Source organism: Netta rufina (genome assembly GCF_964035555.1).
Source record: "Netta rufina genome assembly, chromosome: Z".
NCBI lineage: Eukaryota > Metazoa > Chordata > Aves > Anseriformes > Anatidae > Netta > Netta rufina.
In genome coordinates, this window is record NC_140126.1 from 50,454,707 (window position 1) to 50,598,885 (window position 144,179).

Genomic DNA, 144,179 nt, shown 5'->3' on the forward strand with positions numbered 1-144,179 from the left:
TTTTTCTAGTATGACACTTGATCAATAGTCTTAACAATGTGGAAAACCTGTAACACCGACTCACAGGTGATACCCTTTTTATACACTGTGAAATGAGTTTTATACTTTTTGTCAGGTCCCAGGGACTTGTGCACCTTCAGGTTCCATAGGTGGTCTCACACCTGATCTTCTCCTACACTGGCCAGTTCGTCATTCTCCCAGTCCTTGCCGTTGCCTTCTGGTGCCTGGGCTGTAGGGTTAGAGCTCTTGCCAGTGGAGATTGAGGCAAAAAAAGTCACTGAGTACCTCAGCCTTCTCCATATCCCAGGTGACCATGTCTCCCATTTCCTTCTGGAGAGGGCCCACGGTTTCCCTTATCTTCCTTTCATCACCAATGTACCTATAGAACCCTTTCTTGTTGCCCTTGATGTCCGTGGCCAAATGTAATTCTAATAAAGCTTTAGTGTTATTACTTGTTTCCACCCTCTTAGGCCTCCTTTTTCTGTTTGAGTTTGGCAGGAGCTCCACGCAGGCCTCCTGGTGTTTTTGCCTGAATTCCTCTTTGCTGGGACGCATTGCTCCTTAGTTTGAAGGATGTGATCCTTGAATATTAACCAGCTTTCCTGGGCCCTTCTTCCCACCAGAGCGCTGACACGTGGTACTCGACCCCTGAAGAAGACAAAGCAGATCCCTGAAGAGGGCAAAGCCTGCTCTCCCAAAGCCCGGGGTAGCTAGTCTGCCGTGCTCCCTCCCTCCTTGTTGGTGAAAATGAGTTCCAGCACAGCATCTCTTCTCGTTGGCTTCTCTGTCACTTGGAGAAGGAAGCTGTCATCAGCGCACTCCAGGAACCTCCTTTGTTCCAGGAACCAGCCTCTGCCCTGCTGTGCTGTCCCTCCTACAGATATCAGGGTGGTTGAAATCCCTCGTGAAGACCAGGGCTTGTGAACATGAGTCTGCTTCTGTCTGTCTATAGAGGGCCTCATCCACTCGGTCTTCTTGGTTGGGTGGCCTGCAGCAGCCCCACACTGTAACCTCACCTGCCCCTGCCTTTAATAAAATATATACATATATATATTTTTTTAATAAAAGGAGCCCATAAGCTCCTCACCCATCCTCAGGCAGAGCTCCATGCACTCCAGCTGCTCACTGGCATAGAGGGTGATGCCTCCCCATCATCTCCCCTGCCTGTCCTTCCTAAAGAGCCTGTACCTTTCCATTCCAACGCTCCAGTCACGGGAGCCATCCCACCACACCTCTGCAATGCCAACGAGGTCATAGCCCTGAAGGTGTGCGTACGTCTCTAACGCCTCTTGTTTATTCCCCATGCTACCTGCATCAGCACTGAGACATTTCATACAGACCTCAGACAGCCCAGACACTCATTTGCCCTACAGACAGCTCCTGGAGCTCATCAAGGCTCCTGAAGAGAGGCTCAGCCTGAAATGCAAACGGGCAGGATCAACACTCCCAGGTGAGTCACCTGTGCGTACACTTGTTCTCCCTTCCTCCCTCCCTCCCTCTCTTCCTGTCTGATCTTTGTTGGCCAACGATGGTAGGTATTCAATCACTTGGGAAGTTCCCATATGACATTCAGACTGATGTACTGCCTTCTCCTGCACTTAGGGTGGTGTGTTCCAGCTGAAGAGTGCTGTCTGAACTGTTCTCTCCTGTACATGACCCTACTGAAACACACCAGGCACTGCGTGCCTGCTTGCACTATGCCTGATCTCCAAAGGGAAACATGAACAGGAACCCCGATACACCATCCTGGGAAACAAGTGTGCTACAGGGGAGAACCATCTGAGTGTGTCTCTTGTCTCTCCTACCCTTCTTAGACAACACAACTCCTTTAGGAACTGATGCCTGAAATTTCAGTCAGGAAACATAGAGGTGTTAAAGATGAGTGAACAAGAAGTGACTGGTGAGAATGCCTGACTTAAATCAGTAGTTTACTATGAAACCCTAAGCGTAAGTACTTTTAGTATAAACATACAGATTACATGGAACACTTTGTGTAAAGGAACATTTTGTCTATTACAACATGTATACAGCAGGAAAAAAAAAAATCTTGAAAATATATGGAGGCTGTATACCTGAGTTGGAAGATAAATGAACCTCCTTCTTTCCTTGGATAGTCTTAGGAAAAAAAATGCAAATATTGGAAGTAGGTGAAGCCCTATGCTAGGTTGGTTTTGCTCAGCAGTGGACAGCCAATATATGAGATAGATTCCTGCTTTCTCCCTGTTTGGCAGAACTAGGGTGAGAACTGATCATATTCAGAAAACGACTTGGGGTAGCAGGTGGACCATGAATTGCACACTGGCCTAAATTCAGTACTGTGACTGGCAACACGTGTGGATGGTTCAAGTTATGTATGGGACAATACAACAGGTCAATTTCAGAAGGGTGGAAACACAGCTGAGGCAGAGCTGCATCCCCGTGCAGGTTTATATGCTGGTCTCACAGCAACGGGTTGGAAAAAGAAGTGAGGAGCTCTTGTGGTTACCTGAAGAGATGGGAGCCTGTGGAGGTTTTACTAGGCTGGGCAGCTGAACTCCACCGCAACTGCTCTGTCACTCCCCCTCCTCAGGAAAAGAGGGGGAGAAGAAAGTATACTGGAAAGAGAAAACAAACAAACAAAACACTCATGTTGTAATAAAGATAATTTAAATAGAGGGAGAAGGAAGAGGGAAAAAATAAGCAAAGGCTATGTGGAAACACAGAGAGTGAGAAAAAAAAATATTCTCTACTTGCCATCAGCAAGTGATGTTTGGCCACATCCTGAGAAGCAGAGCTTCAATACATGTAGTGGTTATCTGGGAGGGCAGATGTCTTGATGAGGAGAGCCCTCCCTTCTTCTTCCCCTTCCCCACATTTATTGCTGAGCGTGACACGACACTGTATGGAATATCCCCTTGGTTTGTTTAGGTCAGCTGCCCTGGTGCTGCACCAGCACTGCTCAGTGATAGACAGCACACTGGTGTGATACCACTGCTGTTCTAGCTACAGGTGCACAGCACTGTATGGGCTGCTGCAAGGTAAGTCAACTCCATCCCAGCCAGACCCAGCACAGAGCCAATCATGCCTTGTGCAGAGGGTTCCTTGGCTAATCAAAGGGAATAGATGGCATTCTGCAAAGTTTCATTGTCATATCGTCACACTTTGCATCTCAGCTTCCTATCAAGGCTGCAACTTAGATTAAAAGAAATAAGTCCCCAAGGGAAAGGACATCGTGGTACTGCATTCTAACAGCCTGGAGCCTATATGCTTAAGAAACCCTTACCCCTGCAATTAACAGCAGCAATAGTTAAGCTCATAATAGAAGAAGTTTCTTCCAAACATCCATGTTCCCCTGTAGCCTGCTTCTCTCTCCGGTATTTACCTCTGATCTTTCCATCTCTGCTTTTGATTTCACACAGGTTGTCTGGGAATGTACCTGAAACTGAATTGCTGAAATTAAAGTTGTTATATTAGTGGTTTCCACATGTGTAAGTAATCAGGAATCTTACCAGTGTTCTGTATATGTGTAGTCTGGTATGTTAGCAGCCAAATGATAATTGATGGTCATAAAAAATGCAACCCCTCTGCTGAATTGCACCAGCCAGGGAGGTAACTTAACTAAGGTGAGAGTTAAAGGTCAGCACACTGCCCTGCACAATGCAGATTGTTGCAGAAAGCCTTCCTCTTGCTGGAGCAGCTACCAGTGCTAAGAGGGGAACAACCCAGATGCCGAACTCCCAGGAACTGTGCATGACTTGTTGTCATTGCTGTTTGCTTGCTTGTTTGTTTTTCATTGTAAAGTTCATCATTTAACAGTAGGGATATGGCTAGGTCTTTTTGCATTTAAAGAACAATCCCCTGAAGGGAACTGAGCTATGTTTATGTAGGTAGCTAGACATAGCAGGGAGGCTGGCCTGCATGATGTCCAGAGGTCTCTTCTATCCTCAACCAGTCTGTGAATATCAATAAATGCTCATCACCTTTCCTTTATTGTTAAGAGATTTCTCCAGTCATCAGCAGAAAAATGGAGGCTTTGGGGCTGAAAGCACCCCCAAATTCACCACAAATTCAGTGAGAAATGCCAGTGGTGTCTTCCCAAGTTTTTTAAAAATCATGATTCTATTTCCAAAATATCATGACTGACTTAGTGCTAGAACAGCACTTGTACAATTCTGGTGTTGTTAAAACACTTGAAGTACACTCAGATTTCCTAAGCATTTCTCTAAACTAAGTTTGTAAAATAACTAGATTTTCTTGCATGTACAAGAACTTGCATCTTGCATCTCCAGGAACAAAACTTGAGATGAAATGCGTGTCAGCTTTGCAAAAGTCGGTATAAGGAATTTTTTTATACTCTTGATATGCATCTTCAGAGAAGGCTGTGAAGAAGAAACATGATAATATAAGTGGAAAAAGTGTAAAAGAGATGTCAAAATACATTTTACATATATACATACTATATGTAAAGTCCCATATATATGTGATATAAATGTATATATATGTCAGCCAAGGTGAAAGGCGAAGCATGGAAAAAGCAGCCAACAGCTCGTTGCAAAATTAGTCACCTAGACCAACGTATTCACACATGGTCTAAAAGGCAATGTTGCTTTTCAGCAGATCGAGGAAGTTGCTGTCTTCCCAGGGTGATTTAGCCAACTGAGATACTGTTAATCTGAATTTGCCTGGCCTTTTTTGATTTCTCTGCTTGACGATTAATCCCTGGATTACAGAAACATTCAAGTGGAAAGGGACACCCGGAGGTACAACCTCTACCTTAAAGCAGGGCTTTGTCTAGGCTGATCTTCAACATCTCCTAAAATGCATAGTGCACAGCCTGTCTGGGAAACCTCTTCCAAAGTTTAATTATTCTCAGAGATCTCTTTATTTTTATTTTTTTTTCCTTTCTGTCCCATCACAATGTCCCCCTACTACGCTGGAGGTCTTTTTGCTGGACTTACTCAAGTTTATCAATAACTTTCTCATATTGATGCACCCAAAACTGAAGGCTGCATGCCAGGCTTGTTCTAACAAGTGCCAATTTAAAGGAACAATGATGTTCCCCCAATGCACTGGTCCGGTAGGATCACAAGATTCGGGTATTTTTCATTACTGCCAGGGCACACTGGTGGCTCCTGTTGTCCTCCAGAACCCACACAGTGCTTCCAACAGGTTTGCTTTCCAGTCAGTCAGTCAGAAGGGCTATGGAGCTGGTGAGGGGCCTGGAGCACAAGTCCTGTGAGGAGTGGCTGAGGGAGCTGGGGGTGTTTGGGCTGGAGGAGGCTCAGGGGAGGCCTCATTGCTCTCTGCAGCTGCCTGAAAGGAAGGTGTGGGGAGCTGGGGGTTGGTGTCTTGTCACAGGTAAATGGTGATAGGACCAGGGGGAATGGCCCCAAGTTGTGCCAGGGGAGGTTCAGGTTGGCAGTGAGGAGCCATTTCTGCTCAGAAAGAGCAGTCAGGCACTGGGACGGGTTGCCCAGGGAGGTGGTGGAGTCACCGTCCCTGGGGGTGTGCAAGGTGAGGCTGGTCATGGTGCTTGGGGACAGGGTTCAGTGGTGACAGTGGTGGTAGGGGATGGCTGTGCCAGGTGATCCTGGAGGGCTTCTCCAACCCTCATGGTGCCGTGCTTCTATTCACGCCCCTCCTCTTGAGGCAGAGCTAGCTGCGCACACCCCCATTACTTCGGGCAGGACACATTCTCCCCCTTCACATCCTTGTGCAAGCAGCCCTGCCCCACGCAGCCCACCACACTCCTCAACCCCATCCCCAACCCCACCACAAGCCACCCCCCCTCCATCCTCCCATCCTCCCCCCTCCCCGCCACGCACGCAGGCGCGGGGCGGCCCCGCTGAGGGGAGGGGACGGGAGGGGATGGAGGGGGGGGGGGGGGGAGAGGCCCCGAGCGCCGGGCCCTGCCGAGCGCCCCGCGCGCATGCGCGCTGATCGCGGCGCCCCCGCTGGGCTCGGCTGGGCTCGGGCCGCGCTCGGCGATTTCCGCCTCTTTGTTTTAAACTCCGGGCCCAGCCTTTTAATTCACTGCCCGCAACACCCCTCCCCCGGCCGCTATTTTTTTTTTTTTAACCTTATTTTTTTTTTTCTTTTTTCTTTTTTTTTTTCTCCCTTTCCCGTTTGAGGGGGGAGGGGACGAGGGGCCGGTTTCCCTCCCCCTTCCCCATCTTCCTCCTCCTCCTCCTCCTCCTCCTCCTCCTCCTCGCTCGCTGCAGCGCCCGGGGAAGGTCGGTGGGGCAGGGGGACAGCCGGACAGCCGGACAGACAGCCGGACAGACAGACAGACAGCCCTCAGCACCCCCCCACACACACCCCCTGAGCACCCCCGCGCCCACCACCCGGGATCGGACACCGGCAGGTCAGTGGGGACGGAGGGGAGGGGAGGGGAGGGGGGGGGGGAGGCTGGAGGGGGGCGGTGGCACCCCCAAAACACACCGAAAATACCCGAAACATACCCAAAACACACCAAAAACACCCTCGGGCCCCTTCGCCCGAGGGGTTGGGGGCGGCCTGCGGCCTCCCAGCACCGCTGCGGGGTGGGGAGGGGGCGCCCGTGTCCCTCCCCCCCCCCCTCCTGTCTGTGTGTGTGTGTGGGTTTTGGGGGACTGCACCTTGACCCCCCCCCCCCATGTTTTTTTTTAGGGTTGATTTCGGCCCCCACCTGCTCCCTCGGGGTCCCTAAAAAGAAAAAAATTCCCCCCCCAAAAAATGAAAAAAAATATAAAATAATAACAAAAAGCGAGGGGTGCGGGGTGTCCTGTGTGGTCGGTGGGTGCCCGGCTGCTGCCCCACCTGGGGCGCTTTTTGGAGGTGTCAAAAAAAATGTGTGCTGGCCAGTTTCCTTCCTCCTGCAGGAAAATCCGTGTGCCCGAGGAGCCAGCCCCCCAAAAACCCCGCTTCGTTGGCCCCGCGGGTCTGGAAGGTTCCTCTGGGTGCGTTTCGGCTGGGTGTCTTTGCAGGCAGCCCTCCGTGGCTGTCCTCCAGCGTGGCACCGAGGAGCTCAGCTTGGGGGTGAGGAGGTGGGAATCCAGAAACACAAAGGGTTCGAGGGGAGAAAAGTTGGGCAGCGCCTTCGGGTAGGCTCCTGCGAACTTCTCCGTCCCGTGTGTGGATCTTCCAGCGTGAGCTGGTCTCCGGGATGGAGCCCGAACAGTTAGACACAGGCTCCATGTGTTGCTACAGGTCTTCTTGCTGCTGTGTGCTGCGTTTTGTTTTTGTTTTTATTTATTTGTGGTTGTTGGTTGTTGTTTGGTAGGATACTCGTGAACTTTAGGTTCTTCCTTTAGCAGCAGGTCAGGTAGGAGTCCATACCGTGACGCATACCGTGCCTTTCTTACAGGCTGCTTTCCAATTCCTAAATTTCTCTGGTTGGCGACGAGGTGAATAGAAATAGAAACTCTGTACCCTTCCACTGGCTTTACTATTTCCATTTAAATTGCACTCCTAGGCATTTTATTGTGTGTTTAAGAGAACGCAGAACCTGTGCAGAACTGAAGGTGTTTGTTGAGATCAGGCACAATTAGTTAGAAAAGGGCCAGGCGTTTTTTTTCTAACAAGATGCGTAGGGGTACTGCAGCTGAAAGCGTGTAGAGATTCAGCTTTCAAAGCATTTCGTAAACTTCTGCTTGATGGAAATCTGTTTCGTTTCTCTACGTGGGTTGATCTAGCCAACCTGATCTGGTGGCTCTGCTGTCAGCATAGAAAATCAAGACAGAACATTTTGAAAATGTTGTGCTAAAGTTGACCTAGTTTATAACAGTGCTAGCATAATACTAATGCCTGGAATGGCAGAAATTAACTACCGTGCCATGAAAGACCTCTGCTACTAGAAGACTGTAAAGTACAGCTTCTAGCTCCTCCAGTTGCCCAACCTGCTCTTAGGGACTATGTACAAGCATTGGAGGAGGTCACCTTTCAACTCTATGTCTGAGATCTATGTAAACTTTCTTTCGAGAGGAGTTCTATATTTGCTTTAATAGCTTCCATTTCCTTTTTCCCAAATGACTGTAATCTAGGTGGCCTTTTTAGCTTTTCTTTTTTTTTTTTTCCTTTTTTTTTTTTTTTATCTTAAAAGGGCAGGTAATGATCTCTGAGGTCTGAAATAATTCCAGAGTAAAACACTGAATTCTCTGCGAAATTCTGTAAGAAGTAGAAGTGTTTCCATTGCAGCTCTAAGCCAGATACGACCCATGAAGTGGAGGTGGACATAATGTTTTGAAAAGTACGCACGATGATAGCATTTTGCTTTTTAGCTACTCCCTTAATGGATTGTATTGGTTTATACACATGCACAAGGTCTTACGGTATTGTCCTGTGTGTTAGACATTTTCTGTTTTTTCTTTTGTAACTGTTATCCAGTTGGCACACAACTGGAAATAAGAGACACTAAACGGAAAATCAAGCTGATAGTGGTGTTCAGAGATGCAGTAAGACTGTCAGGGTTCCTGACTGTTTAGTGGTTTAAACTCAGTTTCTTTGTTCAATGATGGTTTTTACTCCAATTTGCTAGGTTAGGTGTGCTGTTGGGTTTAAAGGAAACCTAGAAAAAACCTGCCTGGTTTTACTGGAGTAAGTTTAAAAGCCAGGAAGAAGCTGTCCACACCTTATACTATGTCTCAGCTTATACTAGACTTCTTTTGAAGTCCTGTCTTGAAGGAAGTTTATAGTTTCATATTCCTCACACCTGCCTCTTTGAAATGCAGGCTTTTGGTATTAAACAGTAAGTATGATATGTGGAAGTCATAGGTGTAATAAAAGGGAGGAGACAAAAAGGTTATTCCGCATGAAAGGCAATCCTTGCTATTGTGATAAGTAACAATATGCTTCATGTCTGACTGAAGACATACTGTAAACATTCTTTTGTTTTATAATCTACTTTAAATAGACAAAAATAAACAACTTGCTACTGTTCTCCAAGTTAGATTTTCTCAGGTTATTTTTACTGAATAGGAGGCTCTATATTTAAATCAACAGACCATGAAAATTAAATAGTGCGATGAGGACTTGTGAGAATGGAAGTCTCTTTGCTATTGAAAGTTTGATCGAAGCTCGTTACTGCACCGATCTGGAAGTCTTGCAGTCAGTCCTTCCAACATAGGAAGGAAGGAAACAGCAGTGACTTGATTGGTGGCACTGTTCCCCCCACATTTTTTTTTCTTAAATCGGAACAAATACTTCATGCTAAACCCAACTGAGGGGTCATTTATTCCTTTGCCAAACGTAGGACAAATTATTCAAAATTAAGAGGGTAGCACAGGCTGCTCAGAAGTAGAAGGAAAGACAAAATGTGGTGAGTTTCGTGTTCTTGCTGTCGAAAAGGTGACTACCTGCACATTAATGACTGCCTCTTGTTCAAATCTCAGTTAAAAGTTGAGGGACTTGCTGGGGAAAGTGGTAAGGGTGCATGGAGTGAGGACTGGAGTTACTTCAGGTGTGTCTGCTGGCATCAGTACAATGCGAGGTAAGACTGTAAGGAAGAAATAGGTAAGTGCAAAGAAAACCATCCTGTTTTGTTCTGCTCCTAGTGGAGGAACTTATCAAACTATTACTTTTTATATCTCCGCAAGGTGACAAGAAGCAGATTTATCATTATCCCTATAGCATGTATTGAGGCTGTCATTAACAGATACCTGCTTTTTTATTCTGCTCTTGTATGTGACAGTGGCTTAGAACTTTGTACATGTTAAAAGGACTTGCGTTTTAGTGGCAGAAGCTACCTTTGGACACAGAGACATTTGGAAGTCCACGTCGTGTTCTTGTGTTTCCCCCCTGTCTTAATAATTGGGTTTGGGTTTGCTTACAGCTTTTGTCTAAAACATGGAATATGTTCTAGACACAAGGACTGTGGTCTTGATTTGAGGAGTCAGTAAAGGCAAGAAGCGAGGGAATAGTGGAGGACTTGTTGGTGTTAGGACAGAGGTTGAACTAGCTGATCTCGGAGGTCTCTTCCAACCTAGCTGATTCTGTGGTTCTGTATGCATTCGTTCAAATAGCTAATCCTGCAAACCACCGAAAATGCACACACCCATTTTTAAAACTAGCTGTCTATATTCCAGACTCTCACTTCTGTTAAATGTGTTTCTGTTAAAGATATTTCTAATGCCACCTCCTCACCTCAGCAGAACGCAAACACGCTGTACTCAAACCAGCCGCCTTAATCCTTGAAAAGCTTTTCTTTGCATCTCGGAGTTATTCCTTTCACCAGAGGTGTGGACCCCAAGCCATCAAGCAGCGTTTGCCTGGTCGGTTCTGCCAGCTCTTGGAGAAGCTCCCCAGTCTCACAGCCAGTGATTCCAGTAGTCTGTTTCTCATTATGCTGGTCAATCTTTTACCGACTTGCATGCCCATTCCCGCATACAGTTTTTTGTGATTAACTGACTCTTTATTTCAGGGAAGCTCAAGCATAAAGCTACCACTTGGTGAAGTGCTCACTTAGAATTTTGTACCCACAAGCGCACGTTGTTCTGGCCTCGTGCAAAAGTCTGTACTCGAGGAAGAGTTCGTTCATGTTGGTGTGGGAGCAGCGTAGCCAAAAACTGTGCTCTATGAATGAAATCCACCAGGTTTAGAGATAAGCATTTACCCTTTTTAGGAACAGTTGCATGGATGTGTGTTGTTTGTTGAATGGATTACATGATGAAACCACCTTTTCCTGTAACAGTTTCCTAAGACTGATTGCAAAACGGTCCTGTATCATAAACCAGTTTATGCTCTAGGTTCATGCTTTTTGTATTGGGTTGCCACTAGATGATGATTAACTTACAGGTATTTAGTTAAAATCTTAATGAAAGAAAGGTCTTGGTGTTACGCTTGTACTGTTGGGATGTCGTACTCACTCTTCAGACAACTTGTGAAGAGATGCCCAACTTTTTCCCTTGGAAAACTGATACATACATTTTCCTTCCCAGCTCTCTTTTTCCAATGTGTCTGGGTTTGATAAATTGATGTTACTTTATCTGGAATCTGCACTTTTAAGTTATGATGTTTATTGCTAAAATCTGTATCCCTATGAGGGAGTACAAAATCTAGCCTATTTGCAATACTGTTGTAATAGCTTACTTTACCAAAAGTTTGGATCAAACTACCATTGAGCTGGAGCAGTTTAATTGAAAGGTGCTTTTTAATAACATTTATCTTCGTTAATAGCACCATTGTGCTTTGTGGCACCAAATCAAGTATTTCATATGCATACCATTTTATTAATCATGCACTTTCTAATCTTGTTCTTTTATTTCTTGACTGGCTAGATTGAGGTAGATATCACTCCCAAGATCAGGTTATTCCATAATCATTTCACAGAAGACTTATGTTTATATTCATAAAATGCTTCAGTCAAGCTTCTTATCTTGGCCATTGTCTACGAGGAAATGAGCGTAGATCCCTTATTTCTGAGGTAGCATAAATGGTGCCTGACCAGATAAAAAAGCTTCTGGCCTGCTGACAAAGCTAATTTTCTTCAGTTTACTTTCCAGCACGTAAAGTTCTCTCAGTTATTGGACAGAAGTCACCAGAAGCCGTCTGTGCCTAGTGATTCACATGGTATTAAGTGGTTATTAGCACCTGGAGATCTCATTTGGTGAATATGTTGAATATGTGGGTGTGAAGAGTTCTGTATTGGTTGCAGTCATTTTTAATGTGACTTTTTAGGCACAAAATTAGATGCTACTACCAGAAATTGTTTATCAGGAACATGTTTCCTCTAACCTGTAACAGTTATTCAAATTCTGTAAGGTTATTGTGGCCAGGTGATAGCTTCTATGAGAGAAAAGAAAAGATTACAGATTCCTCTTCTGTGGCCACCATCATTAGGCCTCTTGTTGTTGTAAAATACATGTAGTGGAGGGGCATATACAAGGGGAAAAATGAGCTGCTTTTATTTCTCCCCCAGATTCCCTAGCCACTTACTGCTTCCCATAATAAGTAACCTTTTTTTCAAGTTAGTCATCCGTTATCACCATCTGCAGACATTGACAATTTTCACATGCAAACGTGGTGGGGGCAGTCAGCTCGCTCTTCTCCCACCCTTAATGTAAAGTCAAGGGAATGCACTTTTCAGGGGAATGATTTTTGCAAACATTCATAATGTACAAGGGGATCCACATGTGCTATATTCCTGAGACTAAAAATGCTCAGGATTTGCTGTGTGGAGATCTGTCCTGAGTATGCTGCAAAGCACTCTCCTTCCTGTCCTTGTCAGCCCAACTTTTAATATTGTGTCTTTCTTGTGAGGTATTTTATTAATCTGTGTTGTAAAGAATGGAGGGAGAGAGTGAAGGTGTCATCTATTCAAACAACCATGGCATTTTTATTAGCTTCAGTAAGTTATTTTGATTGTCTCTTACGGCATAGTTCAATCTCCAGAAGTAACTCTTGGTGAATTGCAGAGAGGAGCCAAATTCAAGCCTACAGATACTGCTAGGAGGCTGCAGTAGTTACAATCTTGCACTGAAATACCACTTCCATTTTTACTGTGCAGGTCACATACCAATCTAGGGTTTGAAACGCATGGTAGGAAGCAATAAGAGGTTATGAAAGTGGTTTTGCCTTTACAAGCTCTTGGAGGAGACTTAAGGTATACCTGGAATGTAATTATGATGATACATAGGAATGATAGTGTTTGCTTATTTGCTTGATTATTCCTTGTGTGGAATGTCAGATCCTGGTTAGACTGAACCTTTTGAGAGGATATCTTCTTCCTGCAGTTTTTGAATAGTTTGTGTCTCATTGTGTGGCTGCAGACTTCAGTTGCTATCAGCCATCTCTTTGGATGCTAATTAAATACCAATTCTATTGTAATTCTTTAAGTTCAGCAATGTTTTTAATGATGGATATCTTTTCATATAGAATAAACAAAAAGACTGATGTAAAAAGTGTAAAAAGCTTTAGCTGATGACTTGCCATTGCTTTTTTCGTAACTTGGTGCTGTCTGATGTGCTACTGTGAACTAGAAAGTTTCTGCAGTATATGCATGGTTTGTTCATGTCCGTGTGAAATGCTGTTGTGCACGCCTGGCTCCTGACAGCATAACAGCCTTTTAGTGGTTATTTGTCTGCTTTCATAGTAGTTTTTCACATTGCTGTCTCTTTCCTTTTTTTTTTTTTTTTTTTTTTTTTTTTTTTTTAAACATTGAAGTTGGTCTGCTGTTCCATTTTTCTACTGATTACGTTTTTTTTTTTTTAATTTAGTCTATCTTATTCCAGCTGGCTATTAATGCTATCTTTGTTCTTAATGCTGTCTTATTTACTGGAAGTTGTAATGAGAGAGCTATCTGCCTAGCTATTGGTTATCTATGTCAACTTTTTCACTTTCAACAACATTCATTACTTATGTATAAAGTGATCTGTGCCTTCTTCTAAGGGATTCTGACGAATTTTGTGCAATGATCTAAATGTAGAGCATATCTTGAACTCATTTATGAAACAGAACTAAGCTATCCCATGAGCTACATACGGAGTGCCATTACCATGGCTGGGTAAGGAAGAACAAATTCTGTTCAGTGGTTTGTTTTCTGTACTTCTGACTCTAAACGAATCAGGTCTGAGTTTGTGATGAAATGACTGTATGCAGAGCTGGGAAGGGAGACTTCAGGAGGCAGTTAATTCTCCTGCTGTGTGGAGCACGTGAAGCTGATGGGAGTTCCACAGCTGGTGCTGAGTTGGTTGTGGTAAAGGAAACTGGTATTTGTTTTCTTTCTGTGCGATCAGGTTAAGCTGCATTGGGCAATTCAGAGAACATTTCCATGACTACTCTATTGAAGTGTAAATCTCTCTGAACATAAATCAGGAAGGGAAATACAGACTGTTGTCTTTGGAGATACAATACATATGCCAGTGGAGCATCTGGAGGGTAAGAACAGCACCTGGGAATTACAGCTGATGGGCAAGTGGTGGGTCTAGAGCTCTTTCCACTTGTCTTTTTCCTGAAGAGCTTCCCTTTGCTCTTCTGCTACCTTCAGCCCATATTGCCAGGCACAAAGCTGCCTTCGTCATTGCCTTGTGCCAGTGCTCTGTACTGTTAAAATAAGCACCTGATGTGTAAGGATGTTTTGCCTCAAGGTGGCTTTCTCCAGCAAGGGGTGGACAGCAGCAGCCAGTGACTTCTAAAACAGCAGAAAGGTGTCTGTCAAAGCCCACGCAGATGAAACTAGTCTTCTGGTGAGACAGTCTATTTTGTTGCCGTAACAATTTGGACCTTTCAGATTCTCTTAAAGATCAACTCGCTGCAAAGTGGAATTTTTCTGTTTTGAATAACAACAGCAAAAACCAGTGATCAGGTGGCCACAGCAAAGAATTCATTTTTTTAAGTGCTGAATCCCCCCTCACGCCACTTGTTAGCACTGGGTTTTTCTGTCAGAGTCCAAGTCACTTAAACCACTGTCATGTTGTAGTGTTAGAACTGATGGACAAGATGGTGATTTGTAATGGTGTTCCCCTCTTTTTTGGGGTTTCAGCCTCATTTCGTACCCTTTTTTGTGTGTGTGTGTGTTGGGGTTTGTGAAACTACCTTTTAATAATCACTTGGATGCAGAGTTTGTAGTGATTGAATGGTAATCTGTATGGTACACAAGATTTTCTTGTAGTGTAACACATTTTTAGATTATGCAGTGAAAAAATGCCTTAAGAGTTAAGTTTCGGAAATCCTTGCTTCCTGCAAGATAGCCAGTGAAACACAAAACCAAAACAATTTGATAATAGTAAATATTTTCTATGAAGTGCTGCTTGTCTGTGGAACATAATGCTTGTTTCATATCGCGGGACATTGACCTTTTCTCTGTATTCCCACACACATGCAAAACACTGACCTAATGGTGATGTGGAAATGAAAATAAACGCAGTGTGTGATGGCCTTGAAGGTAGAATTCTAACTACAAATGTAAGTTTTCAAACATTGTTATCCTGTAGATGATGTAATGAATGTTTCTGAACTGGAAGGCTGAAGAATTCTTCGTGGTTATTCTACGTAGCAAGTTGGAAAACGACGATTGTTTTCTTACAAGAAAATAAAAAAGCAAAGTAGTTTAAAAAAATGCATGGTCAGTTAGATGGGTACTTGCGAATGTGTTGGCTTTTGCACGAAAATGTGGTGCTCGTTTTACATAAGCATGCATAGCAATTTAAGGAAATCTCAAAAAAAATATCAAGGTGAAGTTACTGTAATGATTTCATGAATGCTGCCAAAAGCTTGTAGTGGAATCTTTACTTGGAGCAATGTGGCTGATCCCAAACACAAGCAACTTGATGGGTCCAGAGTGTGTGGCCTATGAGAAGCATGACTGATGAAATGTAATTTTAAATATCTTGTGGGCATGGTAAAGGATGCTTTCAAACCTCTGTGCTGCTTGCTAGGTCTAGTTGATACAGTTATTGGACTTAATTGCAGAAAAGCTGTGTGTATGGAAATGTGTTAAGGTGCCGGGGTCAGAGTATCAGTATCTCAGTGCTGCTTTTTCTGTTCTTGTTTTATTTTAATGCGGTTAAGCCAGAATGGTCAGCATGTCAAAGTAAGACGAGAGTTGAAAAAGCTCAAGCTACTGTGTTGAGTGGAGTAGCACTGGAGGAATGAATGCTTCTTGTGCCTTTTGCATGAATACAGTTTTTTTTCTTGTTCTTATAGTTTATTTCATTTTAGGTGGAAAAGCTTTTTAAAAACACAGCAACCCAGAGGGGATTTCAGTGTTTAACATCCTCTTTCCTCCTGAAGACACATTTTATTTTCCTTCCTCCTTCTCTATTTTTTTTTTCCCCAATGCTACTCTCTTCCACTTTTTCTTTCAATTTCCGTGCTGTTTCTCTCCCAGTTCCTCCCAGCCCTTTCCTCTCCCGCTAGGAGCATACTCGCTGTTGTGTCCCGATGCCAGCCTTTTCCCTCGAGGTGCTGTATCCCACAGCTCTGCTGGAGGCTCACACGGGCCCAGCCCGGTCCACTGTGCTGAGCATGCATTGCTGTGCCCTTGCTGCCCATCCCTGCCCTCCCCTGTCAGGTTGGCAGGCGCTGGCTCGTTGCCTTTGCTCTGCAGAGGGCAGGTGGCACCGACAGCTTTTTGCCCTGCTGTGTGATGGGGCATTCTTGTGCTTTAGATGCTGCTACCTACTGCCATAACTGTATGGGGCTAAGGATCAATTTTCTTTAAAAAGAACAAAAGTGTTTTTTGTTGTTGTTGTTTTGTTTAAGTTTCTAAAACTTCATTTAGGCCAGTGATTCTACTCAGCAAACAAGTGAAAATGAGACTACCTGTTTCACTTAATACTCGAAACGTTTGGCTTTAGTCCATGCAGACTGGGACCAATATGAATTGGTCGTTCACTAAAAGCAGTCTAGAGTACTTATTGAAGAAAATAGCAAATGTTGTTTCACAGTCCTCATAAAAGAAAAGACAGATGTTAGCGTCTTCCCCAAATAGTAGGACTGCCGTATTCCTGCTCATTAGAAATAATCAAGCTGTTTGCAGGTAAAATGCTGTTGAATTTGACTATATGAAGGCGATGTGGTTTAACACTGGTAGGCAGCTATGTTGCCACCCAGCTCCTCTCTCTCTTTCACTCTCCCTCCTCAGCAGGATAAGGAGGAAAAAATGAGACAGAGGGGAAAGAAGCGAGTGGGTTTGAGATAGGAGGAGTTGGATGGAAGGAAAGGAGAGACCATGGAGGAAATAATTATTCTCTGCTTCCCATCAGCAAGCAGTGCCCAGCACAGCAGTGCTCGGGAAGCAAACGGCTTCATAACGAGAGTCCCCCTGCTCCCTTCCCCTTCCCTGCCTGAGATGGGTTTGGGATGCCCTCTGGTCAGGCTGGGTCAGCTGTCCTGGCTGTCTCATTTGGCTTGTACTGCCAGTGTTACCAATGAGAAGTAAAAGGGTGGTGATGTGGCTCTTTATCACTCGATGAAGTTTTCTGTACTTTGGAGTTTTGGGGCAATCATACGATTGTATCTTTGCTTAGTTTTGGACAGAGTCAGCTTGACAAATTGGCTGAGTGTGTGCGCAGGCCTGTGTGTTTGTTCATGTAAAGAGGTGGGTGTGCACAGCAGAGAGCGTTGGAAATCCATAAACTAATGAACACAGGTCAAGAAAACTGGCTTCTCCCTGTGGTGTGGTTTGAGGTGAGGGGGTTGTCATAGGTGGTGGTATCAATGCAGATGGTCTGAGTGTCTTTCCTCTTTTCTTCCCCTATCCTACTTGAGGTCTTAAAGTGTTCAGAAGCAGTTGGAACAGATGTTTCCTGTGAAACTTTGTAAGTGGTCACTGTGATAACAGGTCCTCTGTTTCCCTTAAAGTCTATTAGAAATACATTTGTTGTATGCCTTGCATAATAAAGCCTGAGCTCTCTGCTATTTACACGTGCTGTACTTTGTATTCTCTGAAGTACTTGCAGAATAGCGACTGCTATGAAATTAACAGCAGCGTCTGAATTTGATAAAATGCTTAAAACCCATAAGATTTTCATTTTGAAAGTCAGTTGGATTTATGCTAGCGAAACTATAGAAAGCTGATTGTCACTCTTCTTTATGTCTAGCAACTCCTTTATACTGAACAAAGTGAAATGTTCTAAAAGTTAATGAGTGGGGATTGCTTAGATACTTGAAAAATATTCCACAATAGTGAAGTCAAGTAGTAAATTTTAGATGATGAATCCGGTCCTGTGCAGTACATGTTGACAACAAAACACAAGCTATTGCAGTGAATTTCAGAGGCCACGAGTATTTTTCATGCTCACAGTGGATGATGACTGTACTTCAACTGTTAATGGCATTATTGATATATTTATATGTCTCCTTATTAAGGAAAAGAAAGGTCTTATTAGCACATTCTCCTGCATTTTTAAGAAGGAGGCATCTTTGAAAGTAGCATCTGCAAGCCTCTGTTGCTTTTGGTCTATTGCAACACCTGCAAGTCCCATCTCGGATGGTCCTGATTTTCTGAAGTTACTGCCTCAGTGTTCTCACTTTAACAGATGTACTTCTTTTGGATCTTCAGGTAATTACCTTTAGATATTTCAATTCTTTTTTTTTTTTAATGAGGGAAAATCTTTTCAAAAGTGAGGTTTCAAGACCTCAAGGTAAGAATTGAGGTAATCAAATACTGGGAAGTAAAGAGGAACATCCAGTTTTTGTGAACAGAAAAAAAAAAAAAAGCTTTTCTGCTCTGTTGATTAATTTTTTTTTCTGTGTAACTTACTACTAAACAAACAATGCATTTTCTGTGAAGAAAGCTAACCACCAGGTTCACTTTAACATTTGCTGTCACTTGAAAGGGAATGACCATGTCTGGGTTAAGTGAGCTGCAGCAGCAGGAGTTCAAAGGAGAGCAGTAAACCGTTAAATATTCAGCTCTGTCAGAAATAAGTCGAAGCAACTGCTAGAACAATAGGAGAAGTGAGAGCAGACTACATCTTAAAGTCATCCTGTGGTTTCAAGAACAAAAGCAGAAAGAAGATTCTGCGAGGCTCTCTTTCATTTGAGTGGTGCAGTTCATTGGGTAGCTAACTTCATTTACTGTGTGCACATTTGAATCCAGAAAGAACAGAGAATGCCTATTACCATTTGCAAAGTACAGGGCAGTTCCAGTAACACTTGCTCATCTTCTTTCATAGCTGCTTGGAGAGGGTTGTTGGACAGCTCAGTGAAGTTGGAAGCTTTGCTTACAGATTTTTATTTTTTTTTTCTTAAGCAAAGGCATGATTTTTTTTTTTTAAAGATTCTTTCAAATCTTTGTTTTGATGGATTGAATTGATTAACTGTCATGTGCTGTAGTCTGCGTTCTGTTAAACTACATGAAGATGTTAAAAAGACGAGTGTTGCTGGTAAAGTGTTCACAGGATTACATTGCAGCACCTTCCTACTTACCTGATGGTAACTTCTGCCTTCTCACCACAGATTTCCATCTTGAAAGTTACTGTACTAGTGGACTGTTGCTGTGTCTAGACTAACACGTGGAAGCAGGGGACTGAAAACTTGAATTCCTAAAAGCCTTTTGTTATATACCAAGAGGAATTGTTTTCAGTTCCTATATGAAGATAACTTATCCTCTCTTTCTTAAAAGCTGGCAATATTTGTGTGAGAATGGGAAGCTTCTTTCTGATAAAGATCTGTGACTGCGTCACATAAGAGGTATAAAATCCCCTCTTCTCAGGTTACCCTGAAGAGGGTTTCTAACTTTTTCCTTTTACAGTTTAGAAATTAGGGGACATTTCTGCTCAGACAGAGCAGTCAGGCACTGGGACGGGTTGCCCAGGGAGGTGGTGGAGTCACCGTCCCTGGGGGTGCTTAAGGAAAGGTTGGACGTGGAGCTTAGGGACATGGTTTAGTGGGTGACAGTGGTGGAAGGGGGATGGTTGGACCAGGTGATCTTGGTGATCGGGTCTCTTCCAACCTGAATGATTGTATGATTCTACAATTACTCTCTACAGATACACCTTTTCCTCATCTTTGTTAATAAGTGGTTGGTTTAGGATACTGTAGAAACACGTATGGCATCATACATAGATCGATGTTTTCATGGTACCTAGGATTAAGATTTCTTTCAACAAAGGAAGTTAAAATGTATGTATATATGGCAAATGAGGAAGGAAGAGATCTTTTAAAATAGTTACCAAAACTTAAATGTTTTTTGTTTGTTTGTTTGGTTAAGGAGTTGTTAACAGGGTCCTTTAAACTTCTGTCTTCACCAGGGTGGACTTGGCAAGCTCTTACTATCATGTATGGAGTTCCAGGGCAATCAGTGCAAATGCACACATATCCATTCAAATGATAGCTTAAGGTTAATTTGGTCTTGTGAGTTGCACATCTGTTCTACAGAGGGCATAGTAATGAAGATTAAGATCTGTTTCAGCTGTGGTTCAGTCATAAATTACCTTCTCTAAAGTGCGTGGACATTAAATGTTCAAAGAAGTGGTGTGGGTTCAGGTCCCTTCTACTACAGCCTCCCTAAAGCTCTGGGCTTGGGTCCCTAGGTTTCTGAATTGAAACAAATTGCCTTTTTAATGGTTTGTAGTTTCTGGCTCTAAATTCTCGACGAGGTTGTAGTGATAGTCACTAATGAAAGAAGGAAGCTAGCTCCTGAGATAATGTTGTGGGTTTTATAGTGTGGGCTTTTTTTTTTTTTTTTTTTTTTTTTTTTTTTTTTTAAGTTTTTGACACTCTAAGGTTCTTCCCAGTTTTATCAGTGGTTGCAATAGATGTTCATCAGAAATGACCTTGTACTCTCAGCACTAAACAAAGGAAATAGAATGTAAAGAGTAATTTATATGTAATTAAGGTAGTGATTCTTTGTCAGAAATGGAAAACTGGTTTCCCAGAAATCAGATTGGTCAGAGGGTGCTCTTCTCCAGGCTGTCTTGCAGAAAAGTAGCCCTTCTCTTGTCGCATAGGTCCTATTCCGCACCCCACAGTTTGTTAGCCTGTCTGCTCCCCCACAAACATGGTCTGAATGGCTAAGTGTGTTTTAATGGCGAGAGGCTGCTTGAAAGCAGCTTGCTTATGAGTTCTGAAGGCTGTGGTTTCACATGCAGTGGAGCCAAGCTAATGGCTTGCTGCTGCCAAAGGAAGCTCACAGTTATCACTGTGCAGTGCATGCAGCCTCTTCCCTTGAGTATTCTCCAGTTCTTTTTTAACCTTCGTGTGAATAAATGAATTTATCAGGCCAGCAGAAGACTATCTACAGTGTGATGAGTCATGCCCAGAGTGTTCCTAAGCCTTGAAACTACGCTACCTATATGGAAGGTGCTGTTTTAATAAGACTCCATTAAGACCTGCTTTGATGCAGCAGTGATGAAATTCTGTAGTTGTGCTAACCAAGACAGCTAGGTGGCAGATAAGGCTAAATGTTTACTACTTCAGAATAACAGCTGCTTTCAGAGTTTATGGTTCTTGCAAGAAAATTTGCTGAAGATAGGATTTGTGAGGTTGTAATCTGTAAAAGCTCTTCTAAAGAGAAATTTCATTAACTAAAATTCATTGTAATAGCATGCTTTACTAGACTGAGTGAAAGACTGGACCACGTGCTTGTACAATAAGCCACATACTTAGAGTAGTAAGTCCATCTGATTAAATAAAGATTCCTCAAAATACAAATAAAAAATAATTGTGTTGCTGTTGCAGAGCTTTTGAGACCACTAAATCACCTCTTCTAATGGGATTATATCACAAATGTGAAGAATTATTTAGATTATCTAGTATTAAATGAAACATCTGTTCTGATACATCATCTTTCCTCATTTTCTCATCTCAGCTTGTGTCTGCCTATGCTGCAGCTGCCAGAGCTTTACCGGAATGAAATGGAAATGGCTTGCATTAGTGAAACACGAGTTCAGAGTATCGGTAGATGCTTATTGTTACTCACTATTTGCATACTTTTGCAACTCTCAGAAGCAATGAAAGTGGTGTTGTGGAAATGGTTTCTGTGGAGGGTAAGGTACTGGCTGAGATGAAATACAAACCTGAAGCTCACATGACAGCCAAGTGACTGTTTATATACTCTGCAGTCACTGTTAACAGATGAGAACAGAAGTTATGAAAGATGTTTATGGAAGATGTTTCTAATACTTACCCCACTGCCCCCCTGAAATATCACTGACTCTATTGGGATATATAAAAATTTCAGAAAATTTCATCCTAACTTTCTCTAAATGGGTTTAAAGCACCAAGCTTTGAAAGAGTTTTGACATTTCCAGGGTCTTTTTGTCTTGCTTTTTCCCTTTCCACTGCCCTTCTGCTGCTGACTTTTTCTCTGCCCATTACATTACTTGTTTCAGGGGTCACTTTTGGTTGGGAAGTGGTTGGGAAGGCTGAGGTTGCTGTAGGCAGAAAGAAACCCACAGTTTTAATGCTGTTGCGTTATGGCCACTTAATTTGCTTTCAGTTTGCAAGTTTCCAGAGGCATGGCTGCTCATTGCAGACATTTTTTCTTCACTCAGGGTGGTGAGGCCCTGGCACAGGCTGCCCAGAGAAGCTGTGGATGTCCCATCCCTGGAGGTGTCCAAGGCCAGGTTGGATGAGGCCCTGAGCAACCTCATCTAGTGGGTGGCATCCCACCCATGGCAGGGGGTTGGAGCTGTGGGATCTTTAATGTCCCTTCCAAACTGAGCTGTTCTATGATTTTTGCAAAGCCACCTTTGCCCTCAGTACATGAAGAACTTCAGTGCTGGCTCGGGAGTTTGGTGGTTGGAGTCTGGTGCTATCTAGTGGCTATTTAATATCTTGCCTCTGAAATTTGATTGCCCATATTAAATTTGATTGAAATCAATTTTAATATGATTTCATAGTTACGTGAATGCATGATTTTTTTTTAATAGTCATTTCTTTCTCTAGGATGAGTGCTTTTACCACGGTCAGCTCATTTTCATGGTTTTTATATTACATTTTTCTTTTTTTTTTTGTTTTTTTTTTTTAACTTAGTATCAATTCTTAGGACTAGTTCCAGAGATTTTAAGATGCTACATCTTTACACAATGAAATTTGTATTGAAATCTGTAAGCTCAAGGTGGATTACTGTAACTATACTTAAGGTAGCTTTAAGTTAGTACTCTGATTGAAAGAAAACTGAAATCATCTATTAAAAATTCTTATGTATACTTTTCCTTTCATGATCATGTTTTATTTCTGATAGGAGATGCCTGCCATCTGTTGCCAGTTGAAAAGCCTCTTCCATAATTACACTTGCATGTGTGTCTTGGGTGGATATGATACATATTTATCTGTTGCCTGACTCTGTAAAAAAGTGTTAAGGCAGTGGAAAGGGTAGAGAAGGAAAGATAAGGGGAATAACACACTAGGGCTGGAAGTTTTGATGGTAGGTGGGAAGCAGCAAAGTAGGCCAGGTTGCATTTAGTGTGTATATACGTTTTTCCTTACTTCAAAAATCTGCCATTCTCTTACTTCGTGCTCTTATTGCTTCTCTTCCTAAAGAGAACCAAGAGAACATTTTTTTTTTTTTTTTTTTTTTTTAAATGCCAGCACTGATTTAATATTGATGCTTTATGCATATTTGTATGAGGCAATTTTCAATCATTACCAATTGCAGTCAGGAAAACTTCAGTCTTGCATTTCATCGCATATGTTTGCTTTCACTGTCAGAGCTGAAGAGATTTCAAGCCAAAATCTTTTTCCAGTTTTACAGGAGTAGGGAGCTTAATGTCTGCTATTTTGAATTCCTGTTAGTACAATTTAACTGTGCTTTCATTTTCTTTCCATATATTTATATGGAAAGGTACGTATTACCTGCAAGAACATTATGTAGTGGGCTTCTAAAATAAAGATTTAAAGAGGTCACAGGCACTCTTTATAGGAGTGGATTAATAATGGATGCAGTGTATATGAAAATGTTGAAGGTATGAAATATGCCAGCTGTAAATCAGCAAGCACAAACTACGGGGGAAAACCACAAATTTATCACCATCATCTTGAGTTTGCTGTGACTGTGCTCTATCAGCAGGCTGAGTCTTGGAGAAACAGTAGTGCATGAAGTATTATTTGGATCATTTAGTTAATCCCTTACTAATGTATCTGGTATTTGCCACTGTCCCATGCTTTCATGGGTTTGGATGGAAGACACTGTATATGGGGGGTTTGTATTTCTAATTTGTGGTGACTGTTGCTTCATATGTATTATACAAATAGTAAAATTCAACATTTACAGAAAATGAAATGCAAGTGCAGGGATGATGCCTATATTCTCCATGGTGTTCTGTCACTCTAACAGGTAGGAAAAGGTGTAGATGAGTTTATAATGTACAGTATAATATCACATATTACAACTCTCTAATCTTTTGTGAGTATTTTATTAAGGGTAGAATTGTTAGTGATTTTTCTTTGTTTTTTTCAGAGTGCCATCTTTAATTTAGACTTAGAAGGGTTTTATAAGCATGTGTTGTCAACTGACATGTTAAACAAAAAAACTAACTTCCTGTATCACTACAATTCAGCTATTTGCATATTTCTGGCTGTGGACACTTTTAGAAATGTGCTATCTGATTTTTCTTTGGTAAAAATTTATCCAGTAGGTAGTAATTGCTTAACTCTTCAGGATTCCAGTACAGTCAATTTTAATGCCAAAATTCCAAATCTAAGCAAAGTTTAAAGGAGAATATTTAAACAGAATTATATTAAAATCTCTTTGTATTCAGTACTGGTATTAAACATGTGTCCAGTAATTTTTAGTTGTGTTTTTTTTTTTTTTTTTTTTTTTTTTTTTTTTTAAGATCAGATGCCAAACTGAGATTGAATGGCTCTGTTTTTCTGTAATATTCAATATTTTTATGGTAGTTACTATTTTGTAAATTTTCTAAAAATGCTAATGACTGCAGAAGTTGGGATAGGATGGTGTTTGTAGAGAGGAATAAGGAACATATAAGTGAAATGAATTGTTAAAGCTTGTGCGAAGGGGCATAGGATGCATTTGGAGTCACTTGTCCTCAGATGAGTTGCTATTTCTTTTGCCTTGCTGAAGTTCCTATTTTCCCTCATTATATGTTATACTAGTAGTGTGGAAGGCAGAAAACTGAACAGTCATCTTTGCTGTGTTGACAACTCACTTCATGGCATAATTCGTTTTGTACAGTCAGACACAGGTGTTCTATAAAAAAAAAAAATTGCTTTCATTGTACCATAAAAGGTAAGTATGAGGCATGAGTAAAGATCAAATGATTCTATATTTAGATAGATTTAAGATAAATTTAATCCTACTATGTCCTGATTATTATTTTACTTCATCTTAAACATTTTTCTACATGTAATTTATTCATTTTTTCAATTAAATTATTCAATTTTTATTCAGTTTATTCGTTTTCTATGTGTAATTTACGAAGAGTGGTGTCTTGCTTTTGCATTGCATTATCTTGCATTGAAATGAATGAAACAAACATGTAAAAAGCAAACGTTTCACCTAGGGCTGTGCAGTTCTTTAGACACCTTACTGCCAGTATTAGTAATGGCGTGACTACACCCCAAGTGGTTTCCCTTTAACCTGTTAGTCAAGTATCCTCAAAAGAAGACCAAAGTGCAGTCTGTTCTCGAGCACAGTAGATCAAAGTAACAAATAGAACATGGTCATTTTAAAGGATGCTTTCCTGAAAGTGATGTGATATTAGTCTCTCTGTCTCCCTTTTAATTACCTGATGGCTGACATTACCATTATAGTCTGTCATGTTATTTTAGAAAATTTTAATCGGGATTATTTCAGGTAAGTTGGCTAAAGATCACATTATTCATCCTTTGTCTTGTCTTGTCACCTTCTACTCTTTGATACTTGACTATGTCTTAATCACTAAAAATGTAAGAGTAATGTGGAACGACTAATGAATAGTGAGAATTTCTGACTTTAAAATGTGACAACTTAAAACCTAGCACTAAAATATTGGGAGGAATATTGAAGAACAAGTTATGCTTATTAGGCACAGGCAATTTTACCACAGAAATATTCCGGCACAGCTTGTTTTTGTTGCCAGGTGGTTGCAGGGAGGGAGAGAAAAAACATTGCACTAGCTTGTCAATTACGGAACCAAGACTACGGATTTAAACAAAACAAAATAAAAACCTTTTAAATGACCAACTCAAACAGCCAGTTTAAAGCTGGGCTTGTTTTTTAAATTTTCTTCAGTATTTTTGTAAAGCTATTGATGATATATTAATTGAAATTTTCTAGCTATCTGTCTTGAAAGAGCTTTTACTTGCTGTCCATGAAATAAGTTTTCTTTGTTTCTGTTGTTCTTTTTTTTCCTAGTTCTTCATAACAGTGCTGAAAGCAGTCCTCTGCTTGGGGATTATTACAGAATGAAAAAAAATTAGTGGGCTAGAGACTTGCACCATTTCAGTCATCCTCTTTACATTTTCTTTTCTACTTAGTTATATGACCTTCTTACACAACATGTTATGAAACTGTATCTCCGACACAAAAGTCTGATAATTCTAGATACTGGGAAGAAATCAGGAACTTGCAGTTTCTAAAGTTACACCTTCTAGGGAGGCATCCCATTCATTAGGGAGCAATGAAATGTCTCAGAAAAAAACACCAACCACCAAAAAAACCTGAAAACCAAAGTATTGAAATGTGTAAAACCAAAAGTACGTATTGACATTTGCTTGTGGTAAGAAAGGTAGCTCAATGGCTTTTCAGTCCCTTCATGAAAAGTAAGTACGTTCTCTGAACATTTTTACAGAGCTTGTAATATGTCACTTTTTATCTGTAGTGAAATTAACATAACCCTCTGTTTTGGAATGGTCATTATGAAGGAATGAGATTTGGTTGTAAATGGCTGCAAACTGAAATAGTGGAGAATGTTATGCTGATTGTAGGAGTCAAGCTGTCATCCTACACTTTAGTTATGGTGGGCTGGCAAGTCCCTGTAAGAAACATGGAGGCAGTGGCCTATCTGATAATTATGTGCACTCTGTGCTGTATAATTGGAATAGTTAGCTGATTTAACCTCATTTTTCTTCTCTTTTCTGAACCACAGCTGAAGTATTTATCTAATTGCCAGCACTTTACTCTGTTTTAGCATTCATATGCTTCATAAACCTAGCTGTGAGAGACTGAGGAGGGATAAGTATTTTTAAGTGCTCAGTGGAATGTACTGTAACGATTTTGTACAAAGAAAATGCTTCTTGCTCACAAGAACCCTCGGCCACCTGAGAAATAACCTCTTGGAAGAAGAACTTTCCTTGGGGAGGATCCATCCTGTGTTCTGCGCCCTCAGCTTCAGTATTACCCTTTAGCAGGGCTGAAGAACAGCTTGCATTACTTTGCTTCTATACAGACATGTAGAGTGGCCTAATAAGTTCCATGATAAAGCTCATCTGCACACCCGCAAGACTTGGAGGGGGAAGATGGGGAAATTGTACGTGGTGTTACTACTGCCAGGCCCATCACAGGAGCCGTCAGCCTGTCAACAGCCCATCTCCACAAACCCAGAGGATCACAGGGACTCAGTGGCAGGTGAGGAACACAAAATAAGGACTCAGTGTAGGGCACATGCTATCAGGGATGTCACCTAACCAGGGCTGTCCCTGGAAAGCCATCAGCCACATCAGATGGACACTTTACCAGCCTGAGTGGATGCTGGAGCACCTTTTGGTCTGAGGGGCCTGCAAGACTGCTGCACAGGGATGTGGGGAAACAGCATTTGGGGATGGCATGGGATTTACAGGATGCTTTGGGGATGAGCCAAAGGCAGGGGAAGGGAGGCATTTGGGTGATTTAGGGAGGAACAAATGTGGAAAAACAGAGGCAAAAGGGGATTAAGTGGGCTGGTCCCATGTAGCTGGCTGGTCAGTATGTCTGCCAGGCAGTACCCTGTGCCTGATCAGCACAGCCTGTCTTTCATTTTTCTCTGGGTAGAAGGTTCCCAATTCTGCATGCAGGGATGATCTGACAGCCATGAACTGCAGTCAAACCTCTGTTCAGAAGGCTTTCGAGGTGCCTACAACCGGGGAGTTGCCGTAAGTGAGGTGTGGGGGCTCCCTGGGTCACAGGGGCCCTTGTGTCCATGGTATGCCTCTAAGGCTGTGAGCCCATGGTGAAGAGTGGCCTCTGGGGGAGCAGAGGAGTGCTGGGGAGCTGTGCGTTGGGGTGTGCACACAAGTGAGAGGGTCTGTGCCAGCAGTGGCAGGCTGCATCCTCGGGGCTCAATTCCATACCAGTTTTTAGTAGCATTTAGCAGTGCAGCAGTGAGGCAAATACACAGGTAAGTGAAACATAGCGTACTATTCTTGGAGGCTGCCTCTGTCTTCAAGATGCTGAAAAATGAATTCTTAAACTTCCACTGGAACTGGAGGAACCTGACTTGTCAGCTGCTTCGTAAGTGCTCTCAGCAGGTTGCTCAGCATGCCTATGAAGTGGGCACAGAACTGAAGTTGCTGTGTTCCACTGGACAGAAGGTAAACTTACAACAACAAAAAGCCCTGACCAAGAAACATCAGAAAGCACGCCGCCCGCAGTGTTAAGGTGGTCACACAGGTTTCTCAGTAATGTCAAAGTACTAGGAAATGATTGAAATAAACTATATGCTTAGTGGATTTTTGTTTTAGGAAGGTGGAAACAACAGATGTGTAAGGTTTGGTGGGTTTTGTTTGCATGCTTTGTTTATTCACTCTTTCTGCGTTGAAGATAGCAATGTGCAGACCTGTTCCATGTGGTTAGGGCACTAGTGCCATCTGCTGGTACTAATCCAGTCCTAAAAATGGATAAAATTGCTTGCCAGGCATGATACTGAGACATGAGGAATTGCTGGCGTGATACTGAAAAGAGTACATGTATACATTTGGTGCCTTAACATAATTAAGTGGATGAAGTAAGACATACAAAGGTGACATATCAGCTGTTTATCTTAACCTGACTTGCTAAAGCAAATGCAAGTCTTGAGCCATATTCCATCCTGCTCAACAAAGATTTGTTTCTAATTGGTTCTTTAAATAGGGCTTTACAAACAAAACACACAGACTTCTGCTGAAGTTTACACTGTTTTAAAACTCAATTTGGAGAAACAGAAGAAAATATTCTCCCATCTCGCTAAACCCAGCACGATGTTCTCATTCCAGTTTATTTGAAATGACTGTTCTAAGTGGCTGAGGCACTGTTTGATGTTTGAGTATTCAACAGTAGTAAACTTGGCAACAGTTGAAACAAATGACTTTTCTATCTGGAGTCATAGGATCTGCGAATATTCTCTTTATGTTGTCCTTTCATCCCTCAAAAAAAAAAAAAAAAAAAAAAAGTATCCCGCATCTGAAGTTGCTTACCTGAGGAGATATTCCTACCATTTTCCAGAGGACTGAATAAGCTGTATGAGCCGATACAAGGAAAGTAGGGCTAGGACTACTCTTGTTGTCCTGAAATAAATATCTGACTTGTAAGAGATCTTGTCCTGTGATGGAAAGATTTGCAGAAGTATAAGGTACTTTATATTGAACTGGTGGGTTTTGTTGCTGGTGTTTTTTTTTTTTTTAAATGAAACACTTAGCCATATTTCTTTTTTCCATTTGCTGCATGACTTTATTCTAGTAAGCTACTTTTAAGTGACTTACCTTGTGAAACAGAGGCTTCTTTGTTCGGGTATTAATAACTTCCATATTTCTAATGCAATTGATTACAGTGGCAGGCTGTTTTTGTGACTTAATCCAGATAGCTGAAGAGGTGCAAATTTTCTGCTTGTATTTCTCCATATATTTGACCTCATGAGTGTGCAACACTGCTTGAGTTGTGTCATGCTTAGAGTGTGAATTTGTGTATTTTTTTTTCTGCAGTTTAATTCAACTTGTTGTTTGTTTACTGGGTACCATCTATATTTAGATACTAACAAACGTATTGCAGGCTGATATCTTAATTTGAAAATTTTCTTTCCAGTAGTAAGTTTTGGGTCTGTGCAAAATTCCTTCATTGTAATGTTTTGCTCTTAGGGCTGTGACTTTCACTTCAATACCGCTACGCTTGTGAATTGAGGTATACCTGCTGTTGTTTTCATTCTGCTTCCAGTGCTCTATAACTTCGGTATCTCTCAGTAATTATGCAGCAAAATTACTAGCATCTCCCACACATAGCTGCTTTTCCTTAGGATCTGCACTGTGAGCACTATTTTTAATGCTTTTTAATGAAGCAACATTATATTTCAGCAGAAGGAAAAAAAAAAAAGTGTACTTATCCTTTTAGAACAGAATGAGGTTGAAATTGTTTTGTAAACCCTTCAGGTGTCCGCTTCACTTCTGGATTTGTACCTGTTCAGAGCAACTTCCCATTTTGCCTTACCGAGCTGAGTGGAACAGACAAGAATTACAGTTTGATAACATGCCATGTTATCAAGAGCAGTTTGAACAGTCCTTTAAATAAAATCACTTTGGAATAGGAGTACTGTCTTCTGTCATGTCAGTGTGCAGGATCAGTAGATCGATCCTCTTGCCCAGTTCTCAAGAACTATCTAAGTGAACTGAATTTCCCCATGTTAAGCTTTTATAGTGCATCGTGGTCTTCCTGCAGCCAGAACATGAAGCATATGGTGGTGATTTAGGACCAACTTGGCTGTTGGCATATCTCTCGCAACTTAAGCACTACTTTCTCCTTCCAGCTCAAGTGAAGTGTGACCATGTCCTCTCCCAGCAGCAGTGAGGAATATGCATAACCATCCCTTTTGGAAGACTTTGTTACTCACAGGTTTATACTGTGATATGTTCTCAGGCTGGTGATAAACCTCTGACTCTGTCTTCAAATTGGCTGTTCTGTTCTCCCTATTGTGCTGCAGAAGTACATCTTGTGGCAGGTGCCACTTTGTCTCTTCTCCCATTCTTATGAGTGGTTTTACATCCTGTGAAGATTTTTTTGTGGGTTCCAGTCAAAGAGCATCTGATGCAACTTTGCATCGCTTAGAGCTAACAGTGGAATTCTCTCTGAATGCAGTAAAAGTATTTGACAGTAGAATTGCAAAGATATTTTTTATTTGTTTTGTATTGACGTTCTTGCCTAGTACTACCATAAATATTTTGTGTCATGGTATTTGTAATTCCCTTAGCGAAATAACAGTAAAATCAGTAACTACAGGCCATGCTTTAATTTGTGGAGCAGGAAGATGGGAGCAGTAGTACTGATTACCTGTCTCTGTAACATCTGAGTATTCCACATGTGAATAAATTTAACAGGAAAAATTGCCTTCTTTTGTCAGATATTTGTATGAGGTTATCCTCTTATCTAGAAAGTGATGCAAAGGTTTTATGTGTATATAGATATATATAAAACAACTTTATTTTGGAAAATATCTAGAGATTCTGGAAATAAAAATTGTTCCCTTGACAGTATTTTTGGATTTTACAGATTACTTGTAAATATAGCTTCACAACTGAGAATAATAATCATCTGTCTGTGGATCTCCAATTCATTTTTTTTTAACAACAACAAAGTATTGACTGACCACTATCTGAATAATCCATAAATTGTGGTTATCTCGTTTCTGTCATTTCTGGACATAATCTAGTTTTCTTAATTTTTCCATCATATAGTGGCAGATCTGGCTGGATTTTTGAGTTTTCTGTGGTAACTCTATCCTTCCATAGGAGACTATATTGCATCTTTTTTCTTTTAAATTTCCTTTTCAGTCTTTCTAGTTCAGACAGTCTTCCTTTTACATAATCAGATACAAAGTGTATGCCTCCACCCTGCTGTTATCTTAAATTAATGTAGAAACTTCTAGGTGAATTTGGTGAGCTAAGTATTTCTAAGTGGCAGCAGGAATTTGAGGAATTTTGGATGTTAACTTTCAGACTATTTTTCTGTCTTTTCAGGTCTCTGGATGGCAGACTCTGAAAAGAAATGCTGTTTTAAGAGGTATGCCTCAAGTAGGCCAAAATATTCCTGACTCATTTATATATTAATGATAAGGCCATACTTTGAAGGAGACTCTGCTTATCCTCTCTGTGAGCTTACATTAATCATATCTTTCAGAGAGATTTCAGTCCTGAAAACTAAAACTTTGTACATGAGCATTCAGCCTTGTCTTGTTGGTGGTACGGCTTTACTGCAGAGATCTGTAATAAACTGCCACGTTTTTGCTTGATAGTGGAAAGCTGCCTTAGTAGATGAAATAATGGGATGGACAACACCAACACCAGTTGACTGACATGCACGTCTGCATCTCCTGACTCTGGGTGTGTGCGTTTATTTATTTATTCGAATTAGGAATGTAGTCCAGATGCCTTTATAATCGTCTTCGCGCATTGCCTCATGTATGATGTAATACCAGACAGTCAGAGGCTGATGGCATTCCCTTCCAGCAGCGTGGTTATAAACCAATATCAACTGGAACTGAGATGAAGAAACATAAATCTTTGTCCAAGTGATCATTTTGGCATATTACTAGGATGTTTGGAACTTTCTGCTTGTGTGCTGTCCATATTCTGTCACTTAAAGATTGCCTCTTCTCTTTCCATTGTAGATAGGCTGTTTCTGAATAATTAATTGTTTTACAGCTGAAAGCAGTCTCTTCAAGATTGAATTGGATAGCTCTTCCATTATCTTTCTCATCCATTTCAGAATTCTTTACTAGCAGAGTTCAGGAAAGGAGGCTTTGTTAGTTATCCTCAATGACAAAGATTGATCTAGCCCAGTTTTTTCAGGGCTTTCTTTTTAAAATTTCTCAAACAGGACTTCTTCGTGCTTTCAAGGGTTGATTCAGGTCTCTGAAACTCTAGGTGGTTTCCTATTTCTTTAAAGCAGTAAGTACACTGTTGATTTGTTTTGGTATGACTCTAAAATAATTCCCAGTGGAAAATACTGATGGCATGCGTAAAAAGTGGCTGTTCAGCTATTGTCTGAGATACTCGTATTCTCAGGAAGTTGAGTTGGTAAGGCCACTGAGTGCAAAGTGGGATTAGAACCTTTTTGAAGTTACTTCCAAACTACACGAACCTGTCAATCTTTGTAACCTGCTGAGTGTTAACTTCTGTGCATTTTACAGTTCCTGTAAAAGCAGGTGGGATTCAGGTTGATTATTGAGAAGCATCTGTTGCTGAGAAATCTTTTGTGATTCTAGAACTGATAAATGAAACTTTCTCATTCCAACAACAAGGTCTTGAGTGAAAGAAAATCATGTTTTGACTCTTAACATTCACTTGTTTGCTAGATGAGGAGTGAGAAGCTTTAAAATATTTACCGTTCAGTCAGCAGATTGAGAGTCTCATAAAGTTATCTACACTTCCTTCAGTTTATTCGAGACTACTTGCTGAAATAGACTATAATTTAAGCAGGTAACTGTGTAGGAGAAAAAACGAAGGCCTATGTCTTACAGATTTTCTTTGGTTGACTTTGACTGACTTTCTTAAACATACAATTAAGAAAGATATTTGTGGTCTTCTAACTGCTACGGGGACTAAGGTTTGCAGTGTTCAACTGTGAAAAAGATTCTGTTTGGTTCTGAAAAATGTTGTTACAAATTTTCAGATCCTGGTCTGTCCTCTGAAGTTGCATGTTTGCTGTGTGGGTTGTTTTGTGTATTATGCTATTTGTTTGTTTTTTTAATACAAGACACCAGACTAGCTGGTGCTTTGGAAAAATAGACTTATCTTCTCCTATCATTACTTCAGGATAGCGCTTGTGACTAAACATCAACCTAATTCTTCCACTTTTCTTTTAAAAGCAGAAGTTTTAAATGGGATTGTGCTAACTTCATTGAGTTTAAATCTGTGTGATTATAACGAGACACCAGTTCCTTGATGTACCTAAATGAACATCTTGAGTATAGCCGAAATAGCAAGAAATGAAGTATACCTATCACATGGGTAGACTAAGGTAGTGTAATAGGGTAGTAAATTCATGGGATCATAGTGTAGCTCAGGTTGGAAGAGATACCAGATCATCTAATCCAAATGCTCAAGGCAGAGTAAACTATGAGGTCATATCAGGTTGCTTGGGGCTTTATCCACTTGTCTGAACACTATTATGTTCTGAAGTTACAGGCTTGCTTGGGAGCATGTATTCAGAGATACTTTTTTTTTATTATTATTTTTAGATTACTTGTTTTGGAATTTCCTGAATTCACATTTATCTCTCTTTTTAAAAAATAGTGCTTTCTGGTTGAGGGATGAGAAGATGAGATTTGTGCAAGATACTACTTGAATGAAATTCAGATCTGGAGAAATTCATTCCGTTTTTCAAAGGGAAGGTGTTAAAGGGAAAGCTTGGTTCTCTCCAGAAAGTAGGCTTGCTACTGGCTAATCTTGGTGGTTCTTAGTCTAACTTTGTGTTTTGGACATTGCATGCTGCTTAGAGACAGTTCTTACTTGCAATGTATGATATGACTAATATGGATTAGCTGTCTGTGCAGAAAGTGTAAGAAGTCTGTGTAGAAGGATGTTACTTCTGTTGGAATAGCTCAGAAATCCAGCAGCTGGTAAATGTGCTTTTCTTGCTTTCCTTTATATTACTACATGTTATTATGGTAGAAGAAACTCTTTGAGATTACTGTATAAATAGTCAAGGCAAATGCTGAGACTTCTGAAGAATACTGAGATTCTCAATGTACATATTATGTTGCTTTCATGGGAGCCCACTATTTAAAAAAAAAAAAAAAAAGCCTAACTGTTTTTTTTCAGTAGCTTGGTTTGGTAAACTCAGTAAATGAGCTGAGATTTGCTAGCTGTAATGATGTATTGTAAGCCCATACACTTTTAACAAATAGATTGTAGCTCATTACTGTGCTTGTCACATTGAAATAACTGGGAGATTCTGTAATAATTAAGGTGGAGTTAAGATGACTTAGAAATAAGATTTAGGTTTTTATTTATGGTATTCTTTTCAATTCCTGCAGTTGTTATCTTTTCTGTTTGCTCCTAATCCTTGAACATGATCCTTTTTTTTTTTTTTTTCCTCTAGAGAAGTGAACTTCCATGTATATATGGTTATTCCATGTCTATATGGTTACTCAAAGAGAGTGTGTGTGTCTGCATATGTATTTGGTGAGAACTTGTGATCTTACATGATGAAAGTGACTGACTAAGTTTTTTTCAGCAGGGACATGGGAATATTGGAGTTCCTCAAGGGCAGATATGTACTTAAAATAGACTAGTACCCCCTGTGAATTGATAGCTGTTAACATATGTCATGTCATCCTATGCTCTACCTCTATTCACATAGTCGCAGAATCATAGAATGGCTTGAGTTGGAAGGGACCTTAAAAATCATCTAGTTCCACCTGCCCTGCCCAGGACAGGCATGTCACCCACTGGATCAGGCTGCCCAAAGCCCCATCCAGCCTGGTCTTGAGCACCTCCAGGGATGCAACATCCACAACCTCTCTGGGAAACCTGTTCAGTGCCTCACCACCCTCTGAGTGAAGAATTTCTTCCTAACATCTAATGTAAATTTCCCCTCTTTTAGTTTAAAACCATTCCACCTTGTCCTGTTATTATATGCCCTCACAAGGGCAGAGCAGAGGGGTACAATCACCTCCCCTGGTGATTTGGAAGAAACATGGAGAGTTTCTTCCAAAATGTTGTGAATAGTAGTTTAGGTTTGTATTTCGAAGTACAAAATTTATCCTGTTTATCCTGCACAAATGATGATAATTAAAAAAAAAAAAAAAAAAGTTGATGGTGTAATTTGAAGTTACGCTATTTACTTTCCTTTGAAGCAATACAGAACAGATACGTGATGAATCTGGAATCACTCTGAGTTTTTAATTTTTGCTGTTATTAATGAGTTTAATTTCTTACATGAGGCTGTAGCTTTAGACCTTCTATCCTTTCATTTCTTCTAATCTATGTCATTAGTTTGGCTTAATTATTTTTTTTCTTTCCCTCAGGGAAGGAATCTGAGTTGTCTTCAAAGTCTGAGTCTCTAGAAATGTAGTCTAACTAAACTGACGTTTTTGTGATGCACCATTTTGCTGCTAGTTCCTCCTTTTAACACTGTGTAAGTCCTCCTGCTGTTACAGATTTGAAAAACAAACTGTTTTGAAAAACAAATAAGCATTTTTTTTCCTGACACTAGAGGGCACGAGATACTGGTTAAGGTGAAGTCTGATCCTGACAGCTTGCTTAAAGATATTAAAAAAAGTTGCATTGCTTATCAGCTGCATTGAAGATTCCGTGGCTGTCTATGCAGAGAATGCTTCCTTCTCTTGTTGTAGTTGCTGTATGGTAGCAGTGTGGGCCAGGCCTTCTGGAGAAGTCTCCTACTGCAGTTTTTAATCTTGCTTTGAAACTAAGGTAGCTAATGCACTGGAAAAAACTTGCTACCATTCTGTCACTTCTGTCAATAGTTTCCTGTTTCTGTTCTTAATCATCTGTTGAGTTTCTATGAGCCATTCTAGAAAGGTATATGAAACTTTCACAGGTTTGGTTTGCCAGTTAGGCCTTCTCAGGATATTCTGTTGGACATGTATTTTCTCAGTTGCTAGGAAGTGCATGATTTTATTTCTCATTCGGTCAGTGGAGTGTGTTTTTTTTCCTTCTTCTGCTAAACATGGCTTTACTACTTCTTTGTAGTATATTTACCTTCTTTTCTGTGTTCTTTGTTCATCATTCTCATAATATTATGTCACATCTAAATTTGTTTTCATTTGCTGCTGTCGTGGTTTAACCCGGCCGGCAGCTAAACACCACGCAGCCGTTCGCTCACCCTCCCCCCTCCCTCTCTGGGACGGGGGAGAGAAATGGAAAGTGAAGCCCATGAGTTGAGATAAATACAGTTTAATAAGACAGGAAAATAATAATAACAATAATAATAATAATACAATGATGATAATAGTACTACTACCAATAATATGTACAAACAAGTGATGCACAATGCAATTGCTCACCACCCGCTGACCGATGCCCAGCCTAACCCCAAGCAGTCCGGCCCCCTCCCCCAGCTAGCCACCCCTATATATTGTTCAGCATGACCCCATACGGTATGGAATACCCCTTTGGCCAGTTTGGGTCACCTGTCCTGGGTCTGTCCCCTCCCAGCTCTTACTGTACCCCCAGCCTGCCTGTTGGCAGGACAGAGCAAAAGGCTGAGATGTCCTTGGCTTGGTATAAGCACTGCTCTGCAACAATGAAAACATCGGGGTGTTATCAGCACTCTTCTCATCCTAAGCCAAAACACAGCATTCCACCAGCTACTAGGAAGAAAATTAATTCTGTTCTAACTGAAACCAGGACAGCTGCGCTTTTTTTTTTCCTAGTGCTATATCCTGTGATGCCTGTAATGGCAATGCAGTGGGGAAAAATTGTCAAGGTCTTTCAAGAAAAGTAATAACTTCTTTGCTTCAGTTTTAGCTATAGTATCTTTGGCACGTATGCTTCATTAAAGGTTAGATTTAATCTTTCAGTCCTGAACACCTGTTTCTGAATTCCTGACTAGTCAAGTAACTAGCATTGTACTAATATGGCCTCTTCTAAGTATTCCTGTAGCTTGGTTTCTCTTCTGTCTTTCATGAATTTTGTTTTCCAAGGTGCTGCCTACATTAATAGAAGTTCCAAGCTGTTTCCTGAACACTTCTTATGAGTGGTTATACATATCTTTTTCCTTAAATTTAAGTAATTCATGCAGTAGATTCTTTAACTGGATATCTTATGCACTAACTTGAAAATGTTTAATGTGTGTGTGTTTTTCAGATGGTTAGAAGCAAACTTGTAAAATTAGGTTTAGAAAAGTAATTCAGTTTCCTAGCACTGATTTTGACCTATCTTTGCAACTGGGCACTAGGGTTTGCACTTCCATTATTCTGTAACAGCTAGTCACTGGCTTAAATAAGAAATCTGGATGCTATAAAACAAGTTCGATGTCTGCGTTGTCTTAGGCGTGAGAAGTAGAAGTCTTCCTAGTCCTTTTTTGTATAGGACAATGCAATCCTGCGTGCGCTTGTGGTGGATGTGCTTTTCCATAACTTATATTGAAATATAAAGTACTAATTTATCACTGGTATACTTCTGATTCTTATGAAAGTTTGCCTTGTGATAGTTCTTTTTGCTTAATTAATTTGTCGTGTTCTGTTCCTTTGTTTAAGTTAAGGTGGTACGACCTTGTTACGACATTTTTGTGAAATTTGGGGAAAATGTGTTGCCAAACAAACTCTGAAATTTATCCCAAAGTAAACTAGATGAGAACTAGTATTTGTGAGCCAGGGACAGTCAAGTCATTTTAGTAGAGAACAGTGTAATCAGGTGACATCTGCACTGCAGGAGCTCGATGTGATAAGTTATGAGCAGCCTAAAATGGCTCATGTAATTAATGCTGTCAACTTGTGGTAACAGTACAATTTTCTTGTCAATACATTTTGAAAAAGAAAATGCAGATACATTTAAAAAATATCAATGTGCTTCTTGAGGCACAAGTTTTGTTTTCTGTTTTCTCGAAGTAACTGGAGAAAAGCAACTTCTTGAAGTTGCTGCCAAAGAAGTTAAATGAGCGGTTTCACTTCTAACTTTTGAGTATTTATTTATTTTATTTTTCCATCTAATGATGGTTATGCCATCCTTTGCTCTGAAGAATGGTAAACTTCCTAGTTCACATTTCTTAGTATGGCAAACTGCAGTTCTGCCAGTGAGACAATTTTGGTTTGTAACTTGCTCTTCTATTAACTTGAGTATAAATAAAATGAGATTTCATAAGGTTTACTTTTCAGCTCTGTTAATTGAGATGGCTTCAAAATTGTGCTTTAACCATCGTGGCACAAGGCAGATGCGTAAGTGTGGTTAAGCATACTATGTCAAGCCAGCCCCAGTTCTTTTGACTTCTGAATTTTAAAAATGCAAAAATGCTTTCAAATTGTTCTGAGAACTTTTACTCCTCGTTTTTTTGTTTGTTTGTTTTTTTTTTTTTTTTTTTTTTTTTTTTTTTGTTTTTGTTTTTCCCCCCCCCCCATGATTTTTTTCCTATGACTAAACCAAATGCGATTACTTAGATCAACAGAATGGTAGGATTTGATCTCATATCCAAGTCCCATGGGCAGCAAGGGGCTTATCAATAGATAATTAGACTGTTTTCAATGCTGGTGAATCTTTAACTTGTAATACAGTGAAACCTTAACTTGTAAAAACTTCTTGTTTTCACCTTTCATTTCTGAGAAGTTCTTTCAAAGTTAGTGCTACCATTGTGTGTACATGCACATGTGTATATATATACGGTGTATGAGAGCCTTTAGCTGTGTAAACATATCTTTTAGGTGAATTCTAGTTAATCATTTATGCCCAAACAACTTTTACCTCATCATTACAGCTATGTTACTGTATAATATCTCTTTTCTGCAGACACCAAAGATGCTAACAAGAAAGATTAAGCTTTGGGACATTAATGCCCACATAACCTGTCGCCTGTGCAATGGATACCTGATTGATGCTACCACTGTTACAGAATGCTTACATACGTGTGAGTATAATTAAATATTTTTTTTATTTGATGTGCAATGTGATGCAACAATTTTTAGTTGAAATTCAAACATCTATTATGCATCTATAATGCATGATTTGCTAGACACTGTCTTTTAACAAAATGATGTTTTTAACAAAACAAGTGAAGAGAACACTGAAGCTTTACTGCCCAAACTTGAAGCCATAGATAAGTGGTAACATATGTATTCAGAAATGCAGTTAATTTTCCTGCTAAAGGAATGTGGTATGCCTAGTTATTTCTTCTGTGACAGTTGACCCAGCATATGTGCTCCACCTGGAGCCTGCCAGATGTCTCTTGCTCTCCTGTCTTTATGCAGAAAGCAACCATATTTGAGGAAGAATAAGTATATTTTATTGTACCCTAACAGTAAGCATTTGTTCCAGAATATTTTGAGGTATTTGTTATGTTGCTCTGTGAATTTCCAGTTTCAGATCAAGGAATTATGCCCTTGAACCTCACAAAGCCTTAGACTTCAATAAAACAATAACTACAAAACCACCTTCACTTGAAGTTATAAATTCTTCTCAGTACCTTTGTTGCTAATATCACAGTATGTAAGGATGATAGGGTTTGAAATACCGTGATGGAGACTGGCATATGAGCAGAGTTCCAACTAAAGGTCTGAAAAGAATCAATAAAAATCAGTCCTCCTGAGGAAGAGCCATGGGACTCACTTAGTCCAAAGTGCCAATTCAAGAATTGTTCTGTCTTAAATCAGTTCTGATTCTTAGCTTCCTTTGCCAAAGTACGTGTCAGCTGAGGAATTAATCTTCAATCCAGAAGACCCGTGCTAGTGGCATTCAGTATCTTCTGTAGTAGCTACAATCATGGCTTTACTTTACATGACAGGGTTTTACCAAAAGTATTTTTTCTAGCTGTGTCTTCAGAATTCCTGCAGGTTACCAACATGTTCTTGTAAGCTGGGCCCTTCTGTTTGTCCAGTTTTATTTGCTGGGAGCTGAGAACATCATTTGTTTTGTTTATGTTTACCTGCATTAATCTATTAAAGAGTACTTGCTATGCAACTCCTTACATCCAGTGCATTTTACAATGCTTCTGTCACCATATTTTATTCTGATAAAGCTAGTATGTTGTTCAAATAGCTTCATCACCCATGGCCTCATTGCTTTCTCAGAAGGGAATTACTTGATGGCAGTGGCTTTGTCTCCACAAAATGAAAATTTTTATTTCGGTTGACTTATATGCCACTTAAAATTTCATACAAAGGGGAAATAAGATACTCATGACTTGTCTAATATTATATTTTCCATTGTACTTCTTTTCGAAGTTCTGCTCATCAGTTTTAATGAGTCTGCTATTCTTGTCACGCTTCCATGCCATTTTGGTTATTCTTCTGTCCCTTCAGTTCGTGTTTCACATCTTAATTTCTATAGTGCGCATTCTGGAGAGTAGGGGAGACAACTGGATCCTTAAGCCAGACTTTTCTGTAGTTTTTGTCCCGAAGTCTTCACTTCACATCAACAAGACATTACATATAAAAACAACATTTTGACAAGTCATTTGTCTAACTTAGAGCTAGAGGGTAATATTTCGTCGTTCTTCTAATAGTACAAAAAACAAGCTCTCCAATCTGTTCACATCAGCCTTACCATTTCTTACATTCACTTATGAAGTAAGTTTTTATTAATACACAGTGTTTTCTTCAAAGGCCAGGGAATGCCTGTTGTTGCTTGTTCCTACTGTTTTGTTTTTTTTTTTTTTTTTTTGTTCCCCCATTTGTGGCTTGTCCCTGGTTCTGCTATCACTGACTTGGTAAGATCAGGGTATAGCTTCACTCATGTGAATGGAGCTACTGTTGTGGCATTCCACTGCAACAGACGGCCATGCATGCAAGATCTCTGCTTTGTGCACAAAGCTACAGGACTTGTCCCAACCATAACCTCTACCAACAACAGTACTATTGCTGATACCATGGAAGTACAATGTGGAGTACAGTCAGGATGCTTGCTTTGCTGCTGAATAATTTCCCTGATATTAACAGATGTTTTTTTTTTTTTTTTTCAAATGTACCATCATCCTGTCTGAGAGGTAGATGGCACTGTAGTTAAAGGAATTCTTTCATTTTGTGTGATAAGAATGAACGCATTAATACCAAAATGAACTGCTGCTGTTTGAGGAAGAAAAATATCACTTTTTTTCCTCTACAGTTTTTAATTTGAGATTATTTAGAACTTCAGATGAAATGATGTAGTGATGTGTATTATCTGTACTGTTTCTTAAGAAATAAATAAATAGTTGATTTTGAATCAGATGTGAATAAGTGTGTATATGGAGCTGGAAAATGTTCCAAAAAGTGTACAGCTCTATAACGTATGACTGCTTTAGCAGGTTTTGCTAGCACTTCTTACAAATACTGAAGATCTGTCCCTATGGAATTATTTTTTCTGATGGAAGTTTAACTGCCAAGTACCCTGTGAAAATTAGAGGTGAAATATTGCCTGGATATCCAGTTTTGGAACATTTTCTGTTGTTTTAAAAAATAATAGATATACGAATGATGTCTTTGTCCTAGGTTCACTTCCACGGTACACTTCTCTGTGTGGCCATGGTTAAAGCAGCTTGGCTTAGTACCTTAGTATGGTATATAATGCATGTAGTGTCATCCGTGCAAGCTGGATGCTGGAAACTGGTGTGCTCGAAACTGTAGTTCTAGTAAATTCCAAAATGGGATAGTGTGTTGTATGCTATGTTAGGCAGACTCTGGCTATGTACAGGTGCCTTAATTCTAGTGCATCACTTTTCTGTATCAGGAGCACCTGTGAAAAATGTTGGAAACTCTGTTCCGTGTGGTTAGATATGCTTGCACAATGCAAAAAATTACTCTTGTGTATATTTCAGTAACAAGCATTTCTGTAAACATATGAAAAGAAGCTTTTATTATTGTTATTATTATTATTATTTTATTTCTTTTTAATTATGGATGTCCTTGTTACCAGTCTGTAGAAGCTGCCTAGTGAAATATTTGGAAGAAAACAACACCTGTCCGACTTGTAGAATTGTTATACATCAGAGCCACCCATTGCAGTATATTGGGTAGGTATGAAAGCAAAAATGCAACTAATTGCACTCTAGACTGTTTTAACCTCTTTAATACAGCACAGCTTTTTCCTAAATTTTCTTAATTGCTGATCAGAATGCTACGCATTTAAAAGGAAGGTTGAACATGATTATGTGAGGAGATAACAGGATCAAACTTTGCTATGAATTTGCAATTTCTTAACATCTGTTAGTATTTTTAAATCTTAATATGCAAAGTATGCACTTTACTGTTTAAATTTTGAGAAGTTCTAATGACTCATTAAAGTTACATAAATGAAACATTTGTAGAAATTATTCTTTTACTAAATCATCAAAACCGTAAGTCCCTGTCGAATCGTGCTTTGAAGGATGAAGTGAGTACCGATAGGCAGGAAGGAACAAGTAACACTCAAGACAGCAGTTTTGTCTACTGTAAAGCTACAGGAATATACCAGTGCCTTGATTCAGAAGATTGTTTTCCATGTCAAAAAGAGACAGGAAGCAGAGCATCAAATTGAGAACAGCTAGAAAGGAATTCAGCAGTTGGCTTTTAGTCATTGAATGCACTTCAAAGGAAGTATCTTCCCTGCAATAATTATAAAATACTGCCCCTTCAAGATTAAAACAGTCTTTGCTTTGCCTAATTTTGATTTACTAGTTTATTTATGGTAGTCAAGAGTTTCACAATACATGTTAGAATATAGACTTGAATGCCTGTTCATCCCCCGGTCTGGGGAACACATAAACCAAACATTATCTATTTAACAAATCTGAATGATGTTAAATTCTCACCTTTGATCACATAGTAATGGCAGATTTACTCATTTACATTGAAATATTTTTGGAGATATTCCTGTAAATCTATATGTGACAGTTGAAAATTGGGTTGCTATTGCTTGACATGAATTTTAGAATTAATGATATTTTGGTTCTTCATGTAGTGCTATTTCAAGAGGTTTCTAATCATACATAATAGTCTTTGAATTGTCGCCATTTCTGTAATTGTTCTCTGGTCTCCACTGGTGTGAAGTGCACAAGTCAGGTGATGAGAAACCTGAGAATACCTGTTATTTAACCTGCAAACATGTTATTTAAGTCAGATTCAGGATTTTGTACTCCAGGCTCTACTGAAGGAATGACCTTGCAGCAGCTGAGACATATTTAGTTTCTGTTTCTGACTTTATCTATGGATTGGTGTTGTGGTTTAACCTGGCCAGCAGCTAAACACCACACAGCAATTTGCTCACCCTCCCCCAGTCCCTCTCTTGGGGTGGGGGAGAGAAACAGGAAAGTGAAGCCTGTGAGTTGAGATTAAGACAGTTTATTAAGACAGGAAAATAATAATAACAATAATGACGATAACAATGATGATGATAATAGTACTGCTACTAATAATGTGTATGAAACAAGTGATGCACAATGCAATTGCTCACCACCCGCTGACCGATGCCCAGCCTAACCCTGAGCAGCCTGGCCCTCCCACCCCGGCTAGCCACCCCTATATCAGCATGACCCCATACGGTACGGAATACCCCTTTGGCCAGTTTGAGTCAGCTGTCCTGGGTCTGTCCCCTCCCAGCTCCTGCTGCACCCCCAGCCTGCCCGCTGGCAGGACAGAGTGAGAAGCTGAAATGTCCTTGGCTTGGTGTAAGCACTGCTCTGCAACAATTAAAACATCAACATGTTATCAGCACTCTTCTCATCCTAAGCCAAAACACAGAACCCTACCAGCTACTAGGAAGAAAATCAACTCTGTCCTAATTGACACCAGGACATCTATCCACCCCTTATTCCATACCATTTATGTCATGCTCAGGTTACACTCTTTCCAATACATTCTAATTAATCACCATTCTCATCTATGGTATATAGCAATCATGGTAGTGATGACATACAGTATTGTAGAATAATTAATGTGATAGAATTCAACTCATGGGCTATTCTCACCCAGTATTAAATCCCTTTGAGGTACACACCGGGCCTCCCCATTCTTTTGCATTACCCACCAAGTGTATCCAGGTCCCTGAGCAAAAGCAATCCCATGAATGGGTTTGCCTTTTCCTGAGGCAGGAGTAGCCCAGACTGTTTTACCCAGCATATTTCTTACATGCACTACAGGAACTTTATCCCCATCTACAGTACGTAACAGGTTTGATTGGGCAGGTCCAGCTCGGTTGGCAGATCCCCTAGTATTGACTAACCAGGTGGCCTTTGCCAAATGCGTATCCCAGTTTTTGAACGTCCCAGCGCCCATTGCTTTCAAGGTAGTCTTTAACAGGCCATTGTATCGTTCAACTTTCCCGGAGGCTGGTGCATGATAGGGGATGTGATACACCCATTCAATACCATGCTCTTTGGCCCAAGTGTCTATAAGGTTGTTTCGGAAGTGAGTCCCATTGTCTGATTCTATTCTTTCTGGGGTGCCATGTCACCATAGGACTTGCTTTTCAAGGCCCAGGATAGTGTTCCGGGCGGTGGCATGAGGCACAGGGTATGTTTCCAGCCATCCGGTGGTTGCTTCCACCATTGTAAGTACGTGGCGCTTGCCATTGCGAGTTTGAGGGAGTGTGATGTAATCAATCTGCCAGGCCTCTCCATATTTATATTTCAGCCATCGTCCTCCATACCAGAGAGGCTTTGACCGTTTGGCTTGCTTGATTGCAGCACATGTTTCACAGTCATGAATAACCTGTGCTACAGCGTCCATGGTCAGGTCCACCCCTCGATCACGAGCCCATCTGTATGTTGCATCTCTACCTTGATGGCCTGAGGTGTCATGGGCCCATCGGGCTATAAATAATTCACCTTTATGCTGCCAATCCAGGTCCACCTGAGCTACTTCAATCTTAGCAGCCTGATCCACCTGCTGGTTGTTCTGATGTTCTTCAGTAGCCCGATTCTTGGGCACATGAGCATCTACGTGACGTACTTTCACAGCCAGGTTCTCTACCCGAGCAGCAATATCTTGCCACAATGCAGCAGCACAGATGGGTTTGCCCCTACGCTGCCAGTTGTTTTGCTTCCATTGCTGTAACCATCCCCACAGGGCATTTGCTACCATCCATGAATCGGTGTAGAGATAGAGAACTGGCCATTTTTCTCGTTCAGCAATGTCTAAAGCCAGCTGAATGGCCTTCACTTCTGCAAACTGACTCGATTCCCCTTCTCCCTCAGCAGCGTCTGCAACTCGTGGTGTAGGACTCCATACAGCAGCCTTCCATCTCCGATGCTTCTCCACATTACGATAGGACCCATGAGTAAACAGGGCATGTTCTCATTTTCTGGTAACTTGTACAGTGGGGCTTCTTCAGCACGGACCACCTCCTACTCTGATGATATCCCAAAGTATTTGCCTTCTGACCAGTCCATAATCACTTCCAATATTCCTGGGCGACTGGGGTTTCCTATTTGAGCCCACTGAGTAATCAGTGCAACCCACTTGCTCCATGTAGCATCAGTTGCATGATGTGTAGAGGGGACCCTTCCTTTGAACATCCAGCCTAGTACTGGCAGTCAGGGTGCCAGAAGGAGCTGTGCTTCAGTACCAACCATTTCTGAAGCAGGTTGAACTCCTTCATATGCTGCCAATATCTCCTTTTCAGTTGGAGTATAGCGGGCCTCAGATCCTCTGTATCCCCGGCTCCAAAACCCCAGGGGCCGACCTCGAGTTTCCCCAGGTTCTTTCTGCCAGAGGCTCCAGGTGGGGCCGTTCTCCCCGGCTGCAGTGTAGAGCACATTCTTTACATCTGGTCCTGTTCGAACTGGCCCAAGGGCTACTGCATGGACTATTTCCTGCTTGATTTGTTCAAAGGCTTGTCGTTGCTCAGGGCCCCATTCAAACTCATTCTTCTTACGGGTTACTTGGTAGAGCGGGTGTACAATCAGACTGTAATTTGGGATGTGCATTCTCCAAAACCCCACGACCCCTAGGAAGATTTGTGTTTCTTTTTTGCTACTTGGTGGAGACATAGCTTTTATTTTGCTGATCACATCCATTGGGATTTGATGGCGTCCATCTTGCCATTTTATTCCTAAAAACTGGATCTCTCGTGCAGGTCCTTTGACTTTATTTTGTTTTATGGCAAAACCGGCCTTCAGAAGGATTTGGACTATTTTCTTCCCTTTCTCGAAAACTTCCTCTGCTGTGTCACCCCACACAATAATGTCATCGATGTACTGCAGGTGTTCAGGAGCTTCCCCCTGCTCCAGCGCAGACTGGATCAGCCCATGGCAAATGGTAGGGCTGTGTTTCCACCCCTGGGGCAGCCGATTCCAAGTATATTGGACTCCCCTCCAAGTGAAGGCAAATTGTGGCCTGCACTCTGCTGCTAGAGGGATGGAGAAAAATGCATTAGCGATATCAATTGTGGCGTACCACTTGGCTGCCTTCGATTCAAGTTCGTACTGAAGTTCCAGCATGTCCGGCACTGCAGCACTCAGTGGTGGCGTCACTTCGTTCAGGCCACGATAGTCCACTGTTAGTCTCCACTCGCCACTAGACTTTCGCACTGGCCATATGGGACTATTGAAAGGTGAATGAGTCTTGCTGATCACTCCTTGGCTCTCCAGTTGACGAATTAGCTTATGGATGGGAGTCAGGGAGTCTCGGTTTCTAGTTTCTAGTCAGGGAGTCTCGGGAATCTAGTGCGATATTGCCACCGGTGCACAGTTGTGGTAGCAATTGGCACTTGCTGTTCTTTGACCCTCAGCAACCCCACAACAGAGGGGTCCTCTGAGAGACCAGGCAAGGTAGATAATTGTTTAATGCCCTCTGTCTCTAAGGCAGCTATACCAAAAGCCCACCGGAACCCTTTTGGGTCCTTGCAATATCCTTTTCTAAGATAGTCTATGCCAAGGATACATGGAGCATCCGGGCCAGTCACAATGCGGTGCTTTTCCCACTCATTCCCAGTCAGACTCACTTCAGCCTCCAATACAGTCAACTGCTGAGATCCCCCTGTCACTCCACAAATACAGATGGGCTCTGGCCCTTTATAGCTTGATGGCATTACAGTACATTGTGCACCGGTGTCTACTAAAGCCTTATACTTCTGTGCGTCTGACGTGCCAGGCCATTGAATCCACACAGTCCAATAAACTCGATTGTCCCTTTCCTCCCACTGGCTGGAGGCAGGGCCTTCCTAATCCTGGTCGGAATCTTCTTCGTTTCTGTGTTTGAAGGACTGTCTGCTGGAAGTTGGAGCAGCAAACTTTTCAGAGAATCCCTTTTTCCCGATTGTTTTCTTTTGCAACTCGTGTACCCGTGCCTCTAGGGTCGTGGTAGATTTTCCATCCCATTTTCTCATGTCCTCTCCATGGTCTTGTAAGTAAAACCACAGGGTGGCACGGGGTGAGTACCCACCATATCATCTTCTTTGTGTGGATGAACGCCTACCCTGACAGCTGAGACACTGCTCTGTACAGGTACGGAGGAGAATAATCTCTCTTCAAGTTGGTGAAACTTTTCAGAAAGTTTCTCCCAAGTGTTCTCTTTTGGTTGGTGGACACTGGTTTGTTCAGGTGGGGAGGAAAATAGATTCTCTTTTTGTTGGTGGAACACTTCAGAAAGTTTCTTCACAGCTGAGACGCAGGCCTGTAAGGAAGAGGAGAGACTTTCTTCGTACTGCTGAAGTTGTTTAGCCACTTCATCCACTGTGGGTTCCTCATCCTCTTTCCAGGCCATTATTGCCAATGAGCTGGCATATGATGATGGTGCACTCCGTACAAACTTCCGCCACATGGGTTGCGTACACCTGACTTCATCTGGATCTTTGGATGTTTGTCTGAGGTCTGGATCCTCATAAATCACTTCCCATACAGCTAATTCCCTCAGGTACTGGATTCCCTTCTCCATAGTGGTCCACTTGCCTGGTAGACATACAAGTTCTTCCTTGAAGGGATACCTTTCCCTCACAGCTGAGAGGAGACGCCTCCGGAGGCTGTGAGATTGTGCTCCATCTGCAATTGCTTTGTCAATGCCTGTGTCTCTAGCAAGGGATCCCAGCCGCCTGGCTTCCCTGCCGTCTAACTCCACACAATTGGCTTCAGTGTCCCAGCGCTGGAGCAGCCAGGTGACAAGCTGCTCACCTATACAGCGACCAAAATCTTTTTGCACATCTCATAGCTCACACTCATTTAGGTTTCAGGTAGTTACTGTTGATTTTTCGGCATCCTCATCTTCCTCCTCCTGAATCCCTGATGGCCCAGCATCGTAGTCTCTATACCTAGCAGACCTAGCAGAAGACTCTGGGTTCTAAATGACCCGAATTTTTTCACGTTGTCTTGTAGAGGGGCAGCTTGCACTGCTACAGCTTGTTTCTCTGACCCAGCCACAGGAGCTGGAGCAGCTGCAGGGTCCACCGTAGGGGTCGGAGTGGCCATTGGGCCTGTCACAGGACTTGGAGTGGCCGCAGGGTATGTCACTAACTTGATAGCAGTATCAATTGCAGCTTGATAGGCGTGGGCCGGACCCCAGCATGCTACAGTGATCTGTGTCACTTTGGAACTGCCAGAGTCATGACACCCTTTTTTCAAGCGTTCTACCATTTTTTTAGGATTTTGCAGTTGTTCAGGGGTGAATTTCCAAAACACTGGAGGTGCCCACTGCTCGAAAAACCAGCCCATATCCTCCCACACTCCCTGCCACTCACAACTATCCTGCCTCAGCACAGATCTCTGGATGAGATTCCTAAGTAGTTGTTTAGTCTTAAACAAAACCTGAAGCACATTCAGGAGACATAACAACAAGAACATGCTGGTCTGAGTATCCCAAGGATATTCGAAATCATGGAGAACTATCATAACAAGCTTGGAGGATAAGAGGGTGGTGAAGGAGAAGGGGAGAGTGAACAAGTAGGAAAAAATATCTTCCCCTTTCCCCTCTAAAGATTGGGTCCCTGACAAAAAAAGGGCAATAGGTGTAATTGTTAATAATTTCTGAGATCTGGTTTCCAAAGTATAGAGTCGATGACAGTGCTGAGTACAAATACCAGCTTAGAGTCATGACCAGAAATTTCATCGTATCATAAGCCACCGTTACACCGCACAGTACCATAATGATCTTAAACCAGGGCCCGGAGAGGATAAACAGCATGACTGGGAGCACATACAGAAGGTAACGTGTTATAAAACTCAATTTAGAAAACAGGCACAGCAGATTTGAGATTAAAGGAATAAACATTGTGACTAGCAACTATTAAGCAGGTCTAATACTAATTTTAGTTTAACAAGCTCTGGTCAGATCTGTCGTTCCCTCAAACCTTCGTGCCCCATGTTGGGTGCCAATAAATGTCCTGGTTTCAGTTAGGACAGAGTTAGTTTTCCCCCTAGTAGCTGGTAGGGTGCTATGTTTTGGCTTAGGATGAGAAGAGTGCTGATAACATGTTGATGTTTTAATTGTTGCAGAGCAGTGCTTACACCAAGCCAAGGACATTTCAGCTTCTCACTCTGTCCTGCCAATGGGCAGGCTGGGGGTGCAGCAGGAGCTGGGAGGGGACAGACCCAGGACAGCTGACCCAAACTGGCCAAAGGGGTATTCCGTACCGTATGGGGTCATGCTGAGCAATATATAGGGGTGGCTAGCCCGGGGAGGGGGCCGGACTGTTCGGAGCTAGACTGGGCATCGGTCAGCGGGTGGTGAGCAATTGCATGGTGCATCACTTGTTTGTACACATTATTATTAGTACTATTATCATCATTATTGTTATTATTGTTATTATTATTATTGTTATTATTATTATTATTTTCCTGTCTTAATAAACTGTCTTAATCTCAACTCACAGGCTTCACTTTCCTGTTTCTCTCCCCCATCCCAAGAGAGGGAGTGGGGGAGCGTGAGCAAATGGCTGTGTGGTGTTTAGCTGCCGGTTGGGTTAAACCACAGCAATTGGAATTTAGGATAATATTATATTTCTTTTAGACAGTAACTTACTGTAGAATAATCTAGAAATTGCAGGCAAACTGTAGATAAAGTTTGGTTTAAAACAGAGCTTTGTTTTTGTGATCTGGGAATTACAGTTTAGAAACTTAAATAGTCCTGCTGCCCTTCCAGTTCTGCCACGTGTGGGTTCATTATGCTTCTTTCGTTTGGGGCACATCACCTTATATGGGCTTCTGAGCTACATAATGTTGCTCATAAATAAAATGTTGGCTTAAGAGCAAACTCAAATTTCTTTATGTTCTTGGGTGTTGTTTTTTTGTGTGTGTTTGCTGCTTTTTTTTTTTAATATATATATATATATTTGCTGTAACAGGGAAAAGTCCTGTAGAGATAACTAAATAACTAAGGAATGTGAGAGATTAATCTGTAGAGATGATAAACACACTAGCTTCTGTTCTTTCACAGTAACAAGGTTTTTACCTCAGAGTTGTCAAGGAATTTTGAGATTATTAGTGACAACATGAGCCTTGTTGCAGGAGGAGAAGAACCACTTCTTCCCCTAATTTCCTTTTTCTTTTTTTCTTAGTCTATATTTTATCCTAATTCCTCTCTAGGTACTGTCCTCTCTATTTTGATATAAATATCAGCTTTAGAAATTAAACAAATTTAGAGCTTTTAGATCAATTTAGTACTGGAACTTGTGTAACAGGTATCTTTTGAATCAATGCTTTGAATGTTTTGATTCTTTTTTTTTCCTTTTTTTTCCTTGATAGTCATGACAGAACAATGCAAGATATTGTTTACAAACTTGTGCCAGGCCTCCAAGAAGGTAAGTTGTGGTATGATCTTTTCTTACATGTAGTCTTGCACATAATTCTTTACTCCTTTAACAGTTTAAAAAAACAACACACACATTTTCAAGTGATGAAAATACAGAAGGGGGGTGAGAGAGAATTTGAGGAAAAATACAGCAAAGAACTGTATTATTTCATTTGTTCTATCTCTAGTGATAGACTTAGGTTCATATCTTTACAAGCAGTAATTTTTTTGAGGGGGGAAAAAGGGCAAGATGGGATATTTCACCAAAAAGTAGTATTAACAGAATAGTAGTTCAGCTTTTACATGTTTGTATGCTGCAGCTTTCATTTGTTCTTTTTAAATTGTGTGCTTAGACCTGTTGTGCCAGCTTTCCAGAATATTTAGAGGTAGCATGTAATGCAGAAGAGCTTTTAGATTCATGGAAGTTTTCCTCTACTGTGAAAGTCCTTTCTTAGCTGGTAACTTTCAATTTGCACTTTCATAGTCCTCTTTGAGACTGGATCTGTACAACTAAACAAGTACTTTCTAGTAACTGTTCTGTATTTTGTTGTTGTTGTTGATGTTGCATGTGATTTTCATTTAAATAGAATATCTTAATCTATGTAAGCTGAAAAGAATAAATTTCTTAGATGTCGATAAGCAAGCTTAAATAGATTTTATAAAATCAATTCTATCATAGTGAAATCAGAACTATAAACAAAAATTCAAAAACAGTGGTTTGGCTGAAATACTGTGGGAGGGATTCAGAATAAGGCATAGTATTTAAAATCATCTCATTTCAATAGAAATGTTATAATCGTAGCTGTGTGGATGACTTTGTAGTATTCTAACTCTGAAAGATAAGATTGGGCACGACTTGATGCATTAACAAAGATGTGGAATTAAGTGGTGACAATACCACTCCTTGATGGCAAGCCTGTTCAACTTACAAAAGAAGGGATTTGAAATAATTTCATAAATGTTGCATTAGAACTTTATTACAGGATTTAATATTTCAATTTTTAACAGCGGAAATGAAGAAACAAAGGGAGTTTTATCACAAACTTGGCATGGAAGTTCCAGGGGATATCAAAGGGGAGACATGTTCTGCAAAACAGCATCTAGATTCCCATCGGAATGGTAAACAGTCTTTTATTTATTACATCTTAGGTGGGGGACTGCTCATAATTGTCAAGCAGATAGGTCAGAAGTGTGTGTCTCAGTTTATAACAATCAGAATTGTTTCATAGTGGTGTACAATAGGCATGCAGGATTTTTTTGTCCCTTATTTGTTCACATAATCTTTCTTTTTAGCATAAACACTCTTGGTGAAGGAAATCTCGGTAGTAGTGCCCACAAGGGGACTCTGTGAAACCACTCAGCTTCTGCACTGCTAGGAGTTCAGCTGAAGCTGTGCTGTATGCTAGTTCCTATCTTTCATGTGTGGGGTTGCCAGCAGCCAGTGCCAAAGCAAGTTAGCACTACTGCGAAGTTTATTCTGTATAGAAGTCCTGAACCCTGCTCTTTGAATCATATTGTCATTGAAAGGTGCTTCTGTTGAGTGATATCCTACATATCTGCTTTCTTATCTAAGGTGAAACTAAAACAGATGAAAATTCAAACAAAGAAACTTCTGAGGAAAAACAGGAAGAGGATAATGACTACCACCGAAGTGATGAACAGGTGGGATCACAGGGCATGTTTTTATTTTTATCTGGTATTTTACTGCTTTACTGCTTCGAGTTATCAAAAAAAGCACTGACTTTTAAGCTATTTTTTCTGTTATCTGCTTTAAAAAAATGCATTGTTGCAAGATGCTTTTGTGTAACCCTAAGTTAATCCTTGGGTTTTGGCAGGAATGGAGAATATTTTAAAGATGCTTTCATAAAATGTGATATTCCTGTCTTTTTTGAGTTTCAAACTATTTATTGGCTTTTGGCTTAACATAGATTTAGGTTATTTGGGTCCTGTTCTGAATGGATGTATCCAAAGGTTATTCTGGGACATTGAACTGAATGTATATCAATAGTTACAAATAAAAGCTCATGCACTTTCACTTAATACTTATTTCTTTTTAAATCTCCCATATTTTAGACAGTGTTAGCACTATATCATAAAAATAGTATGAAAGCCAGAATATCCACCATTAATTTTTAAATACAGCACATGTTTGAAAGTGAAATGTCCTGCTGGGATAAACACTCCTTTCCTTTTATGTTCTCCTATTATGTATGTCTAGATTAAATTTAACCTGGATTAATTTTGTTTTGAATTATAAAGCATGAGTACTTTCAAAGGGATTGTTCCTAGTTCTAGACCCTCTTATTGCATAAAGGGAATCATCACAAAGAGTTTAGACAAAGTAACATATAGCTGGATGAGAAAAGAAGTGAAATTGAAACATAGAAACTGAAGAGACTTTTTTTTTTGCAGCTAATCTTTAGAAATTTAAGTCTGTTAGATCCATTATACGTATTCTTTTTTTAAACATTATAATCACTTTTCAACATGCATTCCTTTTTTTTTTTTTTTTTTTTTAACTGGGTTTAGCAGTCGCATTAAAAGCAAGGCGTTACAGTAGAAGACATTATTAATAATTGGCAATAGTTCTCTTATTTCATACTGTATTGTGATGTACAGTCCTTGCCAACTAGAGGTGGTTTGGGAGTTTGAACTGTAGCATCCTTTTTTCAACATAAAAGTTCTTCCTAGAACTTTTTTCTTTGAGATCCCTTTTTGGTTGGAGCAGTATTTATCACTAAACTGATGAAATTTTAGAAAATGTGTTCATCAATTGGACTGTATGCATTTCAGTTTAAGGAATATTAGTACTCCAATTTTTCACCTTGTTGCATTAATATAAACTGCATATGGAATAGATAATGAGAACTGCAGAAAATTGATCGACCCTGACTGCTTTCTTTTTACTGAAGGTAAGCATCTGCTTGGAATGCAATAGCAGCAAATTGCGTGGATTGAAACGAAAATGGATTCGCTGTTCAGCACAAGCAACAGTCCTGCATCTAAAGAAGTTCATTGCCAAAAAACTTAATCTTTCTTCTTTTAATGAGGTAATATTTTAATTTCTAAAAATGATTTTGCAGATAAAAGTCCTATGGAAAGTGTGGGGTCATTCTTTTGCAAAGCAATGTCAGATTTTATTTTCAGAAAATAAACACATTCACCATTTCTTAAATTATATGTTATGTAGCCATTTTCCTGTCCTTTGTAAGCTAAGGAAATTAATGTAAACAATTACATTATTTTTCTTCAAATTAATTTTTTCTTTCCACTTTCAATTTACAATTTATAGTCTTTTTTCCCTTAAGTTTTCCTTCTTCCTCTTTCAGCTTGTAATGTTACAATTGAATGTAGCTATTATTTTTTCTTGGGCTTATACAGCACATGTATGTTTTTGTTTTTTTAACCTACTGGATGGCTAACCTCCACCACAACTGCTCTCTCACTCTCTCCTCAAAGGAAAAGGGGGAGAAAATATGATGGAAAAGGCTCAGGGGTGGAGATAAGGACGAGGAGATCACTTAACAGGTTATCATCACAGGCAAAACAGAATCAACATAGGGAGACTAATATAATTCATTACGTATTACTAACAGAATACGACAATAAGTACTAAATGAAAACTAGAAACACCTTCTCCCCATCCACCCTCTTCTGCATTCTCTCTCTGAGGGGCACAGAGGAACAGGGAATGGGGGTTATGGTCAGTCTACAGCGCTTCTTCTCTGCCGCTCCTTCTCGGTCACTCTCGTCCCCTGTGCTGTGGGGTCCCACCCACAGGATGCAGTCCTTGATGAACTGATCCGGTTTGGGCTTCCCACAGGTGGCAGCTCTTCCAGAACTGCTCCAGATATGGGTCCGTACCACGGGGTCCATCCGTCCATCCCCCAGGAGCAAACTGCTCCAGCACGGGTGGGCAGCAGCTCCTGCCAGGTCACCTGCTCCTGCGTGGGCTCCTCTCCACGGGCTGCAGCTCCGGCCCGGGGCCTGCTCCTGCGGGGGCTCTCCATGGGCCGCAGCCTCCTCCAGGCCACATCCACCTGCTCCACCGGGGGCTCCTCCACCCATGGGGGGGCTGCAGCGTGGAGATCTGCTCCATGTGGGACCCATGGGCTGCAGGGGGACAGCCTGCTCCACCAGGGGCCTCTCCCTGCACAGCCCGCAGGGGAACTGCTGCTGCCTGCCTGCAGCACCTCCTGCCCTCCTGCTGCACTCAGCTGGGGGTCTGCAGGGCTATTCTTCCTACACTTTTTTTCCTCTATGCTGTCAGTGAAGTTCATGCTGAAGTCTTGCTGCCTATCACAAGCAGTGTTATGATATACCTACTTTACCTTTCCTTTGCAGACAGTACTTGGAATCATGGGAAGAACTTATGGTGAAAGGTACAGAAAGAAAGACAACTTTTCACAGTTCTCCCATTTCATATTCTAAATTACACTTAAGGCAAACGTAGGAAAGCAGTCTCTATTTACTACTTTTTTGAGTCTTGTTCACAGTGTCTTTGCATCTCAAGCATCTGCTTTCTAGTCCAAAGTGTCAACATCTTTGTTCTCAAACCTCAAGATCTGGTTTTCATCTCTGTCATTCTTCCTTCCTAGCTTCTCTGTACTTCAAAGTACTCTGTCTTTTGGTTGGAGTACATCCCCAAACTCAGCTAAACTTCTTGAAACAAAACTGTAACATCTGGTGCCTCGACCTCTTCTGTTGACTTCTGGCTGTAGACCAACAGCAGCATATGTACCATCATTGATCAAAAGTGTTTTCTTTTTCTTTAAATGAGACTTTTTTTTTTGCAGGTGCATCTTTGTTTTTGTGTTCAAAACCTCTGTTCCATTCCACCAGTCTAATTTAGTAACTTACTATCCTTCCTACCAACTTCAAAGAGTACCTTTTTATTCTTTAGCTATCCCTCCCACTTTCTTAAAGGGTACATAAATTGTGGTGCAATCACTTTACCAGTGTCAAGTAATGGGTTCATGGTAGAAGGCTTTAAGCTTGTGGGAACTTGACTGCTTGCAGTAGACTATTCAAGGTTTGAGTTATTGCTAGTTAGCTAAGTGATGTCAATGGATAGAAAGTATGTTCAGATTTTTCTGGGTTGTGTGGTAGAGTGTAGTTAATATATGCAACCTAGGTAGAACTTAAAATTTTCATGCATATTTCGTGCTTTACTTCATGTTCAGCTATTGCTGTTGAGTTGGTTATTAGTTATATTGTTGTCCTTTGAAAAAGGGCTGTGTCTGTGCCCAGTGAATTGGAGCTGATAAGCACACCGAGTCAAGGTCTGCTGATCAACCTTTATTTCAAATCTGACGGAGTTGGGGGCCAGGCAATAATTCACAAAGCAAGCACACCCAGAGTTGAGTGCCAGGCCTTTTATACAATTTAAAAGGTATGGATAGAGTCACTCATTGGTTGCTTTTGGTTCCATAACTTGCTCAGTAATGTGTGTGGTTGAGTTCTGTGCCAGCTTTTTAACCTAAGGCTGGTTGCTCATTATCATGTCAGATTGCCACCCAGGGGTGTGTGTTTTATTATGGTAATGAAGCATAGGTTACCTAGAACATTCCTGACTCTTCTTTTGTGCTTACATTAGTACATACTTATGATTATACAGTTATGAGTCTTTGTCCTTGCGTTGTTTCAAAGTAACTTTTTGTGCTGGGCTGACTACAATATGATCTCATGTTTTTATGTTTATATCCTTACTGTTTCTAGTGTCAAGACCTTTCAATGCTGAGGCGGACAAGTAAAAGCAACTTATTTTAACAACTTATTATAAACAACTGAGGATCTGCAAAAGTAAAAAAAAAAAAAAAAAAGACAAACAAAAAAACTACCAACAAAAAAATGTAAATATAGTGTATGAGAGAGCGGCAGACAGTTTTTAAAAAATACAACCTTGTTGCAGAAAGTCACCTGTCTGGAGTTCATGTAATTTTTTTTCATAATGTGGTAAATAATAAAGCTCTCCTTGGACTTGTGGATTCTGTCTTCATCATTTAATCAGCCTTTCTCAAAAGCATATAAAGCTTTTAGGAGACGGCATTAGTGCTGCTTGGGAAGCTAAATCAAATAACTAAGTCCAGCTCGTGCAAGATATTTGAGATAGGTACATTCTTGCTTCTCTTTATATTGAGAAAAGACAGTTCCCTTACACAGTTTTTGTTTGCAGAAAAATTGCAAGATGGATGGTTCCACTGTCTTTGGAGAAAAAATTAATGTCTAATGTTTGTAGTATTGCCAGAAATGTTTTGTGTCATGTACGGTGTCCTAACAAATTAACTGTCTTCTTTCTTTTGCCAGCTGGACATATTATGCAATGAAGAGATTCTTGGCAAGGACCACACACTCAAGTTTGTAGTTGTTACTAGATGGAGATTTAAGGTATGACACAGTGGTTCCAAGTAAATCATGGAGTGGCTAGATAAAAAAAGTTATAAAATGTGTCATTTGGAACTGTACTGCAGTAACTATAAACTCAATAAAAAGATCCTTCAATAGATACAGAATACAACATTCTTAAACAGTAATTATTAATTTTGTTTCAAAGAAAATGAAGCCAAAAGGAATTAAATGTACATTGCAAGGAGAAAGGGTATATTCTGTCAACCGTCAAATTGTGATCAACTTAGGGAGAGGAAGTTGAAGGCACAAGAAAGTATTATTTTTAGCTAAATCAGGTAAAAACTGGTTTTCCTCTGTGTAAGTGGGAAAATAGATAGTGATGCAGGCAAGGCAGAAATTTTCAACACAGTTCTCTTCTCTAGCTCAAGAAGGCTGATGTACTTCTCAAGGAGAGGGAGTAATTGCAGTGCTTGTCTGCATTAGTTAAGGAGAATTCCAGCAGTATTTAGTAGGCATAAACATGGCTTGTTAAGTGAGTACATCTTTGACTTGCTGATTGTGGTTTCTCTTAACAACCCCCTCGCAGCTGAATAATAAAGTGGAACATTTATTATGAGTGTAAGTTATCACAATAATGGCAGCTCAAGTGAAACAAGTATAAGAATGAATTGCAAGGGTGAGCACTTAGGAGTCGAGGTACACCTCCAGAATCAGTGTATGTGTATTTGAAGCTATTTGAATGAGGAGTTGGTATTCATAATGGACAAACAACAACACATAAACCTGTAGTGTACACTGAGATAGGTCCTAGGAACTTTGGATGCATATCTGGAAGAGGTGCAAGTGAGAGTATAGAATTGTTTTTCTGTCTTTGTGCAGAAAAACAATTGACTTGCATATGCAGAAGAGAAGTCAGTGGTCAGTCTTTGAAACATGGAGAGGTCACAATTAGAATCCTACTAGAATCCCTTCCTGAATGACCAGGAAGGGTCTGGATAATGCAATAACAGCTCAATTACAATGCTGTTGTTATTTGAGATAGTGAAGACAGATTGGTTAGAAAGGATTGAAGCAAACCTTTACAGTTCTCGGTGACTGGAGATTAATAAGCAACTTAAGTTCAGTGTAAGTAAATGTAAAAGAATACATGTTGGGGATAACAGTGGGCTCAACTTCATATATAAAATGATGGATTGTAAGCTGGCTGAATTTTCAAGGCTTTGAAACCAGATGAAAGAAGAAAAAAAGCAAATGCTAGGAATTTTATGGAAAAATGAAGAATTGAGAGCACTAATTTGTATGCATCTGTAGAAGTCTTGTATTTAACTTTATTATGTAAATCTGTGGAATTTTGAGTCACGTGGAAAAGGCAACCATAAATTGCCATCTCCAGTGAAAGAGGCAGAGGGCATAAAATGAAAACTCACAGGTGGGAGCTACAGAACAAACAAATGGAAGCAATTCTTTACAGGATACACAGCTCCTTGATGCAGGATGTTATGAATGTTGTAAGTTTACCTATACTTAAAAATGCAATGGATACGTTCACAGAAGAAGAATTGAGTAAGACCTGTTAAGTATGAAGTGCCACGTGCTTTTACACTATTACAGTTAATAAGTACTGCGTGCTTTTGCACAGAACAGCTATTAAGATAGTTTGTTTAAGCTTTGTTTTATAAAAACATCTACTGAAAAGTTTAATTTTGTACTTTTGTGTACTGAAATTTACTTTTGCAACTTTATGTACTGAAAAGTTTAATTTTGGTTTTGTTTCTTAACTTAGCTTATATTTCTGTCTTGCAGAAAGCACCTCTACTGCTACATTACAGACCCAAAATGGACTTGCTGTAAGAGAACTTTATTGTCCTTCTGGACAGAGTTTTTTGCAGAGACTATCATCTGGCACCTTCTTAGTGCATCACTAATCACATGACACAAACCAGCCGAATAATTTTGGAAGACTGTAGTGCTTTCATAGCGGACTGTCCTTCTGAATATTTCTCCTAGGGATGTGTTACCTAGATTTCTGGACAGAAAATATTTATACTTATTTTGTACGAAAGAAATTGCAACTCAACAAGACACTACCAGCACTAAGTTTACAGATACTGAAAACACTTCACAGTTCCATGTAGCTCAGCCTGATTCATCTCTTACAGTTACACAGAAATAAGTTAGAATGTTGTGGGGTGGTTTTAAAATGTTGCTTTTGACACCAAGTTGCATTTAGTTACTTCTCACATTCTGAATATTTAAAAACTATATTTTTGCAAAGTGTTCTTGTGTTATATAGTATGCCTGATTGCATTGGCTTTAATCAAGTTGTTCTGTAGATCGTTGAAAATAACTAATGATATAGTGACTGGTGATATTTATTATGCTGCATTGAAAACTTCTGAAAATCTGGGAAACCAATGAGTTTGTTAATTTTGCCCAATTGTTGCTTTCCCCCACTTTCTGTTTTGGTAAAGTCTTGATGCCCCTTTTGCATGTTGATTTGGTAAGATTAATAACAGTCACTGCAGTTGATTTCTAATGTGCCCTGATATTTTGCCATGGCATCACATCATGACAAGTACTCAGAAGTGCTAGATTTGTGAATTTTAACAAATATATATAAATACATATTTCTTATTTAGCTATGGCTTGCAGAAATCAGTTTTTACTTTAGAGAGAATTTGTTGTCACTGACTGTTGAAACCCTGGCTCTTGAACAATATTGGGTGATATTGCACAATTTTTAGTGATTAAAAGTTACTTAGGTAATTAAGAGCAGCTTTATATTTTATGAACAGCTTTATATTTCCTTCACCTGTTTTCTTATGAAACCATACCTTTTTCTTCAGGACAATTACTAGATGTTATGGGGGTCAGACAAGATTATTTTTGCACCTTCTGGCCTTAACTCGTAATTTTACTTGCATCAGCCGTAGTGGATGCAAGGTGACATATATGCTGTGTGTGTGTGTACATATCTATACACATATAAACCTACATGTATGTTATGGAACGCACCCTCAATAGCACTTAGCAGAGTTCACTGCACTGTTTGTAAGGCTTTTTGTAATTGTCAGCTTTTTAAAAACAGTAGTTGAAACTGATTTCTGCAAGATGTGTACTGTATAGCATGTATAGTACAGATGTGAGAGCATTTGTGTGCCAGGGTGTAAGTTACTTAGAACTCCCAATATACAGTTTGCATCTGGAAATAGCTAACCTTCTAACTTTCAGAAGCATTTTCCAGTCAGCTGAAAATGCTAGCTGCTATACCTATTATTTTATTTTATTTTTTGATAAACTGCCTTTGGATAAGAAAGTAAGCCTGCTTGTAGCTGCCCTGCTTTCTCTATCTGTGCTCCTTCCCCTCTTCTGCAACAAAGTATTACTTTTTACCGATAACAGGAAGCTGATATCACAAGAGCTTTATTAAGTATTTTCAGTCATCTTCCTCTTGAGTTTTCAAAGCACCACATTCCTCAGCATATCTCCTGCATTTTCATTCTTTGGAGTCTTCAGCTCTCCTTTCTTAGATCTGCTGCTGCAGAAGGGATGTTCCATTTTTTGTTTATCTTTGAAAACAGGATTTTTCATTTTTATGTATAGTCACAGATGTGAATGGAAAGGAAATCAAAAGTTATGCAAGCAGAAAAAGAAAGGAAGCCTACCAAAAGATGGAGATGGGACCCAAATGAAGGCTAAAAAGAGCTGCTGTCCCTGCAAACGAGGCACAAAGTAGCTAGATCTGAACGTCTGGTCCACATCCAGGCCTTGTGTGTGGGTGTGTGCATGCACACAGAGCGATGGAATTGGAATGTGGCTCTGGTTTTGTCTTACTGTTTCCATACTCATATATGTATTTCAGCTTTCACCTGTGTTTAACATTTATTGAATTGGTAGAACAAATGAGATCCTGAGTCTACCTTTTAATGAAAACACTGAATGCAGGTGGTGTGAATGCATATGCAAACTGGCATACTGGGCCTTTCTGGAGCTGTTCATGTGGTTGTTACTGTCCTAGCGTAAATGAGGGACTGGCTCTAGCCAGTGAAGCACTGAGAATACTAACACGACTATAAACTGCCACCTTCTGTACACCCTGAATGTACAGATACTGGCTGTACCTGACGTAGACATAGAATTAAATCCCCTAGACAGCATCCTGGTTGAGATAGTTTTTGTGTGTTTATATGTGTGCACAAACGTGCACACACACACACACACACACGTGCATGAGATCTGTCTACCTCAGAATGAGTGTACTGCAGAAATATTTTGTACACCCAGACATTGATGCAGTGCTGTTAAAAGTATGTTAGGATTTTAGCACTTTCCACTGTGTAGTTGTACAACTGAGGACTCAGTAGCAAACAAGCAAATTCATAAGCCTTTCCAATCTATCGTTTTCTGTAAAAAACAAACAAAAAAATAAATCTGTAGTGCAGAACATATATTTGGAAGTTGTTAGCCCTCTTTAGAATCACTTGAATTTATTATGGTGCTATCAATATGTTGAAAACTCTGTTGATACCTATATAGACAGGTAAATTCAAGACAGTATTAATATCTATAAATGTTTGGGAGTTTTTTTCCTCAGAATTGTGTGCAACTGCTTTTGCAATGTGTTTAGTCTGATAAAACCTCATCAGTGAAAAGAAAAGAAAAAGAAAGAAACCCCTGTTATTTTTCTAAATCATATGTCATAGTGTCTTTGGTATAGTAACTCTTTCCCTCAGGAGGGGTGTGATTGTGTCTGGACCATATATTTATTTACTCTAGCCTTACTAAAAGACTACAATGCAATTGAATTGAACTGAGAGGGAGGCCTCCTTTGGGTCAGAGCTCTGTTTCACTTCTGTGAAGCTTAGGAGACAGTTAATTTATATCAAGATTATATTGGGTAAAATGACCCTGATTCTGTTCAAAGTTGAACTGAAAGTTGGACTCAGCATAGATATCTCTGTCCTAGCGAGATCCTGTTCAGTTTATTTTGGATTTGTTTGAAGATGGCATTACTGTGAAGTAGTTTTCACAATTGCTTATGCTGGTAAATAATTACAGTAAAGAAGTATCTTGTTACATTATCCTCAGCAGCAATGAGACTGATGAATCACCCAGGGTCAGAGTCTCATTAAATATAGTTTCATTAAAAACAGAGAATTCAGATAGAATATATAATATTGAATTTAAATAAGATTTGGGGTTTTAAAAATTAACTTTATAAAATTATTTATTCTATTTTAAACCTTCTGTCTTATTTTACCATCCAAGTATTTTTGGTTTCAATGGTCCAACTTTATTTACGGGCATATAAGATGAAATTGTAAGATGTTTTTACAAGCTTCTTCCTTTTACATTGAGTTTAAGTAGCTTTTATTTGTATGTTTTTGTTTTATATGGATAAAGAGCATTACTTATGTTTTTGTGCAATAGGTTTGAAACATGCATTTATTAGGCATATGTTTAAATTGTAAATGTAGCATCTACTTACCGTTAAACTTAAAAAGGACTGTAGATGGCATTTTTGATTTGTTCAAAGGGGGTTTTATTTGGGGCTGTTACTTGGGGATGTTGGTTTTGATTATTCTTTATTTTAAGAGTGGAGTGTGGGATATAAATTTGTGTAAGTACAAGAACTATCTGTCAGCAATATTCTGAAATAAATGATCTTGCAAGAAACCTTAATGTGAATTGTGGAAGCAATCGGCAAGACTTGCAGCCTATCTGAAAATGTTTTGTGCCATTGTTATGTCTGGTATCTTTGTATACCATCAAACCTGGGAATATTTATTTTTATTGGTTGTGCAATAGTGTTTACAACACTATCACCTCTGGGGATATGGGACCATAAAAAATATCAGACTACAACTATGATGGTGCTATTTTTTCCAATAGGCTATGAGCCTTTGAAAGCTTATCTGGCTCTATTGTCTTCATAACAGCATTAATAGTCCTAGGGGATTCATTTAATTATATTTTTTTTCTACAGGATGGTAAAAGTAACCATACAATGAGCCAATTTTACAACATTATGCATCTTACCATTGAGATAAATGTAATAGGAAAAAGCCAACCAGTCTGTACATCAGCAGATGAATCTTAGTAAGTTATATTCTCAACAACATTTAATATACATTTTGTACAGAAGGCTGGGCTGTACAGAAGAATCTAGTTTCTCTCTTTCCTCAGGTAATCACTTCGGTTTGGATGTTTCACTGGAGATGCTAATACAACCTACAATTCAGTTCCTTTGTGTAAAATTGATAATAGGACAAAAAATTGTCTTATACACTAGAATCTCTGCATAAGATATAATTAACTGTAACTGAGAGGTTTTGACATCTGTTGCTGAAGTTAAAGGCTGTAGAGAGAACAACATTAAGGAACATGGGAACAATACTTCAGTCTCTGCTTTCATCTAAACTTGCAATCAGTACAAACTCTTTCTATGAACTTGCTTTAACTTGCTTTTTGCGGCAAGCTAACGATGTTTTACCATTGAGTTACAATTTATTTGTATACAAACTAAAGCTCCAGTCTTGCTATTTGATCTGTGTTTGATCCATCCATAGGGCTTCTAGGAAATCTTTCATTTAGGGTATTTTTCAAGGTCACAACGACGCACCCAGATGAGAGTGGTAGGGTAGGAACTAAGTGTCCTGTGAGCACTGCCGTTGGTAACTTTGCAAATAACCTGGATGGTTCCACAGCAACACCCGGGCTCATTCATGCGAAGTGAGGTGTAGCTGAAGGATGGAGTCCTGATTTTTAAAGGCTGGGCTGATGTTTGTTTGACTTTTTGTTTGTTTGTTTTTCCCCAATTTTTATTTGAAAATCAAAGCATTGGTTTACTGGAATCATGAATTCAAGTTCAGTCATCCAAACAAAAGGAGAGTTTCTTTCCTTCTGCAACAAGATTATTTCACAGTTAAGGGACAATAAGCCAGTGCAACCACTAAGCCTTTATCCTCATATATGGCATAATAAAGATATTGAAACTGTCACAGTGTAAAACCATATTTTTGGCTTAGCTTCATTTGAAAGTTTACAATTTTTTATGCTTTGTGTTGCTGTGTATTTTTGTACTATTGGTGGCTAGTTTTGTCTGAATAAGCCTTTTTGGATTATTGCTTAATGTTTTGATTTTATGATAGTGAAGCTTGTATCCAGTGTTTTGCCAATTAATATTATATGCTTGTTAATAAAAGCAGAGAAACTAACTGAAATCCTGTCAGGCTGGAAGTTCTTGTCCCATTTTTTTTTTTCTCAAGAACATAAGGACCTAGTCAGCATAACATAATAGCACTGAACAAACCCAGTGTGACTGAAACAACATTACATGGTTGTCATCAGTATGTCTATAACCCATCTTACTCAAATAAAACACTAGCAATGCCTGAAGCATTGCCCCACTGCCCAGGTGGAGATATGCATGTGACAAGTGAATGGCGTGCAGTTGCTGGCTAGGAAATGGAATGGCTTCAGCTGCATGGAATTAAAACATAGTTGCCCTTTTATATTAATTTATCTGTGGGTAGAATTGTACTTGCTGGAACTATGTGTTGCTTTCAGTCCCACTTTTACCTGGTCATGCTGATGCACAGGGGTAGATTGCACCACTCTGGACCACAAATCTGTGCTTTAACATGTCAAATTGCAGAGCATAACCATGCATGTTCTGATTTTATTTGGGGGACTGAGACACCTTTTTTTTTCCCCCTTTGTTTATTTTATTTTTATCTGAACTGCTAAGAAAAAAGGGCTCTTGCTTATTGGAACATTTAATGAATTTGTTTTGCCTTTCAAAAATTAGTGTCTTCTGGTATTTGGCTAGCATTAGTGCTTGCTCACTTGTTAAAATTGAGAACTTGTCTTTTTCTTCAAGATCCTTGAGAATGGTTTTAAATCCCGAACACCAGAGGTGTACGGGGATTTTTAGCTGAAATTAATTGAAATACCTAGTACAGATACTACAGTAAACTCAAAAACACATGCTACAGTAATTGATTTCCTTGCATTATTTATATGCAGTAATATAAATTTATAGCTTGTATATAGCTTGTGTTCTCTACATACTCAGAGAACTGGAAGGACTTTTTTTTCTTTTTTTTTTTTTTTCCTCCTCCTTTTTCTGCTACTGGCTTCTTAGGAATTGCCAAATTGCCAACAGCTGTGTGCTGGTTTGAAGTTAGAGGGTCTTACACACAGCTCTTACTTGAACTGACAGTACCAATATATAATTGTCCTGCGGAAATCAAGCATTTGTCACTGATTAGCTTAATTTAAATATCAGCATGAGACACTTACCGTAGAAGGGTCCCTTTGCCTATATGTAGTCACATTAAAGTAATAAATACTAGCGCTAATTCTTCCTGAGCAAGCACTATTTCTTTTAAATCTGTGCTCTCATCATTGGTAGTTTTACTTTGTACTGTCGGTTGCTCTCATCTGCCACTGAACCATGATGGTCCTGGTTCAGACTGCTTCTTCCCTTCTTGTATTTTCAGCAAAAAAATCCAGGAGTGCAGAGCTGATGTGCTAGAACAGAGGGCTTCTACTTCATGCCAGTGTGATTGCAGATTTGTTGACTTGTGTAAATGCTATAGTAGTTAGGAGAAGAAAACCTCTGCCATCTCTTACACAAGCAGAAGTTCATAGTGACATAACACCATGCAAGTTGTGCTGTCTTTAATTGGCATATATGTCATGGAGAAATTACTCAGGTATGCAGGGGGATTGATTTCATATGTATACCTCACTTAAGGAATGGTTAAAGCACTGCTGTCAGCATCTGTTGTGAATGTGACTTTTGAAATACTTGTTGCAAAAATTGTTTTGGAAGTCGATGTTTCGTATTGTACCATGTAAAATATACTTGTAGTAATTCAGAATGTTCTCTGCCTTTGATTTGGACAGAAAAAAAAAATAAATTATTTGACTTTCTATCTCTCTTACCACTACTTTATGTTAGTTTGAAATGAGGTGTCAAAAAAAATAAAAAAAATAAATAATTCATTGTACATTTTGGAAAACAGAAATACATCATGGGGCAAGACTAAACCCTTGTTGTTACCTGGCCATGGTGCTGATCTACTAAACAAGAGCAGAAGCAATTCTTGTCTGACTGTGAAATTCCCAAGCTTCAAAATAAGAAACTGTGCTAATAGTTGTGTAGCTAACCCTGAAAGCAGAAACCTGCCCTGCAGCTAATAAGCAGCAAACTACATTTTTCCCCAAAGGTAATCCAGCACAAGGAATTTGTAACTGGTGCTTTTTTATTCCTCTGACTGAATTCTCTGCTATAAAAGTCAGTATTTACAAGTGGAATATCTACTTTTGTGCAATGACTTTATCTGAGTTTTCTGGAGATTAGGGCAGTCAGGAAAAAAAAAATTGTATTAATTGAATATGTAAGTGTCTGGACAGGGGTATAATGCAATGCTCTGCACCTTTATGTGGCAAGTCCCTGTACATCTTTAACTTGAATCTCTCTGCGTTTTGTTTTGTTTTGTTTTCCTCTATTTTATTTTATTTTTTCAAACTTCATCTTGATTAGCTTTTCCATTAGGAATTCAAACAGTGGCCTGGAGCTGGTAGGGAAAAAAGTTTACAAGAAGAGTCTCCTACCAAGGGTAAAATGTGGGCCACATCTGTTTAAACACCTCTAGTCTTTCACTTGAAAATATTCTTGGACTTGCACTGTCATTGTGTAGAGATGTTGTATTGATGGGTTTGGATTAGTCAGAGCTGTACCTGATATGCTGCGTATGATGGTTGCATGCTAATGTATTTAAATGCATGACCTAACTGTGCAAATGAGAACAAAACAGAAATCTGAGCAGCTGGCTTCGGTGGGAAGGTTGACTGGGTCATCTCCACGAAGTGATACTGCCCTTACAGCCTCGCCTTTTGTTCTCTGCCTCTGTCAATTACACACAATTCTTCCTTCCCACACCTGAGGGAAGTTTCATTTTTGTGGAAGTCTTTGAGGTTTTTTATTTATTTAATTTCCCCTTTGATGCAAAACCCACCATTGCTTGCCTTAGTTCGGTCTGCTTCATTCACGAGAGCACAAGCCCAAGGCCTCAGTTGCTGTCATGAAAGATTCTGGCTGCTGGTGCAGCAGTAGCGTCGCAGCTTCTGGGTAGGTCTGCTGGTTCTCAGCAGGCTGCAGAACAAAGCTTCTGCTTTAGTATGTGTTTTATAATACAGCGTATTCTCCAGATGCTTTTGTTTTCCCACGTGAGCAATTTCTTTGTATGCAGCTGAAATGGATCGTGACAGCGTTACTTGGGTTTGTTTTAAATGTGTTTGGTTGTTTCTGAGAATGCCTGGAAAGAGACTGATGGTATCGTGGTGAACCTGGGTGGCAAGCAGAATTTATCTGCTGATCCTGCTTTCACATCACCTGAGAAAGATGCATTCTTCTGCTTCGTTTCAGCCTTACAGCTGCAGTGTCTGGTGCTTAAGCCCTTTCTTCAGCTTTCAGACTCTCACTGGATCTCGCGTGGCATTGCTTGAAAATGGCAATCGTTGGTTTGAATGGTGACAATAATGTTGGTTTGAAGTGAGAATACTGAGAAGTTGGTTCTGGGCCCTTTACCATTGGCACCTCAGCTGATTTGGTGTATCCTGGCTCCAGAGGCATAACTGGCTTCTCATTCTAGAGAAACAGCATCTTTTTTCCTTTCCATACAAAACAAGCAGCCCCAGCTCTGCGTAACTTTTGATAGGACAGTGGCTGCTTCACCACTTGTCTCTTCAAGAGCTTCCAGGTTCCATGTATCCTCATGCTCAGACAAAGTTTACATGGTTTTACTGTGGTTCACAAAACCTTACAGAAACTTTGCTCATTTTCATCTGAATGATTTGATACTGAACAGGCAACCCAAGACCCAAGCTGCTGCCAGGAAGGCAGTAGACCCTGGTCAGATGCCTCCCCAGTTCCTGGTCCTGTACAAGTCACATAGTGGCATAATTTTATAGATCTGGTTCATCCCCTCGGTGGTTATGATTCACAGGACGGTGCTGGGAGAGAGCAGGCTGCATGCTGTGAGAGGTGCCTGCCGGGTAGGCTTGGCTGGAAACCTGTCGTGGTGATATGGCCATCAAGTAAAAACGGGGGTGAAGGGAGGAGGCAGGATAGGAGGAAGAGGGGCTAATAATCTGGCTTCATGAATGAAACTGGCATCACTAATGAGGCCAACAGGCTGGGGATACATTGGTCGTGCAGTATGATTTGCACGTGTGCTTGACGTTTTTCTGGATGGTGGCTTTTTAATCCAGAAATCTCCGGCTGGTGATTTCTGCAGAGACTGTCCTATCTCTGGAGCAGGAAGAGCCGTGCTTTGCCCTGGAGCTGGCATGGTCTGAGGCAGGCGTAACTGTTAACACCTACAGAGGCTCTCTGCATTTAGAAAAAGATGTGGTAACTGTCTAGCAAAACTGCGGTGTGTCCCTGGGTTGAGTGTTGAATGCACTCGTTGAACTTCAGCACATACTAGAGCATTAAGTGGGAGCAGAGCAGGGCTAGATCAGGCAGAGCTCCATCCTTGTGCAAGAGCAAGACCTGTAGGTTCCTGCATTCGTGACTGAAACTGGGAGCAGAGGCTGCTCTTATTGCCAGCCAATTATTATCCCCAATTCACAGAGAGAATCAGGAAGTGTATGTGGACTAATGCACTAAGTGCCTGGAAAATGTAAAATGTAATTACTGTGGCTTTGGATCTGAAAGGACTGACAATGTTCCAAGGCTAAGTAATAGACTTGATGTGAAGGATGTTTGTTGCCTGCCAAAGAAAAATCAGAAGTCTCCAGGAGATCCTGGAGGCCATCAGGTGGGGTGAATTGTCTGGGAAACATTAAAGGCTGTGCCTGGGCAACATCAAAAGCACAGAGGGCGCTTGGGATGACTGATAAGTCTATGCATTGTATGGGCGTAAATTAAACAGCTAAATGGATAGAAAATGGCATGGTGGGGAAAAATAAAAATAATAAAAAAAAGTAAATCAACAGGGAAATACATGCTGCAGTACATGAGGAGCTTGCTGAGTGCTTTGGATTTTGTGCTGAACGCCTCTTCAGTTTCCTTTGCACGTTGCTGTGTTCTTAGCACATGTGACTGCAAATTGTGACTCCTTGTTTTTTCCTTGTTTGTTTGTTTTTGTTTTGATTTGTTTTCCTTTATCTGGTTCATGTAGGGGTTATTTGTGCTAACAAGGCAATGTTGGACTGTTCAGCCAACCAAAAAGACAAAAACCCTGGAAACAAACAGTTGCTACCTGCCGAGATGCTATTGAGATAGCGAGCTGCTATCTGCCATCTGCAGAGCAGCAGACACGGTAAACTGGCTACAGATTTTCCGATGACAGTTCTTGTTGTGACACATTTGTGTACTGTTTGGTCTTCGGATTTGATTTTGTTTGTTTATTTTCTGTAAGTAAGATTCTTATCAATCCACTTCAGCAAGGCATCGGCTGGGGGAGAATTTTGCTTACAACAATGGCCCTTCTTCTGATTTCCATCTCCCCTGGCTGTAACAGTAAAGAGTGAAACATGCTGCCATGTTCTCCTTCCTCCCAGGAAGGCAGAGGATGAGGCAGCCCTGCTGGTGCCTTTGGGCTGCTTCTGCCAGCTGTTATCAGAAGAGTGGAGCCTGTGTGTCAGCAGCGTGTCTTGGAGCAGCTCCCCTCCCGTGGTCTTCTCTCAGGATGTGTGTGGCTTTTGCCCAGACAGGTGTTACAATAGGCATCTTCCATCTCCTTGCACACAATCCTGTAGCCAAAACCAAGGAGGGATGCTGCTATTCGTGTGCTGCTCAGGGTTTCCTCAGGTCCCATTGAGGCCATGGAGCATTGAGACAGAAGCAGCAGCCTGAGATGGTCTTTGTGTTGGAGGACAGCCCTCTGCCTGCCTTCAGCTGCTGCAGACTTGTCTGGTGGACTCCAAGCTGTGGAGGAAACTGATCTGCAAGTGCAGAGCCTCCTTCATTGTGGGCAGCAATAGCCCTGGAAATGCCAGAGCTACAGCATGTGAGCAAACACTGAATTTGGGGTGCTATCCCTGGACTGGCTAAAAGAAATGTGCTACAACAGGGCTGGGTTGGATGCTAATAATCCTTTTTCATCATAAAAATTGTAATTCAAATGCTTTTGTCCTCTGTGATGCTGATGCCCATCCTCTTGCTTAGTGGGCATGAAAATAAGCCTCTGTCTTATTGAGCTAGAAGAGCTTTCGGCTTTTCTTGAAGCTCCTTCTTCTGATTTTTTGTCTTGCTGTGCAAAGGGTTTCTATTCCAAAACTGTTCCTTGCCAGCTGGTGATCCACTTTCAGCTTGTTTTAGAATGGTGGGAGATACCCATTCAAAGTAGCAATAAAATAAAATATAAAATAAAATGCTGAGCAGCACTCTACTTACAAAAGTGCTTGTTTTCAGTGTTGCTTCAAGGTAGCAGAGCCAGATTTGGGGCTCAGTGAATGAAGCCTGTTGAATACTATCAGCTCCCTCTGCCAATACTAGAGCAAAGCCTTTCTTGGGGTGCTGCTTAAATTCTCTCTGCAGTCCTGCTGTGGGGGTCAGTCGCTGTTTGTCCTCATCCCTCCTAATCTGCTTCTAGAACTGATTAGTGCAGCCCAGCGCACAGAGCTATGCTTATTTCCCAGAACTGGTTTCTGAGTGAAAGAGGTTGTGCTCTGAAATCACCAAGAGAGTTGTACATGCTTGACAAAGCACAAAGCGGATGAAATCACGGATTTTCATTTATTTTCTTAATCAAAGAACAGGTTGATGGTACTGGTCTTCTATCTAGAAGCCCAAGCTCATTAAATGTCACCAGAAACAAAACATGCTCTTTCTCGTGTATGCACGTATGCCGTAGCCTCTAAGCTATGTATGCAGTCACCTATAGGAAGAATTTTCTTGCAAAGAAGTTTCAACACTGGCAATACTCACATTGGGGCTGCATTTTGGTAACACTGGCCTGCCATGGTGCTCCTTGTGGGTGTGCAGATGATTTATCATAAACTGACAACTGTGTGCTAGATTAAGTGATGTGGCACCTGCTGAGGCATGAGGTCCAACCTATGTGGCAGTGTCGTGGCCATGCCCATCAAGGGGTATGTGCATCTGGCATGAGAAGCATCTTTCACAGGGAGGATGCTGGTGGTATAATGAGATAGGAAATAATGAGAGGTGGTGTGCCATCATGGCAAAGTTGCCTGTAATCTCCTGGCACCACAGACTGTGGCTTGTCCTGCTGAATCTAACTCAGAGAATGGCACCCTACCTGCATGTTCAGGGCTTCCTTGGATAGGTGTAATATATCCAAGATGCTCAAGTGATGATTTCAAATGCCAAGGGAAAATATTTAATTACAGCACTAAACAAACTAGTCATTCTTACTGCTTAGCCCCTGCTGCCATCCTCCAGCCTATATGTTTTTAAGGATCGGTAATGCAATGTATTTTGTTGCTAGCTGAGTTCCTCCACATTCAAGCATCCCTAGGACTGGTAGTGGTGAGCAAATAAGTATCTTCCAAAGATACTTCCAAAAGTACTTCAAAAATTCCAAAATTCAAAATTCCAAAATTTCAGAATTAAATAGAGGTGGAGAAATGTTCCTCATGGAGCAGAAATAATTTGGTATTGCAGCTGCAGACGTGCAGGATTGCAGGAGAGGTGGCAGAGGAGAGCTGGCTGAAGGCCTTGCCCACTTCTCTTGTTGGGAAGGCTGGTCAGATGCTGACTGCTGCAAGTCATCCGTGCATGGGTGACAATGGAGCAGCTTCTCAGCTCAGCTGGATGCGTGGCTGTTGGTCTTTGTGGTTGTTATGCAGGTGGTAGCTGCCAATATGGGATAAACAGTCTGTCACACAGCTTTTGTTTCTGAGCAAAGCATCACCCAGCTTGTACTCAGCAAGAAGCAGCTGGATGCCCACGGAGAGGAAATGCCAGACCCAGGGACAGAGGCCATCTCCTCCATCAGTTGTCCCAGCTGCACTACTGTGGCCATTCTTCCTGGTTCTGGGATCACAGCACCACCTGTTCTTCTTGCTGACTGATGCCATTTTGAATAAGGTGTGTTTTTGTTGTTTGTTTTTTTATTTAACCTGTGACCCTAAAGCTCAAAAGTAGGGAAGGAAGTGAGGGCTGAACAGACAGGTAAGGTATCAGAAACGTGCTGTTGGTGGATGAGTGGGATGAGTGTTATGAGGATGAGTTTTGTGTCATGGCTCAAGTGCTCCCAACTTCCTTCAGGTTTAGTATTGTTTTTCTCAATAATATTTCTTCAGAAAGATTTTTATTTTTATTTTTTTAAACTAGACAATGTAGTCAACAGAGTATTTAGAATAAACTATTTAAATCCCCCATTTACATTGTGTTAAACCACAGCAAAAGTGAATTGCTTTTAAAACTCTCCCGAGCGTTCCTGTGTTTGAAATACCTTCACAGTGCACCCGCCTGCTTTTGAGGACCTGAAGCACTTTACAGAAATCTACGTGCTGTCACCTAAATGCAATCCTTTGTGCAAGAAGAGCATTGGAGAGAAAGCTGTGAGTAATGCTTGATAATCACAGGGCTGTGTAGGAGACTTTGGGAGCTGGAACGCAACCACTCAGCGCTGATTTAATCCGTCTGTTTTGGGGATGAGGGGCCGCTGTTTCTCAGTTTACCTGGCACTTCCCCCCGTGCTGTACTTCTCTAGTATTCAAGTTTGGGGTTTTAATAACTTTTCTGGTTCCTGTATAAACTAAAGTCAAACCATTTGTGAGCTAAAGGGCTACTGGCTCCGTATGCACAGTCCTGGAGGCCATAACCCTCTGCAGGAGCTCCTCACGTCATGGTTCTCCTGTTCTCACCCTCACCTGGGGCCTTTTCTCCCGTGTTTGGCCACCTCTCTGTGCTGCAATGCTGATGTGGAAGGGGCTGTTCTGATAGACTACAGAGCTCCATTTCACTTCACTCTTTTAGACAATACCAGACATTGTATATACCAGACTTTGAAAGCCTCTCAAAAATTGTTTAAAAGCGCTGCAATGTATGCCACAGAGTGAGTTGCCCACTGCCAAGTTCTGACTCTTCCTTTGCTCAGCTGGGGCAGTTTTCAGCGTACGTCTAACTTCATGGTGCAAAGAAACTGTCTTGCCACTTGGAGTGGCATTTTCCCTTTTCCAAGCACACACTGGAGGCATGAACACAGGCCACATGGTGCTCTTACACGTGGATGTAGCCCACTTGGGCAGAGCTCAGAACACGTACAGGTGGGTAAGGGGGACAGGGGCTCTATTTCTGAGTGAGGCATTGTCTTGTAAGGGCTACCAGGTCTGTTCCTCTAGAACACGTGCCAAGTGCTGCTTGTCTTGTTTCTGTCTGAAGGACTCCCAGGCAGTGCCTTCAAGCATAGGCATTGGTGTCACACAGGAGCTTAGCTTGCCTGTCAGGTAGTGGGCATCACCACTGTTCACTGCTCAAGTCTGAGGGCCAAATGGCTCTGGACTTCGTATTCTAAATCTCTATTTCAGATTCTTTGCCTTTTCCAGCTTTTGGGGTTCCTTTGTGTTTCATTTGTCTTTCCATAATTATAGGTTAAAAAACACAGGAGATTTTTATTTTTATTTTTATTTTTATTTTTATTTTTTAATGCTATTGCTTTATTTTTTTTTTTTTGATCTTGCAGTGAAGAAATCTCTACCTGGTGCTTTAAATGCTACTGAAGTAGGATTTAAAGGACTCAGAACAACAGTGCTAGGAGAGCAGGGGAATACAGGTGGTTAACACTACGATTCTTGGATGTAGAGTTCATAGTTCTCTCCAGAGCAATACTTTATTGAACTATTTCCAACATGCTATTATGTTAACAGAGGAAAGACACCTCAGCAGAGAGAAATGAAGAAAATAGCCTTCTACTGTGGTGCACTGTGTTAAAAGGCAGCAGTGGTTTGCTCTAGGTTGTTGGATCCAGCTGTATTTTAGCAGAATATTTAATCTAGAATTACAAATATGTGGACTTTGTGCTGCTTTGTACACGCTTCGGTGTTGGTTCTGCTATACTCTGTCGCAATTCACTGGAGCTGTGTTAAACCCTCGTGAATAAAAGCATGCACATTTTTCCTCTTGGCTGTCTGTACACTTATTCCTCTGCTAAAGAGGTATCATCATAATGATTAACACAAAGCCTTTCTCAGACATCCAGGGTGACTGAAAGAGCATTTTATAGCATTTTCATTTAGATGAAAAAACACCTTATATTCACTACCAACACTGTCCCCTGCCCCATCCCACACCAATAAAATGTCAGCTACATTATTTTAGCTCTGGCCTTCAGCATTTCATCTTTGCACGTGTAGAGATTGATCCCTGAAGATCCTGTAGGGATGCAGATGGAGGAGTTCACAGTGCTGGCAGTGAAAGTGATGTTTCCTGCATGTGCTCATTTTCCTAGCTGAGCTCAGCTCCAACAGGATGTCCCGTAAGTGTGACCAAGGGAAACATCAATGGAGAGGCATTAAAAGACTCTTCTGATTCATTACACAATTCTTCTTCCAGGAAAATAAAGAAATGATAAAATAAAATAAAATAAAATAAAATAAAATAAAATAAAATAAAATAAAATAAAATAAAATAAAATAGCTTTTCAATATATTTATCAAATTAACATTGTTTGTCTCATTATGTGGTATTTTGAAAACTTTTAACTAGAACAAACAGTTGTTAGGACAAAGAGTGTTTAACGCTGACTAGTCTGAATCTGACACAGATGGAAATAAATTAAATTTACAGATTTCTGAGATTCTAAAAATCAAAGTCGCATGTCATTCAAGATGGACTGAAGCTTGTTGGCTTCCCAGAGGTGCCTTCCCCATGGCTACTGAGCCATATACTGCAGTGGAGAGATCCCAAATCACAACAGCAGTACTGTGACTGGCACAATCTGTGCTGACAGGCAGCACCAAGATTTTGAGTGTGCTGACTGGCCTTTACTCCATGCCTGTGCCATGTGGCTTCTCTATCAAATCACTTCGGAAATCTGCTGATAGCACCGAACCCCAAAGATGCTGTCTGAGTCTCCTTTTCTGTGACCTTCGCCTTGCCTTTAAGCATGGAAGGTCAGGGATTCTCCACAGCTCTGTACCTTGCAGGCCTCTGGCAGGAGAATTGTTCCTGAAAATAGAAGCAAAGTATTGTGCTTTATTTGGAGGAGGGGAAAAAAAAGAAAAAAATTAATGCTCCTGAGGCTGTGACATGTCTCTTGCCAAGACGATATGCTGTGAATTAGGTGATACAGGTGCACCAGCATCACACACCACGCTGGGCTCTTTCTCTGTAACGTGGTGGCGGTGCTCACCCCTGCAGGAAGAGCAATAATTTCTGGAAAGCCTCTGCAGATGAGGGTGAGGTTTCTTAAACGCTCTGCATAGATTCCTCTCCTCATGTGTTCGCCTTTGCCGGGAGTGGAAGCGACTTCTCTAGGGCAAGCATAATGGAGTACAGCTGGCAAAGCCAGTGCGTGCTGTGCTGCCCGCGGGTGCTGAATGCAGCAGCAGCGATGGCAGCGACCAGCGGCAGGCTCTGCAGGCAGCTCGGGAGCCGGATCACAGCCAGGGGTGGGCTGTTTGTGCTGTGTGGCAGGAGGGGAGGCTGTCATCCACAGAGCACTCTAAAAGCAACTAATGGTTGTTTTCATGCTGCATCTCCCGTGGGTTTGCATTCAAGGGCTGTCCGTGTTGATATTCTCAAAAGCCAGTTTCGTTGAGCTAATTGTGGATTCAGGGAGGGCAGAGGAATCAGAGTTTGGCTGGACGTGACGTCTGATGTCTTCCCTTCAGCCCTTGCACTATCCCCAGCATTTTGAAAAACTTCCCTCACCCAGATGTGGGCATGAAGGTATCCCAGTGGGCTCCATGTGGGACAGAACAAAAGGGGCTGAGAGGGCAGAGCCAGCAGAGCCCGCATGATCTAGTTCATGGCAATAAATCGGGGGTAGTTAAGTGAATCTGGGCTTTTCCAGCTCCTCAGTACAAAACTGACCATAGGTCTCAGTCAAGTTGGTCTTGGAGCTCTGGATGGCTTTGGAGCCCTTCCCAGGCCTTCGTGGGCTTTCTGAAACACAACCTAGAGCTGAAAATCATGCGCTCTTATAGGAGCACTTCCTTTAAGTGCTTTGTGCCTAAGGGAACCAGCAGTGCACGCAGAATGCTGCATGATAACATAGTGAAATATTTCAAGGGCACGTCAGATGGTCGGGCTGGTTATAAACAATGCTGGTGGAAACCATGCGAAAGGCACATAAACCTCTTCCAAAAATCCCTGCAGGGAGGTGTTGGTAATACCCTCCCACTGCAGCTTCATTACCGACATCTATCCTACAGTTAGAGAAAGAGAGAGATGACGTTCCCCAAATATTTGTTTTACCATAGGAAGCAATGCACGCAAGTGATTGAATGATCACAGTATCCCTTCATGGTCAAATATTTCTTTCTTTTTTTTTTTTTTTTAAGCCTGCAGCTGATCACTGCCTGCCTTAGAGAGAAGCTGGAGGGCTGTAAGATTGTGTGAGATATTTTACTGCTAATAACTGGAGTAAATTAACTGCTGGCCGTGGGAGAAGTTAAATTTAGATGTCTGCAATGTACTCAGCTGTGGGAAGGCAGCAGCGATTCCTGTTTATTTCATGGTTCTGAATTTTATTTAACTCTCTGGGAGGAATGCTGAAAGTGATGAGAAGCTAGCAGAAGGGTGTAAAATAATGGAGGCTTATCCAGCAATACATTAGCTTGGTAATGAGTGCAGTCTGTACCAGGGAGCTAGTTGGAGACGCTTGAAGCATGCTGTAGTTTGGAGGCTGTTAAGTAGATTTAGGCAGGAAGAGTAAATGGGGGATCTGGAACTGGCTGTGGTGCTCTCCAAACAGGTAATAAAACTTTCCTCAGGACATGAATAATCTCTGGAAGGAGAATATCAGATTTTCTCCTGGTTCAAGGAGAATATCAGATTTTCTGCCTCAGCCCTGTGACTTTATCCCTGTGAGGAGTGCAGGCTGGGCTCCTTGCACTGCTGCCTTGGGCAACGTGTCCAGTCCACAGCTCTGCTTTTCTTATGAATCAGCCACAAACGTGCAGTGGTTCCGTGAAACCAGGAAGTGGCACTGTTTGAAAGCAACTATTTAAGGCTGGTGTGCAGCCTCTGCAAAGGCAAGCTCACAGACAGATGGACGGTCTGGTGGGACAGTGGGATGGAGCACATCTCCGAATTGCCTAGGCTGCCAAGTACCTGTGTATCTCACCAGATGAACTCTGAACTGGATGCTCTAAGGGTGTCATTTCTGTTCAGGCTCTAGTGAAAGGTGTGTCATGGCAGGAATGAGGAATCACTGTTTTCTTCCACTGTGCCCAGTGCTCCCAGGGCACAGATAATTCAGAAGTTTCCTTCCTGCAGTGCCCTTGAGAGGCTTTTTCTGTTCCAAAATTTAGAATACAGAGAGGGCATACATGTACATAGGAACAGTCCACATTTTTTTTTCCTGAGGCCTCAGATCTTCTTGAAAGTCTTTTCATCTTTGAAAAAAAATAAAAATCAGTGCTGTGAGGCATGCTAGTGAAGGACTGACACCTGCAAAATTAAAGATGCCTCACATTTTGCATGATGATCTGGTGGTGCTGCCCAGTACTACTGTATGCGAATCATAACACAGCACTGCAAAATCTGCAAACATCAGAAACGGGCTTATATTCCCCCTCAGGGAGAGAAGAGATGCTTCAGCCCCAGGGCATGCTCACCGCACATCTCCCACCTTTGTGGGGAGCACCAGCTGCCGTGCCTCTTGTTGGCGCTGAGGCCACTTGCTCTTTTGGAGTAACCCAGGTTCACTGCTGGGAAGCTACCACCCAGGCAGCATCCACCTTACTATTTCTTCTGCATTCCCTGACCTGCCAGTGTTAACTGCTACTGAGATTTTCTGGCTTAGCCGAAGTTGTAAACATGTATTTCTTTTGGTAGCCTGTGGCTGTTTTTGTCCTTGATTTTAATTAAGCCCAAACCACGGAAATTAGCCTTTCTGAGTAATATCTTGCATCTTCACCAGAGGAACTTTCTCTTCTGTATCACCTTTTTGTTAAAAGCAACACTTTTTTTTTTTTTTTTTTTAGCAAAAAGGGTGAGCCAAAAGAGAAGGCTAATCTTTTGGCATTTACTTACAAGCCTGGCTTTTAGTTATGCTAAAATCTATCATTTTGGCAACATATCCAGCCCTTACAGTTCTCGTGAGACTTCCCGTGCCTCCTCCCGGGAGAGCAGCGTCGTTAATTAATTAAGCACAGGTACAGCACGGCAGGGCAGTGATTCACGCTCAGACGTCACTCCCGGCACAACCTGCTTTCGGACGATGCATTTTCAGCATCGAGGGTGTTTAAATCCTGCCAGTCCTATCAGACAGGGGTCACCTTATGCGATGCCGGGGGAATTCAGCAGTCCCCGATGTTCCCCCGAGGCCGCCCCTGTCGCCGCCCGGTGTCGCTGCCGCGCCGCCTGTCGCCGCTCCCGACCCCCGCAAGGCCACCCCGCCGCCCCCGGCTGCCAGACTTCTTCAGCCGAGACTCTGTCGTGATGCTTTTCGAGGACTCTTTTTGCATGACTCCCCCCCTCACCCTCTTATTTTTTCCCTTTTTTTTTTTTTTTTTTTTTTTTTTTTTTTTTCCTGGGACGGAGCACTAAGCCGTGCTCGGTTCCCTTTGATTTATGTTGAGGGCCGGTCCTCCAGCTGGCAAAAATTACCCAAAATACATTAGCGAAACTAGTTCAGCATCGATCAACGATTTTATTCCCTGCTTAAATTCAATTTCTTTATTCTGCAGACCACAGCCTTAAAGTCAAACTGCAGTAATGTGATTTGGGTGGGTAATAAAAAAACCTTGTAAACATTCAGAAAATATTTATTCTGTGTAATGCAGCTGAATGCACTAAAATATCTGTTAATTCACGGCAGAGTAAAATGTATGAATCGAGTTTGAATTTATTTTCCTGCAAAGTTGCTGAGTATTCACCTTTTTTTTTTTTTTTTTGAGATTGTAAATCCTTGTCTTGTTGCTTTATTCATGCAGAGAATGTCACTGCACGTACCCCAGCTATCTTCTTTAGCATAATTCCTCTATCCTTCTGCTTAGCTTAGTCTGCCTCCAGAAGTCAGGTCAAAAAAAGTGAATCACAATTGCCCCAGGAGAGCCAGCTTCTACCTTGAAATTCATGCTAAAATGAGTTTTCTGCAAGTGGTCTGATAACCATGTTCTTTTTTAATTAAACTTTTTAGCCTATGGAGACTAAGGAAGTCAGGTAGATGATTTTGTACTGGGAAAAGTACCACTACATATTTCACAATTACTTTTTTTCTTACTTCTCTGTTATTTATTACTGTTATATGCCTTGGAAAAATTGAGTATCAGACATAATTTTTAACATATTGCCAAGCTCTAGAAAATGAATGGACATACCTGTGGTATTTATTTTTTTATTTTTTATTTTTTTTTTGTAAAAGCTACACTGGACTTTGAACTGAAACATATGGTTCATAATCTTACAATTAAAATTAATTTTCTCTGGCTAGCAACAGTGTTTAACATCTGTTCCATTTCCTTTTGTACAATTCACAGGAAAGTGAACGGTATCATTATGTTTTCTATGGAGTGCATCTGCACCTCAGCCTTGTGAAGTTAGAAACGAGGAATGAAGCTCAGAGATGGGAAGGACACAACTTTTCTGCCTTTGGCCGTCAGAGCTGGGCTGAAATAACCATTATTTACTAAGTTTCCAAACTCAGTAAGTACTGGTGAAGAGCTTTGAGTGCTTTTGTTCAGAGTCCTGTTTCCTCACCAAAGGAATGATTAAAGGAAGGGTGGTACCACTGAGGATTAGTGATTGAGATGTTGACTGCTTTCTGCCGAGGAAAAAAAGGAGGAGCATGCAGATGGAGTCTTATTATGAGAGATGGCATTTGAAAGTTTTGGGGATATCTCTGTTGTGTATCTACATGCAAGTTTCATGCTCATGTTCTTTCAAGAACAGAGCATGAATTTTACAGATTGGTCTAGTTGTTCAAGGTGACTCTCAGGGAAATGCTACATTTCACATCTCTTTGGCTTTTCCTAAGTGGACTCTTGGCTTGGAGCATCTGAAATCCTGGCATGGCTTTTGGCTAAGTGAGCACTTCGGTGATGCCAGCCTTGGCTGTGTGGCATGGCCAAGCTTACGGCATGCTGCAGGGGGACATGCCAGCATCCATTTTCCACCTCCACAGAGACTGCAGGGCTGTCCTTGCATTGTCCAAGACATTGGTACATTACATTATCCTGTCACAACCTCTGGCTGGCAAAATCAACCCCAGTGGGGACTAAAAAGATGTGGGGAGAGCTGCTGTAGATCATCCCTCAGAACCAGCTCTGCTGGAGGCAATAAGGGCTGCTGAATTGATTAATATCCACCATAAAGGTTGGTGGCTAAAGCATGACTTGTTTCTTTGCTCTGCAAACAGAGAAGCTTTACCCCATGCAGTCAGCAAAGTGTGTCCCTTTGGGCTGGTACAGAGTGAAGTCCTTCACCAGCAACTCTGTTCTACACGTGTGAGGCTCCCATGGCCAAGAAGTTGGAGAAGGCAACTTGGGGTGGATCTGCTGGAAACAGGCCATAGGGATGGACAGAAGGCTGCTCGAAAATCACAACAGCCATATCCACAGGAAAGAACCTCCCTTTAATAGGCAAAACCAAGCATTTTCCCCTCACTGACAAGGACCTGATACAAAACCTTGTGCAGCAGCCTAATCCCTCAGCTTCAGTGCAAAATGGGCATGTGTAGGGCAGCATTATCAGTGGTGGAAAATAATGACACCTGTCACTGATGACTTCAGGAGGGCTTCAGAGGATGCCCTACATGAGAAGATGTCTCATCATTTGATCTGTGCTGGCTTGTGATTTTTATCTCTGGTAGGTGAATTTAATTTGTCACCACCCTGATGAGTTCTGCTTGAATGCATTTTCCTCCCAACACTGTCAGGCTCAGAGAGGGAACAACAGAAGTTCTGTTTCCCAGATCAGATAGAGGAAGCAAAGATTTCAGCCTCCCTCCTGTGATATGGCTATGATTGGTCCATCACTACCAAGATATGGCAGCATAAGGCGTACCTGAAAATGTAAATACACAAAGATGGAAAGACCACAAAAGACCTCAGCTGCTCTCAGTATCCACTTCTGCATTAAGGCTATATCTGTGAAAAATCCCAAGCTCAAACAACCCAAGTGGAGGATTTTGAAATGTGTAGTGGAAATGGGGTGTAGAGCAAGGGGAAGACATTCTGATTTGTGGCTATAGTGTAGACAGAAGTTACCCATAAGACTGTAGCCTGTGCACTTTGAGGTTAAATGGAATTGAACACTTTTTTTTTTTTTTTTCTTTAGAGCAAAGAGAAAATAAGAGGCAAATAGCATTACTTGATTGCAGTAATTACAAACCTTAGAAAATGGCTGTGGCTTAGTTAGGTTGCTGATGAACCCACTGGAACAGCTCTGGTCTGAGTTCAGTAGTACAGTGTGCCAGAACTGATTCTTGGCAGAATTACAATTATATTGTTTTTAATTATGTCCACCTTTTGACATTATTGATTTTGGCAGGTGCTAGTATTCCAGCATGCTAGTCTTTATAATTATAATCTATAATTAGATAAGTTTGCACACGGCCTCGAAAACATGCTGCAAAGAATGACATCAGTGTTACTGATGTTGTTTAACCCCATAAACTTCTTCCTCCAGCTAACCCCTACTTCCTGACATCCTGCTTCAGGGAACCAAGTTATGGTCTATAGTTGGGCAATAATTGTGTATTTATATACTTACCTAACTACAGGTCTGTAGTTACTGGGAGTTATCATCAGCACCATTAATCAGCTCATTAACCAGCTAAAAAAAGTTCAACTTCATCCTCAGATGGGAGATACGAACAGGGAGAACTGCTTGGAACTTGCTGTCAGGCTCAAGCAGGCCCCAAATGCTCCTCTTGTTGCTCAGGATGTTAGAGGTTTGCTCCTCATGGAAGTTTGACAGTTTTGTCTGTGTCCAGGCCTAAAAGGTGAGTTCAGCTGGCCTAAATTAGACCAAAGGCCCTGTCCCGGTGTCCTGGTCAGCAGCTGGTGCCAAGAGTTGTGCTCAATGGGTCGGGCACATTGTGGTTCCATACCAGCACTCTCTTGGACATCTTGCAGGTGGCAGATCTAAGTTAACTGCCCCAGCTGGCTTTTTCCTGTGAATTTCTCCACGTTCCTTTCTGGACTTGTGTAAACCTCTCACATGCTGTAGTAGAGAAGTAAGCAGATGAATTACGTATTGTTTCAAAAGTCACCTCCTTTCATTTGTTTTGAATTTCTGACAGACTGATAGATTAGATGTCCCCACCTTTTTACTGGAGGAGTCAGCTGAACAATTATTTCCTGGTCACCCTCTCTGAGCTTCTTGTCATTTCATGTGATACCGCTCCCCCCCCCACACTGTATCATAACAATATGTATCAAACATCATAATCCTCTCCCTCTGATCCAGGCATTTTTTGGGGTGTTCACTGGGCAGAAGCTGTATCAGATACCTGACCACCCCTCTTACCTTCTTGTCATGTTTTGTAAATCCATTATATTTTCTTGAGAGAAAAAAAAAATTGCACAGAGCATCCGAGGTTTATTCACTTGTACAGGAAAGTAAATGTGATGTTGTCTCTGGTGCCTTCTATCCCATTTGTAGTAATTCTGGCTGTGTGACATCTTTGTCTAGTACAGAGCAAGGTGTTTTTACTGTATCACCAGCCAGGAACTTATTCCCTCCCTGGTTATGATTAGTTTGGAGACCATCATTTTATACGTGATATTGATGGCTTTTTTTTTTTGTCTTTTTTTTTTTTTTGTCTCTCTTTTTTTTTTTTTTTTCCTTTTTTTCCACCAATGTGCATTGCTTTGTTCTTATCTACAGGAAATTTCATCTGCTGTTTTATTACCTAGTCACTGGGTATTAGCAGGTACATATGCAAAGCTGGCTCTTGTCTGAATGGCTCTGATTAGGTTCGTGTTACTAGTGAAGCCTCTGCCCTCCCTATTCTCTCCTGACCTTTTACAGCTTATTTGAGGCTGTGTTGAACAGCAAAGGTCACTAATGCACATCTCTCTGGAGATCTTTCTCTGTTGGAAAAAAATCCTGTTTCCTCCCACTCTTTATCTCTTCTCTTTTAACCATTCATTTAATCATGCCTGAGGACTTTAACCTGTTATCCCACGGGAGATCCATGTCTCCTGAAGACTGTGATAAAGTCCATCAGAACTGTTTCAAGCTGGTGCGTTGTCTTAGTCGCCCCATGAACCCTAATAGGTTTGTGAGGCAGCGCTTTCCTTCACACATGCCAACATGACCCCTCCTTGTTATGTCTGATTTATTCAAGTGCCTGCCAGCTCTGTCCACTCGAAGACTTTCTGCTAACGTGCCAGTGCAGACAGCATGTTGCAGGTCTGTGGCTCCCCAGATCTCATGGCTGCGGTCCCTGGTGGTCCCTACTGTAGTTCCTGGTCAGTAGCAGAGTCTGGGAATGCTAACTGGGTCTGTGTGAACAGCACAAATTTATCTGGGAATGTGCTGCAAGGAAAAAAACTGGGCAAGGAGGGAGAAGCAGCCACATAGGCTCCTTCCATGTCTTTTGTCCTCTAGAGCTTTGGGCAAAAAGGAGTAGAGGACCTTTCAGCATTGCTGGCTGCACTGGGTGGCAGAAGAGAGAAGACAAAGGTTACATGAAACAGCTTCAGTGAGGAACCAAAAGATATTTGGGGATAATGGGAGAACTAGGAACAGAATACTTGTCTTTGGGAAGAGGACTTAGGTGCCCACAGTCAAACATTTGGCTAAATTAATACAGAAAGCAGAGAAATTAAGACATTTTCCTCTCTCTCTCTCTCTCTCTCTCTCTCTCTGTGTGTGTGTGTGTGCATGTGTGTGTGTGACTTATAAACAAGAGAAGCAGCAGCATCAAAGCAGGCAGTCAGGTTATATTATTTAAGTCTCAAATCAAAGTTAGTTGCTTTGACAGAGGCGAATTGATGATAGATTTATACTAGTAAGGATATTTTCCCCCAGTTGTGGTGGCATTTGATAGGTGCAGAACTGCTCTACCAGAAGCAAAAAATGATCCGCAGCAGTGAAGGTTGTGTTTGTGTATTCTTCTTGCTCTGCGCGAGCAAATGTGTGCTTCAGAGATGTGTCCTGGCTGTTAATTGCAGAGCTGCATCAAGAACAGCTTTTGCTTTCACCTTTGCCCATCATGACTGCTTATCCCACCTGCCGTAAAACTGCCTCAGTTTCTCTTGCCCTCCTGAGCTGCTTCCAGGGGCTGCTGTTTGGGAAACAGTACTTCATGTGCAAAATCTTCCCTGTGCCCGGAGAATATGGCATTAAATGTTTCTCAGTACAGTACTCAGCCTTAGCCAAAAGCCCAGTGCAATCATCAGTAGTAATAGCAGAAAGTTATCATTTTAGGTGTGACTAATAGACTGAAGGCTTCATTATACTAGTGGCTTTACAGACAGGAAAAAGAAATGATTGTTACCTTGAAAAGATTACAGCCCAGAGATGCATTTAGTGTTCGACACCTTGTGATCCTTTCTTTGTTGATATTATACAGAAATGTTATCCTTGTCTCCAGATCATAAAGGCTTCCTAAGTTCTAAAATATAATGTTGGGAATTCCCCCCTCTCCAAAGCTGTTATCACAGATTCCATAATTTTCTGTTGCGTTTTCAGCAGTGTTGGTCTCATAGTAACAAAGGCATTTTCCTTTAGGTGACTGAAAAAGAGCTTTAACAGCATCACAAATCTCCCTTCTGTATATTCATTAAATGACCAGTGTACCTGTACTGACATATTTCCCCCCCTCCCCAGAAGCCATCCTCAGGGCTCAGCGTATGAATTTGTAAGCGCCAGATTGCTCTTTCCCAGTAGAGTGGGAAAAGATGTTGGATGTGTAGTGGTGCAGCTATGATGAATTCACAGTCGCAGCCCATTTTGTGACAGCATCTGCTCTTTTGCAATTCCCAGGCCTTTGAGAAAAAAAAATAAATAAAAAAATAATAATCTGAGCCATGGTTCTCTATAGGCAGCTCTACGGCGACAGTTTCCATTACCACCCTTGATGAGGTTCTATGATACCTTGGAAACAGATGTAGAAATGCACTTGATTTGGCACGCGTCTTTATCTCCTTTGTTTTTAAGAGCTGCGTTGTGCTGTGCTCCAGTTGGTTTCAATTAACAGGCACGCTGCTCAGAATGGACTTACTGCTCCTCTTCCTGCAGCGCTCACATGAGCAGTACCAAGTAACCACCGCGCCTGGCTGTGGCACAGGGAAAAGGGCAGGCGCTGCAGAAGTGAAAGACTATAAAGAAAAATTGCCACACCGCATGTGTCAGCAGGTGGAGTCTGTAAGTGGTGAGAAGGGGACGATGAAGTCCTTCAAATTTCTTTCAAAGGTGCATCATTTCTTTCTGTGATCCTATAATTCTATGATTCTGTCTTGTAATACTCAGGGAAAAAAATGTTTAAGGCATCTTCTGTGCTTTAATCAAAGAGAAGCTGGGAACCTTTGCATCCTTAGGAGGAATACCAACACTTAAAGGTGTGAAACCTGTGCCTACTCAAGGGGGCTCCAGAACTAGGTACAGAACAAGAGATCACCACTGGGCAAATCTTCTGCTACTTTGGGCCACCCCACATCTTAGTTTACTTGGACAAAAAACAGATGGAGAGTTCTTTGAAAAACAAATAAACAAGATTAAAAAAAAATATATCCTTATATGTATCAGTGGGGAAAACATACATATTTCCCAAAGCTTTCTGAAATTCATATAAACTGTCTTAAAAAACTAGTAGATGTGTTTTTGAACCTAGTTCTGTCATAGACGAAAACACACATACTGATGGCTGATATGCAACCAGTTTCAGAAAAGCATTGTGAAATCCTTCAGAAGCTTCATCACATCTAGATGCCGGGAGCTGCAGTCTCTCTTAATGTGTACGAAAACTGTGAACCAGGAACTGTGAGCCTGTGCCATGGGAGAAGCAACCCGTGGGCACAGTGCTTTCTAGTATCAAGATCTCCTGGCTCTCTGTTGACAAAGCTTTGCCCAGAACAGAAACAAATGCTCTCTTCTGGCCCTGACCACAGTACTGTCAAAGTGTCTTGTCCATATTATCAGCTTGCTTGATTATGTGAAAAAAAAGTATTATTTGTGAAATTCAGCAAAGTTGCTATTGCTTTGAAACAGTGCTCTGCCAGCAGATAAGCAGTAAGGGCTTGATTTGACAGTGCCAGGAGTTTCAGTGTGCATCTGGTGGAGAGACTGGACATCTCCGAGAGGACTGGGGTAAAGAGAGAGACTTTTCTGGGTACCCAATGGGACTTTTTCAGCTCGAAAAGCCACTGAAAGTGGTTGGAAATAGGGCTGGATGTCCCACTGCTAGGAAAAAAAAAAAGTGTTTGCAAATGCTTTTCTGCAGTCTGCCTAAACTGGCAAGATTTTCATCAGTTAGATGATGACTTAGTTGATAGGTTGTCTCTTCTTTTAGCAAGTTGGCATCTTGGGGTGCTTGCTGTTGTGCTGGGTTTACACAGCAAGAGTTTGGTAGCAGGGGATCTGCAGGGGTGGCCTCTGTGAGCAGAGCCCAGCAGCTGCCCCATGTCAGAGCAGAGCCAGCTCCAGCTGCCTCCAAAAGGGACCTGCTGCTGGCCAGAGCTGAGCCAGGGAGCAACACTGGGTGGGCCTTTGGGAGAGCAGACTGAAGGAAGGAAAAAACTGCTGTGCAACAGCAGCTGGGAGAGGGAGTGTTGTGTTGGAGCTACCAGTGTGAAACCACCACATCTGTCAAGAAAAATGGATGCTGCTTCTCTTCAGGCTTTTTCTCTTTTGGGATTGCATTACTACCTTCAATACTCTGTTCTCTGGGAGCTGCCTTTGAGAGTGGCTTCCCATGCTGGTTGCCTGTGGGGACAGTTTGGGATCCTTTGGAGATCTGGTTGCTCTGATAGTGCCGCTGCCTCTCAGTTAGTGGGTGAGAGGAAACACCTACTGCACAGCGACTGGCATTTGCTGCATGACCAAACCACGGTGTTGAAAAAACCCTTAATTCAGCCTGTGCAAAATGTGTGAGCAGCTAATGAGTAGACTGACCTTATCATCTGGGCAGTGCCTTTGTGGAAGAGCTGAAAGTGTGAAAGTCACTGCTGTGCCAGGTGAGAGGACTGGGGTAATCACTGTCCCTGTGCTTTTGTCCATGCCCAGCCACTCCTGTCCCTTCACACTGTGCTGGGTAAGCACTCCCCATCCAGCTGAGTTATTTTGCCATGTGCCAGTCAGAGGCTCTCGATGCAGCTTCTGGGTTTGAATACAGCCTGGGCTGCAAGAGCAAGCTGTCATTTAGAGTAGTTGTGCACATCAAAATGCTTGATAGATTTCTAATGGCCGTGTCTGTTGTCCTGTGGAATTTTTGTGTATATGTGCACTTAAGGAGGGTGATCCCTCTCAGCCTGTGATTTTTTGATTTTTGTTTTGTTTTGTTTTGAACGAGAGGCTAAGGAATCAAAAATGAGAAATTTCTTACATCCATTACATTACCCTGGAATCAAGCTGAACTAGAGCTGCGAGATGAAAAAATGCTCCCTTTTTTTCCCATTGTAACATAAACAGCTTAACAAGTCAGCAGTGACATCAGTTGTATGCAGAAGTGCTCGAGTGGGCTTTGAGTAGCGCAAATTTCTTCATTTGATGTTCTTTCTGTGCAATATTCTCCCCTTTCTGTTTGCCACTGAGGGGTGTTTCCAGATTACACTGTTTTCTAAACAAATTTCCGAACGTGCTGTGCCAGTCTCTACTGGCCCATACCGCGACGGTGATTTCAGATGTGCAGAGAGCTAGCCTGCCTACCACGGGGCTTTTACACATTTCAGTAACCTCCAGTGGACTTGGGAATCAGGCAGAAATAATGTGTGATGAGATCACAGAAAGGCTTCTGATGGGCAGGGCTGCGGAGGTCTGTTGGGAGGGAGAGGGGGTTAAAGTGTGGCCACAGGCAAAGTTACAGGGGTTCATCTCCTGCAGACCTGGGGGTGGGCTGAGGTCGCTCCGGGTCTTCCTCAAGAAGCAGTGCTCTGCAACACCTTTTTTTTTTTTTTTTTTTTTTTTTTCCTCTTGTCTTGTGGGAATTCTCACTGCTTTATTTTTTTCCCTTTCTAGCTCAGAATGAAAGGTTAAGTCTAAAAATAAACTATGGACTGAAAATAGGGAAAAAAAAAAAAAGAGAGAAAAGAAAAAAAGAAGCCCTCACTTTCTGCACACACACATTTCAAACAGAGAAGTGACCTTGGTACCAAAATGAAGTTACACACTTTATAAAACAAAGAAGATTACAATTTATTTTATTTTATTTTATTTTTAAATGTCATTATGGGGAACATGGGCAGAAATTAAGCTTTTCCTACAGGCTGATAATTTTTTTCCTGCTGTATTTTATGTTGCTCGGGAGCCCATTGTTCATTCCAGCCCTTTTATTTGGGTCCTGGTGCCGTGGGACTAGCTCTTTAGCTGGCAAAGGTTGATGCAAATGTCCATTAATCTGCCACTGGCATTCCTAGGGAAGTTATGCAGTTCTTGTTTCTACATCTAGATTTTTGAGTCAGTTTATACTGGTGAAGCAGCAATTCCCGCTTTTACCAGCTAGGTGGTGTCCCTCCTGGTTTAACTCCCTTGCAATTTAACAAAGGACAACAATCTCTTTTAGCATTTTTTTTTTCTTTTTTTCCTAGTCCCTAATTATACAATCTTGTCTCACTGTCTTTTTTTAACATATTTTGTTTTACATGTTGCATGTATGTTGAGAGAAGGAAGCACCTGTGAACAACATCTGTTCTGTCTTTCATCATGTACTGCGTACAAAGAAGATGTAGAAGGCCAGTAAGAGATGGTGCAGAGATTCCCATAGGGAATTTATATACTATTCTGCTAATGTTTTCCTTACACCCTACAGAATATTAAGGGCTCAAGATGGAGGTTAGAGCATGTGTGGTGTTGTCCCATTCCCATTCATCTCAAGTTCTGGAATTTGGTATTTGGCAGGGAATAGATGCAGACATATGCTCATGTCTGAGGACCTTTCCAGAACCACAGAAGGTCCAATTTTATACAGAAACAGAGCAAATGCCATGTGATTTTGTCAATCCGCAGTTATCTGCTTGGTAAGGGGAGCTTCTTTTGTCTTGCAATTTCTGTGTAAAAGAATATTTGAAAAAACAAAAACAAAAACAAAACAAAACAAAACATAAAAACAAACAAAAACCACAAAACAAACAAACAAACAAAAAACAAAAACAAAACAAAAACAAAAACAAAAACAAAAACCACCATTGTACTTCCCCAAATAGATTCCTAGAAATAAGGGAGTGGAAGAACAGTGTTTTGCTTCTTCTGCCACAGGTGGTCTCTGAAACTGCATTTTCTCAGCTGGCTCCTTCTAGATGAGATTTGCTATAACCTAAAGTAAAGTCTGCATCATTTTATGGACAGCCAGGGAAGATTTCAGCAATTTAGGCTGACTTAGTAAACATAATTTTATTGTCTATTGCTTATTACAGTGTTTACCAATGCAGCTAGTGTGCTTTAATGCTGATGTGAGTCTCTCCATGCTATCTGATATTTAAGCTTCCTTTCACTTCTTGCAAAATCTGTTTTATATTGTAGTAAAATTTGTCAGCACTTGCATTCATAACTTTACAGTCTGTGAGATTCAGCCTATAAATTTCCAAATAAAACATAACAAAGCATGTCAGAATCAACACTGCTGTCGAATCTAAACTGGTCACAAAGAAGGCATCTCCAGGATGTGCACCATTAGTGCATCACCAAGGAGAGAGCTCTGGAAACCGAAGGGAGAAATAACTAGTACTTATTAATGGCTCCACGTACTCTCTTCAAAGCCCTGCCCAGGTGCTTGTTTCAATGCCATTTTCATGAATGATTCCATTGTAAAAAATGAACTATTTCCTTTGCTGAAAGAAAATGCAGGCAATCTGGAAGATGGGAAGATCTTCCTCTAGCTCAGTCTCCCAGTATCGAGTGCCAAGTAGATGAGACAGCATTTGGTATCTGTGGATCAGAGATGGAGTTGAGGTGGATTCATAATAAGTCTGGATCTGAAAATAGAGCATTGAAATGAGTTGACATTTTTTCCAAATCAAAAATTTGTCGAGGAAGAGCTGTTGGCAATTGTCAATGCTTGCAGCAGTAAATTGAGTGAGGATAAGAGTCTGGATTTGTAATGGAAAATGTTCTCCCAAGCAGCCAAATCTTTGAGAAAAGGATGGTGCCATGCTAAGGAAGGTCTGCACTATGTGAGCGGTGTTTGTGTGTGTAGTTTTACCCAGAGCAGAGGGTGAACCAGGCAGTTCTCATGTGAGTACCTCATGGTATCAACCACAGGTGTTTTCCTACGAACCTGAAAGCTGATAGTTTCTTGCCTGGTGCTCAGTGCTTATAGGTGGGTAAGCTGAGTGTCATGATCACCAAGGAGAGGATGCTTTTTGGGGTGCCTACGCTACAGCAGACCACAGTTCCAGCCTCTCTTCTACTGGGACTGTGAACAGCCTGGTCACATCCCTGCGCCTAATGAAGCTGCTGAGACTCATCATAGGAAGAGGTCCAGCCACTGGGTACTTCACCTTACAGAAGAAGCTGCAGCTGCAGCCTCACTTGTACAGGACAAAGGAATGGAGGTGAATGTGTGATTTCCAGAGCCTGACTCCCTCACAGATACCTTCCCATGTGCGGAGGGTTCAGACTCCAGCAGCATTTTAGAGCCTGCCATGCAGCTCCTCAAGAGCTTGCGTTCACTGGTACACTGAACTTTTACACACCACTGAGCAAGGGCATGTTCCAGCTCCCTACCTCTGCAGTTTAGTGTGATCTTGTGAAGGAAGGGGCACCTTCTCAAAGCCTGTGGAAGCTCATGTCCTCTCCTAGTTCCCAGGCTCAGCCTGCTGGTGAGTTTCTTTGTGGGCCTGTCTGTGGTAGCAGGCCAGCAGTGAGATCCCCCCGAGAGCTGGCACCTTGCAGAATGATGGCAAAACTGCCAGTGCTTGCTGCAAAAGTTTGACCTCTGCCTTGGGACTTTTGTGAGAGACAGAAATCCAAATATGTGCCATCCGGCAGGACAAATACACTGTAATATCGGTCCTCAGAAAGACCTCCCTTCTCTGTTGTGAGGAGGAAAAGCCTCTCAAGCCGAAAAATGAATTTTGCAGAACAAAGAGAACTGGAAGAAAGGAAATCTTCTCTGAGTTTTGCTGCAGAGAAAGGAATTTAAAAATACTTCCCTCAATTATAGCGAATAACAAAACTATCTGCATCCCTTTCCCCTGCTCCCACCAAGTCTTCAATTTATCAGAGATCAAAGAGTCCTCTCAGTGCTGTGCACTCTGCGGTGGGTTTTTGTGCCCTCGGGCTAGGCTGACCTGCTTGCAGGGGCAGCACAGACATCCTCAGGGCATCAGGGAGCTGTGCTCATGAGCTGATCTATCTGATGTGAATCTCACAGCTACTATTGATTTCCTTTTATCCAAAAGTACACTGGAGTGGAAAAGAGAAGCTTTGGCTTGCGACTTTGTTCTTCATTGCTCTTTTATTATGCGTGAAGGCACAGTTTCTGTTTCAGAGACATTAGAGGAGAATTTTTGTTTAACCCAGCAGCCTCAGGACTGTGAAACCTTCTCTTTTCTGGAGTCTTTTTGTCAAATTCTGAGGCTGTGAATAAAGCAAGCTGTGGATGTGTGGATTTAATCCAACTCTTTCTCATCTACTGATGCATTTCCCGATTTTTAACCTTGGATTTAACGAAGTAGTTCAGTGAAGAGCTTTGGATGGAAAAGGAATAGAAATAGAAGCCTGTAAAGCCTCTCCTCCCTCAGGTGATGAAGCTGAAGTGTTTTTAACTAAGGTCTCTCAAACCCATGGAGCCCTAACTCCTCAGCTATTCCCACACGAACTATTATGGACCTTCCAGCATATCCTAAGACAGAATCAGTCAGCCTTCAGTCAGAGCTGGAGAGAGATGGAGGTTAAACAGGCCGAAATGTTTTCATGTGGAGATGTCATTATTAGAGCCAGACGGTTCACAGACAGGTGACATCAGGGCAGTTCAGTGAATTTTCTGTTCAATCAATTGCCAGTAGTGCAAAGCATGGTTATTATGTGTATTCCCTTAATATAGCCTCAGCTTTTAGTTCACTGATCTTAGCTTGGTCCACTGCATACAGGAGAGCCAAAAAGTAAATAGTAATTAATGTTTCAGCTATTGGGTTACCAGTTCGAAGTTGAAACCTGTGAGGAAATGATACATCTTTGGGAGTATTGGTGGATAGTCAGCTGAATATGAGCCAGCAGTGTGCTCAGGTGGCCAAGAAGGCCAACGGCATCCTGGCTTGTATCAGGAACAGCGTGACCAGCAGGGCGAGGGAGGTGATCGTCCCCCTGTACTCAGCTCTGGTGAGGCCGCACCTCGAGTACTGTGTTCAGTTTTGGGCCCCTCGCTACAAGAAGGACATGGAGGTGCTTGAGCGGGTGCAGAGAAGGGCGACGAAGCTGGTGAGGGGCCTGGAGAACAAGTCCTACGAGGAGCGGCTGAGGGAGCTGGGCTTGTTCAGCCTGGAGAAGAGGAGGCTCAGGGGTGACCTTATCGCTCTCTACAGGTACCTTAAAGGAGGCTGTAGCGAGGTGGGGGTTGGCCTGTTCTCCCACGTGCCTGGTGACAGGACGAGGGGGAATGGGCTAAAGTTTTGCCAGGGGTGTTTTAGGTTAGATGTTAGGAAGAACTTCTTTACTGAAAGGGTTGTGAGGCACTGGAACAGGCTGCCCAGGGAAGTGGTGGAGTCACCATCCCTGGAAGTCTTCAAAAGACGTTTAGATGTAGAGCTTAGGGATATGGTTTAGTGGAGACTGCTAGCGTTAGGTCAGAGGTTGGACTCGATGATCTTGAGGTCTCTTCCAACCTAGAAATTCTGTGATTCTGTGATTCTGTGATCTTCCACACAAGCAGAATACAGAAACCGTCCCAGTCGGATTCCTTTTCCTAATCTGCCTTGGGAATGAGTCAAAGAACATTTCAGCCCCAAATGAAATAGATAAATCTAAGAAGTTCAAAAACAAACAAACAAACAAACCGACATGTGGTACTATGGCTTGAAGTACAGCATTGCACAATCCCAAGTCTTTCAGTTAAATGCAAAGGAAAATTGCCAAATTACTCAAATTAACTAGTAGAACAGGAGAGAGAAACTGTATGAACTCTCACCTTCACCTGTAACCTGACATTTAAAGATTATCAAAGGCTAAGTAGTCTTTTACATGATTTGTGTCCAAGAGAAGTTTCCATAAATAGGAACTTTGCTAGCAAGTAGGCAAATGCCTGCAAGTAGTGTAGTGTCAAGGAGGTAAGATTTCAAGTTGTAGATACCCAGGCATTTGAGGGATATGAATCTTCTCAATTCTAGGAAAGCAAAGTGAAAAATTTCTGCTCCACAGTGAGGAAGGCAGGTCCATAGGCATGAGGTATGAATGCTTACTGCTGATCATACCTCTGATTTGTGTACAAATGTGGTGGTGTGGAGCACCTTTGGAGCAACCACGTCCACCAAATGGGCGAAATCTTCCATCAGGGAGGCACAGGCTCAAACACAACTGCCTCAGCAGAATGGTTTAAACATCACAGTAAGCATGACGACTAGCTTGATTGATGTCAGGGACACAGCAGATCCTACACGACTGTCCATCCACTGCTGAAGCTGGCAGGAATCCTCCCTCCCATGCACAGCAGAACTGCTGATATGGAGGAGGCTAATTCTTTCGCCTCTGGCCTTGCACTGACTACGCAGCGAGGAGGTACAGACCTGCGCAAGAGATTTGCTTTTCTGACTGCTTTTAATGCTTGTGAAGTGCTAAAAGATGAAAGCCCTAAATATTTGTTCTAGTCTTCACTTGCTACCACGGCCTGTAAAATTCTGAGCTTCATGTCGGTGCTGCCTGCCAGACATGTCAGCTGAGAGCAGAGGGGCTTTGTACTCTGTTCTGACTCTGTTATTTACTTTTAAATGATTCTGACCTTTCCCAGCACTTCAGAGCATTAATTTTTTACTATAACTTCCATCCAGTGCTCAGGGGGGAGAGAAGAAAACAATTCAGAGGATTTACAGGATCTGTGCTGGCGCCCTGGTTTTGGCAGAGGGTGGTGTGGGTCGGTGTGTGCTGGCAAGGTCTCCTCAGCAGGTGGCACAGCCAGGAACAGGATGGGAATCTGTGCCTGATAATGTCAGCTCGGAAACAGTCAGGGAACAGTGCCTCTCCGTGAGGATTTAGGCAGGTGTTGATGTGTGAAGAGCTGTGCGGGAGCCACCTGCGGCCAGATCCCAAATAGCTTACAACTTTCCAAGTGCCAGCAGCCTTCCTGAGAAGTGAGATACCAGCCAAGCTCTCCTTTGGGACCTGCTCCTGGCTGCTCCCACCAGGATCTGGCAGCTCAGCCCATGGTGTTTGTGGTCCTTGGACTCAGGATGAGTGGTCTATGAGCACGTTGTTGTGGACACATCCTGGGGAATGGGTGGGATGGGTGCTGTGGGAGACAGGCAGCCACGGCAGTGGCAGATGGATATGGTGGAGGAGGTCATGCACCGCTCTGTGCCCTTGGCCTGGCAACTCAGGTCACACAGACAACACCCACACTGTCTTTTCTTGACAGCCACCATGTGGAGATTCCCTGGCTGGGGTTTCCTTAGCCAGTTCTCGGGAATGTAATGGGAGCAGAACAGAGCATCCAGCTGTTGCCTGAGGTGGGGACAAGGGATGTTTGTCTTTGGCTTGGGTGAGGATGAAGTGGTGGCTGTGTAAAGGCAGGTTTGTCCCGGTCCAGAGTGGATTAGCAACTACACCAGCAAGACGGGGATGGAGGAGCTTGGCTGCTGCTGACTTTTACGATTTAGAGCAATGTGCTATAAGCAGATGTGCCTGCCACACAGATACAGCAGTGTTCAAATGACCTGACAGATACATGCTCAGAAAAGCAGGTCACGGTTTCCTCCAGAAGCTGCAAGCGACACACAGATGTGACTGCTACCATTCCTTCCTGAGAGGCTGAATGAGTATGTATGTGTGCAGTCAGGGACCTTTAGCCACACTGCAACAAGAATTTGCTATGGTCCAGTCACCTCCACACATGCAGTAGGCCCAGTGTTCAATGCTGGACAGACTCTCCCTGTAAGACAAGTCCAGCAGTTATGGGAGGCCTAAAGTCTTGGAGTTAACCCATGAAGGCACGGAGAAGGTCTTCCGTTCTCTCTTACAAGCCTAGGAAGTCTGAACAAGGCACCTGCATTTCTTTGCGTCATTGAAAGCTAGTAAGGAACCTTTTCCCCAACAAAAAAGTTTTTGGTGGAATTTCATGATCACAGGAGGTGGGTATTAGCATGAATGATTCATAGGTATTTCTGGCTGTGGATGCAAGCTGAAATACCAGGCTCACTGCATGCACCCATCCAATCTCTCTGAAGTGTGGAGCAGAGGAGTTTAGCATTGAGAAAACATCTTGGCCAAATAGCTTGGTGTTTCCTTGATGTTACCTGAAAGACTCATTTAAATTAGAGACAATTTAGATTTTCTGTCCTGGACTGAAGAAGCAGGACTTCTTTCTGGAGATGAAAAGTGGCAGTGCTCCTTGGTACTACTATGTTTTGTCCTTTGCTCAGAAGAGCTGTTTTGCAGTGGTGTAGAGGATTCTGGTGTGAAACGTGTGGCGACAACAGTCAGGAAGCTGGTCAGGCATGTCTTGTGTCATTCCCCATTCAAAATATATATTTTTGAAAACTTTTGAGAGTTTAGACAGGACTGAGAAGTAGTTAAACATTAAAATTTTCCCCTGGAAAATTTTGACCCTTCTGGAGAGGCATGGAAGCTGCAAGTGTTTCAGGACATTGCCTGTGTAGTATTACTTTAAAATGTAAGCTATTCACAGTTCTATGAGGAAAAGAGATGGAAAATGTTTTGAAACTGCTGATGTAACATTTACAGAATTTTAGCCAGAACTAAATTTGTTTCAGTTTTCAGGTTGTGGAATTGTTTGGGAATTTCATTTTTCTAAAGACCATTTACTATTTTTAAATGCCAATAATTTACATTTTTTGACAGTAAAAGCCTTCTTTATGGTTGATGATATTGTATCCTCTTTGTGGTCTGCTAAAGCTTTAATGAGAGGAAGCTGAAGAAATATGAGATGGAATCGCTTATTAAATTCCCTCTCCCACCTTCGCTGTTCAGGCTTGCATGTACAGATGGGAAAGATAAGCTGTGCCTGATTTTTCTGGAGTGGCAGTTAAAGCGCCAGAATGCTGACAAATTTCAGAACCAAGCTAGTTAAAACTGGGATTTCTGTCCTGTGGGGATATTGTGATATTTAAAAAAACAAAACAAAACAAAACACCTCTTATTCACAGGGGAAATTATACATTTCTCTTGCAGTCTGTGAAAATACTTTTAAGCTGCATTTCTTAGTCTTCAGCATCCTGTCGTGGACTTTCAGGGACGTCGTGGACTTTTTGGGATGAAGTGGTCATTTTCTCGAACACTTACAACACCAACCATGCAACTGATGGAATATTGGATGAAGAGGCACAGTAGCTTTTGCCAGTGAAGCTAAAGCCTGTTATTTCTCAAAGAGATCTGCAGACAGTGATTTATGCTGCCTTCTTCTTATGGGGCCCAGACAACCCTTACTGTGGGGGTGGTGGGAAGGGCTGGCTTTGAGATTTCTAACATTCCCGCTGAAGTTTCAGGGGTGTAGCCATAGGCTGTCGTTTAAAATACAAGAGTGATATTCCCATTTTGCATTCTTTGGTGCTCTTTTTTGTGGCCACTGATGTGGAAGAGACAATTCTTCGTAGCTCTTGGCATAATTTATCTGTGGTACCTGGTGTGGGCACCTCTGATCGAAACTATCCATTCCCTTCCAGCCTCTTTTCCAAATGCTACCCTCTTTATGAGGAAGGTAACCATGTACAGGCAGCAGCCAGAATCACCAAGAAGTGTTATGTGTGCTGTAGCTTGTTTTACAGTCTTGTTTTGAAGCAGTTTGTGACATCTATTTTGTCTCTGAAGCAAACATTTCTACACCCACCCTTGTTTTTTGTTTGTTTATCTAAATTACGGTACTTTGCAACTTAATTGCTATGGGTTTTATGCAACTGCATTAAAGACTGAGATAATTGTGGGCTTGTCCCCTTCCTATTTCTCAGTGCATTTTGAAATTAGAATTCTAAGTGCACGTATTTATTTTTTTTTTGGTAAATCTGTTTAATGAAATTATGAATTAAGATGAAAAAAAGCAGAGAAAATCTGGCTCTGCATCAATACAGAACTGTTTCTAGCAACAAGCTTTGTCTTCAGAAGCCTTCTGGCAGTCTGGGCTGTTTTCATAGCAGTGATCCTGGAGAAAGGCTCACAAGGAAAAGCCAGTTGCCAAGCTATGGCATCTGTTATCCTCAGGTGAACTGCCAACCTCTGGTAATGGCAGAATTTTGCTTCTTGCCATGGGTACAGGATGTGCCGTGGGAATTGGGAGTTGAAATGTGGTGAGAAGGTTCCTACAGGCTAACCAAAAACTGAGACCTGTGGGTAACCTACATGACCTACCCAACTCAGTGTCAGAACCATTTGTACAGCTGGGCTGGGCAAGATGCTTTGATACAACATACAGGTTTATGTAAGAATCTATGAACAATTGGAGACATTTGGAAACACGGTGTTTAGGGCTGATGAGCATTTGGATGGTTGATACAGCTCAGTACAGAACAGCATCCTGATTGTTGGTATTGGCAGCAGAAAGCTGAATCCCTACTTAGGAAATATTCTGTAAGAAAAAAATATATGCCACTGCATATTCTTGAGATGGAGCAGGTCCATCAATTGTTATTTTCTGTGGCTCTTTGTCCAGATATTCATACAAAGAAGTTCAGCAAGTTTGGTGAGCACAACCACTTTTCCTTCCACAAACAGCTGACCAAAGCTCTCTGCTGTGTTTTAGACATCCTTACGTGTTACCCTAACAGCTTACTGCACACCTTTTGTCATTGTCTCTACAAAACCATGAAAGGTGAAGCTTTTTTTTTTTTTTTTTTTCCCCACTATGCAGTATCTAGCCCTGCATTATGTAATATTAAATTAAATCCAGAAACCTGAAATGCAGAAGTTGGGCTTGCCAACTTAGAAAATATTCTTCTCATGTGGTAAAATATCTTTCTAATTTTTAACTCTCTCAGATACTCCTTTCCTGTTTTATCTTATTCTTCCCATTTTATCTTATTGGAAACAAAACATTGTTCTAAAACACATTCTCACATAAACAAGAAAACAGACCTACACAACAAATCAAACCTATTCTCTTCCCCACCTCCCACCAAGAAATGGCAAAGGAAACTGTTTTTTTGACTCAGAAACCAGGATTTTTCTGTATGTAGTTCAATCTATATAAACTAAAAAACAAGTGTTAGGCACAGGTCTGTAGCCAAGGTTTTAACTTAAAGTAAAAAGTTTTCCATATTCCAATGGTTTTCAGGATTATCTGCAGGATTCCCACAGTTACAACAAAAATATCAGCCCCCAACACTCTAATGTGTGTGGAATGAGAGACTATCTAGTTTGTAATGGTATTTGTTTAAGGGCTATTCAACACATGAGACAAACCTGAGAGGTAGGAAAATTAATACACATACTGATGCACAAGCCTTAATCGGTGGGTCAGAGCTCTTAGGTCCATGAAGGACAGGTCTTTGCAAGAGCCAGACATAGTCTTGGAGATCTTCAACTAGAACCTTGTAATTAGTAACAAAAGAGCTAACAAGACTATCTTAGGTCTCCTTCATTCCAGGGAATGAAGAAATTTATTATGAGTTGTTTAAGGGGGACTTAAGGACAATGTTACGTGTGTTAAGGGGTTTAGGGGAGTGTATGGGAATCTTTCTTTACTTTTTTTCCATGCATGTGGTCTTACTACCCTTTCCTGGATGCATCATAGTTAATGAGACAAAAACTCAACATTTTCTCATTTTTTCTTTTGGCTTCTTTCACATTTATACATGTGTGAGTGACATATCTGTGCTCATTATACTTGCTGCTCAAGTGTCTAGATCAGAAACAAAGGTTATTCTTGCCTGGGCAAAGGGCAATTCAGGCCTGTTCAGAATGGCCATCTAGTCAGTGTTATGTCAATTAGAGTGGTGAGCAGAATACATTTCTACTTGTGATCACAGATTCACAGATAGCAACAGCAGACAGGAGAAGTGAGCCCTGCCATCATACAGCACTTACAGGACAACCAGGAGATCAGGCCCAGGCAGCTCTCCAACCACTCATCTCCCAGCCTGTAGCTCTGCTTCGGGTTATTGAGCCATGGGTGCAGGACCCGGCACTTGGCCTTGTTGAACTTCATGCAGTTGACCTCAGCCCATCGGTCCAGCCTATCCAGATCCTCCTGCAGAGCTTTCGTACCCTCAAGCAGATCGACACACGCACCTAACTTGGTGTCATCTGCAAACTTACTGAGGGTGCACTCAATGCCCTCGTCCAGATCATCGATGAAGATATTAAAGAGGACCGGCCCCAGCACCGAGCCCTGGGGGACGCCACTAGTGACTGGCCTCCAACTGGACTTGGCTCCATTCACCACGACTCTTTGGGCCCGGCTATCCAGCCAGTTTCTAACCCAACGAAGCGTGCGCCAGTCCAAGCCAAGAGCAGCCAGTTTCTTGAGGAGAATGCTGTGGGAGACAGTGTCAAAAGCCTTGCTGAAGTCAAGGTAGACCACATCCACAGCCTTTCCCTCATCCACCCAGCGTGTCACTTTGTCATAGAAGGAGATCAGGCTCATCAAGCAGGACCTGCCTTTCATAAACCCATGCTGACTGGGCCTGATCGCCTGCTTGCCCTGCAAGTGCCACACGATGACACTGAAGATAATCTGCCCCATGAGCTTCCCTGGCACTGAGTAGGAGGTGGTAGGTAGTCAAACCCTCCTACTATTGCAGCCACAGTAACCTCTGGTGGTCGCGCTTTGGGGGCTTTCTGATGAAAGGCTCAAGGTTTTATTCATTTCGTACTTTCCATTTTGCAGATGCTCAGTCATTGTTTAACTGCTTCAGCAGTTTTGACCTTTTACATACTCAGCTAACTTAGTTGTTTTAAGCTCTACTTTAGGTGCCATTCTCACAACAGCATTGTCTTTAGGGATATGGTTTAGTGGAGGACTGTTAGTGTCCAAAGGTCCGAGCTATAAATGCCAAGTGTGGCCCCTGCATCCAGTCCGGCTGGTGGGACTCGAGAGCTCGAGGTTCAATGGCTGGAAACAGAGAGGTGGAGGTGTTGCTAGAGGCACACACGAAGCCATCCTTGTTGCACACAAGCCATCAAGGTTCTTCGGTAATGTTCTCAAATGTATAGACATCTATGTACCTCATCCGTCCTAAGCGTAGTCTTACCAAGTATAACCTATCCTAAGTATATTTGCCATTCCAATAGCAACGTTTGCAATCCATATGCAGAATGTTGACAGCTGCAGTACTCCAGACAACTTGGTTGAACCTAGAAAGCTAATGTCTGTGCTGCTAGAAGATTTTCTTCCTACTTCTATCTGCAGTAGTCCTGCTGGTGGCACTTGAGGCGTCGAGGTCCTGACGGCGACCCGCGAGGCAAGGGAAGTGCTGAGAACTGCTGGCTGCTGCTAAGCACCTGGCACCAAGGCAGCCTCACCCAGAGGACGACAATCTTCACGTCATGGCAGCTGCAGGCACCATGGACCGGTGGCCACAGCAGGAGCAGCCAGAGGAGGCTCCTGAGGACGAGACGTGCCCCATCGGCTTGGGCCAGATGACCAACGAAGCTCGCATCAACCCCTGTAGGCACTCCTGCTTGGAGTGCATCCATCTACGGGCTGCAGAAAGAGACACCTGCCCACTGTGCCTCAGGCACATTGCTGAGATCGTGCGCCTGCCCCGACGACCCCGCAGAAGGCTGCAGTGCAACGCACGGCTGGGGCAGCAGCAGCAGCCGCGGAGGAGCCCCTCAAGGTACCAGTCCCGCAGTGTCTTGCCCCGGTGCAGGGAGAGCAGCCCCGTCAAAGTGCGACAACTCGTCCGCAGCTGCTCCTGGCACACGGAGCAGGACAGGCACAGGCTGCCACCATCCCTGCGGTTCGCCAATGCTGAGGACATAGACTGGCTACGTCGGGTCCCACAGGAGGAGCCGGGGTCTGGTGACCATGATGGCTGCCAGGCCAGGCCCCCTGCCTGAGCAGGCAGCTGGGCCTCACCTGGGGATGGGCTGGGGGTGGAAGCCACGATTACTCCAGGAATAAATTATGACTGTTCCACCCTGTAAAGCCTCTGCCTGCACTTATTCTTGCAACGTAAGCAGGGGGTCGGCTGAACGCAGCCCTCTCCTGCTGCCCGTGCCATCAATTGGTTTGGGAATGGCTGCTCCTGATAGGGAGCGGCTGCGGGTGGCAGGTCCCTGAGTGAGACTTGGGGGTGAGAAGTCATTTGGGGGATGAGAAGTCATCATGGGAATGGGAAAGTGTTGGGAGCAGGAGCAGCCACAAAGGTGACCTGGCCCGACTGGGAAAAAAGCTGACTGCAAAAGCCTCCTAAAGGCCTGCCAGAAGAGAATGCCTGCCAGCTGCGGAACCAGGCCTGGTTTTAACATCAGCACACTGTCGTGTTGATAAAACTAAAACCTTTTCAGCACGATTTGCAAATACTTAATTACAATTGTATCCTGCTTTCAGATGGTGGTTTTACACAGAATCACACGGAACTGCCTAGGTTGGAAGGGACCTCAAGATCATCGAGTCCAACCTCTCCCCTAACACTAACCAGTCCCCACCTTGCTACAGACTCGTTTAAGGTACCTGTAGAGAGCGATGAGGTCGCCCCTGAGCCTCCTTTTCTCCACGCTGAACACCCCCAGCTCTCTCAGCCACTCCTTGTAGGACTTGTTCTCCAGACCCCTCACCAGCTTCATTGCCCTTCTCTGGACTCTCTCGAGCACCTCCATGTCCTTCTTATAGCGAGAGGCCTAAGTTGGATGGGTTTATGCTTAACTGAGTAAAAAACTGTCTGGGTGGCCGGGCCCAGAAAGTTGTGCTGAATCCAGGTGGTGGCCGTTCACAAGTGGTGTCCCCTAGGGTTCAGTACTGGGGCCTGTTCTCTTTATATTTATCAATGATCTTAATGAGGGGATCAAGTGTACCCTCTTTAGGCTTGCAGGCAACAAAAAATTAGGTGAACGTGGTGATCTGCTTAAGGGTAGGAGGGCTTTGCAGATGAATCTGAATAGGCTGGACTGATGGGCTGAGGCCAACTGTATGAGGTTCAACAAGGCCACGTGCAGAGTCCTGCACCCAGGGCACAACAACCCCAAACAGCGCTACATGCTGGGGACTGGAAAGCTGCCTGGTGGAAGGGGACTTAGCAGTACTGGTCAATAGCCAGCTGAAAACGGGCCAGCAGTGAGCTTAGGTGGCCAAGAAGACCAACAGAATCCTGGCTTGTATTGAGAGTAGTGCGGCCAGCAGGAGCAGGGAGGTGATCGTCTCCCTGTGCTCTGCTCTGGTGAGGCTGCACCTCGAGTACTGTGTTCAGTTTGGGGCCCCTCAGTACAAGAAGGACATCGAGGCCCTGGAGCATGTCCAGCGAAGGGCAACAAAGCTGGTGAAAGGTTTAGAGAACAAGTCTTAAGAGGAGCAGCAGAGTGTAGTGGGTTTATGTGGCAAGGTTTTGGTAGCTGGGGGCCATAGGCGTGGCTTCTGTGAGAAGGATCCAGAAGCTGCCCCATGTTTGGTAAGGCCCCCTCTGCTGACCAGAGCCGAGCCAATAAGCGATATTGTTTTGCACCTCTGTGAGAGCAGGTTTAAGACAGGGAAAAAAAAAACACAGCAGCTGGGAGAGTGAGAGCAGTGAGGAACAGCCTTGCAGGCACCAAAGTCAGTGAAGGAGGAGGGGTAGAGGTGCTTCAGGCGCCGGAGCAGAAGTCCCCTGCGGCCTGTGGTGAGGACCATGGTGAAGCAGGATGTCCCCCTGGAGCCCATGGAGTACCACGGTGGAGCAGGGCTCCACGCTGCAGCCCGTGGAGAGGAGCCCACGCAGGAGCAGGTGACCTGGCAGGAGCTGCTGCCCGTAGGGGAGCCAGGTTGGAGCAGTTTTCTCCTGAGGGATGGACCCCGTGGTACGGACCCATATCTGGAGCAGTTCTGGAAGAGCTGCTGCCTGTGGGAAGCCCACGCCGGATCAGTTCATCAAGGACTGCATCCCGTGGGTGGGACCCCACAGCACAGGGGACGAGAGTGACCGAGAAGGAGCGGCAGAGAAGAAGCGCTGTAGACTGACCATAACCCCCATTCCCCCGTTCCCCTGCGCCACTCGGGGGCAGGAGGTGGAAGAGGGTGGATGGGGGGGGAAGGTGCTTTTGGTTTCTTTCCTTTGTTTCTCACTTCGCTAGCTTGTTAGTAATAAGCAATAAATCTTACTGTCTCCCTATGCCGAGTCTGTTTTGCCCATTACAATAACTACTGTGTGATCTCAACCTTTGAGCCCTTCCCATCGTATTTTCTCCCCGTTCCTCTTTGAGGAGGAGGAGTGAGAGAGCGGCTGTGGTGGAGCTCGGCTGCGCACTCGAGCGGAACCACCACACAGAGGGAGGTGGGTTTGTTCAGCCTGGAGAACGGAGGCTCAGGGGAGACCTTATGGCTCTCTGCAGCTACCTCAAAGGAGGTTGTAGTGAGGTGTGAGTCTCTTCTCCCAAGCAGCAAGTGGTAGGAGAAGAGGGAATGGCCTCAAGTTGCAGCAGGGGAGGCTTAGGTTGGATATTAGGAAGAATTTCTTCACTGAAAGTGTTGTGAAGCATTGGAACAGGGTGCCCAGGGAAGTAGTTAAATCACTATCCTTGGGAATATTTAAAAGATGTGTTGCTTAGGGACATGGTTTATCGGTAGACTTGTCAGTGCTAGGTTAATGGTTGGACTTGATGATCTTAGAGGTCTTTTCCAATCTAAATGATTCTATGATTTTATTGTTCTTTCCAATATTTTTTGAATTTTCTCTACCACCCTTCAGGATCTGAATTTCAGGACCAAATAGCCCATCCATAAGGAAGCTTTTAAGCATGGCCTAGAATGTCTCTGTTTAGGGCACTGGTTTTCTGGCTTTTTGCCTAGGTGTGTCTTTGACAGCTTATTCTCTTCTCTGCCCATATAACTGCCCCTCTCAATGTTCTCTAGAGAGATACAGTGGAAGACGAGCTTGGATTTACAACCTAAGTAGCTGTGTTAGTTCTGTGAGGGAAGAACACAGCTGAGTCTGGCTGACGAAGGGGGATGGTGGGAACAAAGAAATACTGTGTTTGAAGTAAGAATGGACCATGAGATCTGAATGCACAAACAAGGGAATTCAAGGCAGAAGTGGTGAAGCACTTCAGCATGCTGGCTGAAGGACTGAAAAATACAAGGCTGCATTGATGTCTTTTCTAGATTTTAGTGGATGTGTTCTAAACCACCATCCAGCTCCTGCAGGCTGCACTGTTCTGCTGTTCTTGGCAGAGCAAAACTGTTGTATCAGAGGCAGTCAGAGAAGATGACTACATTTCTGAGTAAATCAGTCAAGCAGCATTAGGAGCTATCTGTATGTTGTACAAGGTTCAGTCTCTGATGAGTTTGATGCATAGTGTATGTGCTCTTTTCCTTAAGGATGGATAACATGACAAGAAATTGTATTTCACAGCAGCATTCTTCACAGGAGAGCTGGCCCATTTTTGGTAAAGTCCACTGTGGATCCTGACACCAGGTATCCCAAGCGACAGGGAGTGAAGGTCAACATGAGGCAAGTGGCCTTTGTAAAGCATATGCAAAACTCAGAGTTGCATGGCAGAATGGGTTGATGAAATGAGACGCTTGCTTCACAAACCAAGGGAGAAATACCTGTCCTCCCCTATGCTGGGGAAACTGAAGGGTTGCTGGGAGTAGCAAGTCAGGTCTCTGGAAAGACAAACATATTTAGTGTCTGTAATATCTAGCTTTTTCCTCTCCGCTACGCTCATGAGACATGGTGAGCTGCAGTGCTGTGAAACAGCAGAGGTAGCATTTGTGCTGAATCAGAGCTAGTTCTTGAGGATGAGTATAGTGACAGTTTCAGGCATGCCCCATGCTGTGCCCACCTGACAGATCCAGCTGAAGGGCTCTGCAGTTGCAGTGATTTTTAGCTTGCAAAAGGGTTGGTCACTGCATACTCTTTCTGAATGTTCTGGGGGTTTCTCAGGAAAGATATTTTTCATTTGCCTCTGGGTAGTTTTATAGTAGGAACCGAACAACCACTTTGTTTCTCTCCAGAATATAATTACCCGATTGTCCTAATTAGTTTCAGACTATGCATTATGTCTGCCTTGATCGCTGGGGTCTCATTATAGTAATGCATCAAGAAGTTTTCTTTATACATAATTCTCAATTTTCTCAGTTGTTTATAGTTGGGGCAATGCCAGTGGCAGAGCTGTGAAAAACAAATGAGGCTGTAAAGGGGAAAGTAGTCTCCTACAGGGACCAACTTTATTTTTTTAATTTTGATCAAGTGTTGGTACAATTGTACACTTGCTATATTGGTTTAATAACATAAATACTTTTGTATTTATAAAATTGTTAGTAAATTCGGAGAACAAGTAATGTAAAACCTTCTTGAAATGCTGTGTTCTTGGGAAAAAGAATAAAGTAGGTATTTGTTTCCCTTGTACTACCTGGTTTACTGACATCTCTCAATCATCTTGTTATCATCAGGAGCTGCCTGATTTGTTGAACTGCCAATCTGAAGACCTGAGAAGTAGTGTATGAATAAAACAGCAATAAACCAGTGGAAAAGCTCACCAGATAAAATAGAATAGAATCATTCAGGTTATAAAAGACCTCCAAGATCATCAAGTCCACAGAACCTGAAATTTCTTGTCTGAAATCAGATGAAGAATTGGTAAGATTTGAGGGAATTTGCATGTGCATCTGCTATTGAAAAAGAGATTTGATCCAAAATAATGCGTGACTTGTGGAAACTTCTGCACCAAATGACACATCCACATCTGCAACTCTTGGTTACAGCTATTTTGCATTCAGAGCCAGGTACCTGTTTTCAGGTAATGTGTTATTTTTGGCACTTCAACACTTCTGTCACTTTATATTGCATCAGTTAGGCAACCTGAAGCAATTACACAATGTAATCAAGCACAAAAATTTAACACTTGACTGATAATTTTAATATGGGGAACCTACTCTGCTTTCTGATAGCTTCATTTGATTTGAACTCCTTTGAATAATAATGTGGTAAAACACAGGTCTCTAGGCTAGCTTGTTGATTTGAAAAGCCAGTATGAAAAGTGGCAGTACATATCTAATTCTCCTGATAATTTATATTCAAATGCTTTTAAATAGTTCTTTGTGTTTTATGGTGAGTGAATAAAAAACGTTTGTGTTTTGCTCATTGAGACTGATTGTTGGCAGCAAAACCATGTTTTAAAATGCAAAAGAATCTGGAGAAAATGAATTTTCACTTATATTCTAAAGAAACACACTAAACTAAGCAATGATTTCTCCTTTTTCATTCCCAGTTTGAGCCCTATAACTGCTTAAAGGGCTTGTTGTGTTTATTCTTGTGCCTAAGCTCAAAGGCAGGGGAAGACTTGTGTTTGTCTTGTCATCAGCATCTTCCCTCTCTAAAGTTTTGAGCTGCCATCAGTCTCTGTTGAATTCAGAAGGTATGACCAACATGCCATGACTATGAATTGTCTTGGGAGACAGTTTCCCTGATATGGTAGAGTAGACATGTTTCCTGGGAATGCAGAGTTGCCCGTTGTGCAGCTGCATCAGTGAAGGACAAGGTCTCTGCTTCAGCCTTTGGTCCTTTTCCTCTTGTTATTCACTTTATTTGCCTTTCCTCTTTTATTTTTCTTCCAAAAATGTTTGTCTAGCTTTGCATCTTTGTTCAGCATCTCCTTTGCACAAGGCTTCATCAAGCCTCCTACCTGTGAGTAGTGGAGAGGAAGTTTCTATGTCTGGTCTAGGTACTAGGTACTGTCTCACTGCCTTCAGGCACACAGGTGGAGAAAGGATGAAAGGGATATGATCATGTAGAGTTTTTTATTCTTGGAAAAATAAGGCTTTGGGGTTAGCCAAACTGCCACCTTGGACTTCGAGAGGGCAGACTTGGGCCTCTTGGTAAACTTGCTTATGGACATCTTCTAGTGGTAGACTTGTCAGTGCTAGGTTAATGGTTGGACTTGGTATCTTAGAGGTCTTTTCCAACCTAAATGATTCTATGCTTGCAGTTTCCAGATCAGGGCGTGTGGGGGAGAACCAGTTTGTCTGCAGTGGGTGACAGAAACATCAGGCTTCAGAAGACGCAGGCATCATTAGTGTCAAAATATCTCTCCTTTACCATTCACAGCCCAAGCAAGATGTTATGCAGCCAAAGGATCTGCATGAATTTAACTTGTGAGAAGCTAGAAAAAAAAAATCACAATGCTAAGAGATCAAGTTTTAGCTGATGCTGAAAGAATAGTCCTGCTTTACTTTCTGTACACAGACATCCAGATCATCCCTGTTTGGTTGGGTGCTCTTGCCTACAGAACCATGAGTACTCCTTTTGGGTACTCATCTTCAATTTAAATGAAGTTTTTTTCTACTTAAATGTTGATTACACTGAACAGTTCTACTTTTCTCATCCTTTAGTCGTATTTCATTTTGCAGACTCTAAGCTGACCAAGTTGTGGTCTGCTGACCAAAAATACTCTGACAAACTTTGAAGAGTCCATCATAAATCTTAAGTCCACCGTGACCAAAAATATAGTGGGACTAATAACACTCTTGTGTTGATTGTTTCCTTTCCTGGAATAAATGGTACTGTTTCTTGCAGAGCTCTGTGGGGTTTTAATAATGTGGGCATCACACTGAAGTGGAAATGTGACAGTGAAGTGGTCCTGATTGCAAGCAGGTATACGAAAGCAGAGGGTCTAGAGGAACTGAAAAACAAGGAACAAAATGAAAAATGTTAGGGCAGGTGAAAATTTCTCAGTGTTTTTAAGACACTGATGGGAAAATAAAAACAAAACATCTTAAAGAGCACAAAACAACTCTGCACCTTATAAATCAAAAGGCACGCTACCTGCACTAAATAAATGTGCACTAATTGAACTCTGTATTCACTAGTCCTGTAATACCAGCACTTCAGATGCAAGAGGCTGAGAGGGGGCTGGGGATTAGCACCCAGGGGCTTTCCTCTGACTTACTGCTGAGCTTAGCAAGCTCCCTACTTATCCCTTATCCTACATTTAGAGAAAGTGGGAAATTGTGACTGCAGACAACTTGGGATGGGTATGCAGGGTTCAATTTCCTAAGGAAAGCAACAGGCACAAACAACTACTGAGCAAGTCACTCAGCAAACAATGCTGATGCTAGTGATAATTCCATATCTAGACCATGATGGATAGAATGAAGAGGCCTGTTTTGGATAACAAAGAGGAGAAATGGTTCTTAACGAAGAGGAGATAAGCAAGATCTGGGGAAGAGATGAACTGTGCCTGTATTTTCTGAAATCTGTTCTGATCCTGAAGCTAGCTCAGGGCTGAGCTGAGTGATGAAAACCTGCTTTTAGTCTTTTTGCTTTCAGAAAATGAGAGCTGGCTCACTGCCTCCAAGAAGTAAATGTATTTCTGCAAAGGGAATGAGTAAGGTCTCTGTCTGCAGAGAGTTCTGCAGGTGGATCTTCTACTATATAAGCAAAGGGAGAGTATTAGAGCTTTTTTGCAGGGGGCATTGCCTCAGATATTTGATCCCTCCACAATCTCTTTTAATCTCTGTCCTGGATCAAGAGCATTTTTCAGTGAGGCCCATTTCACTGAGCTATGCTTAGGGCAGTTGTAAAATGTAATGACTTCCACATGATCGCTCTGTAAAACACAACAAACCGAGCCCTGTGGATCATGCCTTCTGTGATGGTTCTCTGAGGCTGATCTGTCAGTGTCCCTTGTGCTTCAGGTGAACCTACACAGAAAATATGGGAGATTTTATTTTACTCCGCAGTGCAGTTATTTCCACAGATTACACAGATCCCTTGCAGGGCAGAAATTTGTGCTTCTTGTTTATTCTGAGGTGCCCTTTTCTGATGGACTGCTGGGTTATGTATTAATCCTGAAGGGTTTATTTCTAGGTAAAGCAAAAGCAGAAGGAGGAGGTAAATAATTTCTCTTCTGTGGGGTTGTAGTAAGAGATCACTTGGTGGGAAAACATCCTTAGATCTGTGCTTGGAACAGTACACAAAGGAGCACAAGCTAACTTCACCCAGCTTAACAATATACCATCTGACTCTGAAATAAGATGTGCTCTACAGCTAACAAATCTGTATTGATGTGGCTGAGTGGTTTCTGAACCACTAGAGGTGGCTTGCATCTTGTCATCTTGAACACAGGGCTGAAGGCAGTTTTTCCCTGCTTCCAGCTGACTATTTAGACAGACTGTGCAGAGGAACATTAAAAGCTGAGCCTGTGAAAGAAAGCCCCCGTGCCTGTGCAGAGACAGGAAAAGGTAGTATATAATTTCTCCGTTTCATTTCTCCAGTATCCACATATCCCTCGTAGACCACAGGTACAAAGCACAAAGTTATCTATTCACCATGTCTGCTCGTCTGAATGCACTCATTTGGATGGTGTTTTTGGCAATTGCTCTGTTGGATGGGCAGACAGATGGATGCTCCTGTTGCTGATTGACAAGGCTGAATGTTCATGAACGGCAAGCAAGCTGAAATGGTCCTTGCAACAGATCTGTGGACCTAAGCCCTGGAAGAAAGACATGTTCTGGTTCTTGTTGTAACAAATAGGAACTTCTTTAAGTGGTATTTTGATCTGGACTAATTAACAGATAACAGATGCCCAGGGTTGTGACACTTTCAATTCAAGGTTACGGGCACTGATTTGGTGCTATTAGTGTCTAAGCTTAGACACTGAACATTGCCCTAAAATGCTATATGGATCCCTGGCTACTACATGAACCTGTCCAATTCACTGGTTTGTAAACACAACTCATGTTTTGTTGGTGATGGCAACTGAGTTATGTGTTTCCTAGGTGGAGTTTTGAGGATTTGGGTTATCATTAACACATTCAGACAAAGCAACACTCACAATCTGAAGGGACTTATCTCAAATGGTACAGGTTAAGCACACACCACTTCTGATTCAGGACATGCAGCTCAGTCCAGGTTGAACTTTCTACCAAGGTAAGAGTGACATAAGGAAGCTGGAATCGGGATGAGTGAAGGAGTTGTTCAGCATGAGTACCAGGGACAAACAGTCAATTGCAGGAAAGAGAACCTGGAGGAGGAGGGAAGTGTGTCCGTGCTCTCCTCTTGAGAAGCTGCTATGAAAGTCAAAGACACCCGTGGAGTCTGGAGCACAGCAGAAACAAATGAGGAATGTTTTTGCATATGAGTCTGAAGACTCTGGAGACAAATCTCTGGTGAAAGGGACTAATGTGGTTCTGGCTGTTCATATAAAATTGTGGCAATGTTGGAAGGTAAAGAAAAGGGGTGGGGTATTAAAACCTCCACCAAATGCTGTATCTTCTGCCAAAGGCTACCATTAGCTATCTGTGCTCACTGATATTCTAAGAGTTCATGAAAGACAGGAGAACGTTGCCTTGCTCTACTTTGTCCGTAATGGCTCTGCTCTGTTTTGACCATACCTTTGGGAAATTGCGTTTTGGATGATGTGTTGGCAGATCTGCTTTGTGGATCAGATCTACTATCTAGCTATACTGCTGTCTATGAGAGTGAGTCAACGTAAAATGGAAATCTCCCATGGGGCAAAAGGGCAAAAACTCACTTGGTCATAATTCTCAGATTTTTGCAAAAAAGGGGCCTTACAATACTTCTGACTTTTTGTTAAGTAAGCAAGATGTGTCAGAAAATTTAACACAGGAGTAACTATCTTGTGGATGGCAAGTGTTTCTAATGACATAAAATTTACAATTTAAAATTTAAAATTGCTTTTTGATCTTTCTGTGTTTCGACTTCTTTTCAGTGTGAGGCAGAATTCACCAAGCTCTGGATTGTGTTCCCACCACCAGGAAACATGACGTGGCTTATGGCTGTTGCAGGTGATGTTAGTTATCATAGAATCAAAGAATATGCCGAGTTGGAAGGGATCCATAATGATCATCGAGTCCAACTCCTGGCTCCACACAGGTCTAACCAAAAATTCAGACCATAGCAAACGAACAAAACCAAAAAAATATTTAAAACTTTAAAAGCAAAACAAAGCAAAAACAGAAAGAAAGAAAAAAAAATCCACACCTTCAGTTTTTCTCAAGGTGCAAACTAGGCACAATAATTATGTTCAGACCCCATGTAAACTCAGTTTGTAAAGAAGACAAACCATAAATTGTTAGTTAAACGACCTCAAGGAAATATTCCCTCCCCACAGAAGAGCTAGATTTTTTTTTTTTTTAATTTAATTTCATTTTTTTTCAGATGCAGAAATGTGGTATTTTCCAAGCAAAACATAAACTTATTTTTTCTCAATTCTGTTTGATACCATTTCTGACACCTCAGGGGTGCTAATAACACTTCCAAATTCAGTGATTCTGTGAATTTAAGTAGCATGCTGTTGACCTTTATCCTGCAGCTAATCAATAAAACGTTAGAAAATATCTGACCTACAGCCCAGTTCTTTTAACAAATATTGCCACCTGCCTTAATTCACTGCTGTTTAGCACTGCCCTTTGTATGCTAATAGTACTTCGTGCAGATGAAATGTATGCAGCACTGTTCACAGCTAAGAAAATCTGAGTTAGCATTTTTGGGTAAGATAATTACAGGTTTTGCTTCCAAAACCAGGAAGAAACTTCGCCATTTGAGTCCACCTATGCAGAGAATACATTAGAGCTCGTGAGTGTAACTAACATCTGATACAGATTCAAGTAGCTGCTATATAGCTATTACTGGGTTAGCTATTGTATGTAACTATACAAGGAGTTACTGAACCATAGCTAACTCCGTTAGCAAAGTAAAGTTGACAATGGTTTACTCTTTCAAGTTTCAGGGTGCATGGAATTAATTAGAAAAAAAATATAGCTGATCTTGTACTGAGCTTACATGGGAAGGTTGTGGTAGCAGGGGGCTGCAGGGGTGGCCTCTATGAGCAGAGCCCAGCAGCTGCCCCGTGTCAGAGCAGAGCCAGCTCCAGATGGCTCCAAAAGGGACCTGCTGCTGGCCAGAGCTGAGCCAGGGAGTGACGCTGGGTGGGCCTTTGGGAGAGCAGATTTAAGACAGGGGAAAACACTCCTGTGCAGCAGCAGCTGGGAGAGAGGAATGAGAAACAGCTCTGCAGACTCCAAGAAGGAGGGCAGGAGGTGCTGCAGGTGCCGGAGCAGAATGATAGAACCGTAGAATACCCAAGTTGGAAGGGACCCACAAGGATCATCGAGTCCAACTCCTGAGTCCTCAGAGGACCATCCAAAAAATTAGACCAGGTGTCTGAGAGCTTTGCCCAAATGCCTCTGGACCTCTGGCAGGTTTGGTGCTGTAACCGCTTCCTTGGGGAGCCTTTTCCAGTGTTTGATGACTCTCCCAGTGGAGAATCTTTTTCTGATATACAGCCTGAACCTTTTCTGTCGCAGCCTCAGGCCCCAGATACCTTTATGTGGGGCTGCTCTCCAGCATCTCATACATAGAGCCAGGGTTGCCCCTTCCCAGGTAGATAATCTGACACTTGCTGGTGCTAAACTTCATATTGTTGGTGGTAGCCCAGTGCTCTCATTTGTCCAGATCTCTGTGCAAGGCCTCACCTCACTTGACAGAGTCAACAGCTCCATGCAATTTAGTATCATCTGCAAGCTTGCTCAAAAAAATCTTCAACTCCTTCATCCATATCATTTATGAAAACATTGAAGAGGACTGGTCCTAAAATGGAGCCTTGGGGAACCCCTGCAGCCCATGGGTCCCACATGGAGCAGATCTCCACGCTGCAGCCCCCCCATGGGTGGAGGAGCCCCCGGTGGAGCAGGTGGATGTGGCCTGGAGGAGGCTGCGGCCCATGGAGAGCCCCCGCAGGAGCAGGCCCCGGGCCGGAGCTGCAGCCCGTGGAGAGTCTGCTTTGCCCGTCATGATCCTTGTTGAGGGATCTCCCTGTCCTTTTCTCAACCCTCGAGCCCTTTGCATCGTATTTTCTCTCCCTTTCTCTTTGAGGAGGGGGAGTGAGAGAGCGGCCGTGGTGGAGCTCAGCTGCCCACCCACCTAAAAGTACTGCAGCTGCAAAGTACTGGAAATTTTTTCAGAAGCAACAAGGTGTTTAACAAGGAAATACATATTTTCCTTTTTCAGGCTTCCTGTATAATTGGGGTTATTTCGTATTCCCAACTCGGAGGAGGAGAATTGTTGATTACACCTTCTTTTTTTTTACATTGAAATAAAAGGTGAACAGCTCTAAAAGTAAGGGGAATGTATCAGAATCAAGCTTTTTTTTGCTTTTAATCCTTTCTTAAGGAAAAGATTTATCACACACCTTCCACAGATGTAGGGTGGCAGAGAATAATTTTTGAATTTTATAGTACTAATTAAACTCAGTTTGGGGAGAGTGGTACTTCTCTGATTGTTTCTGAGACATTCGCATTAGCAACAGAGAGTGTTGCGTGGCCACTGCCAGGGGCCTACGGTGATGACTTCAGAAACAGAATTGAACTATGTCACAGTGACACTTTGGTAACAGCTGCCTCTGAGCAAGTTTAGGGAGGAGGGACAGAGAAGTGTGCTGGATGTGATGAAACCACGTGAGGATTTGTGGATCCCACATTGAGGTGCATCGAGAGGGCCCAGCCCTTCTGTAAGTGTTTTGATGCTTCATTTTAGTATTCTGCAGTTTGTGTAAAGTCCTTTCACAAGCATTAAGTTTGGTACTTTGGCTCAGTGATGTAGCTGCACAGAGTAACAGATGCAACATGTGGGTGAGGGCCTCTGCACGTTCTCTCTTTCCCACACACGATCAAGAAAGAAGGGCAGACAAATAAGAGTGTGCTGTGGTCCTGCCATAGACCTCAAGTACTACAGCATAAACAAGAGACTTAAAAGTACCCCATCACATTAAACTTCAGGACAGCAATGCACTTCATCAGCTGGGCTGGCCTGTTGAGTAGAGTGTCTCAGGATGTAGTGTATGAAGATGCACTCCATCTGCTTTCATATTAGCACTTGCAGTGAGCAAGCTGCCTGGCCTTAACATTTTCATTTCATTTTTCACCTGACTTTTGCTGGTGCTCTGTGATTCACTCTTGGTCTAGAAAAAAAAAAAAAAAGGTGAATTCAGATGAAAATAGAAGGATTTCCTTTTCATTAATTCCATGTTCTTAACTTGACAGATTTGGTTATTGACGTAGAAGGGACATATCTGGCCTGACTGCAACACACATGCTCGCAGTGTGGGACAGTTCTCATAAAGGTGATTCAGGGTAGTTTCTGGAAATGAAGACATCAGATGGCAAAGGTAATCTCCAAAAATTTTTTTTTTTTTTTGTGCTAATGCAGAAAAGGCAAGTAAGAGTAAAGGTAAGAGTCCAGATACTGTAAGAAGCAGCAACTGTGAAGGAAACTTCCTTCTGGCTGATGTGGCTCCATATCTAGTTGTGGAGGTCATACTGCAGGTGGAAGCATGTTCTCGTCCAAATACTTAGCTCTCTGTTTTCACAACAGGTCTAGCAGCAGAATGTCTTTGAAACAACTGTGCCTATGACCAAGTTCATGCATCCAGGTGGACAAGGTAAAAGCTCTGGACAAGCAAAGGGGAGGGATGGATGGGCATACAATATGATCACTTAAATCTTATTTCTCTAAGAAACCTTACTGAGAAAACAAAACAGAACAGAACAAAACAGAACAGAACAAAACAGAACAGAACAGAACAAATGAAACAAGCAGCTCGCTTGCTGGAGACATTGTCTGGGAGACAGTGAAAACACTTGCAGACAAAAACATATCAAAGGACTAACACTTTGAGCTTAATTCTAAACCAACATCCTAAACTCAAACTCTTGTTTAGGTTCATAGCAGGCTGGTATAGTAACATGTCACATTTGACGACTTTGCAGCATAGATGTCAGGAATGCAGCTTGGGATCACCTAGGGATGAGCAAGTAATTGTTCCTGGGCTGATGGAAATCTGTTCTAAAGTCTGTTTTCTAACACTCTTCTAGATACTTCTCTGTCCATCAGTCTGTCCTGTCAACTCTGGTGCGAGTGTGCAGTTGTGGCAAGAGGGATTTCCTAGTCCTAATTTGACCTAGTGGACACCAACTTTCCTAGTAAATTGCCGATGTTGCTGAGGAGGCAGCAGTATCAAAGCCCTTGTTGATGAAGATATAACAAGTTTGGGGAGGCTTTGGCATTTCTGCACAATGCTGCTCCCTGATTGTGACCCAAGACTCAGATTCTGAACAAAGCAAAGCAAGCTAGAGAAGAACTGCATGTCCTGGTAATTTTCTTTTATTTATTTATTTTTCATTCTTCACTTACAAGAAAATCTAAATCTTTAAACCATTTGTTTGAAAACACAGTTTTATGGAAATGATTGTGGGTGCGCTCCTTAACCTTGTTTGGAACCTGTTTAACCTCGCTTCAGTTAGAGGAGACCTGTGCTCAAATTTATGCTTACCATGATAAAGCGGCATCCTTTTGGTGTTCTTTTCTTTGGCGATTGCAAGTGAGGTTGAAAAGAGTTCTCAGTACGATTCTTCTTTTCCTTTGCAGTATCCCAAACTCCATATTACAGCTGATCTTCATCTCTGATCTGAAAAGCTTTGCAGGCCAAAAGAGAATTGAGATGAGGAGTGAAATACAGAATGCTGGTGAATATTTCCAATTCCCACCCGTAAGTTTTGTGAGAGAATCAGGTGCATTTCTGTAGTGGTAGGAAGTCAATAAGATGATGATCATGCCCTTGAAGGCAAGTAATGGTATAAAGATGAAGAATGCAAGGCCCTGGTTAAAGACAGTCTTTAGGCTGCTTCTAGATCAGCAGTTTGTTTGGTTCTTCCACAGCCTCATCTCCACGTGCTTAGAAGCTGTGAAGATGGGAAGTACACTTGGTGTTTTTCATCCACTCTCAACCTCATCTCCACTTACTCAGAAGCTGTGAATATTGGAAGTACACTTGGTTCTTCCAATGATGTGAAGAGCCAAGTGTCTTGGGTCTTCAATCAACCCAGAGATATCAAGAGAATAAGGTATTTTCTTGATAGGACCGTACTTAATTTAGGTATTTATTAAGTGAAGAAGAACACTGAAACCAGCTGAAGCTGTATCAGACATGGTAAGGCCATGCTTCTGTTTAGAAGTAATTCAGAGTGATTCCATGGTGTACTTTCGACAGATTTACTCTGCTCCTCTGGACTAAGCACCCCCAAGGGACAATTCAAAGCTCTCTGAATGATCTGTCATTATCTCTTACACTGTAGTCTCCATTAGGAAAGGATAAATATTCATTGCCCGTGTGGAAAGGAGCTCCTCATTTAGTTGTTTCTAACCAAAATCTCCTTATTGTGTTCTGTTGACAGAAACCACTTGGCGAGCCAAGCCAAATCACTGAAAATGGAAGTAGTGGAACTACTTCAAAACCGTGCCAAACTGCAGTGTAGGTGGGGACATAGCAAGGGGACACATCCCAGCCAGGGCGAAATTGGAAGTCACCTGTCTGAGCCACAGAAGGAAGTCAGCGCCTCCCAGTTTGAGACTGTTCCCTGGCTGGTACCACAGCAGCTGGAACGCTTCCGATTGCTGCTGATGGGTTCCCATGGATCAGCCAGTGACACAAGCTGCGAGAGCGACTGAAGCGATCTGGAGTTACGCTTCTCCCCCTTCTGCGTTCAGATCCGTGAAAGGAAGGAGAAGAGGGGAGAAGAAGAAAGGAGAAGAGGAGAAGAGAGGGGGAGAGAAGAGGACAAGAGGGGACGGGAGGGCAGGGGAGGGAAGGGGAGGGGAGGGGAGGGGAGGGGAGGGGAGGGAAGGGAAGGGCAGGGGAGGGCAGGGGAGGGGAGGGGAGGGGAGGGGAGGGGAGGGCAGGGCAGGGGAGGGCAGGGGAGGGCAGGGGAGGGGAGGGGAGGGGAGGGGAGGGGAGGGCAGGGGAGGGCAGAGGAGGGGAGGGCAGGGCAGGGGAGGGCAGGGCAGGGGCATGTAGGGCATTGTAGGGGAGAGTAGGCTAGTGTAGGATAGTGTTGGGGAGGGGAGTGTAGGGGAGCGTAGGGGAGTGGAGTGTAGCGGAGGATAGTGTAGGGAGGGGAGTGCAGGGGAGGGGAGTATAGGGGAGGTGAGCATAGAGGAGGGGAGTGTAGGGGAGTGTAGAGCAGGGAAGTGTAGGGAGGGGAGTGCAGGGGAGGGGAGTATAGGGGAGGTGAGCATAGAGGAGGGGAGTGTAGGGGAGTGTAGAGCAGGGAAGTGTAGGGAGGGGAGTGCAGGGGAGGGGAGTATAGGGGAGGTGAGCATAGAGGAGGGGAGTGTAGGGGAGTGGAGTGTAGCGGAGGATAGTGTAGGGAGGGGAGTGCAGGGGAGGGGAGTATAGGGGAGGTGAGCATAGAGGAGGGGAGTGTAGGGGAGTGTAGAGGAGGGAAGTGTAGGGGAGCATAGGGGAGTGGAGTGGAGTGTAGGGGAGTTTAGGGGAGTGGAGGGAAGGGGAGTGGAGAAGAGGGAGGGGGTGGGTATTGGTGGGAAGTAAGGAATGGGCCAGGGAGGGAATGGGAGGGGAGGGGAGTGCTACCCTAAGTAAAATGGCCAAATAAATGACATTTTGGATCTGGAGCCAGATATGTATGTTGCCATTCATTCCACAACGCGATTTATCACTGCAGTCTGCGTATTACACAGTGCCATTAAGGGTTTGGCATGCACAGAGGTGACTGAGTATTTTCAGAAATAACTTTCCTTCATAACTGATTCAAGACTTTTGCTGGTGTTATAAATGGCCCAGTCTTCAAAATAGGACTAGAATCAATGTTTACAATGTATTAAAGGAATACATTTCCCTTCAAGCTCTCTATTGACACGAATTGCTAAAACATTCCTCACACTGGAATGCAAAACATCAGGTGATTGATTAACGTAGGGTTGGCAGCTGAGCAGGGGAAACATCTTCAAAACTTCCAAATATTTCCCCTATGCAGAACTACAACTCCTTCTTCTCTGCTCTCTGGTTATGAAAGTTTCTGTCACCTGCTCAGTAAGCAGAAGCAGTAAAATGGGATTTAGAGGATCCAGCTACAGCATCAGTGCCAGTTAGAGGAAGCAGTCGATTCCCAGGTAGTCCAGGGTCTGAAGAGAGTTTAACCGGCTTTCCAAGGAACATGTATGAGTGCAAAGCAACCAATTTATCTGACTCTCCAGTGAAAGAAAAGGAAGTGCAGAGCAGCAAATGCTTGAGAGAGGGAAACCTTTTTGAACCACAGCCATTTTTGGCCGAGACCTGTTAATGTGCTAGGCAGTCCCAGGAAGCATAAAACTGTGACCTGTGCTCTCCAGCACTGGCGTACTGCAGTTTCTGGAGGTTCTTTATTCTGTAATCAGAATTCCAACAATCTCCTCAACAGCATACAGATACAAAACCCACAGACCCAGATAAAACAGCCTCCCGTCTGGTTGCATGATTGTCAGGCATGCATTCTTTTATATTAACTGGTCTTTTCAGGTCAAACATAAATAACCTCAGATGACTCCTAAACTCTCCAGACAGCTCTGGTGTTGCTGTAGGATGGAATACGATTTTTTTCCTTACAACCCACCAGTTATTTCCATGTCTGTTCTGGACCTTGGGATCTCTTTTGGGAGCTACATTACGCAGAGAAATACAATAAGGCTGAGATCACCACTGCCTCAATGCAATGCAAAGGTGAAGGCCTTTATGACAGCCAGTTTGGAAATGAATGCAGCCCCATCTTCTCAGCATTTTAAGACGGATGACTACCCAACACTGAACTGTCTCATGTGTTCAAACTGAGACAGCTTTGTAGAAATAATAGAAAAACTTCATTGCAATTGGCCTAGCATGGAATTTGTTCTTAACAAGTTTGGTAGAATATCCTTGCAGACTTCGAAACCTGTACATCATCATTTGAACACTCCTTCATCTCCATGATATTCTCCACAAGGACCCCACTGTTAGTCCCGGTAGCTATAGCTAATCAGTCATACATGTATTAGCTCATCAAATTAGCTGATCAGTCACTTGAAGTCTGTTGATGACATCTATTCTGAGCTCTACAGTGTTGGTCAGCTACTGACTTGCGGAAATCAGACTCTGTCTATAACCTTGGGATGGTTATAAAGCAGGTATGTTTATTCTCCAAAACCCTATGGGGTGTCATCTTGAGCTATCTTATTTAGGATTTTGGTCTTTTCCAAATATATAGTGAGACTAGTGAGACTCTGGGTCCCACGCAAGTAATCAGTTCGTGGTCATGTATCTTCTCAGCTCATTTTTCTCAGATTGAACTGACAACAGTTTTTGACTCTGGTGGGTTGACCTCATGGTCTTTTGCCACTCCAAATACCAGAATTGTTCCCATTTGACTTCCCCCATAAAATCCTCTTTGCTCTCTTCTAACATCATGACAGCTTCACAGGCTTCATAGTGACTTTGCTTCCCATGGCTGTATTCACTATGTCATTGCTTCACATGCCTGCAAAGCTTTATGTGCCTTGGTAAATGCAAATTTTTATGAGCAGCTCATAATCCAGTTTTCCAACCAACCATTTGTGTTTACTGCTGATGTGGCTGCTGCTCTGTAGCATGGATCCCCCACATGGGTTTTGCAGCTGGAGAGGGCACTGTGAATTAGAGACTACATTTTCTTTCATTCAGCTGCAGTGACTGCAGAGACAGTGAAACAGGAACAGACAGCAAATAGCTCAGGTATTGGTATTCCACTGCTTAAGTAAGTGGAAAAATCCTGCCCTACTGTCCATTTGGTAGGTAACAGGGGATGGCAACAAGAAGGCTCAGAGGCGACTCAGGCATGGGGAAGAAGGGCTCTTTTCCAGTATTTGTGCAGAGTCCTAATTCCTAGTCCTACACGAGTGGGGAGCCATGTGCAGGAGTGTTGCTTAGATGCCCCATCTCCTTCATGGGTAAAGGCATACCTAACCCTCACAGATTTAGAGACAAGGACAAATGCCTGAGATAGCTCTTGTATCTTTGTATCGGCACTAAAAAAAAGTATAGCTGTATACTTCAGGTTTGGTGTAACTGGACTGATGCTCTTTAGCTGATCATAATTCTGGAGATGGTTTTTGCAAGAGAAGCTCAGGTATTTTTTGCAATGGTGCATTATGTAATAGAGATGTCACATAAGCAAGTTTACAAAGTGCAAATTTTGTTTGCCTTTGAGGATGGTCTCGGCACAGGGGAAGGCTATTGTTATCTGTGGTTTGTTCTGAGGTACCTGTCAGAACAGGTTACATGCCAGTCAAATCATTCCTGGCCACCAGCTTGTCTAATTCATGTGCTCATCTTTGCAAAAGTTGTGACTGCTGTTCAAACGGAGACCTGATCAATTGACAGGGATGTTTCACTGTTCAGACGAAGCACATTCAAGCTCTCAAGGGTGAGGTGGAGATACGGCCTTCTCAAAATGGGAGAGATGTTCTTCCTCTTTTTTTTTTTTTTTTTTTTTTTTTTCCAGTCACAGCTTCCTTTTAGCCTTCAGTGAATCAGGAGTAAGGGAGCAGTGCTTTAGATCTGTGAGCACCTGATGTAACCATCTGGCTTGCGGGAACAGAGTTGGACCTGCAGTTTTGTTCCTCCCTTGCATCCCCACGGAGCTGCAGGGTGGGGAGCAGGTGGGACATCTTGCATGGCTTGCTCCACATTCCTTCTGTCAGTGGCATTTTCCAAGTGTGGTTGTTGGCTAACTTTTCTTGACAGGGCACTAACAGAAACAGTTATCCAAAATCCTGGAGGGAGCTTTGTCATGCTTTTTTTATTATTATTATTTATTTTTTAATTATATATATTTTTAATGCCAGTCAGTTTTTAGCTTGGCAGCCCCAGAACAGTCTGCAGCCAGAACGAATACTGCTGGTGATTCTTGGCATGAAGCATGCGTGGATGCGCTGTGCAACTTGCCATCAATCAGCCAGCAGCCACACTGGCATCTTTACCCATGCAGAGAGGAGGAGGGTTGTGCCCATGACTCTGAATATAGATAGGAAACTGTGAATATCTGCTTCTAATTTGAAGATTAATTTAGACAAGTGCAGGTGTGGGAAACTAATCACTAACCCAAGGATGAATGCTATTTAATATTCATTCCTTTGTCTTCAGGAGCTACCCACATGCTCTCTGCAACGAGAATGTGGAGTGAGAGCTTTTGTGGGAGCAATTTCTGAAGGAGGCTAGTGTGCTTGGACAGAACAGGGCTTGAAACTAAAATGAGGCTTGATGAAACAAACTCCCCTCTGGTCTGTCAGAGCTTGTCTAGCTGTGGCACGATAATTGAAGCCATTAAGTTAGAAATTTGATCCCTGGCCCTCTGGAAGGGGAGCAGGCTATCTGGTGCCAGCTGACCAATAATCTTGCTGGCAGAGTAGCTCCAGTGTCCAGTCCTAGCCCTGAGTGATAATGTCTAGCTGGTCTGATGCTCCACGGGCTGTGTGTAGCACTCAGTGCCCCTTTCTTGCTTCTCTTCAGACTCTTCAGAGCAGGGATTTATGTTTCTGCCTTGCCTGCTGGCTGAGCGCTGAGGACATTGGCTACCTTTCTGTTGTTGTTGTTTGTTTTCCTAAGGTGTGATACAGGGACCAGGGAGGCAGCAGAAGCCAGCTTTGCTCCTCACTGTGCCAGCAAGGGGTAAGGAGGTGTATGGACACCTGGGCTTTTCCCTGTCAATTTGTCTTCTTTCTTGTGGGAAAGGACAGGATGAATGTGTAGGAGATGAGACAATTTCTCCTATTAAGCAGGAGAAGAGGAGGGAGATCTCATTGACATGTCCTTAGAATATGTTCTTCTCACACGTTGTTTCCTGGGACAGAAGGAAGCAGTAGCAGAGATTATGACTGAATACGCAGGCAGCAACTGACATGCCACTTGTTAGCTTGTGCTGGAAACTGTGTTGCTGCTGCTTCTTTGCTGCTCTACTTGTGTCAGATGAAATAATGTACATCCTACAGCCTCTATTTTGCACTGTACAGGGATCTAGAATCTCTGCTTCCCATTTAACTGCTAGGATCATTTCTTTATTACAGGCCACTGAGTGTCCCAAATGAAGAGGACATTAGCCTGCTACCCCTCTCTGAATAACTCTTCCCCATGCCGCTCTGCCTTCCTTATACTTTATTTAGTGTTGAGTCAACATTTTTGGTTTGAAAGGTGTTATATATATTTATGTGGGAGCTAGAGCTTGAAACACTTCTTTGTTCTTATGGGTGGGAAGCATCTGTGATCCTCAAAAAGGCAGTCGTGCTTGCCTGCTGCTGCACCTGCATTATTACTATTAATAATAGATACATGACATTTAAACAGAGGCTTTTCATGTGCAAAGTACTTCGCAAACAATTTCAAACTCCCCCAGAAAACCTATGTTAAAGGGTATAAATGTTGTATGGATGGGTACTTGAAAGACAAAAGATGATAATGTGAACCTTGCTACCAAGGTTCTGTGCTGTGCACATAATTATTATTTATTAATTGTTGGCAAGTCCCTAGGAGTCCCTATTAAGATGAGGATCCTATTGAGCTAGATTAAAAACTGCTCCCTCCTCTGAAAAGCCCCAACCTAAAGGGATGGGAAAAAGATTGGGAGATGAGAGAGAATACTCTCCCAAGAGAGTAGGAGAGCAGACCAGGAACAGAAATTAGACCTCTAGGTGAAGCTGAACACTGTACAAGATGTCTTCTTCTTCTGTATCTGAGGTGTTCTTATTATGTTGTTTCAAAGCAATCACGGGACTTCCTGTACCATTTGATTCCTGCAATAAAGTACAGGTTCACCCTTGCTGAAATATTTTGTCAAACCGATGAAACATTTTGGGTGTGTAGAGCAGGACTGGACCAGGGCAACTTCTGAGGCCCAAGAGTTACAGGATATATTTTAAAGGTCTGTGTTCTGATCATTCAACAGAAGAAAGATAACCAGAGGTTCTCCACCACCACCACCACTTTTTTTTTTTCTCCGTTTAATTTTTTTCTTTTTTTTTTTTTCCCCTATCATTTCTGACTACAGAGGTACAGAGGATGAAGTAGAGTATATTCTCCAGACTAAACTTCAAAGGGAAAGTGAGAAATGGCTTTGGGCTGCCTGGCTTCACTATTTTTCTGTCCACCTCCATTTTCTCTCTCTACTCTCAATGGTACCTGAGCTGTAGATGATGCGTTATTATGATGATCACAGTGATTTGGATTTAGGATTGCAGCCATGTGATCAGACACCTCTTGGATAAAAGCTGTTCTGCATCTCCCTCGGGTGCAGGTACAGAGGGCTTGCATCTGCTGGCAAAACACTGCTGCATCTGTCCTCTACTTGACAGAGGCTGTGCTGCCAACATAGGTTGCGCCCAGCTAAGTTTGTAGTTAATTTAATCATCTTTAGGAGTGCAAATGGGAATAGCAATCTAATACAGAGCTCCAAATTTATACCCAAGCAATCTGCTGATTCACAGCCATGCTGGCTGAGGCAGAAGGTCAGATCTGAACCTGCAAGGGTTAAACAGCAGGGATTGCCCAGCAAAGGTGAGTTAGAGTTGTTAACAACAAAGAAGAGTAAATGGGATTGATCAGCAGTCAATCCCAAATGATTTTGAATCAACTGGGCAACTTCCTGTGCCAGCCCAGGGACTGAAATCCAAATATGTGTGACAGACACTGGATGGGAAAGTGTGACCATTCAAATCACCATCTAGGCATGATAGTACAGTCTCCTTCAGTGGACATCTCCAAGTACCAGAGAGAGCTATGAAGAGCTGTTAGCTCATGATGATCCTGCTCTGGGTGGGATTTTCAAGGTGATTGCTCTCTGTAACCTCCCTTGCGTTTCCAGGAGAAGAAGCCATCTGCCACTCCCCTGAGTCAACCCAGAATTAACAGCAATCTTCTGTGCTCTGCCACACTGCTCCAAACAGAGCTTTCAAGTTAAGAACCCTGTTTTGTTAACATATATGCAAATCTAGAAAGCCTCCATAAGAATCACTACAAGTTTTTCAAATAAATATGGAGGCATGTATATGTAATTGTCCGTAAGATTCAGTGCACGTTTTTTTCATATAAATATGGCATTAGCACATAGCACAAGAGATAGAGAAGCTGAAAAAAAAAAAGCAGAATCATAGGAACATAGAATGGTTTGAGTTGGAAGGGACCTTAAAGACCACCTGATTCCAACCCCCAGCCCTGGGCAGGGCCACCTCCCACCAGACCAGGTTGCCCAAAGCCCCATCCAGCCTGGCCTTGAGCACCTCCAGGGATGGGGCATCCACAGCTTCTCTGGGCAGCCTGTACCAGTGCCTCATCACCTTCAGAGTAAAAAAAATCATCCTTATATCCAATCTAAATCTACCTTTTTTTTTGATTTAAAACCATTACAACTTGTCCTATCACTACACATCCTGACAAAGAGTCCCTCCCCAGCTTTCCTGTAGGCCCCCTTTAGGTACTGGAAGGGCTTCTGTAAAGTCTGCCCAGAGCCTTCTCTTCTCCAGGATGAACAACCCCATCTCCCTCTGCCTGTCTTCAAAGGAGAGCTGCTCCAGACCTCTGATCATCCTCAATGCCCTTCTCTGAACTCACTCTAATACGTCCATGTCTTCCTTGTGCTGAGGTCACCAGAGCTGAACGTAGTAATTGTTGAAGGACAGTGCATCTACAGGAGCTTTGATACTGTCTTCTAGGGTTAGGAATAGATATGGAGGGTACAGGCTAAAAGAAAGCAGATTCAGAGACAAAGAAACACCTAAAAGCAACAAAGTGATGTAAGAAAGCAAAAGGTAAAACTTTACTCTTCAAATACTTGCACAGGTTGCCCAGAGGGGTGATGAAGTCTCTGTCTTTGAAAACACTCAAAACTGAACTGAACACTACCCTGAGCAGCCTGCTGTAGATGACCCTTCTCTGAGCAGGGGCATTGCACTAGACAGTCTCCAGAGGTGCCTTCCAACCTGTACCACTTTGTGATTCTGTGTAAAAATCACATTATATTATCACAGGCCAAGGTGGAGAGGTAGTAGGCACCAGCTTCATTCTGAAGCATTATATATATTTTAGAGGACGCCGAAACAATTAAGGAGCTGTGCAAATGCTTTATTACGGAATGTGACTATGCAGTTTTCATAGCAACTCAAGATCCTGAAGGCACTCATAGGGTCTCCTGTCCCTCATCATCCATGTCCTCCTTGTGCTGGGGGCCCCAGAGCTGAACGCAGTGCTCCAGGTGGGGTCTCAGGAGAGCAGAGCAGAGGGGGACAATCACCTCCCCAGCCCTGCTGGCCACGCTGCTTTTGGTGCAGCCAGGATACGGTTGGCTTTCTGGGCTGCAAGCACACAGTGCTGCCTCATGGTGAGCTTCTCGTCAACCACCACCCCCAGGTCCTTCTCCTCTGGGCTGCTCCCAATCCATTCTCTGCCCAAGCTCTCTTTATCCTTGGCATTGCCCCAGCTCGGATGCAGGACCTCGCACTTTGCCTTGTGGAACCCCATGATGTTCACACAGGCCCACCCCTCCTGCCTGTCCAGCTCCCTCTGGATGGCATGCCTTCCCTACAGCGTGTCATCCCTTCCCACACAGCTCGGTGGCATTGGCAAACTAGCCGAGGGTGCACTTGATCCCACTGTCCATGTCAATAAAAAAGACATTAAACAGAAGAAAGGAGTGAAAGCAAACCAGCCCAAAACTGACACTGGAGACCTTGACCCCATTCACCCCAAAACTTACAAAAAAATCTGTATTTCTCCTCACTCACTTTACTCAGATGAAAAAGGCAAGTACTGTCCCCCTGCCCTCCTCCCCCTGCTTCTTTCTTTTTCTTTTCTTGGTAGTCTCAGAGACTTCCTTCTTTAGTCAGCCACCCTTGCTGTGAGTTTCTTTAAATTGTAATTGGATTGTCTCCCAGATTCTGGGAGATCCTTTTGTCAGAGGAATTCCTGGGGATATAGCCCCTGTTTCATGAAACTGGGAGTTGCTGAATTAAAAAAAAAGGACTGACTAAAGATATAACTTTTTGCTCATTGTGAAAACTCTGTTTAACAGCAACTATTTTTAAGGGAACCCTATAACAAAATATGCATGTTTGTACACTCACACTCCAATATTTTCTGTTCAGTCAAATCAGACTGAATTCATGGGTACGATAATCTGCATTTATCTCACTTGGAATTTGAACCTTAGCCTGCATGCTTGCTGCTGTTGACCTTAGAGATCCCAAATATATAGGCACAATTTGAACTAATTTCTCCAAAGCACTCTGTCTGAGTGTACACATGGCTCTCAGTCACAGGCAAAAGCACTATATGCAGTGTAATTGTGCGGAGAACTGAAATGAAAAAGTTCCAAATTCAGAAGAGAAAAACATGTATTATTATAAAACGTGAGGGCAAGATGATATTATATACAAATTAAGAGACAGTATGTGTATTGCTAAAAAGATAATTGTAAATTTAAAGGTGAAGAAGTGTTCTGTGTAAGAAAACCAGTAGCCTTTATGTAATAGCACGTAATTAAAATCCGTAATTGACAAAGTTATACATATGAGTCATGTAAGGTTTGTTAAACAACTTTGTTATTTTTTACTGCAGCTGCAGCATCAAAATAGTCTTATTAAAAGTTTTCTTTAAGATTATTTACCCCACAGAAAACAAAAAATAGGATCAATGCAGCTACCTACAACTGGAATAGCTTAGCTTCCTTCAGATCAGTTCTGACTTCAATTTTCACCAAAGTGCACAGTCTTACATGCCTGAAATACATCAGAGCCGCCAAAGCCTGGCCGAATGTCTTACATAATGTTGCTTATAAAAGTCAGCTAGAAATTTAGAGTCATTTAATCCCAGAAATGCCTACTGGTGATGTCTGAGAAGTACATGTATGCTGAGAAAATGGCTACTAAATTGGGAAAAAAAAATAAATCCCTGTATGGTTGTTTTATTTGGGTGGGCAGCTGAGCTCCACCACAGCGACTCTCTCTCTCCCTCTCCTCAAAAGGAAAGGGGAGAAAATACAGTGCAAAGGGTTGAGATACAGATGCTCAACAATTATTGTGGTGGGCAAAACAGACTAAGAGTAGGGAGATAGTAAAATGTGTCACCTATTACTAGCAAGCTAGAGAAAGTAAGGAAAACAAAACCTCCTTCCCTCCATCCACCCTCCTACCCCTGAGCAGTGCAGGGGAAGGGTGAAATGGGGGTTGTGGTCAGTCTGTAGCACTTCGTCTCCACCACTCCTTCTCGGTCCTTCTCTGCCCCTGCTCCACGTGGGCTCCTCTCCACGGGCTGCAGCTCCGGCCCGGGGCCTGCTCCTGCGGGGGCTCTCCATGGGCCGCAGCCTCCTCCAGGCCACATCCACCTGCTCCACCGGGGGCTCCTCCACCCATGGGGGGGCTGCAGCGTGGAGATCTGCTCCATGTGGGACCCATGGGCTGCAGGGGGACAGCCTGCTCCACCAGGGGCCTCTCCCTGCACAGCCCGCAGGGGAACTGCTGCTGCCTGCCTGCAGCACCTCCTGCCCTCCTGCGGCACTCACCTGGGGGCTGCAGGGCTGCTTCCCACTCCTCTCTCTCTCCCTGTGAAGTAGCCATTCTTGTTATTTTCCCCCCTTCCTTAAATCTGCTCTCACAGAGCTGCAAACAATATAGTATATTGGCTTGGCTCTGGCTAGCAGCGGGTCCTTGTCTAACATGGGGCAGGTTCTGGATTTTTTTTGCAGAAGCCATCCCTATGGTCCCCCACTACCAAAACCTTGCCCTGTAAACCTACTACACCCTTAAAATTAGGCTTATTTATTTAACAAAACAAAGATAATATAAAATGTTACATTTCCGCTTGGAGGTTTTTCTCAGATAGACACTGTGGATGTTAATTGCACATAGTTTTACAAAGAATCAATTTCCTCTATCTTATTTTGACACTTTGAATCTTTTAATGACATGTTTAAGACAAAGAAAGGGTCAGGATCCAGGAAGTGTACTTATCCCTACTGTGTCAGCAATGTACACACTGGGAGCAGAAGTATCTTCCTGCTGTCTCCCTGGCCTTTAGTGTGGCCATTTTCCTTTAAAACCTTACTTTTCACACAGTGTTTAAACAAAGTCTGACTGAGTTTGCCTACATTATTTTTTTCTGAAGTGCTGCTGTGATCTGGTGACCAAAGATGCATCTAAAGCAATAATGTAAGCCATCCAAAGTAGCCCAATTTTTGTCAGATCTTTCACAAAAACTGCACAGGTGCTGGTTGTGCCCCATACCAGCACAGTGGATCTGCAAAGCTGAACACCTGGTGCTAAGCCACAGAAGCTTTATTTTATTTTATTTTATTTTATTTTATTTTATTTTATTTTATTTTATTTTATTTTATTTTATTTTATTTTATTTTATTTTATTATTTTATTTTATTTTTTATTTATACATTGGCTTTCCTCTTTCCTTCACGCATTTTTCTAGTTTTGTCAGAGAATGTCTCCAGGCAAGCTCACAGGGTCTTCTTCCCCCGTCCTCCAGAGGGGAAGGCTTCCCAAATTCATTGCAAACAAGAGGTTCGCCAGCTGAGGGGGTTAATGTATGAGAGCACTGATCATCTGGTAGTGAAGCAGAATGTCACTTTCTGACAACCTTGTTTAATGCTTTACACTTTCAGTGTTTCATATGATCTTTTCAGTCTGCCTCCTTTTAGTATTGCCATTAATATTTAATTATAATTAAATGTGCTGCATTATAAATAATTTAATACATTATTTATACATAGATGAATATTTTAAAACAGGCTTTCTAGATGGAAAAGGCTATGGATTAATGTGTGTGGGAGTGTATATGGCAGTTTTTCTCTTCCGTTCCAAAATTTTGAACCTGTCAGCTAGTTTTAAGCCAAGTTTACACATGGCGGAGGTCTCAAGCAAGGATTGCTTTTAAGTTTTGATTAAATGGTTATCTCAGTTAGATGGAGGCAAAAGACTCATGTTTGAATCACCACCCAGCCCTTGATTAGACACCAGAAACTTACTCAAAAGATTTATACTCAATTGCTGCCCTTTGTCAGCCATGGAACAAACTTTTTTGTATACTGGAATCCTTCTGCATATACCAGCATCAGTGTGGTACACATAATTTCCCTGAAATTTCTTCAGGTCTTTAGTCTTCCTCAACACCTTTTGCTCTTGCCTCTCTCTCTTTTTTTTTTTTTTTTTTTTTTTTTCCCTAGTAATTCCCTTTCTCTCCATCTTAAGTAAAAATTATATATCTGGCAGCTGATCAATGTTTCACTGAAATCCAGACAAGGGAATACTAGCACATTTCTTTTGTTTATAAAATAAGTGATTAGTGAATGTCACCAATTCAGTTAGACATGAACTATCTCTGATAAAAGCACAAATTCTGTATTGTTTCTTCTTCCACTTTAGAAGTGCTCTTTTCTTTACTGTGCTCTAGGGCTTGTTTACTATTGGTTTGACTGCAGTCAAGATGATAGCCTGGGTGCTTTCTATTTCCCACATGTAACATTGAGTTCATGTTGGGGTTTAACACTGGTAGGCTGCTATGTTACCACCTAGCCTCTCTCTCACTCCCCCTCCTTAGCAGGATGAGGGGGAGAAAATGAGATGGAGGAAAAAAAGCAAGTGGGTATGAGATAGGAGGTGTTTGATGGAAAGAAAGGAAAGGCCATGGAGAAAACAATTATTCCCTGCTTCCATTAGCAAGCAGTGCCCAGCCACCTCCAGGGAGGTAGGGCCTTGGTATGTGCAGCAGTGCTCGGGAAGTGAAAGGCTTCATAATGAGAGTTCACCTGCTCCTTCTTCCCCTTCCCCGGCTTCTGGTGCTGAGCCTGAGCGGGTTTGGGATGTCCTCTGGTCAGGCTGGGTCAGCTGTCCTGGCTGTGTCCCCTCACCTCTTGCCCACACCAGTCTGCAGATCTTTGGGGAAGCTGGAGAACCAACCCTGATACTGTGCCATGCTGCTTGGCCCTGGCTGAAACACTGGTGTGATACCAGTCTGGGTCTGGCTTCAGGTGCACAGCTCAGTGCTGTATGGGCTGCTCGGGGACAGGCAACTCCATCCCAGCCAGACCCAGTTCAACCTCTCAGCAGAGTTCCTGAGTGATAAGATTATTGAAGAGGTTCTTTCAGAAGCCTGGAAAGGAGTCAGCAGGGTTTCTGATGCTCAGACACAACCCCCTGAAGAAACAATGGACCTCTAAGGCAAGAAAACTTATAAAAAGTTTCTTCCAGATTAGCCTGGAGGTCTGTCAGTTGGTTATCTTCTTCCCAACAGTGGCTGCAGACACTTCAGACACTTGCTGAAAGAAACAGAAGTGTGGAAAGATCCTTCTTCCAGGATACCATCCCAGTTTGTGCCAAAAGTATCCACTATGGATATTATTATTATTATTATTATTATTATTATTATTATTATTATTATTATTATTATTATTATTATTATTATTTTAACTTTGAGGATATTTGGCAGTTATGTGAATTGTCAGCCAGCTCCCATTTACAGAGATGTATTTCTGTACCATGCTTTCTCCTGACCGTATCTCAGAGTTCTTGAAACATTCATTTGAACCTGAAACTCGGCTGTACACTGTGTAGAATTGTTTAATTTCATTTTTTTGATTATCGTCATTCCCCATGAATACAAGTTCACTAGTGTTACATTTCTGCATCGTTCCATTTCAGCTGTTTCTATCCACACAAGCAGCTCTTGAAAAATGCAAATTGTTTAAGAAGAGCACAGACCCTTCTCTCCATCACTCCATCTCCCTTCTCACCCCGAAACCAGCCATGTCATTACTCCCAAATACAGAATACAAATACAGAGAATAGGTGAGTCACCACTGCCAAATACCGATTGTGAGAAATACATGGCATCTTAACTTGCAGAGAGCACTTTGGTTTCACCAGTTAAAGCAGGTGCCTTTCATTGCCATAGTGGGTGATGCAAACTACCACTTCCCACAGACCTGGTGGTATGAGATGTCCTGTCTGGAATCTGCTTGAATAAATAGATGTGGCTATATATCCACTATATATATGGATATATAAATAGATGTGGCTCCACCTAGACCTTCAGCTGGCAGCGAGAAACTGTCACTGTGAGGACAGAACTGTTACTGTCCTAAGGTGGATGCCTAAAAGCTGACCATGTTTTGGTCTCTAAAATATCCATTTCTCTCCCTAAAAAGAAGCATGAATGACTGTATCTGAATTAGGATACGGGTTAGATCTGACAAGCCTAATTCTAATTAAACCTGTATGTGTCAAATCATTTTCTGCATCTGTCCTGGTACTTCACTCATACAAACAACATTAGAATGCTGGTTCTATATTTGCAGTCTTGCATAACAGCCTTTGTGTTTTCACCTTATCACTTCCTGAGGACCTGAGCTGAGATAAGCCAGAGGACTCCCGGTGATGGAGAATATGCAGAACAGTTTTCAGCAGCACTGCAGCTGACCAGAACACTGGAATGGGGCTTCAGAGATACCTGCTCTGTGAAAGACTTTTCTGTAACTCCAGCCTCAGCTGAGTTTGTGCCACTTGCCCCAGTTTTGTCTGCCTACGCCAGCATACAGGCTCTCTGGCTTGATGACTGTGCAACACCAGCCGTAGTGAAAACCCGGTGTCTGCTGACAGTAACAAATGACCAGTCTCCTTTTTAAGATAGTTGCTTTTAGCCATCCAGTGTTCCTATTTCCGCTGATGTTATTTCTCTCAGTTACAGTCCTTTCTCTTCTGTGGTATGTGCACCTATCAGGCAAACTGCTATCCACAGAAGCTTGGATATTTGTATCTTTGTAATGCACCTCATGATTATCCATTGAGAGTAGTGCAGCAAAGCTGAATGAGGATCCCTTGATGTTGTTGGTTTTGTCTGTGAGACAAAGTCTCTCAAACTCTGTTCCCCGTGATAAATATGCTCCCAGGTGTCTGTCTACAAAAATGCAGGTATACTCAATAAGGGGAGTAAGATATGCATGTGTTTTATATATATTTAAATAGGTGAGCATTTCCTGGGCCATCTGGCAGGACTTTCTGTTTAAATCCTGTTAAAAAAATCATTTCATTTTTAAAATATTATGCTATAATGAATGTTTAATATATAACCTTTATAAAATAGTAATATATTAACCCTCTACAAGTCTGTCCTTGTAGAAACTTCATGTGTGAATCAAAATTTATTATCTCCTCTTCAGCGTAACAACAGCCAAGTGAGGCCTAAAATTACCATTGCTTGACTAGGATGTGATTGAACTGCAGAAGGAACTCTGAAGGCCTGAAGGTGAGGCAGACCTTGCTGATACAGATTTATAACAGTGTTCCCAATTTACTCTCTTGCCTCTCAAAGTCTATCTGCATAACCAGTGTTCAAGATGGAGTGCGTTCACTCACACCCTGATCTGATACGTCTCTTCTGGGAAGCAGTATTTGATTGGTACAAGAATGAACCAAATGTGGCGTTGTATCCTCTGGAGGGCTTCTCTGCTCTTCCTCCCTCTCTGCATGTGCAGTGGAGGGCTGCAGAAGCAGAGTGGTTCTGTCTCTGTTGTGGCATGGAGCCAGCTGTTCCAGGCTTGACCTGACAGTAAGAGAAAAAGCTTTTTTCCATACTGCCTCTGAAGTACCATCACCTGATAAGCGTGGTTTGTAGCTGTTTTCTTTACTGAGTGCTTGATTGCAAAGTTTCCCTTTCATGGTTCTGAGGGAGCATTGTAAAGTGTTCAAAGGTCTCCTGAGCATCAGCTTTTGTGGGTTAATTGGATAAAGCTCTTTCTGCCTGGACAAGAACACCTCTGGGCAGAGCTGGAAAATGACGGGCATGGATTCATTCAATGACAGCTGAAATCATTTGCATTTCAGTTCAGAGGAATGCAAGGTTCCTCTCCCCACTCTCAAAAAAGTTGAGGGCAATCAGTGTGTGGTGGGAAATTATGTATTGTAATGTGAGTAGTTCTTGTGGGATAATTGCTTTATATATACCAGAGGCCTGAGCCTGGGGGCTGTTTTTTTTTGAATGCTGGATTCAAAGCTGGGACAACCTCTGCAAGCTGAAGGTAACAGGATGTATGTGTGCACTCAATTCAGTCTTCAGCATATGGTCACTACATCTGCAGTGTGATCCTGTGGTACGCTCAGGATACTATTTTACTATTTTACTGTGTTCAGACACTTGATAAGAAATGGTACAGTCCCAGTATAGATAAATAGACTGTGACAGTGTTAGGACAGACAAGACACAGCATAGAGAAGTGACTGCTCAATGTACTGTTTTGGCTGTGTAGAGGGGTGTGTGCTCTGGCCTCTGGACCTCCAGGTGATGGTAATTCTCCTTTCCATGTGCATCTCTGGAGATTGACTGTACCTATTCTCTGCTCTGTTATACCTCTACCTTGTTTTTTTTCTGTTGACTGTAGTTTATGCAAGTGCTGTTTCAGGATGAAAGCCCAGTTTAAGGACTATGGAAGTAGATCTTCAGGGAAAACTTGAAAAGACACTTTATTTGGATATAGACTGGCAAGATGCAGGGGTATGTTCTGGATCCTTGGAGCAAGCAACATTATGCAGCAGTATTCTTCAGGAAAGGTCCAGGCAAGAAAATATCTTGTGTCAGGCATAGCACAAATGGGTCAGGAATAAGGTTGTAAGTGTCCTTTGACTGCAGGCACACAGCTGTGGCTCTCCCACAGAAACAGAAGTAGTGATGCAGAGGAGGTACGGAAGAGGAGGCTGTGGAGAGGTGATATTGGGAAGAGCACTATTAGGTTAAGTAAAGAGATCTGCAGCAATATTCTTACCAGAGGAAAGCGAGGACAGTCAATCCCAAACAGCATGCTCTTCTACACCACTCTTGATGTTAGTGCACTTTCAACTCTTCCCATTTGTTTCACAAGCTCAGTCCTTTGGTCAGAGTGTCAGGATCTGTCCCAGAATTGATCTTTCCAAAGTGCTCTTACTCTAGGCTTTTATCTCCTTGCATCTGTAGGGCAGCGGCTGATCCTACATACTGTGCATTTCCTGTGACTATTCCAAAGATTGCTTCCTCCTCTCTTCTGTATCTGCTGTTATCCCCCAGAGCACTGGGACAGAACAGGGTCCATGTGAAGAAACAAGCACAATGGAAGCTGACACTGCAGTTGTGAGCAGGCTGTATGTAAAGGAAGTATTCCTTCAGTGAACAGATGGACAAGTCACAAATAATAAACCATGATTCTTAGATAACCCCTGTCAAGTTTTCCAAGCAGACTGTTTGGAATCCAGCTTGGTACCTGTATATGGATTATATGAAGAAACATCTTGCAAAATCACAAATGTGAGTTTTGTCTGTGGTTTTTAAAATCCCACATCTCTAAAGAAGTAAGGGGTCATCTGTGGGACAAGACAACACCATGGTGAAAATTTTCTCCCTTTTCTTCTTGTGCTGAAAATACTTTTGTGACGATAGCACAAAATTTTGAAGATGGTGACAATTCATCCTGTAAGTCTCTATCCCCCTACATTTTTTTCAATTCCTCACCTTATCTCCAGCTACAGACAAAACTGATTCTCTGACACAGGTATTTCCTGAGACATACAGGTATTTTTGTACTGATGCAAGGCAGTATTTCAGCTTGAGTAATGAGAAGTGGCAGGAACATCTTGTCCTGATAAGTGTTTTCATGTTTCTTTCCCACTCTACATTCTACAAAACAGTACGATCAAGTGAGTAAACCTCTTGCTTGTGCCCTGGAATAACATGAAAGCCCTGCTGCATACGTTGTTTTTATTTGTCCTGCAGGGTATCTGGAGCATCCCTTTCTCCACTTTTCATTTGTGCATGAAGCATTTCCGATGTAATGATTAATCAAGAACTGTCCAATAAATCTTGAAAATATTAAAAATGAATGTTGGCACGTAACTAGGAGAAGAATACGAAAGGGTAGGTTATTGCCGTTTGTTACAATTTCAATCCATTCTCCTCAGATACGAATACACACACACACAAACATAGACATATATACACACAAAGAGTTTAATATGGCTTCTCTGAAGTGTCTTCGCCAGTCAAATATCACTGCCAGCCTTGTAATGCTCTTTATCGCTGGACGAAGGGGGTAGGATGTGTAAGTAGTAAAGTGGGTACTTTATTGCTGCTTTAGAGCTTGCTCCTGGGATGTGGCAGTATACTCAGAGAGCTGCACGCTTCCATTGCTTTGACATCTATGCCTCACTCCAGGCTTCTCTGCAGGCTGGAGTAAAGGAGACTGCATGCCTGTGAGAAATTGGCATTGCTGCAGGGTGTCAGGGGCCCTGTGCTGAGCAGCCCACCCAACAAAAAGGGAAAAGCTGCTTGCCATAACACCCCACAGCCTCAGTGGGACAGGGGCATGGCACACTCATGTTGGTCATGTCATCTCTCAGGGACTCATAGAATCATGGAGTGGTTTGGGTTGGAAGGGACTTTAAAGATCATCTAATTCCACCCCCCTGCCATGGGCAGGGACACCTCCCACTACACCAGGTTGCCCAAAGCCCTGGTCTCGAACACTTCCAAGGATGGGGCACCCACAGCTTCTCTGAGCAGCCTGTATACTGCAGGTCACCTCAGAATAGCTTCTTACTTTTGTTTGGAAACAACAGGTTTGGGGGAGGGATGGCATATCAGTGTTTTGGCACAGCTGCTACAAGAGAAAATCCTAATGTGTGGTGTCATTTATATGGCAAGGCAAGGAGTGCTGTCTGCTGCTGGCAGTTCTTACGTTTCTGTTGGTTTTCCAGCAAGTTATCGTTCATCTTTTCCACAGGGTCTGCTTGGGTTCCTTTTCAAAGAAACCTGAGCAAGTTTCTGCAGGTCAAAACTATGCCACAGTGAAAATTTTACCTGCAGCACATCTAAATTTAAATGCAAAATAAACAACAAACTACAGATAGAAAGGCTGCTACATAAGCCTTTGTGCACACACACACACACACACACACATAAACACACATACATACACACATATGGAGGTTGGGGTGAAATAGGTGCCTGAATATAGCAGGAGTTGCAGATATAACAGCATCTCTGGAACTTGGCTGATGATTAAGGTACCCAGAGACAGCCAAATTCATACCCAGGGGGATATTTATTTTTTGAAGCATGAGCCCTTGCATTTGTTTGTTTGCTTGCTTATATAACTGCTAGGATGCTGTCAGTTCTGATAGAAGGTGGTGCTGCCCAGCCATGTGAGTCTTGTGGGGGCCAGGCTGGGCACCTGGGATAGCTCCTTCTCTTTCTAAATTTTCTCCACCAAAAGCTTTCTTTGTTTTGTTTTTGCTTTGAACTTAGCTGTGATTTAGTTTGTGTCAGGGGAAATTTTCCTTTTTTAGGTGCTGGTGCATTTTACAGAGCTGTGAGGGCACTGGGTATCTTTAGATAATGCATAGCATGATCCACAATGGTGACAACTTGTATTTATTTTTTGTTTATTCTCACCATGTCATCTCAAGCAATTTCCATATTTGGCCATCCCTACTATAAGCAGAGCAAATATGTAAATATATATATATATGTATGTATATATAAAAGTGTACATAAAAGGTAACATCAGACATACATGGAAACACGGAATAAGGGGTAGAGTGATTTTACATCCATGCAAACCTTTTCTGTAGATTATTTGTACTATGTGGGAAGTGTGTGACATTACCCAGGCAGAATGATTTATCTGCCTGATTGGTCCCTCGTCATGGACTGCCTGCTTGGTTGGTTATCCAGACAGCAGTGTGATTTACTGGCACCATCACCATCAATGACTATGCGACGTTACCTCATGCTGCACCATGAGTGGCTGTGATGCTATGAGATGTGACATGAAATCTACACAACAGAAGCACACAACAACCATGGCCTAATGGGATGTGAGATGATGTAAATGTAATCTGCTGAGATTTACAGAGGGATACATGAACTATGCCATGGCAGCATTTTCCTGTAGTTTCAGTGAAAAGGAGCTAAGCTGACAAATTGGTGCAGAAGTATGCCTTTATCATGTGGGGTGAAAAACAAACCTAAAGGGTGAAATTTTGCTAATATCCTAACAAGATGTCACTGTCATTTTGGAGAAGAATTTCCATATCCCTTTGTTGGTCCCATAGTACTGTAACTGTGCTGTCTCAGGACAACTCTGCGTATGACTGTGTAGTGAGAGACATATGAAGGGTGAGTGTTCCTATGTGCAGAAAAAATCTTCTCCTAAGACCTAAGATCACTCTACAAACAGTGTGCTTTTCATGTAAATGTATCCTTGACATACTTCTGACCCAGCTCAAATGCTCTTCTGTTCTCTGCTGACAGCCTGATTGCTAAGAGTGCAGTACAGAGAGCAGGGCAAAACTAAAGTTGTTTTGTTGTTGTTGTTGTTTTTTGTTATTTTGTTTTGGCAGTCAAGTTATTACCTACCTAAGGTGTGCAGTCCATTACAGAGCCCTGGTTCTTCATTAATAGGAAGTTTTTGAAATTTATAACAGTATAGGAAGATCTGATTTCTCTTTCTCTCCTTGTCTCACCTCTGTGTGCTGGGCTGATAACTTCCCATTCACCATATGAGCATTACGGCTTTACCTGGGGTATTAGCTTACTGATTGCGACCAGTGTCAATCTATTTCCCTGTTGGAAAGTCCTACCATAGTTGCAGGAAGACTAGGAGACACAAAATCCTTCCCTCTTCTGCTACAGTGACACTGCATTGACCATTAAACTTACTTTTAACTTTATTCTTTGCTTGGGCACCTTCTGGAGGCATGGTGTAGAGATCCTACTCCCCCAACACTCTGCAGATAGTGGGGAAAAACCCTGGGATTTGTAAACATCTGCAGTAGGACAGGGGAGGCTCACATAATTGGTAGGGAGCCCTTTGGCATTCTGTATTTGACGTCTCTGGCTTTCTCCTGGCAGCAAAACAAATGGCAAGTCAAAGAACATTTCACAGTGTGCTTTGGATTCATGTAGGCAGGACTCTACTGAATTGAACGTGGGAGGGAAGGAAGATGGAGAAACTCAGCCATCTGTCAGAATTTTTAAAGTTAGATCAAGAAAGGACATTTTTATTCTCAGGGCTCTTGGGAAACTTCCCCTGGCAGCACATTTCACAGGGAGGACTCTTTCTGACAGAGCAACAGGGACTGCTAGCTACTTGGTGACATATCAGGGCAAGCAGATTGCTCTGTGCAAAGCTGAAATTCACTGCAGGGCTACCAGCAGTTAGGGAAGTGGAAGCAGAGAGGGAAAAGGAGCTCAAAGCCATTCTTGTTGTTTGTGGCTGTTACCCTGGGGTGCATCTGTAGCTGGTGCTTCCTTTCTGAAAACATCCCTTGCCCCTCTCCAGATATCTGAAAACCTATGAACAGATTTGCTGATATAAACACTGAAAATAATTGACATACTGAAAATGACTGAATCTCTCCTTGGAGACCATGAAAATAACTAAGCAGTCATATCCTCAATATTGCAAGTCCTTTTTGTGTCTCTCTCACTTTTTCCTTTTTTTTTTTTTTTTTTTTTTTTTTTCTTCTTCCTCCTCTACCAACTGGACCAACTGGAGAATAACTTTTTGCTGTTTTTAGAAAACCACCTCTAAGAAAAACATAAAATGGTGACAGAAGTATATAGTATATGTATATTGCTCTTCTGGGGCAAAGAACACCAGAGGACAGCCAGAATTGTTGCTGCATGGATAGCAGCAGGACTAGTAAGACGTACAAACCTCCTATATTTCCCCACAGCTGAAAGAAGGAGCAGAGTCCCTTGTAACACATTGCACATGGCAAATGGGTAGCACACAAGAACCTTCTGATTTTTTTTTTCCAGCTGTTATTCTCAAACATAAATCTTCTCTTTAAAGCAATGAACTTTTACTGTTCACCAGTGCCTTCAGTGACTAAGCTGTTACACTCAAAATCTTGCTTGTGGTCAAGGAGGACACACACCCATCTTATTTGTTACTAAAGCCATGAACATATTGCTAGCGTAACTGAAATATTAACATCTATTCAGTACTAACCCAAATGTAATTGATACAGAAATGAAGGAATAGCCATGCAGTTAGAGAACTTCTGTGAAAGTGTTACACTCACCCTTCTAGTGCTGCTCTGTATTGTAGGGACAGTGGTTGCATGCTGGTGGTGTTAGCATGGGGATGTGATGCTGTTAGCATCTCAAAGATCTTCTTGGGATCACTTTTATGTCTTTGCTGACATGGTTTTCTCTTGCTTCACTGCTCCATGGAGCTCCATGTTGCATGTAAATGCGCGACACAGGGCGCCACCTCAATATGTTACTTCTTTGTTCTCTTCATTGTCCCTAAGCACAGTTTTGGCCAGCCCCAGATCTACACTTGAACTGACCCTGCACAAGTTATTTATTGTTATGGGGTACCAATCCTCTGCCTATCTCTACCCTCCTATGCTCTGGCAGGCTGCATCATTGTCTCCTCTACCGAAGGCCTCTGTTGTCCTACCAGGCCTGTGGGCCTGCACCTCGTCTCCATGTTAGTGTTGTGCGTATCTCATTCCACACAGAGCACCTGCTTCTTGGGTTTGTATGTAGTTGTACAACACAGAGAGAAACAAATATAAAGAACCATAGCCACAGACACCTGATCAGTTGGAGCAATTGCTGTCAGAGCTACAGGCAGCAAATCAAAGCCACAGGCAGGCCAAGGAGAGCTCAGAGAGGGCAAATGGGCAAGCGCCACCAGTCCAGGGGGCTTGGAAATTCTGTGCAAAGCTCAAGGTCTGTCACTTAGAGTGGCAGTGCTGGATCACAGGGACACACTATTAAGGAAGCAGCAAGTAATTAGTGATTAGCGATTAGTAAGTGAAAGTAAACAGCCAGAAGGGGAAGCTCCCATTCATGGTCCCTTCTTAGAAATGTCTGGATGGTCCTAAATGCAGGCTGAGAAGATTTCTGTGTGAGGAGCTCTGTGGAGAGACATGGAAACACGAAAGACCTCTGTTCAGACCTTAACAACACATCAGGTCTCCTGTGCACCTTTCATCCATCACTTGAAAACTTGAAAAAACATAGAAATGGGAAACATCATAAAGGAGAGTATGAGTTTTAAAGATGATGCTGATTAATAGATACTGTGAAGACACTCGCATCACAAGTAAATCAATAAAGTCAGCAAACCCATGATCACTGGGGAATAAGTCAAGAAAGTGGACTGCTAATTTGGAATGGAATGAGAATGTTAAAAGGAAGAACATGACAAGGAGGAGATAAAAGGTATATAAGGAGAAACAAATGTTGTGCTTGCTGTTCATGGGAGCTGCTGGGCAGCTCTGAGCCAAATTAGCACGGCAAAACAGTAAAATCTTCTGTGCTCTGACTTTATGTGTGTCTGATTTGCTTTTGTGTTCAGGGAAAACCTTGAGGTGCTTTCTTAACACTGGAAGCTCCTAGAGGGGACTTCCTAAGCCTTGGAAGTTGAGCTCAGTAGGAATAAATGGTGACCTGAAAGTCAGTTTTCAGGTTCCACAGCAGACAACACCATGTTTATGTTTGCATTTGCATCACACAAAAGGTTTCCATGGGAGTGATCCCATAATACTGTAAATCAAAGTTGGTGAAAATCTGCATGTGTTGCTGGGATCACAGTTCTGTTAGGTTGCAAATGCACTCACCTGATACCTTTTGTCTTCCCTTAAGGCTGAGTCCTGCTACAGTTACTCTCAGAGGGTTCACAGAGGGTTGGAAGACAAATCAAGGTGCATTTATCCATAACCAGACAATCTCAGCATGTGTTAGTGATGTTGCCATGTTGATTGAAGGGATTATTTGAACAACTTTGGAGTACAGTCAAGGGCAAATGTAATTAGTTTGTCTTCAAGATCTCACCTATTGAAAATATCATTACTCACAGCAAATGGTCTTAGTTCTGTGGTTCAGGACAATCACAACTGTAAGATAGAAAACACCATGTGCATTTGATTTAAGCAATCTCGAAGTCTTACTGTGATTTCTTTGGTCTCTTTGTGATTGAACAGGTTGCTAAGTGTGTCTTTGGCTTTAATTTTCAGATAAAGATGATGCAGCTTTCATTCTAAGGAAAATATCTGCCCCTGTGATGGACAGTAGTCTGTTTTTGTCCTTTTACAGATGTTACAGAATTGCTTACAGGCCTTCCTGTGCTGAGATTGGTTTGGTGTGTTTATGTGGCAACAGAAACATTGCATATTTTTTCCCCCTGTGTATTTCCTGCAGGTCTCTGCATTGTGCATATTGCAGGGTGAGACAAGGTTTTCCTTCAGGACATGACAGTACTGAAACCCACAGTCCTGACTGATGGGCCCACTCAGAGCCTGTTGATGTGGGTCTTACCCAGTAATGTGCACTGGCTGTACTTCCACATCAACAAGCTGTGCCTGATGATGCCTTTCAAATGGCAGAACTAGCTGTCACATAGGAAGTATAGCAGGGCATCATGGCAGTCCTCTGAAGTGCTAAGCAAGTCCTGCTGAGGGACACTATTTGTGGTTTTTGACAGACAAACTATTGCCCAGGGGCATTTGGATGAAAAACTAAAAGGGGATGTCGCCAACCGAACTCAGTGGTGAGGGTAAAGAGCTTGATTTTTCACTACAGGATGAGGAGCCCTTGATCCAGCGTCACCCATCTCACTGGCAGCTTGGCAGCTTGTCTCTGGGCACTTTTTTTTTCTTTTTTTTTTTTAAATTATTTTTTTCATGTGTTGCATCTGCCTTGTTGGAGGAATAGACACTGAACTGGAATTTGCTGTGCATGGAAAAGGTGGATCTGGTAAAGAGAATGACCATGGGGATACATTTTTCTGTCTGGTTCAATGAGGTTCTGGCACTCACCAGGTGTTGTTCTCTTGTGCTGCAGTCCTGTCAGACAGGTGTTTCACAATCCTCAGAGCACCATTTGGGAGAAGCAAGACCACTACCAAGAAGTATGCCTGCATAGTCTGCTGGAAGGGGAGTAGATGTGTTTGCCACTGGCTTCACACAGCCAGCATCAGCCATGCTGACCTTACTGCTCCCTCATCAGACTACATCAGAGCACAAGCTTTAACAAGTCCATTCCCTGCCTGCCTCTACCTATGTGCAGGACACAGTCCCAGAGACTTGCAGTGGGTCCTGATGGGTTTGTTGCCTGTCAACATTTCATGTTGCTGATTTGCCTAAATCTTGTTGATGCTGGGTGCACTTCCTAGGTGGCAGGGTTTGTGTCTGTGAGCACAGAAATTACCCTACCCTCCACCTCCTCTTGTCACTCAGTGGTCTTCCTTTGTTGGAAATGTGTTTGTGGAGCATCAGTGTGTGCAGGCTAAATTTATTCAGAAAGGGCTTTACTGGGGAAAAGGATAGCTTTCCCCATCTGAGTTTTGAAGTTGACCTAGGTGGAAAAAACAAAATCAAAACAAAATGAAACAAAACAAAACAACAACAACAAAAAACAAACTGTAGTGCTTCTCACCTCCATTTACCTTGTAAAACCACAAAATCCCTCCCCATGATGCACACACTGCCCAAAACACAAATTAACGAGTATCTTTTCCATTCTGCTTAGCTACTCCTTGATGACATATTTATCTGCTCATTCTGCTTGTTGCAAGCTCTCTTTTCTATTTGCTCAGACCCGAGACCATCAAAGACATTTTAATTGTTAGATAACAGCTCCTTTTTCAGTTCTGCAGTACTGGTGGGAAAATAAAAATAAAGGCAGTGCATCACTGTTAAAAACATCCTGGATTCTTTAGGAATATATGCTTTTGTTTCTATTTTTGCTGGGATGCAACAGGGAACAAAAGTGCCAGAAGACAGTTGTCTTCTGCACCTGACTTGGATTAATGAAATTTTACCAGGTGGAATTGAAGTGGTCAATGACACTCTACCAAATGATTTGGCAGTCTGTTATTAGCATGAGGCAGGCAGAAAAAGGGTTCAGAATAAGCAGGACACATACTGGTGTTCTGGCCCATTAGTTTGTCCAGCTTTTTGTTAAATACAAAATACCAACAAACAATTTTTTCATCTGATCTCTCTCTGTCTCTGTCTGTCTTTTTTTTTTTTTTTTTCTGCATTCGGGTATCCTTACATTGTACTGTATAGAAAAGACTTTAGGAGGATATGTTCGGCTTACCTTTCAGATGCTGTTTTAAGTCACCCAAGTGCATTTCTTTATACTTTGTTATCACTTGTAAGAATAGAGAAGGGTTACCAAGTGAGAGACATTATTCTGAAGAGACAAAATACACTTTCGTGGCATTCATGGCAGCCATATTGCAGATTCACTCTATTAAGTTAAATTGTTTTACATTTTATGTTCTGAAAAACATTTTTTAAGACTAAGATATTTTTTGATCTAAACTTGGATTTTTTATTTTTTTTTTCTAATGTAGTGTAAAAGAAAGAAATAAACCTCTTCAGCAGTCAGTTCCCTTCTGTGTAATTCCAGCAGTATTAAAACAATCAATTCTCTCCTGATTCTATTCAGGGTTGACATGTAGCTGCCAGGGGAAAAAAAAAATTGTTTAAGATATTATGGTGTTAAATTTTCTTTTTAAAACATGTACACAAAGAATGTATAACACAATTAACCCTCTCAAATCATTACCCTGTTTTAACTTGACAGCGTTTTTCAAAATCAAGTGTCTTGGGTATAGCTCCTGTCCAGTTTAACTCATGGGTGGTCATCTACAGAAACAGGTAACTCAGCTCAGGCTCTTCATTTCAGAACAGTTACAATTAAATTTCAGTGTAGTTCTCCCACCCGGGGCAGAGCAGGTGAGGTGACTGCTCATACCAGACCAACTTCTAAAATTGCTGGAACTCCTTGCCTAAATATAGCATTTGGGAATTGTCTACAGATGTTAGGTACATTTTATAAAGTAGCTGCACTAATGTTAAGGCTGGTGT

The 144,179-nt window shown here is 42.3% G+C and overlaps 1 protein-coding gene across 3 annotated transcripts; it reads left to right on the forward strand.

Annotated features, from left to right (window-relative positions):
- The first annotated feature begins 6,196 nt into the window (after positions 1 to 6,196).
- On the forward strand, positions 6,197 to 63,614 carry PCGF3 (polycomb group ring finger 3). Of its 3 annotated transcripts, XM_084304632.1 has the most exons (10): positions 6,197 to 6,343; positions 31,237 to 31,279; positions 38,686 to 38,803; positions 41,785 to 41,881; positions 50,519 to 50,574; positions 51,573 to 51,683; positions 52,138 to 52,226; positions 53,477 to 53,614; positions 56,871 to 56,951; positions 58,716 to 63,614. In XM_084304632.1, the coding sequence occupies exons 3-10, from the start codon at positions 38,695 to 38,697 to the stop codon at positions 58,761 to 58,763; spliced, it is 729 nt and encodes a 242-aa protein (XP_084160758.1). In that variant the 5' UTR covers positions 6,197 to 6,343; positions 31,237 to 31,279; positions 38,686 to 38,694; the 3' UTR covers positions 58,764 to 63,614. The 3 variants fall into 3 exon arrangements, with proteins under 3 accessions (XP_084160758.1, XP_084160757.1, XP_084160759.1); XM_084304631.1 differs by lacking the exon at positions 31,237 to 31,279; XM_084304633.1 differs by lacking the exons at positions 31,237 to 31,279; positions 53,477 to 53,614.
- Positions 63,615 to 144,179: the final 80,565 nt, after the last annotated feature.

Excerpts from the sequence above, each read along its gene's own strand:
- PCGF3 (XM_084304632.1), top strand. The coding sequence starts at position 38,695 with ATGCTAACAAGAAAGATTAAGCTTTGGGACATTAATGCCCACATAACC. Across the intron at positions 41,882-50,518 it reads CACCCATTGCAGTATATTGG|TCATGACAGAACAATGCAAG; the intron begins GTAGGTATGAAA and ends TTTCCTTGATAG. Across the intron at positions 51,684-52,137 it reads TCTAGATTCCCATCGGAATG|GTGAAACTAAAACAGATGAA; the intron begins GTAAACAGTCTT and ends TTCTTATCTAAG.